Source organism: Dama dama, chromosome 13 (genome assembly GCF_033118175.1).
Source record: "Dama dama isolate Ldn47 chromosome 13, ASM3311817v1, whole genome shotgun sequence".
Taxonomy (NCBI): Eukaryota; Metazoa; Chordata; class Mammalia; order Artiodactyla; family Cervidae; genus Dama; species Dama dama.
This window is the reverse complement of record NC_083693.1, coordinates 23,277,335-23,421,513: the sequence shown is the minus strand read 5'-3', so window position 1 is coordinate 23,421,513 and position 144,179 is coordinate 23,277,335. Positions and strand designations below refer to the sequence as shown.

General features: G+C 48.3%; 1 protein-coding gene and 1 pseudogene across 1 annotated transcript; both read left to right on the top strand.

Annotated features, from left to right (window-relative positions):
• The first annotated feature begins 38,475 nt into the window (after positions 1-38,475).
• ST8SIA2 (ST8 alpha-N-acetyl-neuraminide alpha-2,8-sialyltransferase 2) lies at positions 38,476-117,461 on the top strand. Its single transcript, XM_061159593.1, has 6 exons — positions 38,476-38,573; positions 79,536-79,598; positions 81,810-81,938; positions 92,158-92,415; positions 95,912-96,205; positions 113,005-117,461. Exons 1-6 carry the CDS (start codon positions 38,476-38,478, stop codon positions 113,288-113,290), a joined length of 1,128 nt encoding a protein of 375 aa, XP_061015576.1. The 3' UTR covers positions 113,291-117,461.
• Positions 104,497-105,211, top strand: LOC133068344 (cysteine and glycine-rich protein 2-like; annotated as a pseudogene).
• Positions 117,462-144,179: the final 26,718 nt, after the last annotated feature.

Sequence of the window (144,179 nt, the reverse complement as noted above, 5' to 3'; positions counted from 1 at the left end):
TCTCATTTCCTTTGCAAAACTTCAAACCGCCACTGCACTGTACATTCATTAGCAGTTTTGGGGTCAAATGCCATTATTGATGTTTCAAGTTGTCTCTGCTATTTTACGACCTATTTTGAACTTGAAGGGCTTCCTTTGTGGCTTAGCTGGTAAAGAATCCGCCTGCAATGCGGGAGACATGGGTTCAACCCCTGGGTTGGGAAAATCGCTTAGAGAAGGGAAGTGAAGTGAAGTGAAGTCGCTCAGTCGTGTCTGACTCTTTGCGACCCCATGGACTGTAGCCTACTAGGCTCCTCGGTCCATGGGGTTTTCCAGGCAAGAATACTGGAGTGGGTTGCCATTTCCTTCTCCATAGAGAAGGGAAAGGCTACTTTAAAAAAAATCACTCAAATTTGCTTTTTGCCTAACATCATTTCCCCAGTCTAAAATAGATATACAATAAACAGCAAGTAATAAGTCATTAGCAAAAAATAATAAAAACCAAAGTGAGAAATGTGCATTAAAATGATATATAACATAGCCACATTTATTTAAGAATGCATTCATGCTCAGTTGCTTCAGTCACGTCCAACTCTTTGCAACCTTATGGACTGTAGTCCACCAGGCTCCTCTATCCATGGGATTCTCCATGCAAGAATACTGGAGTGTTTTGCCATGCCTTCCTCCAGGGGATCTTCCTGACCCAGGAATCAAACCCACATCTCCTGAGTCTCCTGCATTGCAGATGGATTCTTTACCACTAGGAGCCACCAGAGAAGCCCACATATTCCAATATCAAATGGTAAAGTTCAACAATACAAAACCTCAGTTACTTTTGCACCAACCTAATAACCTGACTCTTAAAAAGAAACCATAAAAATGTCCAATTTTGTCAAAGTTCTCTTGACTTTGAAGGGCTGACCTCCTTGATTTGCTGACCGATGTCATTATCACAATATAAAAGAATATTCTTTATCTTCTGTGCAGTCTTCCTAGATAGTCAAAGTTCTTTGTTTTAGCAGAATCATTTTCTATGCCTCTGTCTGAGATTTATGTTTACTTTATTATGTCCTTGATTATAAAACAACAGAGGTTCATCACATAAAAAGAGCTCAGATGCTTTATAAGCCTGTTGTTTTAAAATATTTCATAGTCACCTTGATAAATAGGTAGCTAATTATTATTTTTCAAGCATCCAGTGACAATATCTTAATCAAGTATCTCCTCTGACAACTCTTTATATTTTTGCCTTCCCTAGATTGTATCCTAATTTAGAAAGAAATAAAATAAAATGTTCAGAATACTTTCTATACCTATCTTTGAAAATTCCCAGTAGACCACCAGAAAATTACAAAAATTTATACTTCCAGTTTATAAAAAGAGAGGTACTGAAAATAACTAGGCTTATTTGGTGTGAGTCATTGACTCTCTGGTTGGATTTACTATTGTAAGGGATGCATTTGAAGAGTTGTCAAATCAGGAGAGCTGCTCTGACTCCTCTGTCTGAGACATGGTCCTGTTTCCCAGTCCGGGCCACAGTGAAAATGGCCTGGTTTCCCTCCTCTGTCCTAGAGCTTCTATAGCATGAGAGGACGTATGCATTCAAAGGATTTGGGGCAAGAAAGAGTTCAGTGATTAGAGTAAACGTGGAAAAGAAACTCCTCTTAAATCCTTCTCTCCTCTCCATGCTCACAGGCCCACCTTTTCCCAGGTGTCCCTTTTTATATGGAACCAGAGTGACCTAAATAAGTCACAGACAGGCTGAACTGTTTGGATGGATGAGCGGGTGGGCAGTTGGCTAGGTGGGTGGGTAGGCATGTGATTTGATGGCCGGGTGGGTGGGTGGGTAGTTGGATGGTTAGATGGATGGGTGGGTGGTTAGATGGTTGGATGCATGTGTAGGTAGATGATGGATGGGTAGATGAGGGTGTAGGTGAGTGGGTGAATGGGTAGGTAGATGAGTATCTGAGTGGTTGGATGGCTGAGTGGGTGGGTAGGTGGGTGGTCAGATGGCTGAGTGGGTGGGTAGGTGTGTGGTTGGATGGGTGGGTGGGTGGATAGGTGGATGGAAGGATGGGTAGATGGGTGGATGAATGGGTAGATAGGTGAGTATGTGGGTGGTTGGATGGTTGAGTGAGTGGGTAGGTGGATGATGGATGGCTGGGTGAATGGGTAGGCAGGTGGGTGGATGAGTCACATGGATGGGTAGGTGGCAGGTGAGCTCCCGCAGGGATTTGACCTTATGTACCTGTACGCAGTCCTGTGAGGCTGTTTTCTGATACTGCACTTGAAGTCCTCAGAACTGGTAGTCATGCAGGGAAGATGGATATAATATGAGGGAGAGCAAGGACAAGTTGAAACTCACAGGCTGGACTAAATCTCCCATCAACCTTGATGATCGGGCAACCTGTGGAAGTTGACTTTAGGCCATGGGGAAAATTCAGCTCTCCCAGCACACCTTAAAAAAATGTGTGAGTTTCTCAGGTTCTCTCTACCATCACTTTCCAGAACACCATTTTGCTCCCATTGTTACAGTTCAGTCACTCAGTGTTGTTCCTGACTCTGTGACCCCATGGACTGCAGCACGCCATGCTTCCCTGTCCATCACCAACTCCCGAAGCTTGCTCAAACTCATGTCCATTGAGTCGGTGATGACATCCAACCATCTCATCCTCGTCCCCTTCTCTTCCTGCCTTCGATCTTTCCCAGCTTCAGGGTCTCCCAATGAGTTGGCTCTTTGCATCAGGTGGTCAAAGTATTGGAGCTTCAGCGTCAGTCCTTCCAGTGAATATTCAAGTTTGATTTCCTTTAGGATGGATTGGTTTCATCTCCTTGCTGTCCAAGGGACTCTCAAGAGTCTTCTCCAACACCACAGTTCAAAAGCATCAATTCTTCGGTGCTCAGCTTTCTTTATAGTCCAACTCTCACATCCATACGTGACTACTGGAAAAACAATAGCTTTGATTAGATGGACCTTGGTTGGCAAAGGAATGTCTCTGCTTTTTAATATGCTGTCTAGGTTGGTCATAGCTTTTCTTCCAAGGAGCAAGTGTCTTTTAACTTCATGGCTGCAGTCTCCATCTGCAGTGATTTTGGAGCCCAGAAAAATAAAGTCAGGCACTGTTTTCATTGTTTTCCCATCTATTTGCCAGGAAGTGATGGGACCAGATGCCATGATCTTAGTTTTCTGAATGTTGAGTTTTAAGCCAACTTTTTCACTCTCCTCTTTCACTTTCATCAAGAGGCTCTTTAGTTCTTCTTTGCTTTCTGCCATAAAGGTGGTACCATCTGCATATATGAGGTTATTGATATTTCTCCCAGCAATCTTGATTCTAGTTTGTGCTTCATCCAGCCCAGTATTTTGCATGATATACTCTGCATATAAGTTAAATAAGTAGGTTGATAATTTACAACCTTGATATACTCCTTTCCCTATTTGGAACCAGTCTATTGTTCCATGTCTAGTTCTAACTGTTGTTTCTTGACCTGCATACAACTTTCTCAGGAGGCAGGTAAGGAGGTCCGGTATTCCCACCTCTTGAAGAATTTTCCACAGTTTGTTGTGATCCACACAGTCAAAAACTTTGGTGTAATCAATAAAGCAAAAGTAGATGTTTTTCTGGTATTCTCTTGCTTTTTTGATGGTCCATAGGATGTTGGCAATTTGATCTCTGGTTCCTCTGCCTTTTCTAAATCCAGCTTGAACATCTGGAAGTTCTCAGTTCATGTACTGTTGAAGCCTGGCTTGGAGAATTTTGAGCATTACTTTGCTAGTGTGTGAGATGAGTGCAATTGTGCGGTAGTTTGAACATTCTTTGGCATTGCCTTTCTTTGGGATTGGAATGGAAACTACCTTTTATAGCTTATCCCTAAATTTATCTGATGGTTCTATTGAGTAGGCATCCCCTACTCAACTTGAGGGACAGTTCCTAAGGGCCCCACACCTATTTCTTCTTCTCTGATTATTCTCTCCTCACCTCAGTCTATGGAGTTGTTGTGTAGTCTGTGTTTGGAGAAGAAACAGATGCTTGGTAAACAAACATCCTTCCAAAATTTTCCTGCCACCTCTGGGGCAGTGGCTTTTTAGTCTTCAAAGCCAAATATGTGATATCTTTTCCTCTGGCTCTCCTGGGGTCATCACTTTGGGGTGAACCAGGCTTACATCTGACTGCTGGGGCCGAGGGATACAGAACTAGTGAGGAAGGGAGGAGAGAAAGCAAGCAGGATGTTTGGAGCAAATGGAGAAATTTGGAGTGGAGAGGTACTCATCAGTTAAAACTCCCGAATTTTCTGTACTGCAAAAATACAAAAAACAAAAACAAACAAACAGGGGACTGCCTGGGTAATAATTTCAACAAACACCTCCTTCCTTTCCAGTAAAGAAGCAAACCTCTTCCCAATATACCTACTATGCCCACTGCCTTCAAATCCACTGAGACAATGCTGTAGACTGTAGAAGTAGCACATAGGCATGGTGGCTGGAATTGCAACCCACCACGGACCCTGAGCATCACTGCATGTTCTTGCTAAAGGTGCCCAGGAGTGCAAGGCCCCGACTGCTCCGACCTGGGTTACTTCCCAGGGCTGTGTCTGCAACCAGTAACCTTAAGGGATGAGGTAGCATCGCTCTCCCCAAACCCAGCTTTCTTCCCCTCCCTGTAAAAGGGATGAGTCCTCCAGGCACAAAGTGTAACATACTTCAGTGTCTGTGAAGCAGCCGTTCAAGCCCACCTGTGTCACTTCCCCTTACCTCCATGGAACCACAGGTCCCAGGGAACTGGTATAAACATGAAGCTCTGGCTACATTTTGCTATGAGTGATAAAGTCCTTTGTCTCTGACCCAGGAGTGTCATGCCTCCTGTCAGCATCCATGGAAACATGATGTGTTCACATCTAAATAGTATAAAATCCCTGACCATTAGCAACTCTTTTCAGCGGTTGCCTTTCAATGCCTTGTCCCAAAGGGTACACAGATCACCTTGACCAGCATCTCTGCATCTCAGTGGGACTCTGCTAAGTGATATAAAGAAAGAGTGAAGCCGTTGATGATTAAAAAAAAAAAAAATCAACAAAACAAAACCCAAAGTCAGGGCGGAAATCTAGAGTCCACCTCCCACTCGCTGGGCTTGTCTGACTTTCACACTTAAAAACCCAAAATCACTATGATGGAGAGGGTGTTTGAGGCCCACTCTGGCTGATCTAGGTGCCTTCTTGGTGGTTTTAGGAAGAAGGTATCTACCAATACACTCTGGCATCTCAGCCTGCTGCTGGCAAACGCTTGCCGTTCCCAGATTCCAAGCAGCCTTTCTAGACAAGATTTCAAACCTAATTAAGCTTAGCATTATCATTGTTTTTATCACATTAAGTTCCTGCCTGGCCCACAGCAGCAGAGACCACAAAGTCAGCGCTGCATCTTTAAACAGAAACAACAGATTTTGGTTCAATTAAAAATTCATTAAAATGCAAATGAGTTTGTAAATTTTTTTCCCTCCTTCTGATGATTTCTCAGCATGGTTTTTTAATCATAGCTGGTGCTGAAGGAGAGGTGAACCCATGGCTAGAAAGGTAAAGAGAGGGAGAGACAGAACACTGGACACTCACTGAGATGTAATGCTGCTTCCCTGAGAGCCTTACCCCCCTGCCCCCTGCTTCCCCTCCTCCACCACTCTCCCCAGAGGGGACTGGTTCATGATTGCTCCCCAGAGCTAGTGTTTAACTGATAAACCGCATCATTTTCCTGATCTCTATCTCACTGCATCTTAAGGGAAACTCCAGGATAAAATGAATAAGTTACCTTATCCACCTAAGGCAATGGTTCTTCCAGTGGTCATGTATGGATGTGAGAGTTGGACTATAAATAAAGCTGAGCACCAAAGAATTGATGCTTTTGAGCTGTGGTGTTGGAGAAGACTCTTGAGAGTCCCTTGGACTGCAAGGAGATCCAGCCAGTCCATCCTAAAGGAGATCAGTCCTGGGTGTTCATTGGAAGGACTGATGTTGAAGCTGAAACTCCAATACTTTGGCCACCTGATGCGAAGAACTGACTCATTGGAAAAGACCCTGATGCTGGGAAAGATTGAGGGCAGGAGGAGAAGGGGGCGACAGAGGATGAGATGGTTGGATGGCATCACCGACTCAATGGACATGAGTTTGAGCAAGCTCCGGGAGTTGGTGATGGACAGGAAAGCCTGGCGTGCTGCAGTCCATGGGGTCACAATGTTGGACATGACTGAGTGACTGAACTGACTGACTTGCCCAAAGTCACATTACTAGAAAGTAGTGGTCCAGACCTGAACCCATATCCCTTGGATTCCAAAGCCAGTGTTCTTTATATCACATGAACTCCACAATCCTTTGTTTTCATTTTCACGGAGCTGCTTCAGGTTTTGTTTCCATGACTGACCGGCCATTTCATCCACTGGATCCTAAAACAGCTTGGATGTATAGACTGATGTTAGCTTTCGAGAAAGCGACGCTGTGGTGCCTCAGACCCCAGGAGTGATGCTGTCATGGTACTGCTGCCTGTGGGAAGCAGGCAGCTTCTGCAAGTTCATTAGACACCCCTAATTGCTGAGAACACATTCAGGAGGTATAGTAAATGCAACTTAATTGAGAACTAATTAACTTGTTATAGTTATCTCGTTACATGCCAATTAAATGTCTAAATATTCTTTTCTTCTCAGATAAAAGAATATAAAAAAAGGAAAATCAGGGGTGAAACTGGATCTCCATTCAGGTACTGGGGCAGCAAGGGGGGGCCTTGGTCCTGCAGGAGTCGAGCTCATTAACACTACTTAAAGGAAGATGTTCAAAGGCAGTGGGCAGATCCTGACTTTCAGAAGAATTCTCCATTAAATCTGCTGTGAAATGGGATTTAGCCTCAAAGGCTCCAAGAGACAGGACCCAGCAAGGGCCGTTTCTCCCACCTGGCGTCTCTCTAGCTGTTTAAGCTTTGGGTTTTTTATCCCTTCATTTGCTGACAATCTGCCCTTTTCTGTGAAAGGCCAAGGGGACCTTCCACGTATCCCTGTGCAGCTATCAAGAGCGACCACCAGGGCAGGGCTTGGTTGCAGCCCAGCTCTCGTGTTATCACTCGCTCTTAATCTGTTTTCAGCCACAACGCTGAAACCCTCTCCTCTGCTGAGCTTCCAGAACCTCAGAGAGTCCCCAGCCATGGGGGAGATAAGAGGTTCCTCTCTCGAGGAGCAGGAATGAAGGCAAAGCTGAAATAATAGATCCGTTCACAGCACTTTACTTTCAGCCCTGATGTTTCTTGTTCAATGATGTCTGTTTAAATCACCGAGGAAAGCGAATCCTGTTTATTTCCATCAGAAAGTCAAATCAATACCCAGTCCTGGCAGACAAGGGAGTCAGGTCCCCTTTTCACTGATTCGTAGCCGTTAGAACTTATGGGCCACCTTGCTGAAAATGGTTGGCACTGCACAAGGAAAAGACGTACCTGGCTTTCCATCTTAATGAAAGGCAGGCGTGACTGTTTGGACAAACACTCTGGTTGACTCTCTCAACCTCTCCAGTTCGGGTACCCTCCTACATCTTTCTGGCTTCCTGTCTCACTGAAGCCAATCCCAACCACATTGTTCCTGGGACTTTAACATTCTTCTTTTGTCACAGCCACTGATTATCCTCTATTCTAGAAGCTGATGGTGCTAACATAACTCTCAGCATCCCAGAGAGAAGTCAGGATGCTGAGGGCCCATTCTCTAAAGGGAGCTATTTATGTGGTCTGCCCCCGGGCTGGACATCCAAACCCCTCTGTCCAGGTAGGTTTCTATAAAGAACCCATTGGGATTCTTTTGTCTGATCTTCGTGAAGACAGCAAAAGAATGGATGGGAAACAATGAGCCCACCTTGTAGAAAGAAAAATGATGAACCACTTACTATACAGTCAGCATACAGCAAACTAAATACATACAGTGAGATTCTGATCGTTGTTTAGTCACTAAGTTGTATCTGACTCTTTTGTGACCCCACGGACTGTAGCCCGCCAGGCTCCTCTGTACCATGGGATTTCCCAGGCAAGAATACCAGAGTGGGTATCCATTCCCTTCTCCAGGGGATCTTCCCAAGCCAGGGATGAAACCTGTGTCTCCTGCATTGGCAGGTGGACTTTTACTACTGAGCCACCAGGGAAGCCTGAGATTCTGATAAGCGTTTACACTTTCTTCTCCCTACAAAATGCGTGCAACCCCTCTTCACCATCATTAAGAAGCATGCCTGTCCTCTAATTGATCTGGGTGTTCTGAAGTTTATTTTACCACCTAGGTTTGGCTACTTTCTTTCTGCTGAGTCTTCCTGTCTCACTTCAGTCTGTACTGGGCCATGGCTTCTTTGTAGGAAGCCCTTGCTTGCTTCTCTTTGCAGAAAACATTCAATCTCTGCTTATGCATTTGTTCAAAGTTCACTTTAAGTACAGAGTTATTTATCAACTGCATTGCTCTGTAAAGTGCCTGCCGCTGGTTACTCATTACGGGGAATGGCTTCCCTTCCTATTTTGCATGGCCCTGCAGCTTTCTGTCTATGTCGCTCTCATTTCAGCGCTCCGTTTTCCTTGGCCAGCTGCCTCTGTACTCAGCCAGCAACCTGATGATTGGGGGTGTATTTCAAGCCTTCTACTCCTTGCAGGTGGGGAAGGGAACAACCAGTTTGGGACTGATATTTAAAAGAACTCTTGTATTCCCTGGAGACATGGTTACTATGTTAAAATTTCCTAGAAGAAACCAGCATCGTGATGGGGGTGAGGGGTGGGGTAACCAAAGCTTCAGGGGATGGAGGTAGGGGTGGGGGCTACGAGGTGGGTGGTTTCTGCCAGAGGTTGTCTCTCTCATCCCCGGCTGCCCTTTGGAGGCCCCTGGGGAGCGTTTGAAATTCTGACACCTCTGTCCCACTCCAGAGATTCAGATTGAATGATTGCGGAGGAGGGAGCCTGAATCAAGGTTGTTTCCCAGGTATGACTGAGTACTGAGCTAGGCTAGAGGTTGGAGCCCAATCAGAGTCTGCCAGAAAAAGTGAGCTTCCTATTCAAAGGAGAGCAATCTCAGCTTCAAGTCCAAGGGACCTGACTGGCATCCAGACTGGAAAGCCAAGAATTCAAAGTGAGACACGGTGAGGGGAAGAGATAGCTACAGAGTCTGGGATTGATATGTTCACACCGCTGTATTTAAAATGGATAACCACAGGGCCCCCCTCCCAGAGGAATTAAATAAAAGAATTCCGGGGTGGAGTATGGAAAAGGCAATGCCTCTAAAACGTGCGCTTAGGGCTGGGACACTACCTTCAATAGGATGAGTCAGGCCCCCAGCAGTTCACCCCACAAGTCCCCCAGAGTGGGATGTGCAGGAGTTATAGCCCTACATGTTTAGAATAAAACCTGAGAAGTAGCTCCAGGCAATAGGATAATCAATTAATGATAGAGAAAATAACAAAAACAAAGCAAAGTACCTTATTTGTTCACATCACATATTTGGACTCAGTTGTCATGTTCTACGAGCTTTCCTGGTGGCTCACTGGTAAAGAGTCCGCCTGCCAATGCAGGAGACACGGGTTCGATCCTTGGGTTTGGAAGATCCCCTGGAGAAGAAAATGGCAACCCACCCCAGTATTCTTGCCTGGGCAATCCCACGGACAGAGGAGCCTAGCGGTCTACAGTCGTGAGGTCACAAAGAGTTGGACACGACTTAGTGACTAAACAACAACATCATCATGTTCTGCACGGCCGGTTCGCAGCTCCTCTATATCCCACTGACCCGCGTCCACATGCCCGCTGCCACTTCCACTCGCCATCTGATTTCACTCTTTGAATGCATTCTAGATATTTTAGGTGTGCTCCTTAAATCTGGGCTCCCCCAGAATAACCCACAGGGCTCCCTCTGTGGCTGTGAGAGGAATAGAAGCCAATCCCTTGTCCTGGAGACCACGTTCCTGTTAGCTCAGCCCAAGTGGAACCACCGGGGTGGACACAACACCAGCTCTGCCCACCCAGGTCAGGTGCAGTGACCCTGACTCAATGTTAGAACCAATTCCTCAGCCCTTCTATTCCCAGTTCTGCCTCCGACTCACTGAGTTTCCTCAAATAAATCTCTTCCTTTGGTCCCAGTTCTCTCATCTAGGAGAGGGATTCTAGGGACAACCACACCCTTTCTGCTCTGCCCTTGGTGAGTCTGGCATTACGCAGGCTTGAGAGTGGTCCTGGAGGAGCGCTGCTGTAGTCAGGGGGCTTGACTGAAGCCTAGACATTTACCTGGGGTTATTTCCCAGCAGGGTGCTTGTGAAATGCTCTGGTGAAGACTTGTGCAGGTCCAGAAAGAGTAATCGTTTGCTTGCAGCTAAGCCACTAACTCCATCATCCCACAAGTTCCATGGACTGGGCTCCCAGTAAGGAGGCCCCCAGTAAGGAAGAGCTTTAACACAGCCGGGAGTGGGATCATGTAGGATACAGTTAATTAGCTTTGTGCCCACCTGCCATAGCATCCAGGGAACCCGCATGCCTCACTCCCTTTGGCAGTAAAACTCTGCCTTTGTAGGTATTTCTCCCTGCTCCCTGGGCTTCCCAGGTGGTGCTAGTGGTAAAGAACCTGCCTGCCAATGCAGGAGACAGAGAGACATGGGTTTGATCTCTGGGTTGGGAAGATCCCCTGGAGGAGGGCATGGAAACCCACTTCAGTAGTCTTGCCTGGAGAATCCCATGGACAGAGGAACCTGTTAGGCTACAGTCCAGAGGGTCACAAAGAGTCAGACACGACTGAAGTGACTTAGCAGGCATAGACTCACTGCTCCCTGCCTTCCTCATCTCCCTGCACCTAAACTCTTGGGATGGTGACATGAAAGTCATTCATCCCGCTGCCCTTATCCGCAGCATCCTTGTTAAGATGCCTCCCTCTCTGGGCTTGTCTCGATCTCTCTCCCCTCCCTTTACCACTTGCCCATTATACCAGGCCCCTGGACATTCCCAAACACACCGACTTCTTTTCCTCTTTCCAGCCTGGATTCCTGGGGCCACCACCACACCCTCAGGACAGATGTCTACCTCCTCATCAGCATCTTCTCCCCATGCCCTGTGTTCTTTCTCTGATTGATGTCAGCACCATGCCCTCGTCTCCAAGCCTGGGCTTAGAGCAATCTCAGCCCCCTTTCAACAGAATCTATGTATCGTTCTCCCCTGACAAAAATAGGAAAAGAAATCCAGATTTATTTCCTTCATACTCCAGGTTAAAAAATTGGAACAGCACAGTATGTGTATGCACCACGGGGCTCAGTTTAGACAAACTTACTGATTTAGGAGACTTATTTTCTCTTAAGGAGCTGTACAGTGGGTTAAAAAGTGTATGATCATAACTTTTGCATTCATTAGCATCGTTTCTATGCTGCCAAATGCATAATTCTGACTCCCAGTTCCCACTGAACCTATAAGCTAGAGGATTTATTTTATTGTTTCATTTTATTCATTGCTTTTTCTTCCCTCTCAGTGCTTCCCTAGGGCTGTATCATGGGCAAAATTTCACCTGTGATCAGGTTGCAGAGCTGGGAGCTGGGAATCGAGGTACCAGTCTCTGGCTGGCTGGTACCTACACTTGGGTAGGATGATGTTTTTCAGGAGGGTTGTGGCCCCAGCCAAAATGACACTGGCCAGGACAAAGGAAGCCTATTTTCTAGAAAAAGTCACACCTCTGGTGCCAGTGTCTAAACCTTAGCCCCAAGGTATTAGGACCTCCTTCTTGATATTTTGATAGAAACTGAAATGAAAACTTAAAACTTTTGTCCCTTGGAAGGAAAGATATGACAAACCTAGACAATGTATTCCAAAGCAGAGACATCACCTTGCTGACAAAGTTATGTATAGCAAAACTATGATTTTTCTAGTAGTCATGTACAGATGTGAGAGTTGTTCCATAAGAAGGCTGAATGCCAAAAAATTGATGCTTTAGAATCGTGATGCTGGAAAAGACTCTTGATAGTCCCTTAGATTGCAAGGAGATCAAACCAGTCAATCCTAAAAGAAATCAACCCTGAATGTTCATTGGAAGGACTGATGCTGGTGCTCCAATAGGTTGACCACCTAAGGAGAAGAATTGACTCATTGGAAAAGACCCTGATGTTGGGAAAGATTGAAGACAAAAGGAAAAAGGGATGGCAGAGGATGAGATGATTAGATAGCATCACCAGATCAATGGACATGAATTTGAGCAAACTCCAGGGAAATAATGGAGTACAGAGGAGCCTGATGTGCTGCAGTCCATAGCATTGCAAAGAATTGGGCACAACTTAGCAATTGAACAATAACAACAACAAATTTGCCTGGTAGCTTGGACAATGTGTTTTTCTTTTAAGGTGACCATCCCCAAATTCATAACTAGTGCCCATCATGAGTAGGCAGTTCACAGAAGCAGCATACAAAAAGATACTCATTCTCACATATAATGAAATAATTTGCACTTAAAACAGCAAAATAAAATTTTTTGCCTAGCATTTGGCAAAGATCCACAAGCTTGATGCAACACTGTATTAGCAGGTGTGGAGAACATTCGATGGGAGAGTATACGTACATAGCTTTTAACGATACCACCACAAGGGAAAGTGTATATGATCTTTGATTTAACAATTCTGCTCCTAGGGCTCTCTCAGAACCACAATGGACCATGCAAATATTCCTGGAGAAAATTCCATGCTTATGCAGAATGGATTCTGGGATCACCTCAAGTGTGGAGAAAAGGGAGCCCTCCTACACTGTTGTTGAGAACGCAAATTGGTGCAGCCACTGTGGGAAACAGTATGGAAGGTCCTTAAAAACTAAACATAGAGTTACCATATGATCCCACAATCCCACTTCTGAGCATGGATCTGAAAAAGATGGAAACTCTTATTTGAAAAGGTACAAGTACCCCAATGTTTATAGCAGTGTTATTTACAATTGCCAGGATTTGGAAGCAAACCAAGTATCCATCCACAAATGAATTGACAAAGATATACATATATATATATACACACACATATATATATAATGAAATATATAATACTACTCAACCATAAAAAAGAATGAAATAATGCCATTTGCAGCAACATGAATGGACCTCAAGATTACCATGGGAAGTAAGACAGAGAAAGACAAAGATCATATCTAAAAAGTAATATAAATTAAATTATTTACAAAACAGAAACAGATTCACAAGTGTAGAAAACAAACTGATGGTCACCAAAGGGGAAAGGGGAGGGGAGGGATAAATTAAGAGTTTGGGATTAAGAGATACATATATATAAGTTGTATATACCAGAGACATAAGTACATATATGCAAAGTAGAAAAACAATAAGGATTCACTGTACAGCACAGGGAGCTATATTCAGTATCGTATAATAACCTATACTGGAAAAACTAACAGGCTATTATAAATTAAATATAATTCAGTGAAAAATAAAAATTTAACATCAGATCTCAAAATGCACCCCAAGCAGGCTTAACAATTCAACCACTCTTTCCTAGTCCAGTGGTCACATCATACAGGCCCCTTACTTCTTAATCCTCTCAATTCTTTCAGCTGGAGACCCTTCTTCTGTCTTCATGGAGAAAGAGATGCAGATACAAACTGTTTCCCCAATTTAGAAAACTGTGATAGGTCTACCATGGGCAGAGGGAGGAAGATAACATAGGCTCTGGCAACAATCAGCCTCAGAGGTAAATGGGTTTAAACACCACATATCAGCATAAGACCTTGGTCAGCATAAATGCCCTGAAATTCAGTGTCGTCATCTACATAACCAGCATCATGGCCATGGCCATGGAGGAAAGAGAGGAATCAATAATAACTCCCAGGTATTTGGCCTAAGCAATATGTACAGATAGTGGTACCATTAACTCAGCAAAGTTCAAAGGTCAATGGTTCTCCAAGTGGGCCGCTGGACCAGCAGCATGAGCATCATCTCACTCCCACCCCCGACCTACTGAATCGGAAAGACCGAATAGCTAGCTAGTGGGAAGCTGCTGTGTGTCGCAAGGAGCTCAAGTCCGTGGTCTGTGATACCTAGAGGGGTGGGATGGGGTGGGCGGGAGGCTCAAGAGGAAGGGATAAATGTATATGTGCAGCTGATCCACTCTGTTGCACAGAAGAAAGTAAGGCAACACTGTAAAGCAATCATACTCCAATAATTTTTTTTAAAAATCTTAATTTAAAAAACAAAAACAAAAAAATTCTGTGATAGGCCCAGCAGTCTATTTTAACAAGATGTCCAGGTATTTCTGATGCATGTTAGTGTGTGAGGGCTGGTGATTTGGAGAACATACCAAAAGTGAAAGAATTCAAGGTGTTAAGCAGAGAAGGATTTAAGGTGGTTGGTACTTACAAAAACTTTGAAAGGGAGAAGGAACACAGATCCGGGAAGCCCAGTGTCCCTGGTAGCTTGGTTTACCTCCAGCTTACAGACAGCCAGGAAGCTGTGGAAGCTCAGGAAGCCTCTTGGAATAGTTTTAACTTCAGAAGTAGATGATTCATAGGAAAATGCTGGAGGCCACGGAGCAGTTGTTTGGTTTCTGCTTCTCTTCTTTCCTCCAAATCTCATACGAAGGCTTCCTGTTGGTGGAATCTAAACTGGAAACCCATCGTCAGGGATCTATCTGGGGAGATGGAGCTGCCAGATTCCCAGCCCCTGTGATGGGAGCAAAGCAAAAAGGAGAAGAAGATGTTGGGTTCCTCAGCAAGGTGGGGTAAAATAAGCATCTGCTGGAGATGCTCATGAGCCATCCAAAACTGAGGGCCCTTGGTGAGGATGCTGAGAGTCACTTCAGCAGAAAGGTGGGGCACAGCATTTTGGGGAACTGGAAGACGAGAGAGAAAGCATGAAAGAAATGGAGACAGAGAACTGGGAGCCCACTCAAGGACATTTGCTGTGAAAAGGGACAGAGAAATGGGCCACCAACAGGTTCTTGATTATTTACAGGAAGAAACTGAATTTCAGAGACTTTATATGATTTGACCGAAGTCTCATACAGATGAGTGGTATTTAAACCTTGACCTCTGACACCGACTGTCACTAAATCCTATGTTATCTCCCCTCGCCCAGACAGATCCTCCCGTTTCTCAGGTTTTTTCCTCTGGGTTTGTTTTCCCATAGTTACTGGAAGGAAACTAAATTCCCTACTTACTCGTCAAAGCCTCTTGTCAGGAGGTAACTTTTCTCATTAGAAAAGAGATCTTATTAGACAGAAGCAGGGATGAGGCCCCAGGCAGGTCTTCGTATCTTCAAAAGCAAAGGACTTCTGCTAATTCACTCCCACAAGCGCTTTCACAGATAGAGAACCTTCAAAGAGATAGCAAGAAGAAAGATAGACACTCCCTCCCTTTGATTATTTCAGGTTAATAAATCAGTATTTGTGCAAATGGATTGACTCTAATGGCCACATGAATCTAAGCCAGACTCAGATAAAAAGAAGTCCCAAAATGAGTGTACACGGAAAAGTCAAAGCCAGACTGGGTTGAGGTTATGATCTACCTGTCACTCACCGTCTTCCCAAGGACATTCGACGGTATTACTTCCCAAGACCTGGGCCATATGGATGGCTGTGAAATCTGAATTCATTCTCTGTGGGTGCCAAATGCCCTTTATGTAATGAACCCAAGAGAGGCTGCGTGCCAGTGGTGGGTTCCACGAAGGTGTTAAAATTATCTACTGATCAACTGATCTACTGAATGTACCCCTTTCTAAGTAGATGTTTGGAATCGTGATCATATATGCTACATTACACCCTAGAAATTATAACCAAATTGGTTGAAACAAATAAGCTAGGAAAAGTTGATCTGAATTGAATTTCATCTTGAAATAAAAAATAAATGTCTTATTTTCTTTTTTATTAATTTAGTTAGAAAAATAATACATGAACATGGTAGGGGGCAAAATGAGGAATTACATTTTACGAGTGAGGTGGACATGGGGATGCCTCACCCAGATTCCATTCAAGGGAAGACTTGCTGCCCCAGCTACGAGTGTGCAGTCAGCAAACAGTTCCGTTTGTCAGATCTTTTAGTGTCTGCCTCAGCTCCTGAGCACCACCTTGCCCAAGGACACGCCCGTCCCAGGGGAGTCTGTGCCTAGTCACTCAGCACTGATGTCTGGCCATTTCAGTCCATAGCCGACAACTTACGGACCTTGCATGTTCAGAGCTTTCTAAGAGGTTCTCCATCCTTCACCCCATCATGTTGCCTCTCATAGGTGTTGGACTCCATTAAAAACTCCCATCTCAGAGTCTTCTTGGAGAGCACCCAACCTGGGATAATTGGTACTGGGGTGATCCAAGAAAGCAGGCGATAGGATGAAGTTTTGGAGGATCATTGGCCACGTGGGTTGCAATGAGGACCTTATGACTGGTGGTAGGTGAAATGCAGAGTTAAGTTGTTAAAATTCTCACCTTTGATGAACTGGGATGGTGAGCCCCCTAAAGGGATGCATTAGCTGATACAACTTATCAAGAGTGTATTGGGATGGGGTGGAGCATAGTAGCTATAAAGGCAATGGATTGGATGGCTACTGTTAAGCACCATTGATACCCTAGATAAATAAAGTTTACCAAAAGCTGACAGGAGTCAAGTGTGAGAGTCAGAGGTCTTCCTTGAGGAAAGGATTTCATCTCCTACAGTGAGAGGACAAAGAAAACTAAGGCATCTCTTAGATGGTGCTAAAAGAATGGCACCTAGAAGCAGGGAGTAGTGATGGCTCATGCTAAAGGAAGTTGAAATGCCCAAAGTACCAAGACAGATGCTGGAGAAAGGGATTAAAAGTTTTAGAAAAGATGTAAATCCAGAAGTTTCAATACAAGTTTCAAGGAAGTCTTGAAAAAGATACCATTTTCTAATGTCAGTGGTTGGACAGCACCAGCATCACTAAAAAGTTCAGGGGTGGCTCTCTTCTGTAAGCCAGGGCTGGTGGTGGAGAGGCTGTTACAGTGAGGGCAATGGGGATAAGGGGGCCCTGGAAAAATAAAGCCAGGGGCACAATGAGGGCAATGGGGATAAGGGGGCCCTGGAAAAATAAAGCCAGGGGCACAATGAGGGCAATGGGCATAAGGGGGTCCTGGAAAAATAAAACCAGGTAGATACATTTATTGTGATTATGGTACAGTTATTCTGATGATGACAGAGCTATTGTGATAGGAATGGCAACCGAGGGGACTAGACCCACAGAAAATATCTGTTATGCAGACAACAGAACAGAATGTCACTAGAGGTGAGACAAACGGGCTTCCAACAATGGTAACATTAAGCATGTATCACCAGAGGAAAGCAAGGATAGGCGAGCAGGAGGCTAAAGGCAGTCACCCCAGTAAAATAGCACACCCTCTTACCTGTACTCTTGGTTTGAGCCAGTTTTCAGACTCAGACCAATCAACTGAAGAGGTGGTTTGCCTCCTCCTCCTCTTCTTCAGGAGGAAGGAGCCAACACACCATGGCAAATACACACAGTGGTGACTCCTCAAAGGGACCTACAGCCATTTACTTGGGGAGTTGTGCACTGAAGGAAGGGGGATAGTTAGACATTTTGAGGACTGCTGGACACAAATCTGAGCTAACACTGATCTCAGAAACCCAAAGCATCATTACCCTGCCCTCTCTGTTAGAGTGGAGGGTACACGTGTTAGTTGCTCAGTCGTGTCCGACTCTTTGCAACCACATGGACTGTAGCCCACCAGGCTTCTCCATCCATGGAATTCTCCAAGCAAGAATACTGAAGTGGGTAGCCATTCCATTCTCCAGGGGATTTCCTGACTCAGGGGTCAAGCCTGGGTCTCCTGAATTGCAGGCAGATTCTTTACCATCTGAGCCACCAGGGAAGCCCAGAGGGGACAAGGGGTCAGGTAATAAGTGGAGTCCTGGCCAAGATCTGGCTTTCATTGGATCCACTGTATCCATGGACCCACCTAGTAGTCACTTCTGGAGCTCCAAATGTATATTTGGGATTAATGTATTTGGTAGTTGGTGCAAACCCCATATAGGAATCTTGACCAGTGGGGTGGGAACTATCATAGTGGGGAAGGCTAAGGGGAAGCCTTAGAACTGTATCCTTGTTTGGAGGTGATTCTCCATAATTATGGCATTTCTGCTCCTCTTCTGAGCCAAGCACCCTGCAAGACTGTTTCTATATCAGACCGTCTTAGTAGCTAGAAATAGTTTCTCCAAGATAGAGACCCTCAGACACATTTCAGGATGATAAAAATCTCTCTGCTCCCAGAAGATTTTATTACTTTCTAGAATAATAACCTTAATCTTTCTCTGAAGAGGAAGATGGATGTTTTAGCCAGCAGCCTCATATAGGATTTAGGGTCTCCTAAGCTCAGTGTTCATTGCCTGTGACATGAGTCCACTCCTCATCACCCCATGGAGCTCGGGGGCAGTGGGAATCCAGGCAAACATTTTGTGCCATGACTTACAAATAGATTGTCTAAATATATTTTGCCCCATGTCCTCTTACCAATCAAATATATGGAAGTGCAGAACACAAACCTTATTAATTGTCTGGTTGCTTGGCCTGATACACCCTCCCCTAGCTAAACAAGAGAACAAATCAAAAACATCCTGGAAAGGATGGCAGGAATCGCTGCTACTCTTAAACACCGAAAGCAGGAGTTGGTCAATTACAGCCCACATGCCAAATCTGGCCCACCAGTCTAAATAAAGTTTTATTGAAACACAGCCACTCTTTGCTTACATATTGTCTCTGGCTGTCTTTGCACTACAGCAGCATAGCTGAGTAGTTATAACAGAGACTGTATGTCCACAAAGCCTAAAGCATTTACTATCTGGCCTTTTGCAGAAAAGGTTTGCTGACTCCTGATCTAAAGATGTCAGTGTATGCGATCTCCATAAATGGCTCAGTCTGGTCCCTGGAAGAAACCAGATGGACCCTGAAGCATGACCATAAACCACCACAAACTCATCCAAGTAGTAGCCCCAGTTGCAGCTGTCATGCCAGATGCATTGATTTTGTTAGTGGGAATTAACATGGCCTCAGGCACAGGATCTGTAGCCATTGATTTGATAAATGAATTCCTTTATACTCCTACCAGAAAAGAGGATCTGAAAGAGTTTGCACTCACATGTGAATATGCATTCGCAGCTTCGTCTCAGGGATGTATGAACCCACCCTCTCACACACAAAAGAGAACATCCCACAGACCAGCACATTCAATCTTCCCTTGGCATTTATGATATTGTGATAAGTTGGGTTAGATAAAGAATTGGCTAGCACAGTGGATGCTTTGGTATGACACATATGCTCCTGAGGGTGAAAGGAAAAATCAGAGTTTGCCATATCAATATTAGGAGTACAGTGGTCAGGGGCATGCCAAGACATCTCCTCCCAAGCAAAAGGTAAACAATTGCATCTTATACCTCCCACCACGGAGAAGGAAGGAAGCACAGAGCTTGACAAAGCACTGGTAGATTTTGTCAAGTTCTGGAAGCATCATGTTCCATACTTTGCAGTAGTATTCCAGCTCATAGACTGGATGAAATGAAATACTGTGTATCTGGAGTACAGCCAGAGCCAGGAAGGAGTTTGCAGCAAGTCTAGGGTACCGGGCAAGCAGCCCTGCCTCTTGCGCTGTCTGACCCAGCAGAACCTATGTTATTGACTTGATGGTGGTGGTGGGCAAAAATGCTGTGTGAAGCAAATGGTAGTGAACAGGGCAATCACCACAGTGCAGAACCCAGGGTTCTGCAAGGCCACAGCATCTGCAGCGGAGAATGATACACCTTTAGAAAACAGCCTCTGGTAGAGGTGAGCATATGGAACACCAGGTGACCATGAATCCAGAATGCTCCATGTTGGTCTTAGCCTGTCATCATGCCCTCAGGTTGGGCTGGCCCAGCAGCAGCCCCACAAAAATGAGTGGGATGAGACTGAATGGCATTTGGCCCAGAGAGTGCAAGCAAGCTATATGAACAGATAGCCTAGATCCTCATGACTTCACTCAGCTCATCTTATACAGGAGCCAGTATGACCAGCTGGAGGAAAAACCCAAGCTTGGTTTACAGATGGGTCAGTGTAATGGGCTGAATATTTATGTCCTCCGAAATTTCATACATTGAAGTACCCACCCTCAATGTGATGATATTAGGAGAAGGGGCCTTTGGGAGGTGATCAGGTTTAGACTGGCTCTCCTGGTGTTTCAAACAGTAAAGAATCTGCCTGCAATGCAGGAGACTCAGATTTGATCCCTGGGTCAGCAAGATCCCTTGGAGAAGGAAATGGCAACCCACCCAGTATTCTTGCCTAGAGAATCCCAAGGACAGAGGAGCCTGGTGGGCTACAGTCCATGGGGTAGCAGTGTACATCTGCCAGCCCCAGAGACCACCCTGAGCGTGAATACAACAACATACCTCAAAAACTACAACTGGCCACTTCAGTCCTTCCATCCTGAAGAGCTAGAAATTCCTTGTAAGAAGAATAGACATATTCCAATTATGGGTTTGCCTTTCCTACCCATAATTGAAGATATGGCCTCAGTCTATCCAAGGACTTAATACGTTTGAGTGCCACCAACTTAATAAGTACCACCAACACGGGACCTTATAGAACATCGTATCATAGGGAACACATGAGCCATTGTTATTGTCACTAAGTCATGTCTGACTCTTTGCAACCCCATGGACTGTGGCCTACCAGGCTCCTCTGTCCATGGGATTTCCCAGACAAGAATACTGGGGTGGGATGTCATTTCCTTCTCCAAGGGGTCTTCCCAATCCAGGGCTCGAACCCACGTCTCTTGCATTGCAGGCAGACTCTTTACCATCTGAACCACCAGGAAAGCCATCATAGGAAACACATTTTGCAGCAAAAGAGGTACAGATGTTGGCCCACATGGAACCACTTGGACATATCACATAAGAAGCCACCCAGAAGCTGCCAGCCTCACAGAGCAATGGAAGAGCTTTCTGAAGACTCTGTTGAAGCACCAACTTGGATGCAATACTCCATGAGGACGGGTGCCACACTCCAGGATGCAATAACCCCATTGAGTTAAAGACCTTTCTACAGTATTGTCTGCCCAGTAGGAGCACTGCAATGGTCTAGGAGCCAAGAGGTAGAAACAGGAATGGCCATATTTAACATCCCTCCCAGTGTCCCAGGGAAGAACACCGTGCTTCTCATCTCTCCAAAGCTGGATCTTCCAGAGCTACAGGTCCTGTTTCCCAATGGGGGTACACTATTGCCAGAACCAAAGCAAGAATCCCATTGAATCAGAAGCTATGGCTGCTATCTGGTCTTGTCAACCTCCTTAGGTCCAGGGACCAACAGGGGAAGTGAGGAATCTTGATCTAGACAGCGGTAATTGTCCCTGAAACTGAGAAGGCAGAGCTCCAGGTGACCTACTGGGTGTCTTTTGGTCCTTCCTGGCAAATGGTGAAGGTAAATAAATAAATGCAGCCTCCCTGGGTATTTGAGCAGGTGAGCCCCCGAGACCTGGAGAAGGAAATGGCAACCCACTCCAGTACTCTTGCCTGGAGAACTCCGTGGACAGGGGAGTCTGTTGGGCTGCTGTCCATAGGATCACACAGAGTCGGACATGACAAAAGCGACTTAGCATGCATGCATGCATGCATTGGAGAAGGAAATGGCAACCCACTCCAGTACTCTTGCCTGGAGAATCCCAGGGACAGAGGAGCCTGGAGGGCGGCCATCTACGGGGTTGCACAGAGTCGGACATGACTGAAGTGACTCAGCAGCAGCTGCTGCAGCTGAGACCAGCAGGAGTGTTAGCGGAGGGTGAGAGGAATCTAGACGGGGGGGTGGTGCAGAGAGCACGGAGCTCCAGGTGGGGACCCAAGACCAGCTGCTGTTAGCTGTTTCTCCTCTTGCTCTCCTAAGTTTATCCCAGGAAGGGAGAAGCTCACGGGAATCTTGGGGAAGCTGCTAGAGAATGCGAATGAAGAAGCGGCTCTGAGTAGCCCGAATAGCAGTCTGGGGACACAGACGTCCACCACGATGGATGGAGAAGAAAGTCCTGTTCCCGCAGTGCTGCAGGAAGACAGTGCCCAGCTGTCAGCGCCTTCAGGGTCGGCCTCAGCTGCAGGCCCTGCCCTTCCTAGGCTAACACATCCAATCGCCCACTGTGGGGAAGGCAAATCTGGGCCTTCCAGTGGGGGTAGCTCTGATGGGCAAGCGTTCCCTGCATGGTTGGCCAAGCTTTGGGGAGGTTCCCAAAGCAACTCCCTCTCAGCCCAGCCTTGCTTTCCTTCCGTCTTCTCCACTGGGGTCCACGCAGGATAAGCTGCTCAAGAGGCCGGGAAGGAGGGCATGCTGTCCAGGGTGGGAGGTACAGTCAGCAGGCTGTCTCCCGCTGCGGGCTCTTCCAGATCTGTGGGGGGGAGTCAGAGGTCACGGCCTTCTTGGAGCAGCCTTCATTCAGGGGCTGAGCAACAGGGCTACAGAGGTAGCCCTCCACAGAAGCTGCTCCACATTACCCTCCTGTGAGCAGTATTAATTCCCTGCATTTAGTATCTGTTAAGTGAGAAGGTGCTGACCCCTCCTCAATACATTGCACACCTTCTGGGTTCCTTTCCAAACAATGATCTGAGCTTCACATGGCTCCAGTTCTTAGCACAACCATTCTGACCCCATTCAAGACACATCTGATAGAAAATATTGGCTGCAGACTTCCCCTCTGGGTGCATGAGCCTTTATCAGACCTGCACAGTCGTTCACTGTCTCTTTCTACGAAGTCCCTTTCCTCCCTCTCCCTTCATGGGTTTTGATCCCTAACAAATACCTTGTAACCTAAGCTCTGTCTTAGCGCCTGCCCCCCGAGAACACAAATCGCAACAAAGGGGAGGAAAATTAAGTGAATTAGAGTCACCCCAAGTCACACCCCCATCATAAATAGAGAGCATACCTCGGAGACATAATGGTTCTGTCATAAGTATATGAAATCAGCCAAGTACACTGTAAACTGTTAAGTCACCCTTCTGTTTATTCAATGACAGTGTCAAAATCTCACATTTTTCATCAGAATAAAATATAAAAGGTTGTCAGTGTCACATCTAAGTGATTTGCAGCCCCAAAACATGTTAAGAATGCTATCTTTGTTATGTTATGAAATGTTTTTCATTGATCTCCATTCAATGGACTTCAGTTAACTAAAGGCCTTTACTCCTCTCTGTAAGTCACACGGCTGTGCAGAAGTCCCGCTCCTCCTGGAGGCTCTGCGTACTTTCGTTCTCATGGACCAGCAGTCACCCTAGAGAACAGGAGTCCCATAATACAGGGGTCCCCAGGCTCTGCGATCCACTGCCTGATGATCTGAGGTGGAGCTGATGTAGTAACAATAGGAATAAAGTGCCCAATAAATGTAATGCGCTTGAATCATCCTGAAACCATCCCCTCCTTAGAAAAATTGTCTTCCACAAAACCAGTCCCCGGTGCCAAAAAGGTTGGGGACCGCTGCTAACCTGACTTCCATTATGTCACTAAATTGCCCTCCACAGAAGTAGCTCCAAATTACCCTCCTGTGAACAGTATATGGAATTAATTCCCTGAATTTAGTATCTGTTATGTGAGAAGGTGCTGACCCCTCCTCAATAAACTGCACACATTTTGGGTTATTTTCCTAACAACGATCTGAGTTTCACGTGGCTCCAGTTCTTAGAGGACCCTGGAGTCGGGCACAGATCATACATGTGTGAATCAGACTAGATGTTAAAACAACAGGCATGTTGAGGTTCGACAGAAAACAGCAAAATTCTGTAAAACAACCATTCTTCAATTAAAAATTGATTACTTAAAACAACAACAACAGGCAGTGGTAGAGCCTATTGAGAGCTAAAAAGTCTGTAACCCACTAAGGGTCTTTAGACTCTAAACACTTTTCTGGCCCAAGAAAATATTTTTGTGACTCAGATTAAACGTGGGCTGTGAGTTTATGACCCATGGTTTATACTTGAAAGATACTTGTTGAAAAATAATTATTGCCTCTGAACATGAAAAGAAGCATTCCCTAAGCAAAGCCAACTGCCTCATACAGCTGGCCCTACAGACTTTACTCCAAAAATGTCACATGAAATGGGCTGGCGGGAACTCCAAGATGGACAAAGGGCTTGAAAATTAATAAGCATTCTCTTGGGAAGCAAAAGTAGGTGTCATATAAAAACATAAGTGAATGAACAAACGATGACTGCTTTTCTGCGCTCCCTTCTTCCTTACCTGCTATAGGCGCGGAGCTCACTCATTTTCAGAACCTGGGAGTGATGGAAGATGCATTTATAAATACACCCACACTTGTCGTGAATCTCAGCAGCTTCACTCCACATCCCTGGAGGACTGACTATAGGAATCCATTAAGTTAATGAGGGGTTGGGCACAGCTATATCTGCAACATGTGACAAGCATCACCCCCTAATTGAATCAGGAACCTTCTGCAAAGACTCTGAGGGAAAAGTTCTGGTTTCCATTTCTTGAAAAGCAGAGTGCTGGGCACATAAGGGGAAGGTTTTACTAGGACCTGATGGCAGGTGTGTGAACTGTGAGAACACGAATACTGTATGAATAACTCCCTTTTCCTCCTCCTTCAAGGAATCTGGTTTGCTGTTTCACATCCTCTTCTTTGGGGAGGGGAAGAGCTGTCAAGAGGAAGCCTCTGAGTTCGGGTCTAACTGTATGTCAGAGTATCTGGGGGATGTGGGGACATTTCCTATTTTTGACTTTTTTATTTAAAAAGCTAGAAAAGGCATGTCTTCCTGTGGTGTGCCCAAATCAGGGAGAGGGTCAGGCACGGACTGATTATTGATTTTCACTGAGGGTGCAAGGTGTCATTCTATTACTGATTTTTTGTTATTTGATTGTTTGAAGAACCACTCAAATTTAATTTCTTTTCCAGACCTTGAAGGGGCATTAAGAAAAGGACTCCTCTGAAGAAATGACTTGGGATTTTCCATCAGTTTTAGATGATCCAGGTCCATCTCCCCTTGGTCAGTTTGCCTTGGAATACTGATTTCCCCAGATACTACTGTATCTACTTTTTCATCTCAATTTCAGTTACATTGTCTCACTTGCCTGTTTGTCTTTGCTGGTTCTTTGTTCCTACAAGGAGGCTTTCTCTAAGTGTGGCAAAAGGGGGACGGGATGGGGGCTCTCTTCCTTGCGGGGCACAGGCTTCTCTTGCTGTGGAGGACAGGCTCTAGGTGCTCAGTAGTTGCAGCACAAGAGCTTAGTTGCCCCAGGGCATCCGGGATCCTAGTTCCCTGACCAGGGATTGAACCTGTGTCCTCTGCTGAGGCAGGCAGATTCTCAACCACTGCACCACCAGGGAAGTCCTGCAGTTACCTCTGAAACTGGCTACTGAGACGGCTTAATAAGCAACATGTAGGATTTGTGCTCCTTTGGGCAAGTGTCTCCTCCTCTCTATATTCCTATATTCCCTTTCTCTCAATTCTCTCAATTTCCCTTTTGACTCTCCCTGGCCCTGGTACTGCCTCAGCTCAGAGATACCACTTCATTTGGGGCACACCTACACCCCCACCCCACCCCCACCCTTCTCCCCCACAATCTTGCACATTCTTCCATCTTGAAGAATTAATGCTTTTGAGCTATGGTGTTGGAGAAGACTCTTGAGAGTCCCTTGGACAGCAAGGAGATCCAACCTGTCCATCCTAAAGGAGATCAGTCCTGGGTGTTCACTGGAAGGACTGATGCTGAAGCTGAAACTCCAGTACTTTGGACACCTGATGCAAAGAGCTGACTCATTGGAAAAGACCCTGATGCTGGGAAAGACTGAGGTCAGGAGGAGAAGGGGACGACAGAAGATGAGATGGTTGGATGGCATCACTGACTCAATGGACATTGGTTTGGGTAGACTCCGGGGAGTTGGTGATGAACAGGGAGGCCTGGTGTGCTGCGGTTCATGGGGTCGCAAAGAGTTGGACACGATTGAGCGACTGAAGTGAACTATCTTGCACAGTGCCACCTGGTGGCTCCCCTCTGCTGTTACAGCAGGACAACAAAAGCAGTCGGCCGGGGCGGGGGCGGGGGGAGGTGCCGCTCATCAAATGAATGGAAACAAAGCTTTGAGGACCATTGCATGAAAGAAATCAAATGACTGATAGAAAAAAAATTCCTCGTTTTGTGGAATGGCCATAAATTCACAAGTTGTATGAATGCAGAGTAAGGATTGATTCTGTAGGGACTAGTTTAACAAACATCAAAACTATATTCTTATCCACATCTTTGAAAACACCTTTTATACTGTATTTTGTTAGTGAATGAGGGTGACTTTGGAGTGGTTAACCACTCTCTATGGAAGTCCTCCCTTTATAGGCTTCTGAAAGCAAAACTGTAAATGGTTTTCTATTATCTAGCAAATTATGATGAATCATCAATATTATTGATACTTAAGAGTTTATCCTTTCAAACTGCTGCAGCGACCTTAGAACGAAAATTCCTGCTTCATACAAAGCATCTCCCTCTCACAATGGCTAGCTCAGTACTGTCGTCCTGGGTCCTGGCTGATATTTCGCCACGTGAAAGAAAAAAGAACCAAGTGGCAGTAAGCCTTTTATCATTTATCCTTTTTTTTCCCCTTTAGCTGTGCTTTGGAAATAACTAAAAATGTTTGTCGGTGTGATTTTTAAGTTTACCTGTTTTAAAATATAGGTGCTGCTTAGTGATTTCCACTTCATAGTTACCTGTGGTCAATGCCAGTCTAGAAACTGAGGGAAAGAGGTCCTTTAGCCACCAGCTTCGTCCATCCCACTGATTTCCTCGCCCAGCACAAGCCCCTAATGGAGCTTGAAATGAAGGCAGCTGCGCTTTTGTTCTCTGCCTCTGTGGGCACTCCTCTGCCAGAGGCCAGCGGTGGTCTAAGCCTGGGGCACTCACTCTGCAAGAAGGCTATCTGCCCCTCCCAGTGCCTGACAAACGGAAGGTTGGGGGGGGGGGGTGCCATTCCCTTCACTGGGCCTGGAGCTGAACTACAGGGGAAGGGCTTGTAAAAGACATCGGAACCAAGAAATTACCAACTCAGGTAGAAAAGTAGGGTGACAGTGCTGGGCATGTTAGAAAAGGCCAGAGGACGCCACTCGTATCTTAAAAACTACAAAATAAGACAGAGTCACAGATGTACAAAATAAAATTTTGGTTACCAGGGGGTAAGGGAGGAAGGGATAAATTGGAAGATTTGCTTTGACACATACCCACTGCTGTATATAAAATAGATACCTAAGAAGGACCTCCTGAATAGCACAGAGGACTCCACTCAGTACTCTGTAATGGCCTCCATGGGAAAGGAATCTGAAAAAGCGTGGATCTATGTATATGTACACGTACGGCTGAGTCACTTTGCTATAAAGCAGAAATTAATACAGCATCGTAAATCAACTACACTCCAATAAAAACCATCTAAAAACACAAAATAAGAATTATAAAACGCATCCCAAACAGCCCAAATGGGGATTATGCACACAGAGGAAAAGTGAAAAGGAAGGACATGTATACAAAGTCTTCCCGAGCTCTCCAGCAGCCATGGGTCTCCCTCCCCTCCCTCCCCTCCCTCTCCTTCTTCCTCCCCTTCATCCCTTCTCTCCCCTCCCTCCCCTTCCTCTCCGTCCTCCCCTCCCTCTCCTTCCTCTTCTTCCTCCCCTTCCTCGCTTTGCTTCCCTTCCTCTCCTTCTTCCTCCCCTCCCTCCCCTTCTTCCACTTCCTACTCCCCTTCCCCCCTCCCTTTCCTCCCCTTCCTCCTCCCCTTCCTCCTCCCCTTCCTCCTCCCCTTCCTCCCCTCCCTCCCCCTCTCTCCCCTCCCTCTCCTCCCCCTCCTCCTCTCCTTCTTCCTCCCCTTCCTCCCCTCCCCCCTCTCTCCCCTCCCTCTCCTCCCCCTCCTCCTCTCCTTGTTCCTCCCCTTCCTCCTCCCCTTCCTCTCCTCCCTCCCCCCTCCCTCCCCTTTCTCCCCTTCCCCCTCTCTCCCCTCCCTCTCCCCCTCCACCTCTCCTTCTTCCTCCCCTCCCTCCCCTTCTTCCACTTCCTACTCCCCTTCCCCCCTCCTTCTCCTCCCCTCCCTCCCCCCTCCCTCCTCCCCTTCCTCCCCTCCCTCCCCTCCCCTTCCTCCCCTCCTCCCCTTCCTCCCCTCCCTCCCCTCCCCTTCCTCCCCTACCCCCTCTCTCCCCTCCCTCCCCTCCCCTTCCTCCCCTACCCCCTCTCTCCCCTCCCTCCCCTCCCCCTCCTCCCCTCCTTCCTCCCCTTCCTCCCCTCCTCCCTCCCCTTCCTCCCCTCCTTCCTCCCCTTCCTCTTCTTTCTCTCTCCCCCTCTCCCTCATAGGCTCAGGAAGGACTATCCCCACAAACAGCTGAATCAGTGAGTGTGGCCGAGGACCCCATGGACCCTACGAGAGATAAAATAACCCACAACGGGGCCCTTCTGGATCTGAGATCCCAGTTTTTCCTTTTGGAAGAAAACTGAAAGAGGAATTTGGCCTTCTTAATCTCTCCCAGACCCACACGCTGCTATACTGGGAAGACCACGTGGCATTTCTCCAACTCGGTATGAGAGTAACTGAAGTGCTCGCTGAGGCGGCTAGGAGCCAGGGCTACCTCTCCGTGAGGGTAAGGGGCTGGGGCTGCTCCCAGGGCCTCTCAGGGAAGTTTACTCAACAGCTTTCAGCCAGAAGAGTGACCCAGTTCTCATCAATCCCCTCGGGGAATTTCCAGAAACCCAAGAATGGACTATATTTCTCCACTGGTTTAAGATTACAACTGGGGTTCTGTTACTGGACTTGTGTGTGTGTGTTAGTCACTCATTCGTGTCCGACTCTTTACAACCCCAGGGACTGCAGCCCGCCAGGCTCCTCTGTCCATGGGATTCTCCAGGCAAGAATACTGGGGTGGGTTGCCAGTCCCTTCTCCAGGGGATCTTCCCCACCCAGGGTTCAAACCTGGGTCTCCTGCACTGCAGGCAGATTCTTTACCATCTGAGCCACCAACTACCACCAAAAATATGTTGCTATAAAGGCAGGAACAGCTACCACTCTCCATAATCATTCTGAATTGTCAAAATTGTCTCCCTCTTGGTAAACTTTTAGTCTAGGCTTCAATATATGTGGGATTCCAAAGTGCCACGAAGAATATATGTAACATAAAAACATGCAACTCTACTTGGTGGTAGAGATAGTCTCAAACAATCAGTCACCATATAAATGTTGAGTAGTAATAATGCCCTTTTAGAGTGTGGAAGAGTTTGAGACAATTTGGATTTAATAAATTTCTTTAAAAAAAAAATGTTGTCTGGGGAAACTTAAATTACTGCGTTCTTTTTCATATCAATAAATTTCCTCCCAGCAAAAAAATGGAAGACATTCCAAAATGTGTAGTCGTCACATAGGTGCATTTCAGGTGAGGATTATTCTTCTCAAAGAGAGCAGTGCACCACAGGATGCCCTGAAGACCTGGCCAAGAACTTTGTGAAGATGTGAAAAGAAAGGATGCCTTTATGATCTTCATGTTTCTTTCACCCTCCACCCCTCATTTTAACAGATCGGCAGTATTGCTGCCGCATCAGACCATCGTCAGCAGAATTTGAGCAATGGTTGGGGGAGGAGGCTTCCCAGGTGGCATTAGTGGTGAAGAATCCGCCTGCCAATGCAGGAGACCTAAGAGACACAGGTTTGCTCCCTGGGTCGGGAAGATCCCCTGGAGGAGGGCATGGCAACCCACTCCAGAATTCTTGCCTGGAGAATCCCATGGACAGAAGAGCTTGGCATGCCATAGTCCATAGGGTCGAAAAGAGTCAGACATAACTGAAGTGAGTCAGCACGCACGCATGCACAAGGCCAAGGGAAAGTGACCCCCGCGGCCCCCGGGAGTTACAAGATTTGTTGGCGCCCCCTCCTCTCCCTGCAGGTGGTTCTCTGAATCACCTCTGTGCTCCAAAAGCTGGGGCTGGGCTGTGATGCAAGACAATCAACAGAGAAGTCCAGGTTAAGTGATGATCAGTGACATCAGGTGAGAAGGACAGGAGTGAGAAGCATCTCCAGGGCTCCTGGGATGAGTGGGGCAAGTTTTTGTAGGCTGTGCTTTCCTTCATTGGAAATTGCAACGTGAATATGAGGTAGATGCTTACAAAACATCAAAGAAAGATTGGAATTTGTTTGCAAAACCAATTTTCTTTACTTAATATGTGTGTTTATATTGGGTTATTGAGAAAGAATATTAAACTCCGGCAGGAAAAAAGAAATTCAGTGCAGAGAAAATAGGCACAACAAATTTTAATGACATTTTTCTTGATTACAGAGTCATTTATGATCATTGTAGAAAATTTATAAAACAGAGAAAAGTATGTAGAAAAATACAGATCAACCCAAGTTTCACCATCCAGTGATAACCACTGCTCACATGTTATATATAGACTTTCTTTTTTTGTATTTTCCTAAGTGATAAATCAAAGTCCATATGGGATGAGCACTTTAGGCTAGGATTCCATGTACTTTAGGTACATTATCTTAATTTGTTCTCACTGAAATTCATGAGTTAAGTATTGCTATTTTCTTCATTTCATATTTAGGAAACTGAAACTTGAATTGAGATCACACAAAAAGGTAAGTTCTGAACAGTGATTCGCATGATCTCAAAATCAACTCTAAGCCAGAACTACTCAAAGTGTGGTCCATGGACCAGTGCCAGACTGTCTGTTACTGATCCCTGCAGAGACAAGTACAAAAAAGTAAAGACAAGCACTTAACAACGTCTGTAGCGATTTCACATTTGCAACATCAGGGGCTCCTCTGGATGAAGAGGTCTGGGGACCCCCAACACACAGTCAGTCATGGTGTGAACTGCATACTAGTTACCCAGGAGGTCATGCACTGGTCTGTAATCAATGAGAAATTTAAAATTAAATGAAATGAAATCCCTGGTCTTGCACCAAGAATACTTTGAGGAGCACTGCTCTAAACCAAGTAAACCATGTTTTTAAATGTAGGTGTTATTATTTGTTGTTCAGCTATGGTGAGCCAAATGGATGAGGGGGGCCACTGAAAAGATAGTTCCAAGAGGAGGGGGTGCAACACGCCATGCAGGGCCACCGAGGGGAGCAACAGGGTCAGTCGGGAGGTGGAAGGCGTAGGAGGAAAATGCGGGCAAGAGCCGTTGTTGTGGTTTCCATGGAAAAGAACAGGTGAGGCAGGATAAGCAGACTTAGAATTTGCTGGTTTGCATAATTTCAATGGGTGCTGGGGCATAGGAGCTGACCCCAGTGTCTGGTACTGGCCTTAATATACTTAGGACAGGGGGTTAGTGGCTCAGACCATGAGAGTACCATCAAGATGTGGCTGGGGTGTGGACCCTGGATTGTTCCACTTGCACGTGAAAGGCAGATCCTTTGCCATCTCTAGGGACTGACGACCCTGGGCAGGGCAGTGTCTCCAGGGTCAGGAAGGACTCAGATGTCGAAGTATTAGAATCAAAATATCTGCTTAAGACAAACAATTTGCGTTGCCTCCTAGGGTGAAAACAATGAAATAAAGGTAGGAAAATTGGCTGCTAAGAAGTAGAAAATGTATAATATGAAACAGCTACAGAAACACTCTGCTGCCCACACACACACACACATGCTTATTTCTGGTCAGCAGCTTCTGGCAAGTCCTTGTTTCACACAACCATTGAAGGCAGGCTGGATAGGGGGTTGTATGCAAAGCTGGGGGTGGGAGAAAAAAAAACCTGCCAAGGTCTTTTCCATCCCCATTGCGGCAGAGCCTGCCGGTTGCCCCTCACATCTGTCCTTCCTTTCTCTCATAACAGACTTCTTAGCTGAAGACACAGAAAGCCAGAATAAAGATTTGTTTCATGCTTCCCTTGCAGCTAGGTGTGGCCAAGTGACCATATTCAGAACAAAGTGGACAGACTTTCCATCTGTCAATGGCCTCCCACCCAGGACTCTGAGCTGCACAGGATCAGAAACTGTGCCTACAGATCCCCACTACATCCCAGCCCTCTGGTGGAATTCCAGACACATGGTAAGTGATGCAGAAATACTTGTTAAGTAAATAAATGGCCAGGCACTGCCTCTACCCACTCTTCCAGCTCTGAAAGTGTGGAGGCCCATGATCCAAACTGAGGCTAAGAGAAGTGACACATGACTGAGGGCCAGGGGTGGCCGACTCAGGCCAGTTTCCTTGGGTGCCTCCAGGGGTGCCAGGGTGAGAGGGTCACGCTGGACTCTGAGCACAGTTGGGTGAGCTGACTAAGAGAAAGCTGATGCTGTGACCTCACTGGTAATTTCGCTGAAGCACTGGTCAGAACAGAGAAAGGGCATTGTTTTGACCCTGAGAAAATATTTTTAGCATGTGTATCTGACAAAAGACTGTTATCATGGATGCCTTTATTTTTAATTGTATGATTTTTTTTTTTTTTTGTTAAACCTGTTTTTACTAAAGTATAGTTGATTTACAAAGTTGTGTTAGTTTCAAATGTACAGCAAAGTGAAGTCATCCTCTTTGGTTTATCGTCTCCATCTGGTACTTGACTTCATGCTTTGGTTCAAAACCACCTTAATTTTTCTTTTTTTTTTTTTTGTTTTTTGTAATTTTCCTAGAGCACTAGTAAAAACCAGAATAAAGATTTGTTTCATGCTTCCCTTGCAGCTAGGTGTGGCCACGTGACCATATTCAGAACAAAGTGGACAGACGCAGAAGCCAGTTTTAGACGCAGACAGACGTGGCCAGTTTTAAAAACTTTCTTTTAGTCCTTTTTTTCTTTAAAGGGGTAGTGGCTAAGAGACGTGACACAGACTGAGGGCGGGGTGGCCGGCTCGGGCCACAGCTGACTTACAGCAGTGTCTTAATTTCGGGTGCCACACAGTGACTCAGTCACACACGGACTCATTCATGTGCAGATTCTTTTCTCATATAGGTTATCTCTGTGCTATACAATAGATCCTTATACATTATATATAGTAGTATATATTATATATATAGTGTGTATATTCTTCCAAAGCTCCTGATTTGTCCTCTCCCCATGTGTTTCCCTTTGGTAAACACAGTGGTTTTTTTTTCAATATCAGCAAGTCTATTTCTATTTTATAAATAAGTTAATTTGTATTGTTTTCAGAATTAGACTCCACGCATGAGAAATATCATATATTTGTCTTTCTCTGGCTTACTTTACTTAGTGTGACAATCTCTAGCTCCATCTATGTTGCTGCCAAAGGCATTATGTCATTCTTTTTTATGGCTGGGTAATATTCCACTGTATATATGTACCGTATCGTCTTTGGGTTTCCTAGCTGGTGCTTGTGTAAAGAAGCCACACGCCAGTGCAGGAGATGGAAGAGATGTGGGTTGGATCCAAGTCAGGAAGATCCCCCGGAGGAGGGCACAGTAACCCAACCCGTTTTTACCTGGAGAATCTCATGGACAGAGTAGCCTGGTGAGCTACAGTCCAAAGGGTTGCACGACTGAAGTGACTTAGCACACACACACCAGATCTTCTTTTCCCTTTCCTCTGTCGATGGACATTTAGGTGGTTGTCATGTCTTGGCAGTTGTAAATTGTGCTGTAAGGAACACTGGAGTACATGTATCTTTTCAGATTCGGTTTTTAGTTTTCTCTACTTAGGAAATCATCTGCTTATTTCACAGGAACACATTGTCAAGAATTTAAGTAAGAGATGGTTTATGATAAGTAACTTTTATGATTCCTAGCCCCTAAATGTTTATAATATAACTTCAATATTTTGTCAGTAGTTGAATGGTTACAGATTTCTACACTGAAAGTCAGTCATCCAAAGCTTAAATGTTCCATTTCATTTTCTTCCAATATTAAAAGCTGCTAAAATTTTTGATACATGAGTTCTCTAGTCTTTCATATAAGACAAAACCGTCCTTAATACCATTTGAAGGATTAGAAAATTCCTAACAAAAATGAACCATTTCCCCACTCTCTGCTAGCATCTCCAGTTCCCTGGGGAGCAGTTCCCAAGGCCCTTGCAAGATCTCCTGCTGATAATCCCAGAAACAGCTACAGCAATTGCCTGGATACATCTCCTTCCTTACTTTGACTAGTGTACAGTGTTGCCATTTACAAAAGCTACAAATGAAAAGCAAATGTGCCCCATACTTGTCTTGTTGTGTCAAGTCAAGTGTGTCAAGTTGTGTCAAGTGTGCGCACTCAGCCATGTCCAACACTTTGTGAACCCATGGACTGTAGCCCGCCAGGCTCCTCTGTCTAGTCTATTAGTCTGTTCCCACTATAATATTCCAGATTTTCACACACACACACCACACACACACCCCTACCTCACTCTGCCTCAGGTATAGCTGTTCACAGCTTCTGCTTCAGAGATGACGAAGAAGTCAGATCATCACCACTTGGCAGATTCTTAACACTCTAAACTGCTTTCAGAGTTCAAAGCCGTTAGGTACCAGGTCAGAGCTTTGAATGGGAAAATTATCATTTATTACTGAGTTTTAAAAACAAGTTTGGATTGACTGAAAGGCCTACACTCTTTCATGTGGAAAGACAAAAACTGAGATTTATGATCATGGCGTTTCTACTGATGAAGAGTGTGCAGGGAGTGAAGATAAATTTGTTCCTTTTATCCTGACATCCCAGAACTAAGGGGATATGGCAAAAATCAAAGGCAATGCCAGCTTACAAATCCATTTAGTAATGCCCGGGGTGCTGGAAGGACCCTTGGCAATCCGATCCCAAAAGTTGCTGAGGCTCAGGGGAGGTGAACTGAATTAAAAGTTCCTCTCTGCTGGGCAAACCATCGTGGGCAATTTCGCTCTTTTGAGCCTCAGATTCTTCAAGTGTAGAAGGTGGGGACCCATGTGAAAGGACTGCCAAGACGATTCTTCTGAGAACCTGAGAAGCAGTTCTGGTTTACATACATACCTGGCGGGGGGGGGGGGGGGCGCGGGGGGGGATAGTTAAATGTGTAAATAGTACTTGCAGTTTTGGGTTTCCTTGAATTTCAGCTCTGGGTGCCAGGTCCCACTCCTGGTCCCTGAAAGGGGAGCCAAGCCCTTACCCAGTGTCGGGATGAGAAGGGGCTGCCCCATGACTGGGTATAACTCTGGCCCCTCTGGGGCTCTGCTTCCTGCTCCTCTTTTCCTCATATTAAGTATTTCTAGGGACCTGATGAGGTGACTAAATAGCTAATATATTTGATATGCATGAGTGCTCAGTCACTCAATCCTGTCTGACCCTCTGTGACCCCATGGACTGTAGGCCACCAGGCTCCTCTGTCCATGGAATTTTCTAGACAAGAATACTGGAGTGGGTTGCCATTTCCTACTGCAGGGCATCTTCCTGACCCAGGGATCAAACCCCTGTCTCCTGCATTTCCTGCATTGGCAAGTGGATTCTTTACCTCTGGGCCTCCTGGGAAGCCCAAGAGACACTATTAATTTGAGCTAAAATGTTACTGGTTGGTAATGACTTTTGACTTGCTGCCATTCCCATAAACTCCTATATTTTAACCCAAACATTCAATGACTTAGCTTAAAGAAATGATTGCTTTGCGACCTTCTAGTTTCTCTGACAAACCAAGGCAGGAAAAAGTAACGTGTATAAACAGAGGGCTCAGAAAGAAAGGAGGCTAGCGCCAAGAGTGTGCCCACACACAGTTTACCCAGCATCAGCAGACTTGACACTTCCAACCCAATCATTCTTTCTCTTTCCAGATCCCAGGAACAAACTCAGTTTTCAGAGGCAGCTGCAAGGAGCAGTGAATGTACACAGATCACTGTAAAAGCAGCTGGCTCGTGAGGATTCAAACCCACGTGCTTAGGGACAGCATCCCACGATCAACTATCACAAGGGTTCCATAAACTCTCTGAGTAATATCCCATCTCCATGACTCTCAGTGCAAGGACAGCCTCCCCGTTACAAAGCTAGTGCTACTTCCCAGCAGATATACTTGAGGAATGTTTCTCTGTGGGACTGGTTACAAGATTTCTCTATAAGAGAGCAGTGTCCAACCATTCTGGCACCAGAAACCAGTTTTGTGGAAGACAATTTTTCCATGGACAGGGCAGCGGCGGGGTGGGGGTGGGGGATGGTTTCGGGATGATTCGAGTGTATAACATTTATTGTGTACTTTATTTCTATCATTATTACATCAGTTCCACTTCAGATCATCAGGCATTAGATCCTGGAGGCTGGGAACCCCTGCTATAAGGAATGGAACTGTTCACCAAGTTTCTACTCCTCCTGGCCACTTATAATGATTTCTCAGGTGAGTCCAAAAAAGGAAGCCTCTGAGGCTGGAATGATAACACAGGTCACCTAATAGAAAATGGAAATAGACTGTCGTAGCAGAGCTTATAGCAGTGACGTTTACCTGACTGGGATGAATTAAGGATGGTGGCAGCCTCTCCATGATGTTCAGCACAGTAAGAATGTAGTTGGTAGAGAAGCAGAGAGGAAAGCCCAGCCAGTTTCTTCTTGCTTTGTGGGGAGAGGGGTGATCCCATTTATCAGTGGTAAGCCATTCAAGAGACCATAGCTGTATTGTAGCTCTCATCCCCTGTGCATGCAAGCTAAGTTGCTTTAGTCATGTCTAATTCTTTGTGACCCCCATGGACTGTAGCCTGCCAGGCTCCTCTGTCCATGGGATTCTCCAGCAAGCATACTGGAGTGGGTTGCCATGCCCTCCTCCAGGGGATCTTCCCAACCCAGGGATCGAACCTGCATCTCTCTGTAGTCTCCATTACTACAAACGTGTAGGTCTGTCTTCCTCCTGAATGATGAACCACTAGAGGGCAGAAAACATGTGCCTGTTTGTAGACTATCTCCGGCCCCCTAGCACAGAGCCTGGCACAGACTAGGTGTTCAATAAATATTGCCAAATGAATGGAGTGAATGGGGGAGTGATGGAAACATGCAGCAGCATAACAGTTGCCTCCCATTCTGTCCGCTCCCTCTTCCAATGTCCGAACCATTTATCTCAGATAAAACAGGCCGAATGATACCAAATACAACTCCTACACACAAGGAGGCAGAAGGACTCAGCACAGTCAGTGCTTTGGAGGAGAAATCAAAAAGGCCAATTCGTACCACCCCAGGGCTCCTCCGAAGGGGCTCAGCCACAGCCACCTCTGCTCCAAGCCCCTGTGGGAGCTCGCTCAGTGTGGGCGAGGCAGCAGCCTCTCCCATTCATTCTCCAGTGCTTTCCAGAGAGGCCCTTGCATGTAGCCTCCCTTTCATAGCCAGCTGATCGTTTCTGGGAAGTTTCCTGATTTCAGGACTGTTACAATTAGCGCAAGAAGAAGAAGAAAAGTTGGGTAATTATCTAATTCCGGTAAAACTTAATGGGGCCCTTCCCCCCTCAGGCTAATGGGTGATGCAAAATGTTAATTTGAGTTAGGCTGTCTAAGGCTGGGGAAGTGTAAACTATTCAGCGGGGGAGGGGACATTACCCCTCCTGAGAGGCAAATTTTATAGCAGATCTTTAGATCAATGTAGGATCCTCCCCCCCCCCCCGGGGGGGGTATTGATTTTGCCAGGAGAGGTCAAGAGCTGGGAAGATGACGCCCTGCTCAGAACTAGCAGCCGGAGGGCCCAGGAGGGGTGAGTGCTGTGTCTGCCACTGTGGATAGAGCAGCAACTCTGGCAGGAGGGCCCGAGTCGGGGTTCTAGCCAAGGCTCCAATAGCCCAAGCAACTCAGCGAGCCCTCTCTGGACCCAGTCTCCTTGGGTCTGTCAATGGAGACCAAGAGAACCGCCTGGAGGGGCTGGTTTCTCTCGGGGGGCGGGGCGGGGGTGGAGTGGGAGGCGAGCACCTCGCCCACAAATTGCAATCAGCATCTCCGCCTAAGTTGGCCTGTCTCTGATGTCTTCTCCCCTCCCCTTCCCCCACCACCCCTCCTAATTCGTCAACTGCTGAAACATCTGCCTGGCTGAAACCAGCTCCTCGCCGCGCGCCGGGGACTGTCCCCAGGTGTTGCTCTTTGTGTTGGGAAAACTTTGCGAGAAACCGAGGGCGCTGGACAAAGAGCGAGAGAGGGAGGGCGTTTGCCAGGCGGCGGGGCGCGCCGAGCGGTGCGCGCTCTTCCCTGGGGCTCCGCTTGGTACCCGGACGCACGCGGTGCCCCCGAGCCCAGCCTCCCTAAGTGGGGAGTGGCTGGCTCCGGCCACATTCCAGCGTCCTCGGGAGCGAAAAGAAGGCAGGCGGGAGAAGCAAAGGCCGGAGGCTGGACACTGGAGTTGCCTAGAGTGGGAGGAGGAGAGCAGGGGCGCGGAGCGAAGCTGTCAAACTGCGCGCGGGCCCCGCGCGGGGCGGGGGAAGGGAGGGGAGGGGAGTGGAGAGGAGGGGCGGACGCGAGCTGAGAGCGAGCGAGCGGGCTCGCGGCGCCGGAGCAACCCTTGTCTGCTGCCGCCGCCGCCGCTGCTGGCCCGGACTCGGCCGGAGCGCAGCGTGTCTGCCCGGCTGCGCGCCGAGGCTCGGGCGCCTGCCGCTGCGCCCCCCAGCTCCAGCTCTTCTCGCCGGCCCGCGCGGGTCCCGGTGGGCGCGAACCCACCATGCAGCTGCAGTTCCGGAGCTGGATGCTGGCTGCGCTCACGCTGCTTGTGGTCTTCCTCATCTTCGCAGACATCTCCGAGATCGAAGAAGAAATCGGGTAAATAAATAGCTGCGCCGGGGCCCGTGCCGAGCCCGGGCGGAATCTCTTCCACACCGGCACTCTGTATCCACCCTTGCACCCGCTTTGTGTGCGCGCCGCGCCCCCCTGTCGCTCGCCGGGAGAGGTGGGGAACGATTTGGATCCCGGGTGGCGGTGCCGGGGGCCCGGGACTGTCTGCGCAGCGGAGGGCGGGGGCGCGGCTGCCGCGGGAAGTGCCCGGGCCGGGATCACTGGCAGTCTCCAGCTGGCCCGCGTAGGGGAGCAGACTCGCCCACCCTACCTCCCTTCCTCGGCCTGTCCGCGCGCGTCGTCGCCGGGGTCGAGGGAGGGCGCCGGGGAGTGTCTGGGGCGGGCGGAGAGGCCGAGAGTGGAGGAGGTTGGAGTTTCTTTGTCTCCGGCTCGGCCGCTTTCTCGCCTTAGCAAAGTGGGCAGGGGGCGCGCGGGGATCTCTGTGCTGGGGGAGGGGATCCCCGGGCCCAGGGCGAAAGGCGGGGTCTCTCCACGGGCTCCCGGGAAGGCGAGGGTCCCCAGGACACCCAGATACGCACACGCGCCTCCCGCCTGCCCGGGAGCCCAGCACTGGGGAGCCCAGCACTGGGCTGGTAGGAGCGCGCAGGGGTTAGCTGACATCCCTTCCCCACCCTCACCTGGTTTTGGACGTTCAGCTAATTCCGCCGCGCCCCCTGCGCCCCCGGGTTCCTGTGCGCTCTGGTCTCGGAGACGGAGACCTTTCGGCAAAGTCTAGACCGCCATCCGCTTGTCCTGGCTGCGGGTTGGGGCGGGGCAGGGGCCCGGGGTTCCCAGGCACACGGTCTAGCCCTCGCTTTTCTCCCGATCTCTCCAAGGGCGGGACCGAGAGCCCCGGTCCTGGCGCAGGACTTCCAGGAGTGCGCACTCGCGGCGCGGGACGCACCGGCTGTGGGTCCGGGAGGCTGAGGCTCGCGCCCCGCCCCGCTGCCGCCCGCACGCTGGCCAGCCCTTCTCCACAAAGAGCCTCCACCCCGCGATGGGCAAGTGTGGGGAGGGGGCTATCCAGGGTTCTGAGAGGCCCTTTGGAGAGCCTCCTGGCCCAGAGCAGAGAGAAAGCGAGGTCACAGAGTGGGCAGAAAGTCCCTTCCTCCGTGGGGCTAGCCCCGGGCAGGCTCCCTCCCGCTGGTCCCGCGCCGCGCGCGCCCCTCCATTGTCCCGCTGGTTATTTCATTCCCTCTCGGCGCTAGTTGAGGGCGGGCTGAGCCGACAGGTTCCTCCAAAGGGAAATGCCAGCCCTGGCCCAGGATGCCAAGGCCCTAAGGACTGAAACCGGGGGCGGGCGCCACTGCCTGCTCTCGCTTTTGCTCCCTGCCCCTGCCCGGCTTGGCCACCCCAGCATTTCTTCTGGGAAGTCCCCTGCTCTTCAAGAACCCGCTCTCTTTCTCTCCCTCCTCCTCGATTTCTCCAAGAGCTCAGAAAACTTTCACAAATACTGTTCAAGTAATACACGACAGGCTTCCACGCGGAGATAAGAGAAACGCTGCTTTCGGTAGCCGTTAGTCTCAAAACTGTGGATCGGAAAGCAAATCCGGTAGGACAAGTCTTGGGGTGACGGAGGACGCGGTGGGGAGCGCCTTTCTCTTGGCTCCCCCCCTTCACACACACACACACACACCCATTCTTCCCCAAGATGTGGGCTCTGCCTGGCCGGAGCCACTTGGTGACCGTGACCCACGGGGGAAGGAACAGCGGCTGCCCATTGTTGTGCCAGGAAAACTTAAGAGCTGGGCGCTGTTAGGCATTGCTTGCTTGTCCTGTCACTGAACTTTTCCCGAATTTCTTCTAGAGACCAGTGACTTTTAATTTGTAAAATATGATCAGGAAATCACTTTGCATATAATGCTGCGTTTTCCTGCCAAATACCTTGTAAACCCACTCCCCAGTTTAGGTTGTTTCAATAGGGTATCCGGAAATAAGCTCCAAGAGGGGAGCTAAGAAGGACATTTACCATATGCTTAAAAGCCAGGGCTCCTCTGCTGTGGGTGTGTTTCCTTAGATCTATTTCATTGGGGTTGGGGAAGGGGCACATTTCTGCTTGGGCCCACCGTGGGGAAAATTGTCAAACAAGTCAAATGTGTTCTATTGTGTGGCATTACCCCCTCCCCCCCGCCTCTGGTGCTGCTGTCCTCAGGCTGACCCCTGGCTTGACCAGTCCTGACCCAGGCCTGAGACAGTCCTCTCCTTCAGCCCTCCTCCAGCGCCACCCCCAGTCTGCCCCACACATGGGTCACTCATCTGGGATTTGCCATGACTCGAGGAGGAAGAACATGGAGCCCAGGAACAGAATCCAAGCTTACAAGCCGAGTTGCAAGCTCAGTCACTTATTTAATCCCTGGGAGCACCCCAACTTTGGACAGCCAGTGGGGGCTCAGTGCAGTAAGGGCCCTGGCACAGTAGCCAGTGAGGGGCACCAGGCATCGGACTCCTGTCTTCCTCAACCTATGCCTTGCCTTCCCGGGAGACCTGGAATCGAACTTCAGACCATGGGGCTGTGGCGCCAACCCTGTGCCCCGGAAGATTGCAAATCAGCTGCCCCAGTGCTGGTCCCTGGGAGAAAATAGGGGTTCTGTTAAAGGATGACTGTTTCTGGAAGACAGTGGTAGGACCCTGTGATCTGTTAGGAAGGAAGGAAGGGGGAAAAAAAATCTCTTTTTGGAGTAAAATTTCCAAGGATTAACAAATGAGAAGTAAAAGAGGAAAGACGATTTCATGTGTGTTATCTAGAGGAACAAAACTGAGATACATTTTTGCTAAGCTCTTGATTCCTTTTAGTATTAAGCCTTTTGATGTGGTGTTCTCAGAAGTTCTGTCCTGCCCAAGGAATCGTCTAAGGGGTTTCGAAGGGCACGGCTTTCTTCCAGGGGCTATTTCCCTAGAGACACGTCTCTTGCTAAGTAATGATTTTCCCAGTTCCTTTTCTAACTTACTTGCTTGTGGAAATGCCTCCCTGGGGTTGAATGGGAAAAGAAAATGTAAGAAGATGAGTTCTTTGTTAAGATTTTGAAGAGTGAATTCAAATTCTCAATCAGAGATTGGGTGGAACTTTGGTAAAAGCTCCCCTCAACTCATGCAGCAGCCCCAAATTTTAGAGTCCTTTGGACAAAATCATAAGCCAAACTTTTTCTGATCATCCCCTGAGCTTTCGTCTTGAGTATAACCTTCAAGAGAGAGTTGTGAGCATGGCTGTTTTGCCTACCATGGTGGCCTCAGAACCTGACACACAGAAGGTATTCAGTAGGCATCTAATGGATAAATATCCCCCTGGGGTCTGGCCTGGTGATGGACATGCATGGCATCCTTAGGGAAGGCTAACACTCACAGTCTTGGAACAAAAAGGGAGTGCAGGGCTCAGCCTAAGAAACCTCCTCTCTTTTTGTAATTCGGGTAAATTTGACCCTGAGAAGTAGCATCACTTACCCAAGATTATACCGTGGCTGGTTGAGGACAGAGCAAGCCTGCTCATTTAAGCTGGTGTTGTCGCTTATAACCCCATGCCCCAGTCCCCAAGTGAGTTCTCTAATCATAAAAGAATAACAGAACTCTGGACAAACAGGATGTGCACACATGCTAAGTCGCTTCAGTCATGTCTGACTCTTTGCGACCCTATGGACTGCAGCCCACCAAGCTCCTCTGTCCATGGGATTGTCCAGGCAAGAATACTGGAGTGGGTTGCCATGCCCTCCTCCAGGGGATCTTCCCGACCCAGGGATTGAACCCACTTCTCTTATGTCTCCTGCATTGGCAGGTGGGTTCTTTACCACTAGTGCCACCTGGGAACTCCCAAAGAGGATGTAGCTAGTAATAATAATCATAATAGAAAGCATGGCAATGGCACAGATGAAGATGATGAGGGTCATTAACGTTTATTGATTTATTGAGTGCTTGAAGCAAGAGCTACGCCAAGAGTTTTGTAGATATTAACACATGTCATCCTTGTGGAGACCCAGTGGTCCCCTACTAAGTGGCCCCAAGAGCTACTATTTGTCAAGCAGAAATAGTGCCAGACGCCACACTTACTGCTTTAAAGCACTAGTTCGGGACTTCCCTGTCGATCCAGGGGTTAAGACTCCATGCTTCCACTGTAGGGGTGAAGGTTTGATCCCTGGTTGGGGAACTAAGATCTCACATGCCCCCAGGATTATTTTTGGCATGGTAAGATCAAAAAATAAATTTAAAAAGTGAAATCAATAAATGACTTTTAAAATAAATAAATAAAGCGCTAGTTCACTGAGTCCTCACCAAACTTCTTGGAACTAGCTAGGTACTATGGCTACCTTGAGGTCATCAGTGAAGACACTGAAGCTCTGAAAGATTGTATAACTTGCTCATGATAAAGCCAGTGACCCTAATTCTATGAGAAGCCCAAGTCCCTGCCTTGATTGCCCTTGATTGCCCTAGACTGCCCTTTATCTGAATTCTTTGCCCCCTGTACTCGCAATACAGAATAGGTCTCAGATCTGGCCTTCCTAACTCATTCCCCTGAGTTCTTCCAAAGGCCCAGTTTCCCTAAGGATGTGGTCTGACTTAGTAGTAAGCACCCCCGCCCCAGCAGTTTAGAATGAGGGCAGGTGAGTGATGAAGACTGAGAAGGACTTGGGGCTCGTCTCCCAAAAGTGCCCCCAGTCCGCTCAGGTTCAGTTTGGTGCTGTCCCCTGGTTACAAGTTCACTGGCCATGGGCTTGGGCATCCCAGACTCTCGGGTGCGGCCTTGGACTAAAGCTTCAGAAGGGGGGAAATCTCCCATTCCATTGCAACTCTGATTCTGATGTCAGTTGAATGTACCTTCCTCACTTCTACACACCATGTGATTGGGCATCCAGGCTTCTGGACTAGGGCTGACAGTAAAAGATGCTTAACAACTGGTCCCTCTAGGGCACCACCCTCTTAGAACGGACATCTGATTGGTCAGAACTGATGCCCTCTAGTACATCATGGCCAGGGTCCTGGTGCACCCAAGTCAGACATCAGACACTGTCTGGGAAGGTGATGAATGAACCAGCTCTGATCATCAGACCCGTGAGCTGGCAACTACTGCCATCAGCCAAGGATGAGTGAGGTGCACCTTTTGGTGGATGAGTCCAGGTGGGGATGAAAGGAAATGACCTTGGACAGTTGCAGTCCAGGCACTCCGTAAGAAACATACATACCTGTACAAGATGAGGCAATGTTTTGTTTTTTTTTTTAAAGCCCAATCTTCGCCCCAGTCCTCGTGTACTTCACTCAAGTATAAACATGATTGGAGGATAAAATAGGACAGAAAGAAAGTCTGGTTTTTAACTGACTTGCTCCAAGTCCTTGTTGCCAACTGTTCCTAGCATCAAATTTAAATTGTAAATAGATATCCTTCTTAGAAACCAATTCGCCACTCAGGGCCTCTTTCCCCTTGTAAAGCAGGGTTGCTAGGTTTTAAAATTGCTTAGGTTTTACAAAGTGGGGATGTTGTAGATTGCAAATTATAAATACTTCTCAGAGAGAGTGGAATTCTGTAAAGGCTCCCATTGCTTTTAGTGTGGCATACAAGATAATACGTAATCTGGTCCCTGCCTGTCTCTCCAGTCTTCCTGGGCTCCAGCCATTCTGTATTGTTCACAGTTCCCTGGAACATACCATGACTTCAGGCAACTGTGCCTTTGCTTGCGCACTTACTGCTTTCTGGAACAGCCTTCTTGTACACACTATTCTTCCTGACTCCACCCCATCCATCCTGCCTTCCTCTGACTCCTCCTTTAAGGCTCAGAGCTGGTATCACCTCCTTTGCAAAGCATTCCAGGACCCCAGACCTTCCTTGGACAATCTGGTGTAGCTACTCCTCCTCTGTGTACCCTTAGTATCCCAGTATCCTAAGGAGATGGACTCAATGATTATGTCTTTCCCCCTTCCCCCTGGCCCCTGGTGATAAGTATTGCCATTTAGTTGCTAAGTCATGTCCAACTCTTTGCAACCCCACAGACTGTAGCCCACCAGGCTCCTCTGTTCATGAAATTCTCCAAGCAAGAATACTGGAGTGGGTTGCCGTGCCCTCCTCCAGGGGATCGTCCTGACCCAGGGATCAAACCCACATCTCCTGCATTGGCAGGCAGATTCTTTACCATGGAGCTACCTGGTGATAAGTATATGGTTTAGTAAATAGAGCCCATAAAGTATTTTTAGAAGGAACAAACTTGGGCCCCAGTTCAGTTCAGTCACTCAGTCATGTCTGACTTTGCAACCCCGTGGACTGCAGCACACCAGGCTTTCCAATCCATCACCAACTCCTGGAGCTTGGTCAAACTCATGTCCATCCAGTCGGTGATGCCATCCAACCATCTCATCCTCTGTGGTCCCCTTCTCCTCCTGCCTTCCGTCTTTCCCGGCATCAGGGTCTTTTCCAATGAGTCAGTTCTTCACATCAGGTGGCCAAAGTATTAGAGCTTCAGCTTCAGTATCAGTCCTTCCAATGGATATTTAGGACTGATTTCCTTTACGATTGACTGGTCTCGGGCCAAGCACATGGCAAATATAAGCATTCACCCTTTCTGCTCCCAAAGGTCTGTGTGTTAGTTTCTCAGTTGTGTCTGACTCTTCGACACCCCATGGAGTAGCCCACCAGACTCCTCTATCCATGGGATTCTTCAGGCAAGAATATTGGAGTGGGTTGCTGTATCCTACTTCAGGGGTCATCACAACCCCAGGGATTGAAACCAGGTTTCCTGCATTGCAGACGAATTCTTTACCATCTCAGCCACCAGGGAAGCCCTCCCCCACCAAAGGTCCACACAGTTGTAAAGCAATTAAACATCCTCCACTTGCTCAGAAAGCCCCTTGCTTTTCACTACATGTGGATCCAACATGGAGGTCACAGCCCAGTTGAGGGCCCAGTTTTTGTCATCTCAAAGGCTGGGGAGCAGGCCATGGGAATGAAAGGAACTTTTTAGTTTCTTAAAGAGGGGGCCCCAGTGGTAAGGCTCCTGCTGCCAGTTCAGATAACAATGCAAAGATGTAAAGCTCCACTTCCAAGACTCTGTCCAGTTCTTTTTTCTCCAGAGAGCTCTTTCTAGCTCTGCCACTGCCTATAATGCCAGCGCCCCCACCATCCTCCTCTTGCCTCGAAAGGAAGTGCCCGCTATGTCCATCTTCATCATCTCCACACTGACAGTGAGAGCAGACTTAACTTGAGGCCAGCCGTTTCCTTCCAAGGGCTGGTCCCTGGAAAGGATGCCGAACAGAAACACAACAGAAAGATGTTGTGTGTTTGAAACATTGAGGGAGAAAGAATTAAGAGGTCAGATTGATGCACTGTTGTTCAGTTGCCAAGTTGTGTACGACTCTCCGCAACCCCACGGACTGCATAGCACACCAGGCTTCCCTGTCCCTCACCGTCTCCTGGAGTTTGCCCAAGTTCATGGCCATTGACTGATGTGCATCATCTCAAAGATCTTCTCTATTAAGCACCTTTAAGTGGCGTTCTGATAAACACTGGTCAAACCAGGGAATCATGATGGATCGGCCAAGACTTCTAAGCAGCTTCGAGGACCCTCAGTGGGATTCAGGAGCCTTGCACTTTTCAGCTGCCTCAAGCAAAAATGACTTCATGAGGCAGGTGGAAAGATACAGTGAAAAGAGTTGGGCAGCGGGGGACCTTCCCTGATGAAACAGTGGTTAGGTGTCTGCCTGCCAACGCAGGGGATATGGGTTCGATCCCTGGTCGGGGAAGATCTCACATTCTGCAGGGCAACTAAGCCCATGTGCCACAACGTTTGAAGTCTGTGCTCTGCAACAAGAGAAGCCACTGCAATGAGAAGCCCATGCGCCGCAACTGGAGAGTAGCCCCCACTCGGCACAACTAGACAAAAGCCTGCACAGCACCCCAGACCCGGCACAGCCAATAAATAATCACAAAGAATGGGGGTGGGTAGGAACATGAACACCACTGGGGGTGGGTGGGAGGGGTGGTCAGGTGGCAGCCTCCCACGAGGAGGCGGGCCCAGATCCAAGTCTCCAGGAGAAGCCCCAGGGAAGCCCCATGTGCAAGCAGGGAAACCATCCCCTGTGTCTGAGTGACTGCTGGTCTGGGGCTTGTCCTTAAGTGTTGAGATTAGTCACTCTTCTGGGCGGCAGCTGGGCTGGTTTTAAATTCTCCCCAGTCTCCTGCAATTTGTCACTCGGCTAGGAAACCGCCCAGTGTCCTGATGGGACCTGTTTGTCCTAGCATTTTCTTAGCTTCAGCTGTCGCAGACTTTGCAGTGGCAAAGGGCACTGCTCCAGAGGTGTCTGTGTTCCATGGTGGCAGGAAGTGGGCCCCTCCCGGACACTTCTGGCACTTGGAATCCTGGTTGGCTGCTCCTGGAAACCCCGAGTCCCTGTGTGGGTGTGTGTTTGAGTTCCGAAATTGCTCTTTGAGAAAGAAGCTCTCTGCTCTGTCACAGAGTTCTCCAGCATTTGGCTATCATTATTGCAGGAGTACAGAGGCACGCAGCTCTGGTTCCTGGTCCCCTTTAAAGACTCAGGGCTGCAGTTTCTCCTCCGCCTCTTAGTTGATGGGGGGAAGTTGAAATGACCCTGAGGCCAGCAGTTCCCCATGCTGATCTGCAGATGGGTGGTGACCCAGGAGGAAAAAGGAAAGAGAAAATAAGAGGTACAATGTAGCCATGACGATTCTGTTAGTTTCAAGTTTTCAACCTGTCATTTCCTGAGAACTCTTCTATCTTCTGAGATGATGTTCTTTTTCTTTTGGGTGTTGATGTCCTTTCTTTCCTAAAAGAGGGTAGATAGTAGTGTTACATTTTTCCTAAACTGAGCGCCAACATGTCTTTTTGGAGGAATGCAGTGGGGGATCTTAGTTCCCCACCCAGGGAGCAAACACAGGCCCTCTGTGCTGGAAATATGGTATCTTAACCACGGGACCATCCCAGAAGTCTCCCAGCCCCAATTTTTTTGGAAATGTTATTGACGGCTGAAACCTATAGTCTGGGATCTGAGTTTACCTTGAAGAGTAAATAGAGGGCATTGCTTCTAGAAACAGGGGCTCACTCTTCACACATCTTTTCTCAGTGGAGGCTGACGACAGCAAAGAATAACAATGGTCTTATTATTATTATTATTTTGGTGTATCTGTTGCGTGCATATGACAGTCTAAGCACCTTAGCTCTGTTCGCGCCTGTAATATTCCCAACAATCCTATGAGGCCCATGTTGTTATTACCTCCGTTATACAGATGAGCAACCCAAGGCACAGGACAGTTAAGCAACTTGACCAAAGTCACCCAGCCGGTCAGTGGCAGAGCTGGGATGTGAACCCAGGTTCCAGGGAATCAGGAGAGCAATCTATAACTGATGTACGAGATGACATCCAGTGAGGGAAACATGCACGCCCATTCCCCCAAAGGATAAAGCTGGGAGAGAGAGAGGTCTGTGGGAGAGAGAAACCTGGGAAGCAGCCACGCTCGAGGAGCGCTCCGGAGAAGGACGCTAGAGGCGAGGCTGTAATGGAATATGGCAGCCTGGGAGATGGATGCGATTCACGGTGGCCAGCTCCGCGGCGTCTTGTTTTGGATGGTGCTCCCCTGCCGCCTTCCCTCCTTCCCTCTCCCCCAGCCCCCTCCTTTCCGCCACCGGGTCTCATCAGAGTGGCTCTGGAGTGCATTTGTTTGATCAACTCACTATAGGAGACACACACACACTGATGGAAGAGAAAAAACAACACAAATGATTAAAGCCTGGAAGAATTTTTTTCTGGGGAAAGACAGAAGGGCTAGGGTGGTCAGCTTCCCGGATCCTGGCATGGAAGGAAGGAAGCAGGTGGGGAGGAGACTTCTGCAGGGAGGTTGTAGGGGCCCAGGGAGCCTCTTTCCTAGGGGCTGACGTTGTACTCGGAGCTGCCGAGTTGGTTCACCTACAGATGAGGGACTGGAGGCCCAGAGAGGACCAAGTCTTGCTGAGGTCACACAGCCAGTAACAAGGAAATGAGATGCCATCCAGCGTTGCCCAACTCCATCAGAATGCTCTCGATGACTTCTGTGTCCCCTGTCTCCCGCCTCCCACCCTGGGCCATTTTCTGTACCACAAAGACATTTTGCAAAGGGAAACTGGAAATACTGGGACTTCAGCAAGGGCTCACGGCCGGGCAGATGAGCCTCCCAAACACCATGGCGACCCCATATGTGGGTTCAGCATTTCAGCCCACATTGAGGAGGGACAGACACACCCTTGGACAGTTCAGTGACACGTGGGTGCTTGCCATTAGGTTTCCGATATCCAATTTCAAGCACAAAGAGTATCGGCCGCGCTCGGAGGAGTGATCCACAGGATTAATTCACACCTTCTTGCTTAGTAAATGCCAGAGTGGCTTAAATAATGGAGCAGGGAGGCTAAGACACCCAGAGAAAATGAGCTGGTAAACTGATCCGGCAGGTGACTTGCATTTGCTCTTCTCCTATAAGCAGCAAACCCTCTCCTACTGCACTCTGAGGCTCCTGAGGTTTGGGAGCTGACTCGTAAGTGAACGCTGCCTTATGTCCAAACTACACCCCAGTCCGTAGGCTTTGTTCGAAGGAGAGGTGAAGCGAAGGGTGGGAGAGGAACCCGCAGTGGTGTGCGGGTCCTGGCCGGAGCTGGGAGCCTCTTCCCCCGAAGCAGCAGGGCAGCAGCCCTCAGACAAGAAGCTCCTTAAAGAACAGCCAGCCTTGGGGATGGAGCCAGCCCAAGGTGTCACGGCCCCATCCCCAGCCTACGGGTACCCAGGCCAAAGCTCTGCCCTTCAGCATCGTTAGAATATGACTCCCTTAGGTCTTCATTGTAAATCTCTCCCAGCTGCCAGCCTAGGGTCTTCCTTTTCTCCTGTCTGTAGGAACTGAGGCTTCGCTGGTGACTCAGACAGTAAAGAATCCTTCTGCAGTGCAGGAGGCCCGGCTTCGATCCCCGAGTCGGGAAGAGCCCCTGGAGAAGGGAATGGCTACCCACTCCAGTATTCTTGCCTGGAGAATCCCATGGACAGAGGAGCCTGGCGGGCTACAGTCCAGGGGGCTGTAAAGAGTCAAACACAACTGAGCGACTGACACACACAGAAGAACTGGCAAGTCTTCCCTACGAGCCAGACTCACTGTTCACGCTTGGAGACCCTGGACCGCACCTCTGGAGGCCCTGGGAGCTGCTGCAGGACTGATCACTGATGAGACACTCATTGCCTGTGTGACCTCAGGTAGGGGGCTTCCCTTCTCTAAGCCTCAGCTCCTAAACTTTCTAAAGGAGTTGATGGTATCCTGTTCATAGTGTTCTGAGGCATCAGTAAAATATAACTGATGGGAATGTAAAATGGTGCAGCTGCTGTGGAAAACAGTAGGGTGGTTCCTCATAAAATTAAAAATAGAATTACCATCTGACCCAGCAATTCCACGGCTGGGCACATACCACAAAGAATCCAAAGCAAGGATCCGAACAGGTATTTGTACACTTGTGTTTATAGCACTATCATTTTCAGTAGCCAAAAAATGTCCATCAGTGGACGAATGGATAAGCAAAATGTGGTGTATACATAAGAAAGGAATGTTGCTGTTATTTAGTTGCTAAGTCATGTTCACCTCTTTGTGACCTCATGAACTGCAGCACAACAAACTTCCCTGTCCTTCACTGTCTCTCTGAGTTTGCTCAGACTCATGTCCATCAAGTGGGTGATGCCATCAAACCATCTCATCCTCTGTTGTCCCTTTCTCATCCCTCTTTCAATCTTTCCCAGTATCAGAGTCTTTTCAAATGAGAGCTCTTCGCATCAGGAGGCCACAGTATTGGAGCTCCAGCTTCACCATCAGTCCTTCCAATGAATATTCAGGGTTGATTTCCTGTAGGGTTGACTTGATCTCCTTGCTATCCAAGGGACTCTCAAGAGTCTTCTCCAGCACCACCGTTTGAAAGCATCAATTCTTCAGCACTCAACTTTCTTTATGGTGCAACTCTCACATCCATACATAACTACTGGAAAAACCATTGACTAGATGGACCTTTGTCAGAAAAGTGATGTCTCTGCTTTTTAATATGCTGTCTAGGTTGGTCATATCTTGTCTTCCAAGGAGCAAGTGTCTTTTAATTCCATGGCTATTTAATCCATAAAATAATGTAGTACCAAAAAGCATAGTGGGGAAGGAGCAGAGGGAGAAAAAGAGGAAAGAACTGGTATTAGAATTAGAAAAACATCAATGTGAACCATTATTTTGTTTTGAGTATATTTGGATACACTTGCTAGAGGGGGAGGGCAAATTCCCAATGCCTGGGATTTAGGACTGTGTATGTGCATGTAAGTGTACGTGCAAACATACACTTTTTGTGGACACTGTAAATACTCATTGGCCTGCCTTGCTGTCTAACTTCAGTGGAGGGACCCATATGGTCTGGTAAAAGTCTAAACTGCATGAAAGTCATGGAGTGGTGGGGAAGGGGAGCAGGGGAAGGAAGGGGAGGCCAAGGGTGCAGACAACCCAGACCATCCCCCCTCCCAGAGGTCTTTTTCCTTACCACCTGTGTGTGAGTAGCTTTCCTCAGTGTCTGTGGCTCAGGGTGAGTCTGAATAGGGAGACCCAGAATACTCATCCCCAGAGATCATCCTGCTGGGCCAGGACCTGCTGAGAGGCAGCTGTCTGTCCCCTTTAGGATGGGGAGGGGGGGAGGAGGACAACGCCCACGCCCTTACAACTGCAGACCTGAGCTGCTGCTGCGGGGGCGGGAAGAGCCAGAGCTGGGGGCTGTTACAGACAGTGCTGGCCCCACCCCCAGGCTTCTGACTCAGCAGGTCCAGGGTGGAGCCTGAGAGCTGGTGTCACTGACAAGCTGCAAGTGATATGGATACCTTTGGCCCCTCCCTCCGAGGACCCCTACTGGGCGAACCGTTGAGCTCGAGCCTAGTCGATCAAAGTGCCGCCCTTGGCCCCACAACAGGGGCCTCATCTGGGGTTTGGGTAGACATGCAAAACCTCAGGCCTCACCCTGGAACCCACACCTGATGAAATTGAATCTGCATCAGAACAAGGCCCCAGGCAAATTGTATACATGCTCCCTGCATTGGTGGGAATAATTGGTCTCATGATCTTTCAGCAGAGCCCCAGCCCAAGGCAAAGACCTTGGTTTGACCCGTCAAACCAGGGGAAAGTTGTCTGACAATCCCTGTTGCCCATCAGAGTTGGCTTTGACCCTTAGATGGATGTCAGAAAAATCAATAATGGCTATTATTACAGCCAGATGCCTGTGTGCACCCAGGAGTCTTCATATGCTGTTTCACACATGTATTATAAAACCCGGGACAAGACTTCCCCGGTGGTTCAGTGGTTAAGACTCTGAGCTTTCAATTCAGGGGGCACAGGTTCAATCCCTGGTTGAGAAACTCAGATCCCACCTGCCACATGGCAAGACCTAAAAAAACACACACATTAAAACCCTGGAAAGAAACCATTTTATGGATGAGTAAACTGCGATTCGTGTAAAGTAACTGCTTAATAAACACAAAAAAATAACTGAATTTCATCAAGGGCTAGCTGGCCATTTCCAGACTGCCAGGGCTTAGCCCTATGGATTAAGCTGCTTCTCTTTCTTTCCCCTCCCAAAGTGAGGCCCTGGCCATGAAATAAGGCAAGGAGAAATCGTAAACAAGTGTCAAATTGACGTTTTAAGTGAGCTTCAGGAGGCTGCAGTGTCTGTACCAGAATAACCTTGACCCACGGTTGGGGCAAGTGATAGAAATTTCCAGAGAAAACTGCTCAGCCACCTGGCCTGTGTCATTAAGCCCCCTCCTGCATTTGGCTTGGATGTGATCATTCACACAGCTGACAGCCCCACTTCACAGCTGGCACGCGCAGTAACAGTTCCCTAGAGTTCTTGGGGTTCCTGAGTGGTTTTGGTGGCCTGCCCAGCCAGCAATCCAATTCCAAATTCCATCCTCAGTTATAAAAAGCAGAGGAATTGATGAGGGAGGCCTCTAGGGGCGATCGAAGGCCAGTAGAGGGGAGCCTTTTAAAACCAATCTGCTACTTCAGATAAAGACAGCCTCGAGGCAGGCTGGAAGCCAGGAATTTAATTTTATTTATTTTTGCCGTTACCTTCTATTTAGGGCAAGGGATATTGGTATTCTATTTATGGCACTGATATTAAGGGTTCCTTTGATGATAAACTCATTTATGTTTTTAAGTGAGTCAGTTTAAAGAAAATATTGTCAGTAAAGTGGAATTAGCAAAACACATGGAGGTAGACGCCAAAAATGACTGAAGTTGATGCTGTGATGTTGTGCTTGCTTGACTTCTCTTTGGGACTATTTTCTAACCCCTTGGCAGCAGAGCCCTGACAAGTCCTTGTAAAACTTCTATAGAGAGTGAGTTAATCTTCCAAAAAAGTACCTAGTTCCAGATACAATGTCTCACTGTATCTGGGAAATTGCCCAGTGCACAAAAAAAGAGAATCCTCCAATGAAACAATATTGTTGATGACTTAAAAGGCAAGGACGGTTGAGCTCCTCCCCAGCCCCCAGCAGCACTACTAGAGACCCCCTGGGCCCCTCCCGGCCCCCCAGCTCCCAGCATCCTCTGCTGTTGGCTGCTAGGTCACTTGAATCATGTCCAACTCTTTGTAGACCCCATGGACTATAGCCCGCCAGGTTCTTCTGTCCATGGGATTTCCCAGGCAAGAATACTGGAGTGGGCTGCCATTTCCTCCTCCAGGGGATCTTCCTGACCCAGGGATCGAACCCATGTCCTTTACGTCTCCTGTATTGGCAAATGGGTTCTTTACCACCAGCACCACCTGGGAAGCCCTGTTTTTCAGAGTTCACATTTCTTGCGTGGTGCCTTTCCTGCCTGCTAGACTGTGACTTTAGGAGGGCTAGGACCATTTCAGATCTGGGCTGCGTCGGTTTAGTACTTTCAGCCCCTTGCACGGTGCCTGGCAGAGAGTGAGTGCTGGTTTGGAGAACAAAGAAAGTAAAGGAAGGAGTCAGTTCCAGAGAAATGCTCAGAACAGCCCCTGCCACCCGCATTCCACAATCATTTATTTATTCCTTTCCATGGTCAAAGAAGAGAAAATACAGTGGGTTATATGGGCTCCCATGTAACTGTCTGATTTGAGACCCATTGAGTTCCATCTAGTTTATAGAGGAAACCCGCTTCTCCTTCTTCCTTGATTTCATGGACAAAGACCAGCTCACTGATAAAGTTTTCTTAGCAGGGTAATTCACGGTGCTATACAAGCTCCATGGCCTGGTACGCAGAAGCAAGGCAGATGTGGATGTGGCCAGAAATGGGAATCTAGCAAGCTGGCTCCTGGCAGGCTGAGATCATGCTGATAACAAGGAGATTAATAAGGGTCTGCAACCTCCTCTATCCTGTAGTATCCAGGAGGGTTTTTAAATCAATGCTGGTCTAGCCGGCTTAATGGTACCTAATCTTACCTTCTGAGAAGCTGGAGCATTTGAGAGTTGAGATCAATTGAGATAAAATAAAGTAAAATGTGTTGAACTTTTCGGATTTGGGATCTTCATCAGGGTTCCATTGTGCGTGTTGTTTTTATTTTCTGTCTTGAAAATAGGCAGAGATTAGCCACTGGAAAGGGTTGTTCTGCCAGGATCAGATGATGATATGTTTGCTTTTGTTCTTCTTTTTTTTCCTCTTGCACAAGATGATTCTTCATGAGGGAAAGATCCATTCAGTCCTGTTCATCTCCATATACCCAGGGCATGTCATCTGATAAATGTTCAATGACTATATCTCAAATATAGCGTTTCAGCTATATGTGTAGCCAGCACACTCTGTGCCGTGGGCCACGTCTGCTGGAAGAGTCAGTCTGTTCCCGATTTGGAGCAGAAACAGCAGCCTTATAAGGCATCCCAGGACCCTGGAGAAATGCCTCAGGATGGCTCACTGGTACCTGTTACCATGAGCCTCGTGTAGTCATCACAAAACATCTGATTTGTCACATGCAGGGGCTCACAAACCCTGTGCAAGATGCTGGTGATATGCAAAGATGTTGTTGATCAGTCACTAAGACATGTTCAACTCTTCATGACCCCATGGACCGTAGCATGCCAGGCTCCCCTGTTCTTCATCATCTACCAAAGTTTGCTCAAATTCATGGCCATTGAGTCAGGGATGCTATCTCATCCTCTGTCACCCCCTTCTCCTTTTGCGTTCAATCTTTACCAGCATCAGGGTCTTTTCCAGTGAGTCAGCTCTTTGCATCCAGTGGCCAAAGTATTGGAGCTTTGGCATCAGTCCTTCCAAGGAATATTCAGGGTTGATTACCAACATTTGTTGGATCATAGAGAAAGCAAAGATGAACTCAGCACAGAAAAAGTGCTCGAGGAGTTTGTGATCTGATGGAGGAGAGAATTCTTGTGTGATGATGAGAAACGTGTCATCATCACAGGTGAGGAAGAGTTGGGAGAGCTGTCACCTCGAGGGCAGGCCCTGAGCTCTGAGGACCTCAATTTTCCCATCTGTAAAGGAGCTTCCAGAAAGCACAGATCTTCTCCAGCTCCCCAGCGTCACCACTGGGTACCTTCCCTGTTGAGTGAGTTCAGACTCGCTGGAAACATCTAATCCTTTTGCTATGCTTCTAAATTTCTCGCCCTGAAATCCTAGAGCAGGATAATAAATAAGTGCTGAGCTATTTTCACCTACCACCTGCTCTACATTTAAAAGGAAAAAAAGTCACTCTAAAGGAGGAGGAAGGCAAACTTACACATGGAGGGTCTTCCGCATGCCCAGCATCTCAGTAGGTGTTTTCACATCTCAGTGAAGCCTCTTGACGAGCAGGCAAGAGGAGCTCACGGCATCCTTATTCCCCACATCTCAGTACCACTTGGAGAATCTTCCTATTACAGCAGGACTGGTGTTCGAGATAAATCATGCTCAGTATACCATGCTTCCCTGATAATAAAGAATCTGCCTACAGTGCAAGAGACCTGTGTTTGATTCCCGAGTCAGGAAGATCCCCTGGAGAAAGAAATGGTTACCCACTCCAGTATTCTTTTTTTTTTTTTAATTTATTTTTTAAATTGAAGGTTAATTGCTTTGCAGAATTTTCTTGTTTTTCTATCACAGATTGACAAGAATCAGCCATAGGTATGCCCATGTCTCCTCCTTTCTTAGCCTCCCTCCCACTTCCCTCCCCATCCCACTGTTCTAGATTGTTACAGAGCCCCTGTTTGAATTCCCTGAGCCCTACAGCAAATCCCCATTGGCTATCTGTTTTACTTATGGTCACGTAAGTTTCCATGTTACTCTCTCCACACATCTCACCCTCTCCTCCCCTCTCCCTGTGTCCATAAGTCTGTTCTCTAGTTTCTCTATCGTTGCCCTGTGAACAAATTCATCAGTACCATCTTTCTAGATTCCATATATATGTGTTAGTATATGATATTTATCTTTCTCTTTCTGACTTACTTCTCTCTGTATAATAGGCTCTAGGTTCATCCACCTCATTAGAACTGACTCGAATGCATTCCTTTTTATGGCTGAGTAATATTCCATTGTGTATATGTACCACAGCTTTTTTTAGCCATTCATCTGTCAGTGGACATCTAGGTTTCTCCCATGTTCCAGCTATTGTAAATAGTGCTGCAATGAACATTGGGGTACATGTGTCTTTTTCTTGCCTGGGCAATTCCATGGACAGAGAAGCCCGGGGGGCTACAGTCCATGGGGTCACAAAGAGTCAGACATAACTGAGCAACTAATTTTCACTTTCATACTATGTTTTAGAAAACACGTGGGTGTGTGTAATAAAATATAGAAAAGCTGGCATCACTCTGAGCCCAGCTGGAGCCTTTTGGAAGCCTTCTTCCTGTAGTCATCAGGAAGAATCATTATCAGCAGCACGCATCTCAGCCTAGTGACAGTCCCTGGCCTTAGGGGTGAGCCTCGCCGTGTCACAGAAACAAAAATTGACCTTATTGTGCTTATGGCTGATGACTCAGACCTACAGGAGCTCCAAAGAGGAAGTCCACACGGGGCGGAGAGCAAGAGAGACCTTTTCTGGAGGAGGTGGAATTGGTGTGGGACTTGAAGGAATGCTCCAAGACTTGGCTGCAAGAAGAAAGAAGTTGATGATTCAGATGGGGAGAATGGCCTGAGCCAAAGAAGGTTCACGTGCCCATCAAGGAGCTGCTGCTACCTTCGGGGCTTGGCTGGAGTGGGGGCTTCAGAAGGACCCGAGGGTGGAGGGAAACAGGATAGAACTGTGGGTACAGAGTCACATTGTCAGGGGCTCTGGAACTCAAAAAAGGAGGTTCTCTGAGGGGTTGCTTTGGGCTCAGCTGGTTTCTAAAGACCTCTAAAGAGCCTGTGATACATTTCGGAAGATCCATAGTCGCTCAGTTGAGTCCAACTCTTTGTGACCCCATGGACTGTGACCCACGAGGCTCCTCTGTCCATGGGATTCACCAGGCAAAAATACTGGAGTGGGTTGCCATTCCCTTCTCCAGGGGGTTTTCCCAACCCAGGAATCGAACCCGGGTTTCCTGCATTGCAGGCAGCTTCTTTGCCATCGGAGCCACGAGGGAAGCCCATGGACCTCTTCACATTTTAGGCATTTTTCTGGACAGAGGATCCATACATTTTAAAGGATTCTCCAGGGAACCCACAAAGCTGAAGACGAGCTGCTATGAACAAGTGTGACCCTTGAAATGTTTTGAATGTGCAGATTGTATGTTGCTGCAAGGGGCAGAAGCTGCGGGGGCGGGGGGGGGGGGGGACCACCTGGGTCATCTGTAGGAGCAGCGTGGAGGGAGGGCTGGGGGGCAGGGGGCTATGAATGGAAAGGAAGAAAGAATTAGGGAGTCTTGGTCACAGAGAAGAAATGACAACACTCTGGGATCGTCAGGAATGGCTGAGCCCACTGTGTGTATCAGAATCCAGAGGGGTAGCTGTGCCTTAATGGGGAGTTTAACTTTAAACATGATGATTTTAAGAGGACAGAGTTCATCTATATGGGAATGAAGACATTTAAAAATCATTGTGTCACCAATTATTGGAGCTTAGGGACAAAAGAAGCCAGCCAGCCCATTTCCCTGTATTTTCCAGGCGTGGCAGTGAGACCCCAAGATGGGGATGGACTTCTCTAGGGTCCCGTAGATGGTAGATAACTGTGACCAGTATGTAAGGAATAATATTTAGGGGAGAGGTCAGAGCTCAGATGGAGATTGGAAGCCAGCTGGAGGGAGACAGTTGAAGCCTTCTTTAATGTTGCTGAGATCCCAGGATTAAGCTACGAGAGTTGGACGAAGGAACAAAATGAGCAAAGGCCATGGTGAAGGACCAAAAGTGCGAGAACCAAGAGACCAAAGCGGTCACCTGGGTCGTGCAGAGTGGGCGTGAGCAGCCCTGCCGGAGCGTGCCTGGGATGAGGGTGCTCCAGGGCCACCAGCGGGGCATCCGCGGGCTCCTGGCACCAGGAAGAGGGGCGACAGAGGATGAGATGGCTGGATGGCATCACCGGCTCCATGGACATGAGTTTGAGCTAACTTCAGGAGTTGGTGATGGACAGGGAAGCCTGACGTGCTGCAGTCCATGGGGTTGCAAAGAGTCGGACACGACTGAGCGACTGAACTGAACTTTCCTCGGCGTGGTGAAGTGATGTGAAATTTCAGAGAGCTCCCTGATCAAAGCGGGACGTGATTACAGTCCAGCCTTGCCAGAGGGTTGAGAAGCAAAGAGAACCAGGTCAGGGGCAGAGAGCAGTCAGGAGGAGAATATTTTAGAAATAAAAAAGCGTATTTGTAAACATAAGGTAAAGAAACAATGAGGGAAGAGAAGGAAAGAGGGGGGAGGTTGTAGGAGAATGCCACAATCTTGAGGCAAAAATGGGACCAATAAACAGAGGTGAGGATGAAGATTCACGGGCCATATTATGGGGCAAGGAGGTCCCAGAAACAACATAAATTTTAAATTGGGAAAACTGGGATCCATGAACACATCAGGCTCCTCTTGCCTTGGGACCCTGGCTTGTGCATACTCCTCTGCGTGATGCTCTTCCCATAGCGCTTCTGAGGCTGCCCCCTTGTATTTTAGGGTTCTAACAAAACGCCACCTCCCAGTCAGCTCTCCCCTGCCCACTCCCACATACCCTCTCAGTCTCGAATCACTGCTTTTCCTGGTTCCTTCTCAGCATCTCCCGTGTGTGGCTGAGGGCTCTGATTCTGTTCCTTTGTTGGGGTGTTACCTGTGCATGCGAGTGTGAGTTTCTCATCTCCAAATTTCAGTTTTAAGCACCTTCAGACTGGAGACTGTCTCCATCCCCCACCGTGACCCCAGAGCCCAGCCCGGGGCCCATTACAAAGTAGGGGCTCCCTGAACACACGCTTATTGGAGCAAAAAGAAGAGAAAGCCTCCTCTCAAAAAGGTTTACCGGGAACAATAATGAAAATTAAATACAAACAGGATCTGCCAAGTTGTTCATACATACTCATCATCTCTTTTACTCGTCACGGTTTACTCATTTTAAGGGCTGAGGAAGCTCCATTTGAAGTGCTCCGCTACTGAAGGGAGAGTCAGCGATCTCATCACAGCCTGTGTTCTTTCTGGCAGCCTCATTTCCTGACAGTTTTGGGTCAAAGAGGCATTTCCATCAAGAGAACTAGAGGCTAGACCTCATTCCCTGGTCCCCGAGGCCAGGTGCTGGGTAGGCCTTGTGCCCCCCTCCCGGTTCTCGCCGGCAGCATCACGCAGTTCTGCGTGTACCCATGCAAAGCGCTCACATGCGGGTGTTTTACTAGGTAGAAGAAAAGGCCTAAATTTCCTGTCCACTTGTTGCTCCACTGCGGTCACTCCACTGGGAAGTCTGCAGGTAAAGAATTCCCTTTGCATCTTTTTTGTTCCCTTCTGGCCTCACTGGGTCTCCGCCCCCGCGCGTGGGCTTTCTCCGGTTGCGGTGCCAGGCCTCTCGGCGCAGTGGCTTCTCTCGTTGCGGAGCACGGGCTCTAGAGTGCGGGCTCAGTAGTTGGGCGCACGGGCCCAGGTGCCCTGCAGGCGGCATGTGGGATCCTCCAGGACCAGGGATCAAATTCGAGTCTCCTGCTTAGGCAGGCAGACTCTCAACCCCTGGGCATCCAGGGAGGTCCCTTCTCTTTGCATCTTGATTATTCTAAGCCCCAGGGAGGGGCCAGGGTGTCACCCCTTCACCCTGGCCTTCTCCCCCGGCATTTCCTACAGGAATGTGAGAGCAGGAGAAATGGGAAGAGGATGAGGCTCTGAGGGAGCCCCCAGACACTGAGCCCTCAGTGAGAGCTTGGGACACTGTCCCCCTGGGCACCATCCAAAGTCACCAGCCCAGACCCTGGAGGTAGGGAGCCTGTAACTGTGATGCCACCTCGGGCCCCAGCCCGCCCTGGACGTCTGGACTGATGCTCAGGGCAAGAGGAAAAGCAAAGGAGGGGGTACCCTGTTAACCCACCTTTGTTCCTCTCCCTCCTGCTTGTTTAGAACAGAAACCGGTTTCCCAGCCTTCTGCACAGCCTGAACATCCTGTCTGAGGCTGCTGGAAACATTCCAAATATTAGGGCCAAAGTCTCCTGGAGTGAGGGGGTAGGGATCGAGTCAGATGGGACGACCCCAGGCCCCTTGCACACTCCCTGTGTCCTGACTTGGCTTCACACCTCTTCCTCGTAGCTGTGGCCGGTGGTGGCAGGGGATGTTGCAGGCAGGTGATGTTGCGAGCATTTCTGGAGTCAGGTATGGTGTCCCAGGTAGAAGGACTGCCTGGCCCTGCTCTCCAGCTTCTCTTCGGGGTTTGCTCCTATTACATTAAGCCCCAGTTTTGACTGAGCTCAGGCTTTCACCTCCACCCCCACCTTTTGCAATATTTCCTGATTTGGCAATGATCCATCAGACAGAGTGAGGGTCAAATCCTGCAACTCTTGGATAGGGTGCTTAACCTATCTAAGCAAAATAGGGGTCATAAAAAGGCCCACCTCTTGGGACTGCGATAGGGACAAAAGGAGAAAAATCCACAGTGAGAACTTGGTCCGTGTCTGCCCCGTGGTGAGCGCCCAGGCCGTGTTAACTCTGTGCTGCACACTCCTCCCCTGTCCACCCAAGGAGAGTGCTCCTCAAACCCCCGTTCAGACGCCTGATTTAGCATCAGCCTGGGCACAGCCTTAGGTGCCACCATCTTCCCTACGCCCACCTGCACCCACCCCCTACCTGCTGCCAGCTGCAGTGGTATGTTTTGGGAGAAGTCCGTTTCCCTGCCTTCACGCACCAGGGCTGGCGTTCGTTTTCTCCGCCCTGAGCTCTGTCCCTGGGCTTTGCTGTCCGGGCTTTGCTCCCAGGCATTCCAAAAGGAGCTCCCAGAGAGGACCTGAAGGGCAGGTTCCACCCCTAGTTCCTGTCCAGAGCCCTGGAGTCCTGTAGAACACGGGGTGGGGATGTGGGTGGAGACCGCAGCTGACACCTGAGACTTCAGGGCTGAGGATCCTTCCAGACCCCAGGCCTGCTTCCTCTTAATGGTTTATCAGTTGGTGACTCAACCAGCAAGTCCCAGAAGGCAGCCTCGTGCCACTTCACAGAGAGGAAGGAGCTCCCAAATCCTCACCTCCAGAACTTTTGTCTTCTGAAATTTGTGTGTGGAGTGGGGAGGACAGTGCCCCGGTGGTCCTCTTCTGCTGTGGTTGATTGTATCAGTCAGCATCTTGTCCGTTGTCATTGAAAGAGAACAGGGAACTAGTAACCCCTGCCACTTCCTGTTGGGCTTCCCCGATGGCTCAGTGGTGAAGAACCCGCCTGCCAACGCAGGAGACGCGAGAGATGCCGGTTCGATCCCTGAGTCGGGAAGATCCCCTGGAGGAGGGCATGGCAACCCACTCCAATAGTCTTGCCTGGAGAATCCCACGGACAGAGGAGCCTGGCGGGCTCCAGTCCAGGGGATTACAAAGAGTTGGACACGACTGAGCATGAACACACGCCACTGCCTACACACCCTTGGGGCCTGTAGGCTTGCTGTACCTGGCCTAAGTGAGGCTTCTGGGTCAGGAAAGGTCATGGGGAAGGTGACATGAGCTACTTTTGCTGCCTGAGTAGTAGCGGGTCTGGGGATCCCAAAGTCAGATGCCTTCAAAGTCTAGGCAGGTCACACAAATAAATGAAACAGCTCAGTGAAGACAATAGGGAGTGGTGTGGACTGTGGGAAAAGATGGTTCATACCCGCCCACCCCCAGTGAGGCACGGCTGCTTTCATCTCCACCAATTCATGTGGGTGAGGGCTGCCACTGCTTCTAATTGTTGAAGTCAAAACTTGATATTGAGTTGGCAAAAAAATGCACCCGGAGTTTTCCATACACTGCTGTATTTAAAGCAGATAACCAACAAGGACCTACCGGGTAGCACAGGGAACTCTGCTCAATGTTATGTAGCAGCCTGGATGGGAGAGGGGGTTTAGGGGACCATGGATACATGTATGTATGCCTGAGTCCCTTTGCCTCTTCCTTGCAACTATCACAGCATTGTTCATCAGCTGTAGCCCAATATAAAATAAAAAGGTTTTAAAACGAACAAACTTGTTGGCCAGCCCAATGTTTCATATTTTATAACGGCTATTCCCTTGAGTTTTTACCATTGACATTTTAACTATAAAAGACTTAACATTATAGAAGCCACCCCCCCACGCCAAATACATATTTATGCCAGGTACGACCTGGGGCTGGCAGGTCATAAATGCAGACTTAAGTCAATGGAAAACAGAATAAAGGATTCTGGAGAGAGAGGATAGTGTTCCAAGGACGATCTTGTGACCTGACACATTCCGGAAACTGCCCCTCGCTCCGTGGAGGCAGCTGGTGGGTGTGTGAGAAGGTGAAGGTGAGGACCGAGAAAGCCAGCCCAGAAAGGGTCTCCTGTGCTGTGCTAAGGATCTGTGCTGACTCATTTTGAAAGCAGTGGGACTCGATGAGGGAACCCAGAAGAGTTTCAAGGAGGAAGCGCCATGTTGCACTGTGCATTTTGGAAATCTGGGTCTCACAAGGGAGCACTTGGCAAGGAGTGCTTCTCTGCAGACAGGGAGCTAATATAGAAGCCATGGCAGAGGGCCCGAGGGAGTGGTCCCTGCTGTCCTTGAGTGGGAGGGTCTGAAGGCTGGGCGATCTAGAGGGGAAACCTGGGAAGAGAGGGTGGGGAGTGCCCACAGCACCCTGATTCCGCATGACTGGGTGGCTGCCATCCCCTGAGAGAACCCTGGGGGAAGGCAGGTTGGGGCATGAGTGCCGGTCAGGTCTGAGGTCTGTGGAGGGGCTGTCTGGGCTCTTCTGTGATTCTGGCACCTGGAGCACACCATGCCTGAAGGTGCATTGGGAGTCGTGGGCATGTAGATGAACGATGGAAGAGGGGGCTTCACAAGGCCTAAGGGTAGGCTCTGAGAAACTGGGATATGTAGGGGAGGGGCTAAGATGGAAGGGCTGGGAGGAGCAGCTGAGAAGAGTATCAAAGAAAACCCAAAGGTGTTGACATGTGATGAAGGAGGAGGGGATCTAGGACCTCGGGGACACTTCCGGGTCCATTCAGGAGAAATGATGTGTAGTTAACCCACCCAGGAGCCAGGCCATGCTCTGCGGGTCCCACAGGGGCTCCATCCAGCACAGCCTCGTGGCCGTTGGACAGGCCACACCCAGGCCTTGGCAACATGACTGTCAGAGATGCCTCTGGGCTGTTCAGCTGAGCACATCTTGCTGAAGAGAAGAAAGGGCATTAATTTACTCCTGGGCAGGGCTCCCCTCTGGACGGCCTCAGAGACATCAGACAGCACAGCAGTGGCAGCGGGAATCGTGGTTCTGCATCCTGCTTTCCTCCGTCCAGACGTGCACGTGTGCTCAGTCGGAGCCAGGCTTCTCTGTCCATGGGATTCTCCAGGCAAGAATACTGGAGTGGGTTGCCATGTGGAATGGGTTACCATGCCCTCCTCAAGGGGATCTTCCTGACCCAGGGATCAAACGCTGTCTCTTCTGCCTCCTGCATTGGCAGGGTGATTCTTTACCCCGAGCACCTCCTGGGAAGCCCTTTTCTTGCGTCCCCTGTGCTTGATTTCACCCTAATGGACCGCACTTGGTGGGAGACAGCCTCCCTGAGGACAGCTGTTCTGAGGGGGTTGGTGGCCTGAGGCAGTGGTTTATTCTGATTCCCAAGGCTGCAGCCATCACCTTCAATAACAATATTACAACTAACACTCACGTCTGCCCAGGGCTTCTCGCTGTAATCCCACCGCAGGACCCTGCTTTGCAGAGAAGGAAGGATGTCAAGACCTCAAGAGGCCAAGGGCTGCAAAGCTAGAGTCTGATGAGAGTCAGATCTCCAGCCCCCTCATTGATAGTCCCACTGTCCCCTTTCCAGACGACAGCGAGGTTCCACGAGCGGTGACTGCTGGTTGGGACCAGCAGAGTGGGGAAGGGGGCACATCAAACATCTGGGAGGAGAGTGGCTTTAAAGTCCTCCCCAACCCGAGGGCCCTCCAGAGATTTTCTCTGGGAAAGGCTGCAACTTTGTTAATAGGGACACGGCCTCTGAATGCTGGTCCGTCAAGAAGTGAACAAAGGAGAGGGAAGAAAGGCCGGCTTAAGGCAGAGGCCTTTCAAGTCCCAGCAAGGCGGGTTCAAGAGCGCGGCATGTGGGATGGCCATTCTGCTTCTCTTTAGAGAGCACGGATTTATCCATACCATGTGACATGAATGAAATGAGGAGTTTTCGGGGCTGCCAGACCTCTCCATTAAGGTTTTGCAGGAGGCAAAGGCACTGTCAGTAGCAGACACGCCTGGAAGTGCTATGGCTTGAATGTTTTTGTCCCCACCAGATTCACACGTTGGAATCCTAATGCCCAATGTGATGGTTATAAGGAGATGGGGCCTTTGAGGTAGTTAGGTCATGAGGGTGGAGCCCTCATGAATAGGGTTAGTGCCCTTATAGAAGAGGCTCCAAAGACCCCTCACCCCTTCTGCCTTGTGAGGATACAAGATGCCTGTGACCCAGGAGGGGGCCCTCATCTAGCCACACTGGCACCCTGATCTTAGACCTCCAGCCTCCAGAACGCTGAGCGATCAGCCACTGTTGTTTATAAGCCTCCCAGGCTATGGCATTACGTTCTGGCTGCCCAAATGGACTAAAATACAGTTGAATGAATTTTCATATAAAACTGCTCCTAAGCGTAATTCTTCATGGCTAGATCATATATTATCCTTATTGGTGTGGTGCCAGTGGAGAATCTGACTTGAATATTTTCCCAGTTAGCTCATCACATGTCTCACAACTACTTATTGAATAATCTTTGCGTGTGTGTGTGCTAGGTTGCTTTAATTGTGCCGACTCTTTTGTGACCCCATGGACTGTAGCCCACCAGGCTCCTCTGTCCATGGGATCCTCAAGGCAAGAATACTGGAGTGGGTTGCTATGCCCTCCTCCAGGGGATCTTCCCAACCCAGGGATTGAAGCTGCATCTCCTGTGGCTCCTACGTTGCAGACAGATTCTTTACCACTGCGCCACTGGGGGAAGCCCTGAACAGCCTTTGCCTCCTCTTAAGTCTCAAGCATCTCCCTGACTGTATATTAAATCCTTATGTGCAGCAGGCGAAGGGCAGGGTACAGGGGCCAGCGTTCTGCAGGCACACGAGGTTTGACCACATGCAACTCAAATCCCTGCTCTGCCAGTTTATTTGCTAGGGTTGACCCTGGGCAAATCCCTGAACCTTTTTGAGCCTGTGTGTCCTATTTATAAAACCAAAATATGCAAATTAACATGCCACTGGACATAACCTCAGATATGCAGATGACACCACCCTTATGGCAGAAAGTGAAGAAGAACTAAAAAGCCTCTTGATGAAAGTGAAAGAAGAGAGTGAAAAAGTTGGCTTAAAGCTCAACATGCAGAAAAATAAGATCATGGCATCTGGTCCCATCACTTCATGGGAAATAGATGGGGAAACGGTGGAAGCAGTGTCAGACTTTATTTTGGGGGGGCTCCAAAATCACTGCAGATGGTGACTGCAGCCATGAAATTTAAAGACGCTTACTCCTTGGAAGGAAAGTTATGACCAACCTAGATAGCATATTAAAAAGCAGAGACATTACTTTGCCAACAAAGGTCCGTCTGGTCAAGTCTATGGTTTTTCCAGTGGTCATGTATGGATGTGAGAGTTGAACTGTGAAGAAAGCTGAGCACAGAAGAATTGATGCTTTTGAACTGTGGTGTTGGAGAAGACACTTGAGAGTCTCTTGGACTGCAAGGAGATCCAACCAGTCCATCCTAAAGGAGATCAGTCCTGGGTGTTCATTGGAAGGACAGATGCTGAAGCTGAAACTCCAATACTTGGGCCACCTCATGCGAAGAGTTGACTCATTGGAAAAGACCCTGATGCTGGGAAGGATTGGGGACAGGAGGAGAAGGGGACGACAGAGGATGAGATGGCTGGATGGCATCACCGACTCGATGGGCATGAGTTTGAGTAAGCTCCGGGAGTTGGTGATGGACAGGGAGGCCTGGCGTGCTGCGATTCATGGGGTTGCAAAGAGTTTGACACGACTGAGCGACTGAACTGACTGACTGACTGGTACAGTGCCTGGCACAGGGTGAAGCTCAAGCATTTTCACTGCTCTCTTGGAATCCACATCCCTGTCCTAAGGATGTGTTTTGTTAACATGTCTGCCTGCCACTGGGATTGTCACCTGGAACAATGAAGCCATCGCTCTTGGAGAGTAAATTCTGGTGGAGAGGGGGCCAGGAAGCTGTTGAAAAATAATTCAACCATATTTAGTATTTGAAAATTTTGTGAAACTAATATATTTTGTAAGAAAAATATTTTCTGTGTTTTGAAGAAGGAAAGCAATGCTGGACACAATCTTGTTGGGTGTGAATATAGAGAAAAATTGAGATTTTAATTGGGGAGGGTGCCCTCTGTCAGGGGAACAGAATCAAGGAAAAATTTTGTGTCATTTTTAGTAGAACCTTAAAGTGTTTGAGAGGAGATGATTTAAAATAATGGATTTCCAGAGCCAGAAGGAATCTGAAAGATGCCCCGAGGACTCTGACCTTTCTCTCCACTTGAGGCCATTTATCACGTCTCTTCCCAGTAGCTTATTTCCTCCAGAGGAAGAAGGTTTGTCCAGGCCAACCCTGTGGCCAGACCCAGGAAGCCCTGACTTTACTAATCCAGGAAGGGGGACATGCCACCGTCATCAAAAGTTGGCAGAGTTCAAATACAATGGAGACAGACTTGCCCATCACAAGGTGTTCATACAAGAGCACTTTTGAGAGCGTGATGGAGACAGGAACCAGAATGGAATGGTAGGGGGAGATGGTGAAGTGAGGAGTCACAGACAGTGTAGAAGTCTGCAAAGTGCTGGCGAGAGACACAGGAGTAGCCAAGGGGTGTTCGGAAGGAAGGTCGGGTCGTTTACTGAAGCTGAGAAAAGCAAACATACGTAAACGCGAGTGGGGATGAGCCAGCCACATGGTGGGGCGATCAGGCGCTGGTCTGAGCCAGCCTGCTGGGTTCAAAGCTTGGCATCCCTGCTTGGTGGCTGTGTGGCCCCGGGCAGGATTCCCCCCTTCTGTGCCTCTGTTTGGTCTCACGTAGAAATGCATCATCATTTCTGCATCCTCAGGGTACTGTGAGGCTCACATGAACTAAGATAAAATTTGCAGAATGGAGTCTGACATATACAAAGACCAAGATAAAGACTAGAATTATTAGGCAGCTGAAAGGAAGCTGTAAATAGATGAGGAAGAGAGAAGAAATAGCTGATAAAGTAATAATCACGAAAGACTGGAAGGGATGCAATTCAGAGCATAGGTGGAGGTATCGGGTTTGGGTAAGAGGACAGCTGGCTTCTCTGTTGTAACAAAGGATGGGAGGAGGCAGCTTCCTTCTATTTGTAAATATTCACAGACCTTTCATGATGTCCAGGCACTAGAGGCATAACAGTCAATGAGACAGGCGTAGTGCTTCCGTCACGGCGCTTGCAAATCCTGCGGCAAAGGAAGACCATGCATATAATACATGATATAGTGATAAAAGCGTTAGTCACTCAGTCATGTCAACTCTTTGCAACAATATGGACTGTAGCCTGCCAGGCTCTTTTGTCCATGGAATTCTCCAGGCAAGAGTACTAGGCTGGGGAGTCATTCCTTTCTCCTAGGGATCTTCCCGATCCAGACATTGAACTCGGGTCTCCTGCATTACAGGCAGATTCTTTACTGCCTGAGCCACCGAGGAAGCAGCTATGGTTTTTCCAGCAGTCGTGTATGGATGTGAAAGTTGGACCATAAAGAAGGCTGAGCACTGAAGAATTGATTCCTTTGAACTGTGGTGCTGGAGAAGACTCCAGAGTCCCTTAGACAGCAAGGAGATTAAACCAGTCAATCCTAAAGGAAATTAGTCCTGAATATTCACTGGAAGGACTGATGCTGAAGCTCCAGTATTTTGGCCATCTGATGCAAAGAGCTGACTCATCGAGAAAGACCCTGATGCTGGGAAAGATTGAAGACAGGAGGAAAAAGGGAGGGGGGGTGGTGGTGGCAGAGAATGAGATAGTTGGATGGCATCATCAACTCAATGGACATGAGTTTGACAAAACTCTGGGAGATAGTGAAGAACAGGGAGGCCTGGCGTGCTGCAGTTCATGGGGTCACGAAGAGTTGGACACTGAGCAACTGAACAAGTGATGTAAAGATAAAAGGAGATGGGAGAGAGGAGGACCTCCATGGAGGAGGAGGACAGCAGATGCCGTGTTAAATGGGACGGGCAGGGAAGACCACTCTGAGAAGGTTTGATTTGACCCAAGACTTGGAAAAGGGGGAAAGAAAGGAGGGAGCCATGGATTATCTGTTGGAAAAACTTTCCATGGAGGAAGTACAGCCAGTGCAAAGGCCCTGGGTCTGGATTCCTCTTGGCAGCTATGGGTAGGTGGGTAGTGGGGGTGGGAGTGAGGCTGGGGTTTCCCTTCTTCTTCCCCGAGCCATGCTACCAAAGGGGCTGAACCTTTTTCTCTCCAGAGAAGGAATGGCCTCAGCTTTCTTGACTCATCTATTCATCCAGTAGTCATCTTCAGAAGCACATTGAATCTGCAGGAGACACGTGACCTCCCCCGCTCCATGACAATACAGAGATGAGCAGGACCTTGTCCCAGGCTTGCCCCCAGTCTAGGCAGGGAAGCCACGTGCTAGGTGAAGCTGCAGTGGTAGCTGAGTGTAAGGAAAACCTTGCTGTAGGTGTGACCACGATACCAGGACAGGTTAAGGGACCCTGACTCACTGTAGAACAGAGTCTTCAGAATGGGTGGGAGGGACAAGGGACTCACAAAAGGCTCTACAGCCAAGAATTACTTACTGGTGATTCACTGGAGAAGGAAATGGCAACCCACTCCAGTATTCTTGCCTGGAACAACCCATGGACAGAGGAGCCTGGTGGGCTACAGTTCATGGGGTCACAAAAGAGCAGGACATGTCTTAGGAACTAAACAACAACAAATTACTGAAGAAATATTCTTTAATGATAGCTTTCACCAGCTTCAACTGCATACATAGATACATATCCAACTCAACCAGCTACGTAGAGATGTATCACCTCTGAGTTGTAACTGCCTTGGTTTCTAGGGTTTTGAGTGATCTGGATTTGTAATGCAGCATTCTCTTAAAAATCTTTATATTATAAAGTCTGTATCCTTTATAAGATGAGTGTAAATTGGAGGAGGACCATTCCTGCACGAATTGGTCATCTCAATTCATGTATCCTTTCCTGCCTCAGTTGTTGAGTCGGTTTATTCCTTAAGTGTTCTGGTCTGGATGACAAATTCTCTGGTATCTCTTCTGGTTGTTGGTGACAGTTTCGTGATGAGAAAGAGGAAAGATCAGGAGTAAGTGTTAGGGAAATGCTTGGCATCCCAGTGGCTTGTTTACTTTTCTGATGTGCGGATGACTAGCATAAGAGACTGGGGAAATTGGCTGGAATCAAAGCCTTCGGTTCTCACAGATGTTTTCTGAGGTTGAGCAGAGGAGAGAGCCAAGAGTGAGCTGGTATCTTTTTGTTCCAGCTGATGGAAGCCGATTCACAAACAAAAGTTTGCTGAAATCACATCCAGCGGATACATCAAACCATATTAACCTTGAAGGGAGAGGGGATGGCAGAAGAAGGAGCTGAGTGTTCAGAAGGAGGGCAGAAGAAGACAGAAGCCCATGAGCTTGCTGACATGACATCCCATTGGCACTTGTAACGCCCAGTAACCAGAGATCTTGGTCACCATGGAAACCCCACTGTCAAGGATACCACCTGTCTCCTCCCAGCTCTGTGACTGTGAGGCCCACAGGCTCTGGGGCAATGATCAGACCTGCTGAACAGTGAAAGGCCTCTCAGGGACTGTTGAGGGAGACTGTTAGGCCTGAGATGCCGGAAGTGGAGTGGGCGGACCTGGAGGGGGGTAACCACACTGGTGCCAGACACGGGTGGCACTGGGAATAAACCTAAATTTGGTGCAAGTATCATACTATCAGCAGCGTCATTTGCTGCCTGTAAGGCTGAAGAGGAGACAGGGACGACAGAGGAGGAGATGGTCGGATGGCATCACCGACTCAATGGACATGAATTTAAGTCAACTTAGGGAGATGGTGAAGGACAGGGAAGCCTGGCGTGCTGCCGTCCATGGGGTGGCCAAGAGTCAGACACAACTGAGCGACAATAACAGCAATAAGGCTGAAGCTGCTGAGAGGGAGCTCCCTATACCTACCCGGGATCCTGGCTGGCAGTCCAGAAGTGACTGGCCTGATCACTCCTTACGAACTGATCTACATAAGGAGCTAGCAGTACAGCGGTTTGTAGTCCTCACTGTTGGAGCTGTGACTTCAGGAAAGCCTTCCTCTGGCAGTAGAAGCCTACCTCCACCAGAAGGATGTCATCAGGAGACATATGGCAAAGATGCCATGTGGAGGGGCATTTTGCTCCTAACATCCTAGAGAAGACTATTCAGGAAATCAGTCCTGAATATTCACTGGAAGGACTGATGCTGAAGCTGAAACTCCAATACTTTGGCCACGTGATGCAAAGAACTGACTCATTGGAAAAGACCCTGATGCTGGGAAAGATTGAAGGCGGGAGGAGAAGGGGTCAACAGAGGATGAGATGGTTGGATGGCATCACTGACTCGGTAGACATGTGTTTGAGTGAGCTCCAGGAGTTGGTGATGGACAGGGAAGCCTGGCGTGCTGCAGTCCATGGGATGGTAAAGAGTCGAACATGACTGAGCGACTGAACTGAACTGATCCTAGAGAAGGAGTTAGCAAAGCATAGCTCACAGGTCAAATCTGGGCAGCTACCTGTTACCATGTGCCTCTCAAGTCAAGATGATTTGACTTTTTTTTAAAAAAACGTACTTATTTATTTACATATTTGGCTGTGCTGGGCCCCAGCCACCGCACATAGGATCCTTGATCTTCATTGCAGGGTGTGGGATCCCCAGCCATGGGATTTTTTAGCTGAGGCCTGGAGGATATTTAGTTGAATGGGGGATCCCAACCAGGGATCAAATCCGGGCCCCCACCCCAACACTGAGAGTGTGGAGTCCCAGCCCCTGGACCTCCAGGGAAGTCCCTGCATTTTTAAAGGGTTGCAAAAAGTCAAAATAAGGATAACATCAATATCAAGTTCTTTACGATGTGTCATGCACTGTTCTACATCTCTGCATTCATTAGCTCATTTAATCTTTACAGTCACTCCATGAACAAACATAAGCCTGGAGCAGTAGTCAAAGATCACACAGCTCATGATTAGTTCGGTTAGAATGCAGACCCTGGGAGTCTTATCTCAGAGCTTGGACCCTTAACTTGCTTCCCCTTATGACAAGTTCTCCACACTGTTAGGGTAGATAGAGTGTAAGTCTAGGAGAGAGATTCAGGTAACACAGTCTGGTGAGTTCTCCAGAAAGCAAGGGGACAGAGTTTCTGTTGGGAGGGATGAAAAAATCCTGGAGATGGTGATGGCTACACGATCTTGTGAACAGACTGGATGCCACTGAATTGTACACTTAAAAAGGACAAAATGGAAATTTTGTGTTATGCATATTTTTCCACAGAAAGCCTTTGACTGTGTGAATCACAACCAACTGCAGAAAATTCTTAAAGAGATGAGAATACCAGACTACCTTACCTATCTCCAGAGAAACCTGTATGTAGGCCAAGAAGCAACAGTTAGAAGTGGACGTGGAACAACAGACTGGTTCAAAACTGGGAAAGGAGTACATCAAGGCTGTATGTTGTCAGCCTGCTTATTTAACTTCTATGCAGAGTGCATCATGTGAAATGCCCAGACTGGATGAATCACAAGCTGGAATCAAGATTGCTGGGAGAAATATCAACAACCTCAGATATGCAGATGATACCACTCTAATGGTAGAAAAAGAGCCTCTTGGTGAGGATGAAAGAGGAGAGTGAAAAACTTGGCTTAAAACTCAACATTCAAAAAACTAAGATCGTGGCGTCTGGTCCCATCACCTCATGGCAAATAGATGGGGAAAAAGCGGAAACAGTGACAGATTTTATTTTCTTGGGTTCTAAAATCACTGTGGATGGTGACTGCAGCCATGAAATTAAAAGATGCTTGCTCCCTGGAAGGAAAGCTGTAACAAACCTAGGCAGCATATTAAAAAGCAGCGACATCGCTTTGCTCACAAAGGTCCGTATAGTCAAAGCTATGGCTTTTCCATTAGTCATGTACAGATATGAGAGTTGAACCATAAAGAAGGCTGAGTGCCAAAGAATTGATGCTTTTGCATTGTGGTACTGGAGAAGACTCTTGAGGGTCCCTTGGGTTGCAAGGAGATCACACCAGTCAATCCTAAAGGAAATCAACCCAGAATATTTGTTGGAAGGACTGATGCTGGAGCTGAAGCTCCAATACTTTGTCTACCTTATGCAAAGAGCCGACTAATTGGAAAAAGCCCAAGATGCTGGGGAAAATTGAAGGCAGGAGGAGAAGGGGGCAACAGAGGATGAGATGGTTGGACATGACTGACCCTAGATCATCCTTTTCCTTGCTTTTTTCCTCACCATGTGTCTGGGGCACCACATACTTGCATGTCCTTGGATGGCATCACCAACTTAATGGACATGAGCTTGAGCAAACTCCAGAAGATAGTGAAAGACAGGGAAGCCTGGTGTGCTGCAGTTCTTAAGGTTGCAAAGAGTCAGACATGACTTAGAGACTGAACAACAACAACCCCCAAAAAGAAAAAGTCATTTTAAAAACCACCCTTGGACCCCGTTGGGAGCTCTCACTCTTCATGTGACTGACCCGAAATCATTCTCTTCCTTACTTCCTCCTCACCATGTGTCCGGGGCCACATAGCTATCATGTGTCCTTGGAGGAGCAGCAGAGGGCCAGCAGTGGAGGAACCCCAGTGGTTTCTGTGCACAGGTTGAGCACACACCTTCAGTATCCTCCCGAAACTGGGAAGGAAGAATCAGTCACCTGCAAATTCATGACTTTGCTTCAGTTTAATCTTCTATTCTCAGGACTAATCAGCTATTTAAGTTGGGTGCAGACTCTTAATTAAAGCTGTCAGCTCTTGAAAGTTCATTTACTGAGCCTGACTCTCCAGTGAGAAACCAAGGATGTGGGAGATTATAACACAGCTATGAGACCCCAACACACTAGAATGTGACCTTACCTACAAACAACTGGGCTTGGATGAAGAGGCTAAACAGAAGTGCAGTTTTCAGGTTTGCTCATTGTTTTTCACTGGAAACAAATCCAACTATGCATGTTATTCTCTTTTAACATGCTATTTTTATTTACTATCTTAGCTACTGCTTGGAAAGAGTATTATGTTTGTGGTGGAAAGGAGACTAACTTCTCAAAATGTAGAGCTTTGGAGTAATCAACCTCCATCCTAACTATGGTTGAGAATATTGGGCAGGTCACGTGGACAGTGGTTGTTACTAACATTAGAGAGTTCTTTATAACATGCATACATTTTCCCATACATTTTTTTCACTTGATTTTTGTTTCTATGATTTCAGAAGTTGATTAATTATCTTTAGCAGATTTTTCTCACCAAATCATCTTCTGTCACTCAACCAAGCAGGTCTCAGCATTCCCCTGTCACAAGGGATGCAGGCTTATTTTAATAACAATAGAGGCCAAACCTAATTAGAAAAAAAATCCCTTGCCAATTCAGGCTTCATTTTGAGCCAAACATCTGCAGCCTGAGTTTCTCTGAATGACAGTTTCTCTGAATGCCCATTCTCTGATTCTCAGATACCCATTCTCTGGGTATCTGAGAGGTGAAACAGTGTCTTGCACAGGTATAAATAATATGTGGGAACACACTATGCAAGCTACTGGAAGGACTTAGGAAGAAAAGTCCCACTTGAGCAAGGTACTGTGCAAGGCTGAGAAGGTGAACAAGACAAGGTCTCCCTGTTTTATTATGTTTTATTATCATTTAATAATAGATAATATCTATTAATGTATATTGATAGATGTAATATCTATTATTTAGATAATATCTATAATAATAATTTATTGTTATTTAATAATGATACTTTATTATTATTTAATAATAATAGGCCAACAGATCAGGAAATGGCTGCTGTTGAAAATGGAGTTTGTTATTCTCCCAGACCCCAAGAGAGGTGGCATACCACATCATGCAGGGCTCTATGGAGTAGCACCAGGTCCCTTAAGAGGAAAGGGGAGCTGTGGACAAGAGCCTTTATTGTGGTTTGCAGAGGAAGCAAGGGTGAGGCTGGGTAAGCAGCTTTGGACTGGCTGTTTTGGATAACTTCAGCAGACTATGGGGCATCGGAGCTGACCCTGTGTGTCTGGGATAACTGTAATTCCTGGGTTTATTAAACCAGTAGATGCATAGAAGTACCTAGCTCTAGGTTGATTATGGCAGGTGGATGGTGACCCAGGGTGTGAGATCCCAGTAAGGGAGGTGGTGGGGCAGGAGGGGGTTGGGCTCTAGATTGGTTGGTTTGCATTTGAAAGGTGCCCGCCCAGGCCAGTGGTTTACTGTCTCTAGGAATTTACTAACCCTGAGAGAAGCTGTCCCTCCAAAGTCAGCAAGCCCGCAGGTGTCAACGCATCAGATAAAGAAAATAAAAGACATGGTTAGTGCACGCCCCCCAGGGGCTTCCATTCTACTGTGGTGAGCAGCCAAGGAAGCTGAAACCAGAACCAAATCTCGAGACCTTGGTTCCTTCAACTATAAGAGGAGGAGTTTAGACTAGGTAAATGACAGCATTTCTTTCAAGTCTCCCATCTGTGATCCCATGCAATAATTAAATATGAAAAAGGCGACAAATGCTATAGTGGGACGCTTTGGGAGGAGAAGGAAAAGGCGCTGAGTGTTGAAATTTGGGTTTTGAGCAGAAGCACGAGTGTTGGGCTTGGAGTTTGGCATGGACTCCGGCTTGGGAAGGTGATGGAACGGGTTGGCTGGTGAGGGAGAGCAGGGGCGGGGATTCATCTCAGAGGCACAGGTGGAAGACAAGAGTTGGAGCAGAGGTTCTCAAGCGGAGGTAATTCTGCCTCCCTGCCCAGGGCATGGTCTGGAGGCAGTTTTGGTTGTCACAGTTTGCAGGGTGTGGGGAGGGCTGCTCCTGCCTTAAAGCAGGTAGAGGCCAGGGATGCGGCTCAACACACTACAGCGCACAATTAGCTGCCCCGACAGCCAACAGCAACCCTGAAACATCAATAGTGCTGAGGCGGGGGAAAGCCAGGATTAGAGGAAGTTTTAGTATGAAACCCCAGAGAAGGGAAAGGCTGCCCACTCCAGTATTCTGGCCTGGAGAATTCCAGGGACTGTACAGTCCACGGGGTCGCAAAGAGTCGGACACAACTGAGCGACTTTCATTTACTTTCTTGGTATGAAAAAGTGCCTGGCCTGTGGTACCCCATCAGCAGGCCTCAGTGCTCCTCAGCACCCGGCCTGGAGGCAAGAGAAGAGAAAGATGGTAGGAGGCAGTTGTACTCAGCGTCACGTCCTCTCCCAACCCCTGGTTACAGTAAACCAGATAGATACCCCAGTGCAGGGTTCCCCTCACCTGGAACCCTCATATTCTAGGAAGGACGCTGGAGAGAGTTTGTTGAGCTTTGCTGTTTGTATAAGCAGAATTTTAAATTTTTATGAAGTCAAATCTGTCTGCATTCCCTCTTAGGGTTTCTTCTTACACTTCTGAATTTTAGAAGTCCTTCACATTTGCTCCTCATACCTCATCAAGATTTGATAAATATTCTCTTCCATCTTCATACCAATTTCGTATGGGTTGCCTTCTTTAAATATTTAACTGTTTAATTCAGTCTTTTCCAGAGGTGCTACAAGAGTTCTTGGTGATAATGTAAGATGATCTTAGGAATTCCATTGATAAATATTTTGGGGGGTAATGGTTTTATGTTCTTTTCAAATGAGTATATTTTCATGATATGAAACCCATATTTTCACCAATGGCATTATTAGGTTAAGAACTTTTAAAAAGATGAGTCAATTTAAAAACTTAAGTAGGTAGTAGAATGGGTGATAAACAAAATATGGCAAACTGCTGATAAGAATAGGAGCATTATTAGGGTCTGAGAAACACCAGTTAAATCCACTTGAAATTTATAAATCAGGGAACACTTAACCTGATTTCCCTCCAACTCACCTCCAGATTATTAATCAACTACTTCAAACCATTTATCGAATTTCTCATTGATGTAATTTTTAAAAAATAATACATCAGTTCTAGACAATCTTTTTGTTCCATTAACTTTTCATTAATCTTGAGCTAAGACCACACTTTTAATTACTATACTTGACTTAATATCTGGCCCAGCAAGTGTTCCCTCCCGACAAGGAGTGCTGATTTTGAAAACAGGGGTTGGTGTCAGGTCAGGGCATGGTGAAAGGTCAGTGACTTGTGGACAGCAGCATGCCCAGGAGAGCCCCTGGGCTCTGACCTAAGTATAATAGATGATGGTTACAGGTCAGAGCTGGCCAGGTAGTCCCAGACCCTTGAATTAGAAGTGTGAGTGATCTGCCATCCCAAGGGGAAATGAAGAGAGACAAGAAAGAGATATTACGCATTGATTGCAACGTGAGGAACCTATGATACTCTGTGCAATTAAAAATTAGACTATGTGTGATGAAATCTGAGACCTGAAGGGAGGCCTGGGAGGAGGTACAGGATGAGTCATAGCACCCTTCCTGCTGCCGGCTCATTGGGCTATGAGGCAGAATGATTCTCACTGCAAACAGTGTTGAAAAGGCATTTCAATCTATCAGGAAAACATAAACACACACGCAGTCACATATACACACACACACACAATGTTATATCTACAAGTATGTGAATCGTAAAGAAATTTAGGATTTCTGGTTTCAAACTTAAAACTAGTGAGGAAATAGGCATTGCTTCCCCCACAGAGTTTTTTAAATTAATTAATTAAGTTAAATGTTAATTAAATCACAATGATTTTGCAGTGATTTTAATTGTTTCTTTGAAGTATACCAGCACCTTGGCTGAAGGTCTAGATGAAACTTTAAAAAAATAGAAAAAGCATGAAAAACATCTCCTCAAACCACATATCCTACAAATCAGTGGGGGAAATTATTTAATTTAACCATTAGTCTTGATCTTGGGCGGCCTTGGCCTGCAATGGCTTGGGTTCCCAGCCAGAGATTGAGGCCAGGTCATGGTGGTGAAGGAAATGTCAACCCACTCCAGTAATCTTGCCTGGAGAATTCCATGGACAGAGGAGCCTGGCAGGCTACAGTCCATGGGGTTGCAAAGAGTCAGGCATGACTGAGCAACTATTACTCACTCACTCACGGTGGTGAAAGCACCAGATCCTAGCCACTAGACCAGTGGTCAGTGACCAGGGCCCTGGCCTTCAGCTTTGCAGAAAAGAATTCCAACAAAGACGGAAATAGTGAAGCAAGTCAAGTATTATATTAAGAAGAGAAAGAATTGCAGTACATGTGGATAGACACATGGGTGGACTCGGAGAGAAATAGAGTCGCTGAGTCACACCCTCGTGGCAATTTGAATTACTTCTATGGGACATTTCTTCTGGGTTTCCTTTGGCCAGTCATTATGATTTGCCTGGTTCACAGCCCGTATTTGATATATCTCAGGATCTTCCCATGTGTGCGCACGCATCCCTTAGCCAAGGTGAGTTCTACCAAAAAGGCTTCTGGGTAGAACCTCCCTTAACATGAGTCCCCTTTGGCCTCCAAGGAGCTTTTTCTGTGCATGTGTGGTTGGGAAGGTCAGGAAGACAAGTGGTCTGAGCAGGGCCCAGCCTCCTCCCTTAATTGTCCTGCTAGCCTCCTCTTGGCATTTCAGTCAATAGGGGATGAATCTCCAATAGCTTTGCCCTGGGTGGGAGAGGTCCATCTGCCTCCTGCCTCAGTCTCACATACAACTTTTTAATAAAAACACACACAGAGCACAAAGTGGGCTGAATACCAAGGGCAGATAGATTTCTCTCTCCCCGGACCCAGTGCCATTGGCAAAGTAGGGTGAAACTTCATGACCCTATGGCCCCCACCCAGGACCGAATCTGACAGAACGGCAGAAACGGGGGGAACTGGAAAGGGCCTTAGAGAACTTCGGCTCCCACAGCTTATCCTCCAGAGGAAGAAGCAGAGGACACTCATGCTCACCCATCTCCTGCTCCCCCACAAAGTGACACTGCTATTATTTTTCCTGCACACCAAAAAGCAAATCATTTTCACATTTGGTTGGAGGCACTGGTTGAGTCAGTCTCGCTACCTCTGTTGAACTTCTGAGATCTTAAGTTTGGAGACAGTGTGGTGGACAACATCTCACCACCAGCTGTTGTTGTTGTCACTCAGTCGTGTCCAACTCTTTGCAACCCCATGGACTGCAGCACACCAGGCTTCCCTGTCCATCACCAGCTCCCGGAGCTTGCTCAGACTCATGTCCATTGAGTTGATGATGCCATCCAACCATCTCCTCCTCTAGTCATCCCCTTCTCCTCCCGCCTTCAATCTTTCCCAGCATCAGGGTCTTTTCCAGTGAGTTGGCTCTTTGCATCAGGTGTCCAAAGTACTGGAGATTCAGCTTCAGCATCAGTCCTTCTGATGAATATTCAGGGCATATTTCCTTTAGGGTTGACTGGTTTGATCTCCTTGCTGTCTGTCCAAGGGACACTCAAGAGTCCTCTCCAACACCACAGTTCAAAAGCATCAATTCTTTGGCACTCAGCCTTCTTCATGATCCAGTTCTCACATCTGTACATGACTACTGGAAAAGCCATAGCCTTGACTATACGAACCTTTGTAGGCAAAGTGATGTCTCTGCTTTTTAATACACTGTATAGGTTTTGTCATATCTTTTCCTCCAGTGGGCAAGGGTCTTGTAATTTCTTGACAAGTCACCATCCACAGTGATTTTAGAGCCCAAGAAAACGATCTACCACTATTTATACTATTCCACCATCTATTTGCCATGATGTAATGGGACCGGATGCCACGATCTTTGTTTTTTGAACAAAGTTGATTTTTAGGTCAACCTTTTCACTCTCCTCTTTCACTTTCATCAAGGTAAGTGAAAACAAAAGACAAAGGGCAGATGCTGAGTCAGGCTAGAGTAAAGGCTGAGTCATGCTACAGCAGGTGCTGAGTGGTGCTAAAGCATGCTAGCCTGCGGGGTTAACCAGAGGGGATGAATCCCAGAGGAGTCTGTCTGGAAGTCAGATGAAATTCTCAAGTGGAAACCTAGGTGGGAATTGAAACAATGCTCAAGTGGGAGGCAGGAAAGGACCTGAGGTCAGCTTCCCATCAGAGGCTTGGGTTTGTGGCTAGACCAGGATGCTGTCCCTTCTGGAGAAGCCGGGGTGAGGACGCATCCTCCCTCTGTATTTCTCCAAGGCAGGCTGCAGGAGCTCCTGGCGACTGAAGAGGGCTTTGCGAAAAAGAGCTGGATTTATAAATAATGCATTTCCTTTGTCTTGCAGGAATTCTGGAGGCAGAGGTACAATCAGATCAGCTGTGAACAGCTTACATAGCAAATCTAATAGGTTTGTAAATTAGATTTTGTGTTCATTTGTTTTTGCTGTAAGGCAGCTATTAATCTGCTTCTCCTCTTTGCTGGATGGTGCCCTTCTTACTTAGCAAATAGATCTGTTTCGTTTCACTTTGGCTTTGCATTTCCTAATCAGTGTGAGGGGGGTGGGGAGCTGTTGATAGAAGAGCCCAGGAAATGGCCCCCGGTCTAGAGGCTGCAGGAGATGGAAAATTCAGATGGGTAAGAGTCTTTCTGAAAAGGAGCCCACCCACTTGGAGGCACTTGAGCCACCAATGAGCTTATTCATAACTTGAATTTTTGCCAGATAATGGAGACTCAGGAATCAGGATTTTCAGCCCGTTTCATGGGGAGAGATAAAGATGGAAAATAGAGCACTCAGAAACTTTGTTGAGATCTCTTAAAAATATTTAGGAAGTCATCTCAGAACTGTTAACCTTGACTATTGAAAGTGAAGTGAAAGTCACTCAGTCATGTCCCACTGTTTGTGACCTCATGGACTATGCAGTCCATGGAATTCTCCAGGCCAGAGCACTGGAGTAGGTAGCCTTTCCCTTCTCCAGGGGATCTTCCCAACCCAGGGATTGAACCCAGGGGTCCCACATTGCAGACGTATTCTTTACCAGCTGAGCCACAAGGGAAACCCGTGATTACTGAAGGCACACTCTAAATCTAAAAGAGTGTTTCCCCAAATGACAGTCTTTGGCCAGAGGACAGCTTGATGCTGGAGAGAGAGAAGATGCTTTACAAGCCAACAGGCCCAGGCTTAACACTGGCTACGTGGACCATGCCTAGTCCCCATTCAGAGAATCTTCCTCTTGCACACCCTCTTACTGTAAATGGGGAAACTGAGGCTCAGAGTGATAAAGTAATTTGCCTGTAGTCTCACAGCTTGTGAAATCTTTCCACTACACCCTCTGCCTCTGTTCATGAAGACAACAGAACTTGCAAAGGGTCAAGTCTTCTGTTTCCTTTGATAGCTTTGATAGCTATCCTTTAGGCCTGTCAGCTGGAGGAATACCCAAACCCTTGAATTTTCTGTTCTCTGCCAAAGTTGCATATTTTTGAATCTCTGACAAGTAGTATCAGCCAGAGGAGTCAGAAATATTGGGAATGGAGGTATGTGGGGAGAAAGCGCATCCCCCAAATAAATTTCTTCTCTACCTAAAGAAGGCAAAATAGAGCCCTGGGTTTAGACCTATTAAAAGAATTTCATCTTTTTTAGCATGGCTGTTCCAAAGTAAATGCAGAGGACATAGATGTTTGGTTTGAATCCTTTCAAGCTCCAGAATTTGGCATCACAAATCCACTTGTCATTCTAACTGAGAGAATGTGCTGTCAGCACACACAAAAGGAACTTGTGATGTGACCCACATGCATCACTGTGGTTCCTGCGCTTTTAGAGATGTGATTGTAACCTGGTTTCTTAGAAACCCACTAGCATAGATTTCAAGCCGCTGAATTCAAGCAGGTCCTGTACTGCCTGAGTCAGGTGGGAAGATGATGAAGGCACCCAGAATTATGTATGAGTGGCCTCAGGCATTCAGAGCCAGCCAGCAACTTCATCCATCCAGGCTCCCCCAGGGTCAAATTCAAATTCAGCAAGCACTTATTTATTGAGCATCTGCTATGTTAGACCGTTGGGGAATGCAGAAACGAGTGAGGGAGGTCCCCTGCTGACAGTCTAGTGGGAGAGAGAAACAGAGCTCGAATAACTCTAGAACAAGGCGGGTATTTGAAGAGGCATCTTACAAACGAGGGATAATGAGATAAGGCTACATCCCATTGCCCCAGTATGAGTTTTTGTTTTCCTCTTTATTACATTTGCAAACCATCTTATGATACGAGGTTGTTAATGCAAGTGCTCTGCTGAGTTTTGCAAAAGTGGCCTGAAGAAGGATTACTATTCTGACAGTGACTGCTAAGTTTCACTCAGAGGAAACATTGTGGGTGGGAGAGGGGAGAGAGATAGTTTATCACCCTCTTCCTGTCTCCCAGAATATATGTAGGTTATACCTGAGGGAGAGAGTTGGTGCATTCTAGAAGATAAATAGACTTCCTTCCCTTCCCAGGTAATAACTGCAATTTTGCTCCTCCGAAGAAGTTTACATTCAAGCTCGTGCAAAAACAAAACTATTAGGCTTGTCATTGGCTTGCTAACAGATCATGTCTCCCCTCTTCCTCTTTTTTCCCCCCCCTCTTCCAGAGCTGAAGTTGTGATAAATGGCTCCTCGTTGCCAGCTGTTGTTGACAGAAGTAATGAAAGCATTAAGCACAACATCCAGCCAGCCTCGGCCAAATGGAGACACAACCAGACGCTCTCTCTGAGGATCAGGTAGTGGTAATTACCTCTAGGACAAGAGACAGACTTGGCCTTCTTCAGCACAAGCCGGCAAATTGCCGCTCTCCATCACCTAAGGAAGTCAGAATAGAAATAAAATGTTTACCTCCCGCCGAGGCAGGTTTCATCTCTAAGCGATCAATTGGAAATAAAAACCCCAGACAAGCCCGGCAGCCCATGTGTGTGTGGCGACTGGAGTCGGGAGGTAGCAGGAGCAGCCAGCTGAGGTCCTAGGTTTTCGAGGAGCCAGGCTCTGGGTCAGCAGCAGAGAGAGCCTGGTGGGGGTTGGGGGGGATGCACAGAGATCACAGATGGCTTCTTTCCAGAGGAGCCTGAAGCAGCAGTCCTCGCTGCTTCCATCCATCCCCCCTTTCAGCAGCCAGGGTCCTCCTGTTTGCCTTTGGGGAGTGGTCCACTCCCGTGGTCCTTGAGTCAGCAAGCCCCCCCTGATGACATGAAAGTGAAAAGTCACATCCCAGCAGCAGGTGACCCAGGAGCTGACGGGACACCTAACCGCAAAGGGAGGGTCTGTTTAACCAAAGAGCAGCTCTAGTCCTGATCTTTAAAAAAAAAAAATTGATTCATTAAGTAATTTTTGGCTGTGCTGAGTCTGCTCGGACTTTCCTCCAGTTGCAGTGCATGGGCTTCTATTTGCAGTGGATTCTCTTGTTGCGGAGCACGGGCTCTAGGGCACGTGGGCTCAGTAGTCGCCGCGTGCAGGCTCAGTGGTCGCTGCCTGTGGGCCCAGTAGCTGCTGTGTGTGGGCTCAGTAGTCATCATGTATGGGTTCAGTGCTCGCCACCTGTGGGCTCAGTAGCTGCCGCATGTGGGCTCCGTAGTTGCCACGTGTGGGCTCAGTAGTCGCCGCGTGTGGGCTCAGTAGTCATCATGTGTGGGCTCAGTGCTCACCACTTGTGGACTCAGTGCTCACCATGTGTGGGCTCAGTAGTCATCATGTGTGGGCTCAGTAGCTGCTGCATGTGGGTTCAGTAGTCGCCGTGTGTGGGCTCAGTAGTCACCATGTGTGGGCTCAGTAGTCACCGCGTGTGGGCTCAGTAGTCGCCACGTGTGGGCTCAGTAGTCATCATGTGTGGGGCTCAGTAGTCATCATGTGTGGGCTCAGTGCTCACCACATGTGGACTCAGTAGTCACCGCGTGTGGACTCAGTAGTCATCACATGCAGGCTCAGTGCTTGCTGCATGTGGGCTTAGTAGCTGCCGCATGTGGGCTCAGTAGTCATCATGTGTGGGCTCAGTAGTCACCACGTGTGAGCTCAGTAGTCATCGTGTGTGGGCTCAGTAGTCATTGCGTGTGGGGCTCAGTATTCATCCCGTGTGGGGCTCAGTGCTTGCCGCGTGTGGGCTCAGTAGTCATCATGTGTGGGCTCAGTAGTCATCATGTGTGGGCTCAGTGCTCGCCACGTGTGGGCTCAGTAGTCACCTCGTGTGGGCTTAGTAGTCATCATGTGTGGGCTCAGTAGTCATCATGTGTGGGCTCAGTGCTTGCCACATGTGGGCTCAGTGCTCACTGCTTGTGAGCTCAGTAGTCATCATGTGTGGGCTCAGTAGTCACCACATGTGAGCTCAGTAGTCAACACGTGTGGGCTCAGTAGTCATCGTGTGTGGGGCTCAGTAGTCATCGCATGTGGAGCTCAGTGCTCGCCACGTGTGGGCTCAATAGTCATCATGTGTGGGCTCAGTGCTCACCACATGTGGGCTCAGTAGTCACCGCATGTGGACTCAGTAGTCATCACGTGCAGGCTCAGTGCTCGCCACGTGTGGGCTCAGTAGTCACCTCGTGTGGGCTTAGTAGTCATCATGTGTGGGCTCAGTAGTCACCACGTGTGAGCTCAGTAGTCACCACGTGTGGACTCAGTAATCATCGTGTGTGGGCTCAGTAGTCATCACATGTGGGGCTCAGTAGTCATCACATGTGGGGCTCAGTAGTCACCCCGTGTGGGTTCAGTAGTCGCCACATCTGGGATCAGTTGTCATCATGTATGGGCTCAGTAGCTGCCACATGTGGGCTCAGTATCTGCCTCATGTGGGCTCAGTGCTTTCCACGTGTGGGCTCAGTAGTCATCACATGTGGGCTCAGTGCTTACTGTGTGTGGGCTCAGTAGCTGCCACGTGTGGGCTTAGTAGTCATCATGTGTGGACTCAGTGCTCGCCGCATGTGGGCTCAGTGCTCGCCGCGTGTGGGCTCAGTAGTCACTGCGTGTGGGCTCAGTAGTCATCATGTGTGGGCTCAGTAGTCACCACGTGTGGGCTCAGTGCTTGCCACATGTGGGCTCAGTAGCTGCCACGTGTGGGCTCAGTAGTCGCCGCATGTGGGCTCAGTAGTTACCATGTGTGGGCTCAGTAGTCACTGTGTGTGGGCTCAGTAGTCATCATGTGTGGGCTCAGTGCTCACCACGTGTGGGCTCAGTAGTCATCACATGCGGGCTCAGTGCTCACCACGTGTGGGCTCAGTAGCTACTGCGTGTGGGCTCAGTAGTCATCATGTGTGGGCTCAGTAGTCACCACATGTGAGCTCAGTAGTCACCACATGTGGGCTCAGTAGTCATCATGTGTTGGCTCAGTAGTCATCTCGTGTGGGGCTCAGTAGTCATCACATGTGGCTCAGTAGCTGCCGCGTGTGGGCTCAGTAGTCACTGCTTGTGGGCTCAGTAGTCATCATGTGTGGGCTCAGTAGTCACCACATGTGAGCTCAGTAGTCACCACGTGTGGGTTCAGTAGTCATCATGTGTTGGCTCAGTAGTCATCTCGTGTGGGGCTCAGTAGTCATCACATGTGGCTCAGTAGCTGCGGCGTGTGGGCTCAGTAGTCACTGCTTGTGGGCTCAGTAGTCATCATGTGTGGGCTCAGTAGTCACCACGTGTGAGCTCAGTAGTCACCACGTGTGGACTCAGTAATCATCGTGTGTGGGCTCAGTAGTCATCACATGTGGGGCTCAGTAGTCATCACATGTGGGGCTCAGTAGTCACCCCATGTGGGTTCAGTAGTCGCCACATCTGGGATCAGTTGTCATCATGTATGGGCTCAGTAGCTGCCACATGTGGGCTCAGTAGCTGCCTCGTGTGGGCTCAGTGCTTTCCACGTGTGGGCTCAGCAGTCATCACGTGTGGGCTCAGTGCTCACTGTGTGTGGGCTCAGTAGCTGCCACGTGTGGGCTTAGTAGTCATCATGTGTGGGCTCAGTGCTCGCCGCATGTGAGCTCAGTGCTCGCCGCATGTGGGCTCAGTAGTCACTGCGTGTGGGCTCAGTAGTCATCATGTGTGGGCTCAGTAGTCACCACGTGTGGGCTCAGTGCTTGCCACATGTGGGCTCAGTAGCTGCCGCGTGTGGGCTCAGTAGTCATCATGTGTGGGCTCAGTGCTCGCCACATGTGGGCTCAGTAGTCATCACATGCGGGCTCAGTGCTTGCCACGTGTGGGCTCAGTAGCTACTGCGTGTGGGCTCAGTAGTCATCATGTGTGGGCTCAGTAGTCACCACATGTGAGCTCAGTAGTCACCACATGTGGGCTCAGTAGTCATCATGTGTTGGCTCAGTAGTCATCTCGTGTGGGGCTCAGTAGTCATCACATGTGGCTCAGTAGCTGCCGCGTGTGGGCTCAGTAGTCACTGCTTGTGGGCTCAGTAGTCATCGTGTGTGGGCTCAGTAGTCATCGCGTGTGGGGCTCAGTAGTCATCACATGTGGGGCTCAGTGCTCGCCACGTGTGGGCTCAGTAGTCATCACATGTGGGCTCAGTAGTCACCCCGTGTGGGTTCAGTAGTCGCCACATCTGGGATCAGTATTCATCATGTATGGGCTCAGTAGCTGCCATGTGTGGGCTCAGTAGTCATCATGTGTGGGCTCAGTGCTCGCCACATGTGGGCTCAGTGCTCACCTCGTGTGGGCTCAATAGTCATCATGTGTGGGCTCAGTAGTCACCACGTGTGAGCTCAGTAGTCACCACGTGTGGGCTCAGTAGTCATCATGTGTGGGTTCAGTAGAGATCATGTGTGGGGCTCAGTAGTCATCGCGTGTGGAGCTCAGTGCTCGCTGCATGTGGGCTCAGTAGTCATCATGTGTGGGCTCAGTGCTCGCCACGTGTGGGCTCAGTAGTCACCGCGTGTGGACTCAGTAGTCATCACGTGCAGGCTCAGTGCTCGCCATGTGTGGGCTCAGTAGTCGCCTCGTGTGGGCTCAGTAGTCATCATGTGTGGGCTCAGTAGTCACCACGTGTGAGCTCAGTAGTCACAACGTGTGGACTCAGTAGTCATCACGTGCAGGCTCAGTGCTCGCCACGTGTGGGCTCAGTAGTTGCCTCGTGTGAGTTCAGTAGTCGCCACATCTGGGATCAGTTGTCACCATGTATGGGCTCAGTAGCTGCCACATGTGGGCTCAGTAGCTGCCTCGTGTGGGCTCAGTGCTTTCCATGTGTGGGCTCAGTAGTCATCACATGTGGGCTCAGTGCTCACTGTGTGTGGGCTCAGTAGCTGCCACGTGTGGGCTTAGTAGTCATCATGTGTGGGCTCAGTGCTCGCCACGTGTGGGCTCAGTAGTCACTGCGTGTGGGCTCAGTAGTCATCATGTGTGGGCTCAGTAGTCACCACGTGTGGGCTCAGTGCTTGCCACATGTGGGCTCAGTAGCTGCTGCGTGTGGGCTTAGTAGTCATCATGTGTGGGCTCAGTGCTCGCCGCGTGTGGGCTCAGTAGTCATCATGTGTGGGCTCAGTGCTTGCCGCGTGTGGGCTCAGTAGTCATCATGTGTGGGCTCAGTGCTCGCCACATGTGGGCTCAGTACTCACCACTTGTGAGCTCAGTAGTCATCATGTGTGGGCTCAGTAGTCACCACGTGTGGGCTCAGTAGTCATCGTGTGTGGGTTCAGTAGTCACCACGTGTGGGCTCAGTAGTCATCGCGTGTGGAGCTCAGTGCTCGCTGCATGTGGGCTCAGTAGTCATCATGTGTGGGTTCAGTGCTCGCCACGTGTGGGCTCAGTAGTCACCGCGTGTGGACTCAGTAGTCATCACGTGCAGGCTCAGTGCTCGCCATGTGTGGGCTCAGTAGTCGCCTCGTGTGGGCTCAGTAGTCATCATGTGTGGGCTCAGTAGTCACCACGTGTGAGCTCAGTAGTCACCACGTGTGGACTCAGTAGTCATCACGTGCAGGCTCAGTGCTCGCCATGTGTGGGCTCAGTAGTCGCCTCGTGTGGGCTCAGTAGTCATCATGTGTGGGCTCAGTAGTCACCACGTGTGAGCTCAGTAGTCACAACGTGTGGACTCAGTAGTCATCACGTGCAGGCTCAGTGCTCGCCACGTGTGGGCTCAGTAGTCGCCTCATGTGGGTTCAGTAGTTGCCACATCTGGAATCAGTTGTCACCATGTATGGGCTCAGTAGCTGCCACATGTGGGCTCAGTAGCTGCCTCGTGTGGGCTCAGTGCTTTCCACGTGTGGGCTCAGTAGTCATCACATGTGGGCTCAGTGCTCGCCGTGTGTGGGCTCAGTAGTCATCATATGTGGGCTCAGTAGTCATCATGTGTGGGCTCAGTGCTCACCATGTGTGGGCTCAGTAGCTGCCACGTGTGGGCTCAGTAGTCACCGCATGTGGGCTCAGTAGTCACCTCATGTGGGCTCAGTAGTCACCACGTGTGGGTTCAGTGCTTGCCGTGTGTGGGCTCAGTAGTCATCATGTGTGGGATCAGTAGCTGCTGTGTGTGGGCTCAGTGCTTTCCATGTGTGGGCTCAGTAGTCATCACGTGTGGGCTCAGTGCTTGCCGCGTGTGGGCTCAGTAGTCATCACGTGTGGGCTCAGCAGTCGCCACATGTGGGCTCAGCAGTCGACGTTCCCGGTCTCCAGAGCCTGGGCTCAGCAGTCACGGTGCACAGGCTCAGCTGCCCCTCGGCATGGGGAATCATCCTGGATCTGGCATCAAACCCATGTCTCCTGTGGATTCACCACCACTGGGCCCCCAGGGAAGCCCCTCCTGTCCTGCTCCTTGCAGAGCGATGTTTCCAGAGCGGTGTGGTCATTGTTGGGCGGTGGGAATGGGGAGCTGTTGGGGAGGGATTCCAAGGTCAGCACGGTGGCCACTTGGCTTGGACAGAGCTGCGGTAGACCGGCACAGACTGGTCAGTGCAGCATCCATTCCCTTGCAGGCGTTGTGCTGGGAGCTGACGTGAATCAGACCTGCTTGCAGCAGACCAAGTGTCCCAAAGCTAGAGCCCGGCCGTGAGATACTGACAGTGGGCTGTGTCACCTCATAGAAATAGGTGGGAAAGCTCCTACTGAGCTGAGCGCTTCATTTGGTAAGGGGGCTAAGAGGGCCGGCCAGGAGACACTTGCCAGGAGCAGTGGGTTTTGAGGGATACTTAGGAGTTTGCCAGGCATGCCATGCTGCTGCCTGAAGTCTGGTGTCTGTGCTCAGCATTGCTGGAGCACCCCTTGGGAGGAGGGGAGGAGGGGATGATGGTGTGGTAGCCAGGACCAGGTGGGAAAAAGCTCTGACATCACGGGGAGGCCGAGAACGGGGGGCAGGGGCCCGGGAGTCAGCCTGGACCTTAGCCGCCAGAAGGGCCACCAGGCAGAGTGGGGAGCTGCCCCCTCCAGGTGGGCTCACTATCAAAATGCCCCCCACCCCCTGGTTCTTGAAGCTTGGCTTTGGGACCTGAGGAGGTGTGGGGAGTAGGGAGGATGAGCTGGGAGGGCTGGCAGCTGACAAAGTGCCTGAAGGAGTGGACCCCTGTCACCTCCCTTCTGCCCCCCTCATTCAGGGTCTCTTCTGAGATCCCTGTGGTGGGGGGCCCGGCCTTCGTCTTACACCCCAACCACTGCCAGCCTGCCCTTACTGACCCCCGGTCAGCGGCCCCGGGGAGCACTAGGCCTAAGGCTGCTGTCACAAATTTCCACCAACTTGGTGGCTTCAAACAAAAGAAAATTCATTCCCTTACTGTTCTGGGGGCCAGAATTGTGAGCGCGACCTCTGAAGGCTCCAGGGGAGACTGTGTCTTCACGCTTCCAGCTTCTGCTGACTCCAGGCGCTCCCCATCGTGTGGCTGAGCCACTCGTCTCCGCCCCGTCTTCACAGAGCCTTTCCCTCTGTGTCTGTGTGTCCCCTCTCCTGTCTCTGATAAGGACACTTGTCGTTGGATTTAGGCCCAGCGGGGTAATCAAGATGACCTCGAGATCTTTAATTTAATTACATTTGCAAAGATGCTGTTTCCAAATATAGCACCTCACAGTTCTCAAGGGTTAGGAAAGTGAAAGTTAAGTGAAAGTCGCTCAGTCGTGTCTGACTCTTTGCGACCCCATGGACTATACAGTCCAAGGAATTCTCCAGGCCAGAATACTGGAGTGAGTAGCCTTTCCCTTCTCCAGGGGATCTTCCCAACCCAGGGATCGAACCTAGGTCTCCCACACTACAGGCGGATTCTTTACCAGCTGAGCCACAAGGGAAGCCCAAGAATACTAGAGTGGGTAGCCTGTCCCTTCTCCAGGGGATTTTCCCAACCCAGGAATCGAACCAGGGTCTCCTGCATTGCAGGTGGATTCTTTACCAGCTGAGCTACCAGGGAAGCCCCATGTATTTGGGGGAGCCCCTATTCACCCCAGGCTTGCCTGGTGGCTCAGATGATAAAGAATCTGCCTGCAATTGAGGAGACCCAGATTCCTTCCCTGGGTGGGGAAGATCCCCTGGAGAAGGGAATGGCAATCCACTCCAGTATCCTTGCCTGGAAAATCTCACGGACAGGAGCCTGGTGAGCGATGGTCCATGAGGTCACAGAGTCAGACATGACTGAGCAACTAACACTTTCACTTTCATTCACTCCAGTGTGGCTCAATGGTAAAGAAACTGCCTGCCAATGCAGGAGATGCAGGTTTGATCTCTGGGTTGGGAAGATCCCCTGGAGAAGGAAATGGCAACCCACTCCAGTATTCTTGCCTGGCAAATCCCATGGATAGAGGAGCTTGGGGGCTACAGTCCACGGGGTCTCAAGAGGCGGGCACGATGAGTGACTGAGCAGACATGTGCACCAGCTGTGAGTGAAAGCTTTCTGCCAGAACAAGCCCACCTGTGATCTCCGCTTACCCTTTCTCCCACCACTGGGTAGAGAAAGGACATCCCCACCCCTTTGGAGAAGAACAGACTGTGGCCTTCGTAGGGAGCCTGCAAACGCACAGCCACCCCGGCAGGAACAACGTGCCTTCACCCAGCGGGGAAAAGGATCTCCTTCATCTTCCTTCAATTAGTCACCAACATTATTCATAATAAAGATTCTGCGAGTGATTTGGAATGCTGTTTAATAATTGGTAGTAATTTCTCATAATTAGTTAGAAATTAATTCAGGCACAGAGGAATTTCTCTATGGGCTTTCTGGGGGCTCTTTGCTTTTAAATACTCTGGGGTAAGCAATTGCAAAGGTTTCAGCAATTTCCAAGCCATATTAGTTTGTAAATTGTGTCATCTTTGGTAAAGGTTCAGTAAATAAAAACAATGCCTCTGTTTTCCATTAAGAGATAGAAATTATTCATCAAGGGTGGTTTCCCATCCATGAAAACATGAGATTCAGGTCATTAATAAGGCAAGACCAGTGGAAGAAGAGCATCATGCCCTATCAAGCATTCTAGCCACCCCTGGGCAATGCCAAAGGCTCCCAAACCTGGACCCACCTAAGAGTCCCCTGTGGAGCCTTTCAAAGCGTGCTGAGACCCGCGCCATGCTGAGAATCAGGATTTTTCAGGCGTCAACCTGGACCTTCTGAATTCTTTATGGTTCCTCAAGTGATTGAATGTGCACCCCACATACATCACAGGTTGTGACCATCTCAGAGAACACGGACTCTTGAGGATCAGTGTTACCATCTGTCCAATGGGGCAGCCACCTTGCAAATCCTTACATTTGCAAAATGTGTGATGGTCCTATCCCTCTGGAGCTTGGTGGAAATGAAGAACAATCTCATTCTATTTGTTCTAGATAGGGGCTCGCTTGCTATAGGAAGTGAAGTTAATTCCAGCTGATCTGGGTACCGGATTTCCTTCTCCTGATGTCTAAAAATCTTTGGGGCAGTGTGTGTGTGTGTTAGTCACTCAGTCATGTCTGACTCTTTGCAACCCCACGGACTGTATAGCCTGCCAGGCTTCTCTGTCCATAGGATTCTCCAGGCAATAATACTGGAGGGGGAAGACATTCCCTTCTCCAGGTGATCTTCCTGACCCAGGGATTGAACCCAGGTCTCCTGTACTAACCGGTGGACTCGTTACCATCTGAACCTCCAGGGAAGCCCTTGGGACAGTATACAGTTTTTATAATAAAACCTCCAGTTAGGATCCCCAACTTCTTGGGATAAAATTCCCCAGGGGATTCTGAGAGGATTCCGGTCCCTTCTCTGACCACATCCCATCCTATTTATGTGCTTTGCTAGATGATTCTGGAACTTTCCCCCCAGAACTCACCCTGGTGCTGAGAGAGCTGTCCTCTTATTTTGTCCTCAACACAAAGCAGTGCTGCTCTATGGGACCAGACCTCTTTGGGCTTCGTAAATCACAGTTGACAAACTCCAAGCTAGATAGCAGTGAGGAGGGCCAGAGAGCCCACAGCACAGAGCGGACCAGCGCAGAGACTTCAGGCCATGTTCTCGGGCCCACCGAGGGGGAGTGGCTCACACCCCCACTGCCATCTGGGAGGCCCCTGTGCCCAGACACGGCTGCCAAGGAGGAAAGCGGGCTCTGAGGAGAAGGGACAGGTGTCATCTTGGGTTCCAGTTCCAACTCAGGACTGCTTGTCAGACGGTGACCCTGAATCCCGCTCAGAGAAGGGGGTCCGACATAGGATGACTACAGTCTGGGTTTGCCCAAGGTTCAAGGACACAGTTTGCCCCTGGGGCACAGAGCTTTCAGCCTAAGACCGTGCTTTCCTAGGCAAACCAGCTCGATGGGTCACCCTTCCAGGTCCCTCCATGATGAGCTCGCATTGAGTCCTAATGACAGCATTTCCCAAGGTGGGTGTCTTCTCTTAGAAAGCGGGTGTGAGCACAGCCACCAGATTGGCCTCTGGGCCATTTTGCGAGTCTCTGCCTGGAACCTGTTCTGAGGGCATCTGACCTCTCACTTCACCTGGGTGCGGGTCTGCAGCAGCTCTGCAGGGTGACCGAGGAGAGGAAAAGCCAGGTGGGCAAAAGGCAGCTGGCAACAGCAGACTTTTTCCTCATGTGTGTTTGCCTTTTGCAGGAAGCAAATCTTAAAGTTCTTGGATGCTGAAAAGGACATTTCTGTCCTCAAGGGGACCCTGAAACCCGGAGACATTATTCATTACATCTTCGACCGAGACAGCACAATGAACGTGTCCCAGAACCTCTATGAGCTCCTCCCCAGAACGTCTCCACTGAAAAACAAGCACTTCGGGACGTGTGCCATCGTGGGCAACTCTGGGGTCTTACTGAACAGCGGCTGTGGGCAGGAGATTGACACCCACAGCTTTGTCATCAGGTAACCGCAATAGGTACTCTGGACCCAAAGTGGCAGGCATTGCCAGTTATCCCAAGAGGCTGAAACCAGGCTAGTTGGCTTAGATCCCTGTGCATTAGAATTGCTTGGGTAGCCTTGAAAAGTCTCAAAGTCTAGGCTGTGCCCCAGACCATTTAAATCCATCTAAAGGGTCAGAGCCCAGGGAGCCTTAGGGCTTCTGATGTTCAACCAAGACTGAGTATCGCTGATCTAGAACGGAAGCAGGCAGACTCTGTCCCACTGCCTGTTTTTATCAATAAAGTTTTATTGAAACAACAGCCAAGCTCATTCATTCTCGTATCCTCAATGGCTGTTTTCTCATGACAGTGGATTAGTTGGGCAGAGTTGAAGAATCAAAACAGAGACAGCATACAGCCCACAAGCCTAAAATAACATCTGGCCTCTTAAAGAAAAATTTGCTGACCCCTGGATAGAGCCCAGTACAAAATGTCGGTTAAAAAAAAAAAAAAAAATAGTCTCTTGGCCAGTTTTTGGTCCAAGCTTATAAAACCCTTTTAAGGTGTATGCTACTAGTATCTTTATTACCCTGTAGACAAAACCTGGGAACTGAGGGGACAACAGAGAAATTTGGATTTGTACATGACTGTTACTCTCTCCAAAGCATCAGCTCTCATTTTCCAGTCACCTGGGGACACATTTGGACCCAGTTACCCATGGCCCTGACATCTGACCCCCCAACCCAGACTCAGAAACAAGGCCTTGCTGTCCCCTGATCAAAAGTAGAGCACACAGGGCCTCAAATTTCATCCCAAACACACCCCGGCCCTGGCGGAACCTCATCTCACGTTTCTATTGGGCCTGTCTTGATGCAAAGAGAGCCTTGTCCTCGGCTTTGGGAAGTGGCCTTATCACAGAGCTCCCTGGACCTCAGGACGTGGGACTAGATGGTGTCCTGACTCCTGTGTCCGCTGTGATGGACGCGCCACCACGGCCCGGCACCCACCTTTGTTTTAATTTGTTATCCTTTGCCTGGTTCTGTCTGTGCCTGGCATCCCCAGTGGCTCAGTCCCTTTTTTCAAAGCCCTCGAGTCTAAAGATTGGAGACAGAGGGGAGAAGGGGAGGGAAGTGGCAGGTTTGTCTGATCAGAAGCCAGAGAAGAGGTGAGGGTAGGTGAAAGTGTTAGTTGCTTACTCGTGTCTGACTCTTTGTGACCCCATGGACCGTACCCTACCAGGCTACTCTGTCCATGGGATTCTCTAGGCAAGGATACTAGAGTGGGTTGCCATGCCCTCCTCCAGGGGATCTTCCCGACCCAGGGATCAAACCTGGGTCTCCTGCATTGCAGGCAGATTGTTTATCACCTGAGCCACCAGAGAAGGCCTTGGTAGGAAGAATATTAAAGATGCAGAGGGACCAGTCACCTCCTGGGGACCAGGGCAGAGGTGACCTGATTTTCACGGTGATCTTTCTTTGCTCCACCCAGCCCAGCCCCAAGATTCCTAGAGGCCGCGGCAGGTTCTAGTCAACATTTTGTTTTGGACACTTGCACAGAGAGATGAGCAGCGTGGTGTCCGGAGTCTGGTCTTGGCTCTTCTACCCTTTTGTCACTTGACTCAGAGTGTGTCACTCCCCTTTCTGGGCCTCGGTTTCATCATCTGTAAAATGGGTAGTTGGGCTGGTGGTCTCTGACCTTCAACGAGTGTATGAACCACCTGAGCTTATCAAGAGGCAGGGTCATCAGGGCTGGGGTGAGGCCTGACTAATGCCCTTGTGCCGATGCGTGGACCCCACCTGGAGAGGCTCAGCCATAGCCTGCTTTGCCTCTCCTGGGACCCACATCTGCAGTGGTCCTCACACACTTAGAATAGAGGGAGCCGCTTGAAGCAACGTGTGGTTGTCCTTTGACCTTGACTCCATGGCTCTTGCAGATCTGCGTGTCTGTGGGGCAGCCTTTGTGGTCTTTAGGGACAAAAGTCAGATGGCCCGGCTGTGTACACACCCCCATTTGATGCCAGATGGCAGCACCCCCGACACACAGGCCCTTTGCCATCTCACTCTGCTTGCGGCTCCAGCCTCATCCCCACTACACAATGTGCCTCTCTCAGACCACATCACCAGCCTTCCCCTACATACCAGCACGGGTCCACACCTCTATGCCCCAGGGATACATTCACTGGGGCCACAGTGTGATGTTTCCTAAGCTGCCCAGTTATAAGACTCAGCTGAAGAGCTTGTAAAAATAGCTATCAATTCCTCAACTCGCCGGCTGAATCCAGATCTCCAGGTGAGGGACCTGGGGAGTCTGTATTTTTAACCAGTGCCTGAGGTGATTCTCCAGCTCTTGCAAGCTGGAGAAACACTCTCCTGAGGAGCCTCATCCACAAACAGGCTTCTGCTCTTCCATCCTCCTAGACTTCCCACTACAATTCCCACCTCCGGAAGACCACCTGAAGCGCCTCCTCCCTGGGAGGATGCTGGTAACTACACATGTACTGCGCTCTCCCTGTGGTCCAGCAGCTTTCTAAGTACCGTGGATGTCTAGGCACTGCTTTCATCCCTAGGAGGGGGTCCTGCTGTGATCTCCATCACAGAAGCTGTTGTGGCTGTTCCTTAGCCAGCAGGGAAGCTCTCAGAAAGCAGAGAGGTTGAGCAGGTGACCTGGAGTCACACGGGTAGAACGTACTCAGTCGCTTCAGTCGTATCTGACTCTGGGTGACTTTATGGACTGTAGCCCGCCAGGCTCCTCTGTCCATTGGATTCTCCAGGCAAAAATACTGGAGTAGGTTGTCATTTCCTCCTCCAGGGGATCTTCCCGGCCCAGGGACTGAACCTGCATCTCTTCTGTCTCCTGCATTGGCAGGCAGGTTCTTTACCACTAGCGCCACCTCGGGAGCCCAGGTAGAAAGTATCAGAACTGAATTCTGAACCCAGGAGTGTGTCTTTGGAGCCCACGCTCTGTCACCTGATGTGACCAGGTCACACTTGCTTATAGCATGGTCATCATGTGGGCTGAGGGCTCTTCTACAAGATCCTGAGCGCCAGAAGGCAGGCACTGTACCACTCCTGGGCCCAGCAAGTTTCCATGAATGTGCTGGAGAGAGTGTGCTCAGTCGTGTCTGACTCTGCGACCCCATGGGCTGTCGCCCATCAGGCCCCTCTGTCTGTGGGATTCTCCAGGCTAGGATACTGGAGTGGGTTGCCATTTCCTCCTCCAGGGATCTTCCCGACCCAGGGATCAAACTCACATCTCCTGCGTCTCCTGCGTTGGCAGGAGGACTCTTCCACTGCTGAGCCACCTGGGAAGCCCACAAATATGCGAAGGACCTGATAAATATATGTAGCAGGAGAAGAAACAGGGATGCCAGAAGGGACCAGAAAGTGCAGGAAGGTGCCCTGGGTCTTTGTTTGGGGATGAGGAGGAAGCAAGGGGAGTAAAGGATGGATAGAGTTAAGGATACGCAGTGGTGCCTCAGCTTTCCCCAAAACGTCATTCATTGCTGCCTCTTTGTCCGGCAGGTGCAACCTGGCCCCCGTGCAGGAGTATGCCCGGGATGTGGGGCTCAAGACTGACCTGGTGACCATGAACCCCTCCGTCGTCCAGCGGGCCTTCGAGGACTTGGTCAACGCCACGTGGCGAGAGAAGCTGCTGCAGCGGCTACACAGCCTCAACGGCAGCATCCTGTGGATCCCCGCCTTCATGGCCAGGGGCGGCAAGCAGCGTGTCGAGTGGGTCAACGAGCTCATCTTGAAGCACCGCGTCAACGTGCGTACTGCATACCCCTCTCTGCGCCTGCTGCACGCCGTCCGCGGGTGAGCAGCCCCGGGGTGCGGGAGGGGTGGGGTGGCCGTATTCCTTTCCCAGCTGCGTCTGCAGCGCTCACTCCCTAGTTGTCTAACTTCTGCTAGTCACCTGGCCTTTCTGAGCCTCGTGTCCTGGAGAAGTGGGTCGGCAGATGGGCAGCATGTAGCATGCCGGTGTTGACCGAGGGGTATTGCTTGCCCAGAGAGCCGCGTGGAGAATGATTCTCCGACAGCTGTTGAGCAGAGAAGGAATCATAAGAGGGCAGGAACAGAAGCAGGAATATTTGTTGGGAAGCTCTTGCAGGAGTCCAGGCTGGGACTTACAGTGGCTTAGACTGAGATGCTGGGCGTGAATGTGCCACAGTGTGGCCAGATTTGCTAGAACATTTGGAGTAGCGTCTAAGTGTTAGTTGCTCAGTCATGTCCAACTCTTTTGTGAAAGCCACAGACTGTAGCCCGCCAGGCTCCTCTGCCATGGGATTTCCCAGGCAAGAACACTGGAGTGGTTTGCCATGCCCTTCTCCGGGGATCTTCCCGACCCAGGGATAGAACCTGGGTCTCCTGCATTGCAGGCAGGTTCTTTGCTCTCTGAGCCACCAGGGAAGCCATTTGGAATAGAGGCGGCAGGACTTGCCAATGGATTCTGTTTAAGGACCTCAAGGGGTGAGAGAAAGAGAAAATCCAAGGTGACTGTCAAGATTAGAGGTGGGGCAGATGCTTGGTCGGTGGTGTCATTTTCTGTGATGGGAGAATTTGGGGGAACTTTGTGTGTGTTTGGGCATGTTGAGAAACAGAGCTTTTTCTTGGACATCTTAAGTATGAGATGTCTATCACAAATATACCCCGCCACACTCCTGACCCCCATCTTGGTCCTGCATCTAATGATTCATCCAGTCTCCTGGCAGTTCACAGTCTTGCTCTGGTGTCGTAAGACAGTTTCTGAGGCATATTGGAATGATCTTCACTGGGGCCTTAGCCTAACTCGGTGTGACCTGGGAAGCCCTCTGAGCCACCCAGAAAGGACTCATGCTATTCTCATAAAGGTGACCCCTCGAGGCACCCAAGCCTGTGACCCACACTGGTCTCATTAGAGTAGGTATCAGTACAGAAACTCACTGCTCCCAAGAAAGACCCAGAGAAACATGCGGTGAGAGACATTCGTGGCTGATGGAGCAGAGCGGTACCTGCATGGACCAGGGCTCACTGCGGCCACATCCCTCATCCTGGAGGCTGACCTGTCAAGCCTCCCTTTAGGGCCCACTTCAACTCCCCGCCCCCCCACAGGGAGCTTCCCTGGTGGCTCAGACAATAAAGAATCATCCCGCAATGCAGGAGGCCCAGGTTCACCTCTGGGTCCGGAAGATCCCCTGGAGAAGGGAATGGTCATCCACTCCAGTATTCTTCCCTGGAGAATTCCAGGGACAGCGGAGCCTGGCGGGCTACCGTTCATGAGGTCACAAAGGGCCAGACACGACTGAGTAACTTTCAGCTCAGCTCATCCCCTCCCAGGGTGGGGCTGCCGCAGCAACCCCAACTCATCGGTTCAGTCTCCATGCCTTTTAACGTCATTTCTTCCTGGAAGGAGGTCTTTAGGTGATTTGGAGGTCAGAGGATATAAGGGAAGGAGATGAACTGCCCGTTGGTAAAGAGAGAAAAAGTCCCTTGGCTGGGGAATGGGCAACCACCTGGAAGAAACGATACAGCCAGAGCTATTTCCAGCTATCATTGACTCACTTTCACCTGTCAAAATAGCATTAAGAGCCAGTAATAAACCCTTTAAACAAACAGGCTGTTAATCCTGAGATTGCCTCGTCTTCCTTTGCAGGAACTCCCAGGAGGAAACAGTGCAGGAGAGACAAATGGGGAGGGCTTCTCCTTTTAGCGAGCGGAGGAGGTGGGGGATGAGGGCTTCAGGGGCTTGGGACGGATTTCTGCCAAGGACCGCCTCCCTCTGCGGGGACACTGGGCCTTATAGGGTTTGTGTCCAGTAGGGATCATCGAGGAGATGAACAGTGTCTGTATTGAGAGGAAGGGCTTGCCTCTGTCCTGATGGGAGCTTATCTGGTGTTTACTGCAAGAAGAAGAATGGGCTGATAAGGGGTGCAGAGCAAAGGCCCCTGAGAAAGGACCAAGGGGTCATAGAGGAGAGGGCTCAGGAGGAAGCTGGCTAAGAGGCAATCTGGCCTAGCGTCACAAATATGGGTTTGGGAGGGAGGGACACCCGGGTTCACATTTCCGTTCGGTTACTCCTTAGCTGCGTAATGAGCTTGACCAGGCGGCTTGTCTCGCAAGCCCTGCTTTCTCTGTGTGTCCACTGGGCAGCAGGAGCCACGGCAGAAGGTACTGTCCTCGGTCCTAGACGGTGCGGCCGCTGCCACACCGGGAGGCAGGCACACAGTCAGGCATGCCTACTGCCGTCACGGCAGCTGCCTCCAACCCCCAGCCGGGGGAGTAGACTGCTTCTGTAGCCTCAACAGGTAGAATCAGGATCAGAGGGTGAAACCACAGAAGGGAAAGTACACTTAGGCTCCATCTGATAAAGGTTTCTAAAGAACAGTGGACCAAGTCAAATTCACCTGTCAGGAGCCCTTCACCTCAAAGTTCCAAGACGGGCTGTAGTCTGCAGAATAATCTCATTTCCTTATTAAAAATCTATTTATGAGGTTCTTAATCCTGTTTCAACCCTGTTTATGAGGTGAGACCAGATAAACACTTTTTATTGTGGTAAAATATGCACCACACAAAATTTACCATTTTAACCATTTTTATCTGTACAGTTCAGTAGTGTCCAGCATATTTACATTGTTGTGAAACTGATCTCCAGAACGTTTTAATCTTTCAAATCCAAGATTCTGTATGCACTAAACACAAGTCCCCTTTTCCTCATATATCCAAGCTCTGGTATCCACCATTCTACTTCAGGCACTATAAATTTGGCTACTTTAGATACCTCATATTAAAGTTGCTCAATTAAAGTGTAAGTTGCTCAACTGTGTCTGACTCTTTGTGACCCCATGAACTGTATTCACCAGGCTCCTCTGTCCATGGAATTCTCCAGGCAAGAATATTGGAGTGGGTAGCCACTTCCTTTTCCAGGGGATCTTCCCAATCCAGGAAGATCAAACCTGGGTCTCCTGCATTGCAGCCAGATTCTTTACCATCTGAGCCACAAGGGAGGCCCATTAGTTCCCCTAAAAGACACCTCATATAAGTAAGTAAAGTAATACTTATATGAGCTTTACTTATATAGTATCTTCTCCTTTGTGACTGGCTTGTTTGGCTTAATGTAATGTCCTCAAGGTTCATCCGTGTTGTAGCACGGGTCAGAATTTCCTCAGTTTTGAAGGCTGAATAGCATTCTATTGTGTATAAATGTCATGTTTTGTTTGTCCATTCATCCATCAGTGGACATTTAGGTTGCTTTCACCTCTTGACTCCTTTGAATAGTGTTGCTATGAAGATGGGTGTGCGAACATCCCTTTGAGAACCTACTTTCTATTCTTGGGATATACACTCAGAAATGGAATTGTTGGATTACACAGTGGTTCTATTTTTAATTTTTTTAGGACCCTCTATACAGTTTTCCACGGTGGCAGCACCATTTTACAGGCCACCAACAGTGTACAAGAGTTCCAGTTTCTCCATATTCATGCCAACATTTGTTGTTTGATTTCTCCACATCCTTACCAACATTTGTTATTTGGTTTCTTTTTGTTATTTTGTTTCTTGAGAGTAGCCCATTTTAACCATTTTAAAGTGTACAGTTCATTCAGAAGAAATTCACTATTACAGAAAAACATAGGCGAATGTCTATGATCTTGGGTTTGTCAATGGTTTCCTAAGTATGACTTGAAAAGAAAAGGCAACAAAGACAATAATACAATAGATAAAAGCGGACTTTGTCAAAATTAGAACTCTGTGTGTGCCAATAAAGCAACACATCAAGAGAGTTAAAAGATAAACCATAGAATAGGAGAAAATATTTACAAATCATGTATCTATCAAGGGATTAACATTCAGAATATATAGAGAACTCTGATAACTCAACAACAAAAAAATCAAACAACCCACTTCAACAATGGCCAAAGATTTGAATAGACATTTCGCCAAAGAAGATATACAAGGGACCAAATAAGCACATGAAAAGGTGCTCAACATCACTAATCACTAGGGAACTATAAGTCAAAACCACAATGCATTGCCACTTCACACCCACTTGGATGGCTATTATCAAAGCAGTGGAAAATAAAAAGTGGGAGGAAATTGACATCCTTGTGCTTGCTGATGGGACTGTCAAGTGGGAATTGACTTTGAGACATCATGTGTCTCTGTTTTACAAATGAGGAACCTGATGCCCAGACAGGTTTTGTGACTTGTATGAGGTCACCAAGTTTCTGTATTTGGGCACACTATGACTGTGTGGATCACAATAAACTGTGGAAAATTCTGAAAGAGATGGGAATACCAGACCACCTGACCTGCCTCTTGAGAAACCTGTATGCAGGAAAGGAAGCAACAGTTAGAACTGGACATGGAATAACAGACTGGTTCCGAATAGGAAAAGGAGTACATCAAGGCTGTATATTGTCACCCTGTTTATTTAATTTATATGCAGAGTACATCATGAGAAACGCTGGGCTGGAGGAAGCACAAGCTGGAACAAGATTGCCGGGAGAAATATCAGTAACCTCAGATATGCAGATGACACCACCCTTATGGCAGAAAGTGAAGAAGAACTAAAGAGCTTCTTGATGAAAGTGAAAGAGGAGAGTGAAAAAGTTGGCTTAAAGCTCAACATTCAGAAAACTAAGATCATGGCATCCGGTCCCATCACTTCATGGCAAATGGATGGGGAAACAGTGGCTGACTTTATTTTTCTGGGCTCCAGAATCACTGCAGATGGTGATTGAAGCCATGAAAATAAAAGACGCTTGCTCCTTGGAAGGAAAGTTATGACCAACCTAGACAGCATATTAAAAAGCAGAGACATTACTTTGCCAACAAAGGTCTGTCTAATCAAGGCTATGGTTTTTCCAGTGGTCATGTATGGATGCGAGAGTTGGACTATAAAGAAAGCTGAGCACAGAAGAATTGATGCTTTTGAACTGTGGTGTTGGAGAAGACTCTTGAGAGTCCCTTGGACTGCAAGGAGATCCAACCAGTCCATCCTAAGGGAGATCAGTCCTGGGTGTTCATTAGAGGGACTGATGTTGAAGCTGAAACTCTAATACTTTGGCCACGTGATGCAGAGAGCTGACTCATTTGAAAAGACCCTGATGCTGGGAAGGATTGAGGGCAGGAGGAGAAGAGGACGACAGAGGATGGGATGGTTGGATGGCACCATCCATCCACCCGGGTTTGGGTGGACTCCGGGAATTGGTGATGGACAGGGAGGCCTGACGTGCCGCGGTTCATGGGGTCGCAAAGAGTCGGACACGACTGAGCGACTGAACTGAGTGAGTTCGGGGGGCTAGGAGCTGCTGCACTCCACAGGTGGTCTGAGCAAACCACAGTGGGTAGCAGCGTATCAAGACTCCACGGGCACAGCAGCATTGTCCCAAACACAGGTCAGCCTCCCCACCAGGCGGAACAAACAGGAAGGTCAGCACACCTCGGAATAAACGCATGAGATAGATTTCTGTTTCCAGACCCATTTTACTCATAAGGAAACAGGCTCAGGAATGCTAAAAGAGAGAATCACCTGAGCTCACTCAGATGTGGAGGAGGGGGATTAGAATCCACAATAGAGGTTTCAAAGTTCTCTGCTCCTCCCACCGCTACCCTGTTCCCGTGTCCCTGACAGACAGACTGATCTCTGTCTGTTGACCACTGATGCCCCAGAGTCACTAATTGATTGACTACCAGCCTCCTGTCCTGCCAACTGTCTCCATTTTTTTTACCTGTGACTTACATGAAGGCAGGGGCTTCACAGGTGGCTCAGTGGTAAAGAATCTGCCTGCCAACGTGGGAGATGTAGGAGATGCAGGTTCAATTCCTGGGTCAGGAAGATCCCCTAGAGGAGGTCATGGAAACCCACTCTGGTATTCTTGCCTGGAGAATTCCATGGACAGAGGAGCCTGGCTGGCTACAGTCTATGGGGTTGCAAAGAGACAAGACCTGGCAACTAAACCACAACAGCACAGACGCACATGAATGCGTCAGTTGTCTGATTAGCAAATTCACAAGTGGTGTGACTTTGGGGGAATTCCCAATATTTGGGTCCTCAGTGTTGAATGCAAATCTCTCTTGTTAGGCTGAAGTGAAAGTGTTGGTCACTCAGTCATGTCCGACTCTTTGCAACTCCCTGGACTATAGCCCGCCAGTCTCCTCTGTCAATGAATATCTTCAGGCAAGAACACTGGAGTGGATAGCCATTCCCTTCTCCAAGGGATCTTTCCAACCCAGGGATCAAACTTGGGTCTGCCACATCACAGGCGAATTCTTTACGTCTGAGCCATGAGGGAAGCCCTTGTCAGGCTGAAACAATGAGCCAATCTAAGAGGAAGATATTTCATATGAATGAATGGATGCAAGACTCTCTACTTGGGTTCCAAACGATTGTACGGGTACAGAGGGATCAGCAGATGTGTGGTCGCTCAAAGGGATAACGTGATCGTAACATCTTATCTTTGAGAGTCAGGGAGTTCAGTTACACCTTGGTCAAATCCAACTCAGAAAACCTCATACAGTTTTGGGTACCAGGCTGGAGAGGGGCCACAGCGGCAAAGAAATTAAAAAGTTGAAAGGATTTGAAAAGAGCAGTCTCCAGAGAGCATGACAGCAGTCTTTCTTCATTCAGCAAATACTTACAGGCACCTTGAGGGTTCCAGGCCCGTGCTGGGGAAACACAAAAATCATTAAATGAAGGCTCCTGCCTTGAAAGATTCACTGATTTGGGCTGTGAGGCTGCAATGAGTTCTGGGAAAGAATCTATAGCAGCAGTCCCCAACCTTTTTGGTGTGCATGTGTGCTAAGTCACTTCAGTCGGGTTTGACTCTGTGTGACCTTATGGATTGTAGCCCACCAGGTTCCTCTGTCCATGGGATTCTCCAGGCAAGAATACCGGATTGGGTTGTTATGCCCTCCTCCAGGAGATCTTCCCGACCCAGGAATCAAACCCACATATCTTATGTCTACCTGCATTGACAGGCTGGTTGTTTACCAATAGCACCACCTAGGAAGCCCAACCTTTTTGGCACCAGAGACCAATTTCATGGAAGACAATTTTTTTCACGGGCCGGTGTAGGGGATGGTGTTATTCTAGCACATTACATTAATTGTGCACTTTAAGGCTGCCACTGATCTGACAGGAGGTACCAATCCGTGACCTCGAGGCTGAGGACCCCTGATCTAGAGTGAGTCCAGTTTCCTCTGGACACTGGGAAGAACATTCCATCAAATACGATCATCTGAAGTGAGGGTTGCCTCTTAGGAACGGATGAGTTCCGCATTCTTGGAGATGTCCAGTCTGCAAGGCATGCCCCTTCCTGGGCTGTGGAAAGGGAAATCCGTATTATACAGTGAGTGTGTTAGTTTGCAAGGGCTCCCGTAACAAAGCACCACAGGGCGGGTGACCTAAAGACAGAAATGTGTTGCCCTACAGTTTTGAGGCTAGAAATTCTTCTGGGGGCTTTAAGGGAAGAATCTGTTCCATGTGTCTCTCTGTGGCTTGTAGGTGGCCGTCCTCATCATCCTCCCTGTGTGTCTGTCTCCAGCTTTAAGGACATCAGTTGGATTAGATTAGAACTCAGTCTCATACCCTCACTCTAACTTGGTTATCTCTATAAAGACCTTTATCTCCAAAGGTCACATTCTGAGGTACTGGGAGATATGACTTCAATATACAAGTTTTTTTTTTTATAAATTATTTTTAATTTTTTTTTTTTGATGTGGACCATTTTTAAAGTATTGAATTTGTTACAATACTGTTTCTGTTTTATGTTTTGGTTTCTTTGACCACAAGGCACCTGGTAGTAGTTTGCCCCAGTCTCCTCCGGCGAACACAGATACAGACGTGAAAGTGTGTTCCATGGTGGAGGTTTAGTCACTAAGTCATATCCAACTCTTTACCACCCCTGTTTGGACTGTAGCCCACCAGGCTTCTCTGTCCATGGTATTCCCCCAGGCAAGAATACTGGAGTGAGTTGCCATTTCCTTCTCCTGTGGATCTTCCCAATCCAGCGATCAAACCTGGGTCTCCTTCATTGCAGGCAGTTTCTTTACCAACTGAGCCACCAGGGAATCTCATGGTTGTGTTACCCAAAGAAAGGGAGGAAGGCCAGACTCCCTCTGCCGTTTCTGCGACCTGTTCTCGAGCACTCAGCGTGGTCCTCCTTCCGATTCGAGATGCCTGTCTGGGGAGGCGGCAACAAGTGCGGGGCTTGTGGGAGGACCGTGTACCACGCCGAGGAGGTGCAGTGTGACGGCCGGAGCTTCCACCGCTGCTGCTTTCTGTGCATGGCCTGCAGGAAGCATTTAGATAGTACGACAGTGGCAATTCATGATGAAGAGATCGACTGCAAATCCTGCTACGGAAAGAAGGACGGGCCAAAAGGCTACGGGTATGGCCAGGGCGCAGGCACGCAACATGGACGGGGGTGAGAGGCTGGGCATCAAGCCTAACAGTGTTCAACCTCACAGGCCGACAACAAACCCAAACACTTCTAAATTTGCTCAGAAATACGGAGGTGCCGAGAAGTGTTCCAGATGTGGGGATTCCGTATACACTGCTGAGAAGATCACTGGAGCGGGAAAGCCCTGGCACAAAAACTGTTTCCGATGTGCTAAGTATGGGAAGAGTCTTGAGTCAACAACTCTGACTGAGAAAGAAGGTGAAATCTATTGTAAAGGATGGTATGCAAAGAACTTTGGGCCCAAGGGATTTGGCTACAGCCAAGGAGCAGGAGCCCTTGTTCATGCTCAGTAGAGGTGCAAACCCAGAACCGAGAAAGATCACACACTGAGAATCTCTACATAATCTAGGCACAGATAACCTAACACTAAACTACTGTGAAATTCTACAGTACTGAAGTACTGCATGTTGCCCTGTACTTGGATAGGCTGGCTGACTAGTAGGAAGACAGGACTATATCTTTTCACTTTATTCATCTGTATTTCAAGAACTATTTCTTTTACATTTTAAATAAAACTTCAGCTTAAAAAAAAAAAAGAAAGGGAGGAAGGACTGGGGTGTTAAAGCACAGATGGCATTTGGTCATTTTTAATGGATTGTCTTTTTTCTTAATAGCAGTGTACATAGTCCAAAGAAAAAGTCAAATAGTACAGAAGGATTTCAAGTGAAAAGTGAGCCCTTCTCCACAGAGACAGCCTGTTAAACTGGTTTTTCTATGTGTAACCTTCCAGAGATATCCATTTTCACACCTTAGGGAGCATGTTTTAAGTACTGCATTTGCTAAATTCTGAAAATTATTCCATATCGACATGCACCACCTCATTCTCCTTCACAGCTGCCTAACAGTCCACCATATCTGGACCATAATTTCTGTAAGCAGAAGGCATCAGTGGGCATCACAGGCTTTTCCAATCTTCTGCTGGTATAATCATTATTACAGAGATCATCCGAGTCTGACATCTACACACATATGTATGTATGTAGGCTTGCTTTTTAGATGTGCTGTTGCTACAAAGAGATGGTTTTTGCTACACACATTGTTAGTTTTCCTAGAGATTGCCAAATTGCCCAACCTAAAAGTAGGTACCAATTTACACTTCCACCTATGATTATTGAAAATGCCTGTTTCCCCTTAACCTTGCCAACATGACATATTATTAATACCTGCTATCTCTGCCAATCTGGTGAAAAAAAGGACATCTCACTGTTGTGTGAAATTGGATTCCTTCCATTATGAATGAGGTTAAATGTATAAATATATATTTTCTGTTTGTAGTGGCATCAGTTTAGATTCTAGAATCTAGCCAGAAGGTGTTTGTTTTGTTTTGTTTCTTGTTGTGCTGGGTCTTTGTTTCTGCTTGGGCTTTTCTCTGTTGCGGGGGTTGGAGCCACTCCCTAGCTGCGGTGTGCGGGCTTCTCGTTGCAGTGGCCGAGCACAGGCTCCAGGGTGCACGGGCTTCCATAGCTGCAGCATGTGGGCTCAGGAGTCATGGCTCATGGGGCTCTAGAGCACAGGCTCAGTAGTTGCAGCACACGGGCATAGTTGCTCCAAGGCATGTGAGATCTTCCAGGAACAGGAATCAAACCCGTCTCCTGCATTGGCAGGCTGATTCTTTACCACTGAGCCACCAGGAAAGCCCTAGCCAGAAGGTTTAAATCCCCAGGAAATGGTTTTGCCAGGTCCCCACATGGCCCCTAGGGACATACGCAATACCTATGCGAGAGTGGCTGTCTTTTGACACCTTGAGCAGGGAGCTCCCCGACCCATATGTAGCAGGAAGAACCCCTTAAGTAACCAGCATCTTGTTTTTCCTCCTTTCTTTGGGCAGCATACTGTCTAGGATGCTGTAAGCCTGAGGATTCAGTGTCTGCCTAGAAGGGTTTAGGGTAAGGCCGGACTCCACCTCTCCTGCCAGTTCCCCCAAAGGGAGACACTAGCCTCTACTTGCTCATCTTCACTCATTGCTTCATTAAATAAAGATTGTGAAGCACCCACTTTGTGGATGAGCTATACTCAGATCTGGGGTAATATGGAAGCAGGGAGTCAACCCACTTGTCTTAGAAATTTAAATTGTAGGGGAGGAGAAAGACAAGTAAGCAAGTCATTATAGTGCGGTTGGTGCTACAATAGGAAAATAACAGCACACAGGACACAGAAGCATCCAGCTAGGTCCTGGAAGGCTTCCTGCAGGAAGTGGCATTGAAGCTGAGACTGTAAGAAGGAGTCAGGAGAAGTAGGAGGTAGTGGTGTCCTGGAAGAAGCCGGAAATCCCTGCTAATGGTGTGGCTGGGCACGCCAGATGGTGGGAGGGATTTCAGGCCCAGATCTCAAGGGCTTCACCAGTTGGGCTGAGGGTATTGGATGTCCTCCTGTGGACCCCAGGAGTCACGGGGGCTCTGTTGGTGGCACGGTCAGACTTGAGGCTAGCCTGGCTCACTGGAGTGAGAGCACTGACTTGGGTAATGAACATGGAGGCCTGGAGACCAGGCATCAGCCTCAAGAATCCCCAGCCTCTGAAACAAACCTCCGATCTCCACTTCCACAAAGCTGGAAAGCCGCATCCTGAGATCCCCCCAAGACGCCAGAGCTCTCATGTGCTGCCATGGAAAGGACAGTGATAGGCTGTGGGGTCCCCCACATCGCTGGCTGGCGATGTAGTTGACGAGAGACCAGGCTGTCTGAGAGCCCTGCTTCCTGGCTTTGCTGCTGATCTGTGCAAAGCATCCCCAAGAGTCCCTCCGCGACCACCTGTGACACATTCCTGTTCCTTAGGGATGATATGAGCCATATCCCACGAAGTGCTCTCAGCTTAGAGAAAGCCCTCCTGGCCACCTTTTCTGACCGTGGCAACCGCCACGCTTGCCATGTGCTGAGCATGGGAATCCAGGGAGAAAGACAAAAAATACAGTTTGGCCATGATTTTTGGCCCTCCTCATTTATTGCCGTCCACGCTCGTAAAACATGGCGCTTAATCGTCTTGGCAATTGGGGTAACCGCTTTGAAAAATAATTACTGCTTTCTTGGAGATTACTTTGCCTTCTAATTAAAACCTCCAGACTGGGATATTAAAGGTGCATTGTCAATGCAGCATCCCGGATACACCCAGCTAACCTCATTTGGGAAGGCAAAATTAATTAGTTTGTGTTTTAACACCCAGCTGTTATCCTAAGGAAAAGAAATCGTCTACAAGTCGGCCACGCACACCGTCTCTAAATTGGCCAGGGTGGCTGAGGAGAGATAAAGGAAATGGAGAGTGATTTGTTCCTGCATCACCCTGCCGGCTTCTAGAACAAGCTGCTCGTTAGTCGGCGGCCCCATGTCCCTGTCAGACCTCGCTCAGGAGTTCTTGTTTACCCAGACAGGCAGAATTGGAAACGAGAGGGTCCCTCCTGCCTCTGTGCTCAGTTCACTCTGGAGCCTCTCCTGCTCCTAATACCTTTCCCTGAGTGATCCTGGGCAGCAGATCTGAGAGGCTGGGCCTTTCTCTTCCTGTCCCAGCCGATCAGACTCACAAAGCTGTGTGCACTGCTAGCCGCCCCTTCCTTTTCTACCACTTCCCCTTTTTCAGTTCCATTTAAGTCCAACACTTGCCGAGCGCCATGGAAGCCAGGATAATCAGTTCTAGTTTATGCTACAGTAACAATCCCCGGAGCGCTTGTGGTTTCGCACAACAGAAGTTTCTCATCCTCGCAAAGTGTGATGCAGGTTGGCGGGGGCTCTCTTCCAACCAGCGATTCAAGGACTTAGGATTCTTCTATCTTAGGCTGACATCTTTCCAGGAGTCACTGAGGTTCTCCAAGGCACGAAAAAAAGCACTGGAGGAACCATTAGTCCAGCAGGGGGCCATCTCCGGCTGCAGCCTATTGGCCAGAACTGGTCACGTGACCCCAGCTCCTTGACAAGGGATGCTGAGAGATGTAGGCGTGCCCAGGGAAGACTGGTCGAGTGATGCTGTCTCTGCCACAGTGGCTTGCCTGCAGCACACACCGAGCCAGGGGCCTCTGATCGCCCCACAAAGGAGGGTAAGGCATGGCCCCCATTCCTGGGGAGATCACAGTGTAGTTTCAAGTGGAAGCCCAACCCAGACAGTCATGAAGGATCAGCCCCGGTTGAGAAGCACAATAGGAAACATGGGAACAAAACGCATGGTAATAACGGGGGAATGACTAACTCAGTTTGAGCAGAGGAGAAGAGAGGGGAACAAAGGGAGCGTTTCCAGGAAGACGTGATTCATGAGCTTAGTTTGGGGGTGGCGGGGGTGGGGGGAGAGTTCACCCAGAGGACACACAGGGGACAGGCATATCTGTGAGGAGGGCACAGCACAGGTCTGGGTAACCTCAGACCCACCTAGGAGCTACCTGGACGTTTCCCCACTGATTTCATTCTTCCCGGCCCCTCTCTGGGCAGAGCATCGATAGCCAGGGGAAAAAAAAAGTAATTTCTAAAGGTCTTACCCTGCTAAAGCCTTGCGATCAGAAAATAAACAAACTGCAAATCCCGAATATGGCATGTGGCTGTTGTTAGGCTTGAATATCTCAGAAAGTGAGCAATCTGTGAGATGCTCCCATGTGGGGACACAGCCCGTGGCTCGTGTGTCTCTGGATAGCGTCAGCAGTGGCTGCAGCCAGCTCATCTCAGCCCCGACACCCTCCCCCGCAGAATCACCATGGCGCGCAAACAGCCCAGGAAACAGGAGCGGGGAAGCTGCACTTATCCGAGCTCTGTGTGACCAGCTGCGTGAGAAGTTTGCCTCTTCTCAGGCGGGTCACCCTGGATTCTCATTTTTCCCTCTGTACATTGAGAGACGAAAACGAGACCCGTGGATTACTCACAGATGTGGTCTATTAACTCACTCAAGAGGAACCCATGTGATTTTTTTTTTTTTAATGTTTTAAATTAGTTGCCAGCATTTAAAAATTTGGATAATTTGCTTGAAAATCCAGATTTCGGATAGCTTTGAAAAAATTAGAAAACTTGACACCACACAGGACAACCGTAAAACCGGGCGCCCTGTTAGATGCCGCAGGCCATGCTGCTCCCGGTTTCCTTGGCAACACAGAGGCCAGTGTCAGTTTTCCCTCCACACGTGTCCCAGCTCGCTCTGTTATATCCGCTTGCCAGGTTGTTAAGCTGGATGAGTTCTCCAGGCCCAGTCGTCTTTAAAACTCCATGACTATGCCTCATGCTTACTTTTACCCCTCTCTTTTCTCTAAGTAAGTCTCCTTCTTAGGTTCTTGTAGCAGAACTGCCTCCCAGTTAGAGCAGGGCTTCTTAGCCTTGGCTGTACAGTTGAATTTGCTGGGGGAGGTTTTTTTAAAAATCTCAGTGTCCAGGCTGCACCTGGATGGTGGGAGCCAGGCTTCGGTCCTCTTAAAGCTGCAGGCGATTCCAGTGGACAGCCTAGGGTGAGAAGCATTGAGTTAAAGCTGAAAGTGCAATGGACTAGCTCAGGAGGGGATGAGCTCCCCGTTGCTAGAGATGGTTAAGCCGACATAGATAAGCACTTAGCAGGGACCAGCTGCTGCTCTTGTGGATTCTTCTCCTCCTTGCACTCTCCCTGTCTTCACCCCACAGGGTCCCCCCAAGCTCAGTGCCATTGAGCCTGCACATTACGCTTACAGGACTTCAGGAAATCCCTGACCGTCCAATCGTTAAGACTCCACACACAGCCCAGGGGGCATGGGTTTGGTACCTGATCAAGGAAAATCTGGCATGCCATGCGATGGGGCCAAAATTTTTTTTAAATCAAAAAAAATAAAGGGGCTCAGCATAGGGTAAGTGGAAGGTTTTACTAGAGATAAAGAGGTTGGACCACACTCTCATTCTAAATCCAAGCAGGAGAAAAACCATGATGGGAAACAAAAGTGATGACAACGAGAGTGGCTGTTTTCCCACTTCTGGATTATATGGAACTTGGAGGCTGTCTTTGTTGTTGTTTAGTCGCTCAGTCGTGTCTGACTCTTTGTGACCCCGTGGACTGTAGCCCACCAGGCTCCTCTGTCCATGGGATTCTCTAGCAAGAACACTGGAGTGAGTTGCCATTCCCTCCTCCAGGGCATCTTCCCAACCCAGGGATCAAACCTGCATCTCCTGCATTGGCAGATGGGTTCTTCACCACCAAGCCACCTGGGAAGCCCCCGGAGGCTGTCTTGGTGATCCCTTGGTCTGTGCCCCGTCATCGTATAAATGAGAAAAGTCGGTTCAGCAGGGAGAAGCAACTAGCTCAAGGGCACACAGGTGGCTGTTGACAGAACTGTCACTGATACCCTCTTCCAACCTCTGTCCCTTAGTCGGTGAAATGGGGGTGGTTTCTTCCTGACTGTTCTCTTGTGCAGGTAAACTGAGGCCCTCTGTGCACGGAGGGAGCTCAGTGCCTCACTCACCGGAAGCCTTAGCCTAAGGCTCCACTCTTCCCCATACAGGAGACGTGGGTTCAACCCTGGGTCGGGAAGATCCCCTGGAGAAGCAAATGGCAACCCACCCCGGTATTCTTGCCTGAAAAATCCCATGGACAGAGGAGCCTGGCGGGCTACAGTCCATGGGGTTGCAAAGAGTCGGGCATGACTTAGTGACTAGACAACAACAAGCACTCTTCCCCACCCCGCCCCTGTCTCCTCTAACACTCCTGGCAGACTCCATTGCAGGACCCAGCCGCATAGGGCAGGCCACTGTTTGCTGCTCCCTCCCTCCAGCCTCCAGCCCTCCAGGGAAGCCACATGTGCTCAGAGATGGGCAGCCCACATCAGAGGGTCGAGGGGCCTGTGGGCAGGGATGGGAAGGAAACCTGATGATGCTTAGGAGGCAAGGACATCAACCCCTGCCAAAGCCAGGCATGGCGCTAGGCGGTGGGCATCTTGCAAGAGGTGGCCCCTTACCTGAGTTGGCCAGAGCACTAAGATCGGCCACACCCGCGTGTGTGGTCTGTGGCTCTATTTAGCGCCATGACGGCAGAGGCCAGAAGTGTGGCCACCACCTGGCCCTTTACAGAGAAGGTTTGCCAGCCCCTGCTTTAGATTTCAACAGGCCTGGGCTTCCCTGGTGGCTCAGTGGTAGACAATCCGGCTGCCAGTGAAGGAGACACAAGAGACTCAGGTTCAGTCCCTGGGTCGGGACTGTGCCCTGGAGTAGGAAACGGCAACCCACTCCAGGATTCTTGCCTGGAAAAATCCCACGGACAGAGGAGCCTGGCGGGCTACAGTCCATGAGGTCGCAAAGAGTCAGACACGCCTGAGCGCACACGCACTGCTATGCGCTGAGCTCGAGGCAAGGTCGTTTCCTTTCTACCTCGGTGACCTTGGGCAAGCCACTTTCATCTCTCAACCTCGTGTCTGCATCTGCATGTATTCACAGGCTTGTGTTCTTGACATCTAATCACATATATGAAAGCACAGAGCCTAAGGGCAGTTCCAGTACTTGGTAAATGATGGCTGTCACTATTTACAATAGCTAGGACATGGAAGCAACCTAGAGGTCTATCGGCAGATGGATGGATAAGGAAGTTGTGGTACATATACACAATGGGATATTACTCAGCTCTAAAAAAGAATGCGTTTGAGTCAGTTCTAATGAGGTGGATGAACCGAGAGCCTATTATACAGAGTGAAGTAAGTCCAAAAGAGAAAGACAAATACTGTATGTTAACACATATATATATATGGCATTTAGAAAGATGGTACCAACAATCCTACATGCAGGGCAGCAAAGAAGACACAGATGTAGAGAACAGACTTTTGGACTCTGTGGGAGGAGGAGAGGGTGGGATGATTTGAGAGAATAGCACTGAAACATGTATATTACCATATGGGAAACAGAGGACCAGTGCAAGTTCGATGCATGAAGCAGGGCACCCAAACCCAGAAGGATGGGATGGGGAGGGAGGGGATGTCAGAATGGGGGTAACACAGGTATACCTGTGGCCGATTCATGTTGATGTATGGCAAAAACCACCACAATGTTCTAATTATCGTCCAATTAAAATAAATTAATTAAAATGGTGACTGTCAGTCCTCTGTGAAAGGACCTTGGAATCGGTCATTCGATTGGTATCTGCAGTTCCTGGAGTGGCAAGAGGCAGGCTGTGGAGCAAGATAAAAATCCGCCCCTTCCTGGAAAGGATAATTCATAAATTCATGTTAATTTTTGTGCATTTCTTTTTTTTCCACTTTTTTTCTCCAGATACTGGCTGACTAACAAAGTTCACATCAAAAGACCCACCACGGGGCTCTTGATGTACACCCTGGCCACGCGTTTCTGCAACCAGATCTACCTCTACGGCTTCTGGCCCTTTCCGCTAGATCAGAACCAGAATCCTGTCAAGTACCACTATTACGACAGCCTTAAGTACGGCTACACTTCCCAGGCCAGCCCCCACACCATGCCCCTGGAGTTCAAGGCCCTGAAGAGCCTCCACGAGCAGGGGGCTTTGAAACTGACTGTCGGCCAGTGCGACGGGGCCACGTAAGCTGGGCGCCCGATGGGACTCAGTGGCTCACGTTTCCTGCCAGCTACACCACAGGCAGATGGGAGTCGGGGCGGCACAAACTCTAGAACAAGCAGGCTAGTGGTTTTCTTTGTTCAAGTGTAAAACAGTGACCAGAATATATATATCTATTCCTGCATATATATATTGACCTGAGTATTTATAACTGTGTGGTGTTCATCTAGCATTAGGCAGATAAGCCACAAGAAGAAGGTGTGGAGAACCCACCTGGACCAGATTGAGACTCAGTGCATCTTTGGGGGCAGAAGGACTTGACGTGAAAAGAAGCCAGTCCCACGACTTGGGAATGGCACGCTGCCTCCCGGAATGGAGAGGTCTTTGGGCTTATGGGTGATTGGAGAGCCACCTGTGGACAGCTTCCCCGAGCCTCTGAGAAATGTGAATTCTAGGTGAGCCAAGACCCAGAGGGGAAAACTGGACCCATGTCTAACATGGTGCTGTTCTTAGAGAAGAGGGAGGTTGGAATGTTCAGCCCAGCAAAGGAACACCTGGTCATCGAGGAGCGGAGGCCAAGTACAGAGCTGAGCACTTGCTTCTGTGAACTTAGAGTTGGACTGTCCACAGGATGAACCATGGTTGACCTGCCTGTCCAAGACTGACCTGCACAGATCTGGGGAGAAGGGTGGAGAAGACACGGTGGACAGGTCATATTCCAGCTTTGCAAGAACCCCCAGGAACCCGGCACGGAGCAGGCAGATGACACCCAATTGCTAGGGTGTTCCCAAAGCGTGTTTTTGAAAAATCACAACTCCCTACCAAGGGAGTTGGTGCTCTGGCCCAGAATAAGGCAAACGAGGGTCCCAAGTGTGGTGGTGGTTCTTTAAAGCAACTTGAGTCCATCATGGAGGAAGGGAAGCTGGGGTTTCATCCTCAGGGTTAGCCTCCTTCCTCACCCTGTTAGAATGTCACTACAGGGACAGTCCTGTTCTCTTCGGCCACCAGGGAAGCCACTGCAAAAGCTTGAAAGGGCACGACAAAGATAAATGTCATCCTTCTAAAAATCGCCTTTCTGGGTGCCTCGGGAGGCCCAGAATGTGAGGCCAGGAAGAACGGTAAGCGCCGCGCTCCGTTTCTCTGCGGCCACTGTGTTTGCTTCCGCATCGTGCACGCTGCGGGGCCGCTGCAGCTAGACTGCTGTTTCACTGTCACTTTCTTGTCGCTTTCTTATCCTGATGGTCACACTAGCCAGCACTGAGCTCCAACACTGAGGTTTTCAGCTCTCCGGGGAGAGGGTTCAACGTCCATCCCCACCTCCCTGTTTTCACAGAGGCAGTGATTTTAGAATTTGGCACAAACCCTATGAAGATGAAGAGTTCAGACTTTTTTTAAAACCCAAATATCCAAATGCAGTATCCAAATACTGGATATAATCTCCCTGGGGAAACCTTGGCTCCATGCGGATAACTTGGGGCTAGAATCACAGGTCACGTGTAGATGAGCATTAGCCAGCTTGATTTGTTAGCTTCATTCTCTTACCTGATAAATAAGTGTTTTAAAATCTATTTGAAAGATAAGTTTAAAAAACAACACCACCAACATTGTCTTGAAGGTGAAGGGAGTTAAGAAAAGGGATCAAGATCTGCTTCCAAGCCTAGGAGGCCAGACATAATCAATGATGATTCAGAGCAGGACATTTGCTCGAAATTAATGCCTGATGGGAAGCCAGTGGGGGTGGTGGAAGGATGCTCGGAACCTCTTAACCCCACACGCGGATGCTCCAGCTCCGAACCACATCCGCATCTCTGTGTTGTTGTTGACACTTGAAGTCTGAGATTTGGGATTTGCATTGTAAAGTGAATATTTTAAAAAACAACAGCCCTCACAGCCTCTGTGGGAGCAGAGTGGTTTGGACTTCTCACAAGAAGTGGAAATTAACGTCTCGTATTTTGCACTTCTCCCGGGCCTTTCACCCTTAAGATCTCAGAGGCCCTGGAAGACGTTTCCTTGTTGAAACCTCCAGCATCCTGGGGAACAGGCAGAATTTCCAGGCTCAGGGGATTAGCCAAGCCCTTGGGTTCCAGCAGGTTCCAGTGGCGAGTGCAGAGAGGAGCCTCATGTCATGTCCGTAGTCAGCCCTGCGTCCATGTTCCCGTCAGTGTTCCCCCCTGCAGAGGAGTCAAGGGGCCAGAGCTCTTTTTAAAACATGGTTTGCTTTCTGTCTCTTCTTGGTCTTGGTTCCTTAAACTGAAACTAATAGAGTTGAAGGGGCAGGGACCATCTGCCTCTGGGCTCTCTCTAGAGAATGCTGGGGACCCCGGACAGTCCACCTGTCCCCACTCCCAACCTGCAGGCTCTGTGCCGCCAAAACACTTCGGCTATGTGATGGCAGGAGCTCCGAGGCCTTGGCTTCCCCTCCCCAACCACCCCTCTCCATCTGAGCACCACGATCAGGAGGCAACCGTCTTCTCCTGCTACTTAGAGCTCAATTTGCCTGAGAGTCCACAGTAGCGTCTGACCCAGCCCGGCTAGCCTGGGGCAGCCCCAAGGAGTCCCAGTCTGTACGTGGTATCTGGTACCCTGATCTGCTGCCTTGTAACGACAGTGGCCACGGGCCTCCGGGAGCGGGTGCAGTCAGCCAATCTCCCCGACCCTCAGTCATCCCCAGTCCCCTCGTCCTCACCCACCCTGAAGCCCCTCAGCCCTTCTGCGTTCTCCTCAAGCCCCCAGATGAGCCGCTCTTAGCCTGCTCCTTTGCTGCAGAGATGGAACCATCTGAAATGCAGTGTCTCCTCCAGATCTTTTGGCCCCTCTGCTCCCCTTTCACTGCCTTCCTCCCATTTCCGAGGGGACATCCAGCCCCTCGCTGGTCCTCAGCCACTCTGCCCTCTGTGCTCTCTCTCCACCAACGGGCACGCACCCACCCGTCCTGACCCCCGTGGCCTCACCCCTTCATCCCCAGGCCCGGGAGGGGCTTTCTGGTGCTGGTGCCACCTTCCCTCTCAACCCCCTCTTGGCCCCCATGCTCCTGTGACCAGAGACTTCAGGTCAAAAGCCCCTTCTCATCGCCAAGCCCTCTGCATTGCTCCGCCCTGCACCGACTCCTGGACGTTCCCTGTCCCCAGGATGCCCAGAAGGCCACATTCTCATGATTTTCCTCCCCTTTCCCATTGCCCCTTCATTGTTTGTTTATGTATTTATTTATTTATGTATTTATGACTTATTTATTGATGCCCTTACCTTAATCTAGAGAGTAGCCATGGTAGACCTGACTGTTGTATTCCTCTCTTCTCCTTGGCCCATGCTCAGACCTCCCCCACCATGGTGTGCTCTCCTTGCGCCCCCTTTCATCACAGCCCTGCATGCTCTTTTGGCAACCCCCCACCTTGCTGTGAAGTCATCCTCCACTTCCTGCAGCTCAGCGCCTCCCTCAAGCTCCAGGCTTGACTGTACACTGCTCACTGATCATTCATCCCATCTGCTCTGGCGGTGCCAGAAACTCAGTCTCTCTGAAGCCAAACCTGTCATCTCTGCCTCCTCTTCTTCCACAGTCTCTCCACCCAGTTCTGAAACCCTGAAATCATCTTGGTTTCTTCTGCATGCATTCCCTTGTTGCTCTTGCACCATCCTTGCCTTCTGGTTGCTCTGGCAATTTCAACATCGGTCTCCTCTCACGGGGCTCCTCTGGGCATGCTTGCACGTTCTCCAGTCTATCCTAAACATTCATAGAGATTTATCTTTTTAATCTCCAGCCATTCACAAACTTTTAAAATCATGTGCAAGTCTTTGTCCTGACGTCACACGCCATCCAAGAAGGCCCCATCCTTCCTTTATACCCTGTGCTGGTCCATCTAGAATGGTCGTCATTCCTCAAAGAGGCGCCAGGTCTCCCTATCTCCGTGCCTTTGGTCTTGCTTTTCCCATCCCCTGGAACACTCTCTTCTGGTTCCTTCAAGGCCCATGCAGAAACCACATCTTTCATGAAGCTCCCCTGATTGACCAACCACTGGGATCTCGCCATCCGCTGAACCACCATAGCACTTTATTTGTACCTTTCTCACGGCACTTACCATATTCTGCCTTGTATTATAGTTATTGTGCACTTGTCTTATGACCGTTCTTAGATTGTAAGCTCGCCAAGGGCAGGGACCGTATTTTATTCATCTATGTCCATCACGGCACCGGGGGTAGTGCATAGCACACAGCAATTGCTCAATAAATGTTTGTTGGATTAAATCCTCAATGCCTATCAAGGACTATATAATTAAGAAAATCATTTTGCCTCATATGATGCCACAGGAACCTCCAAAGAATCAGTGAGTTGAGAGGATACAGAAATCATTATCCCCACTGTGTAGATCCTAAGACTGAGGCAAAAACCATGTGAAGCCACACAGGTCACCAAAAGAATTTGCATCCAGGTCTTCTGGTTCCCACTTCAGGGCTTCCTCTGTTCATCAGTGCCGCTGAGTCACTGTAAACTGAAAACCGACCTGAGGCACAGTCCTGGCTCTCGTGAGTCTGGGCATCAGTCAGAGAGTCAGGAGAACCTCGGTATGAACCGCCGCTTGTGTGCCCAGCGGCACAGGTGAAATCTCGCTCTGTTTTGGAGAGGATAAGAGCCCTTCAGGTTTTTCCAGGCCCAGGGGGTGGAGCTGTGGGACCTCATGAATCATTCCCACTGCCTTTGTCACAGGGCAGAAACTGTCCATCCAGATGGCAAAAGAGACTACCCGCTCCCCGGGGGCTGCTGTTTGATAAATCTCTTCATGCCTAATTAAGGCTCCCCTTCCAGAATGAATAGAACAGGAAGGGAAGTGAATGATGCCAGTCAGATGGGGCTCCAGACGCGCGTGCTGCCTCCTACATGCCCTGATCGCATTCCCGGTGACGCTGACAGCCTGCCCCAGCCCGCTCGGCTCTCATCAGCGCTGCGGGGTGTCCCCATCTCCTCCCATCTTTATCCCCATCCTTTTGTTTTCTCCTCTCCAGGGCTCTTTCCCTTGGTACCCACCAAAATCAGGTGGGTACTTGGAGAGCCAAGTTACCGCTCTTTTTGGGAACCCGAGGCTTGGCCTAGAGCAATGGAGCGAGGAGGCAGAGGGGCCCTCAAGGCCGTTGAACAAGCTGTTCTGGTGGCGGGGGGAGGGCATCCACAGCAATGGGAGGTTTCCATGGCTACTGTAGAGAAGCAATGTTTTCGTTGCCCTTGGGCCTCATGATGAGGGCAGGAGTCTTATTTCCATCCTTAGATGGTGGGGCCAGTTTCCACACACAGTGCATCGAGCTCGCCAACCTACAGATCATCCAGATCTGTAGCCAAAGTTCAACAGACCCACCCAACAAAGATGCTGGAGATCCTTGGTGGCCTTTCTCGGTCTTCCTTGCCACTTCCCCAGCCATCCATCACACATCCCCCTGGAACCTGGGGTGGGAAATGGGGTTCCCAAGGGGTTCCAAGAAGTGTGTCAAGAAAACCCCAAATACTGTAGCCATGAAGATGAGTCCAGTGTTAAATATTAAACACGCTTCTCTAACACTGATCCAGCACCAGCTGTCCGCAGCCAGTCCTTTGGGCAGTAATAGATTATGAGGAGCTGGCAGCCAGGCTCTAGGGAGACAGCCCCGTGTCCCGTGTGGACCAGGCAGGCCAGGCCCAGCCAACGAGGAGTGCAGATTCCAGGTGAGTCAGGGTGAGACTCATGCTGCAAAACACCTCTTTTAGTTCAAAGCATCGTCATTTTCTAGACCGAGGTTGTCACACTGGAGCTGCTGGGCCGCCTTTGAGATGGGATGGCCAACTCAGCACCCTTTGAAAGGAAGACCCATTTGGGGGCGATCTGCCTCACTCAAGGAAAGCCAAGATGGAGCTTTCTCATCCTGATGGCCAGGGTTGGAGTGCGTGTAACTCAGTGTAGCAACTGAGGCAGCTCCTCATGCTCAGGAGTATTTCTAGGCAAGAGCTCTGGGACAGGTACCAGAGGATCCAGTTCAAGAGCCCGGGGAACATGGATGAGACACTCAACACTGGTGCCTTCTCAGCCAGAAAATGGAGAAGATATCTAACTACATCTAACTAGCTCCTTGCAGGAGTTATTGTGAAAATGCAGATAAAGGATTGGGCAGAGAGAGAAGTCTAGTGGGGGTAGGTGGGAGCAAATGAAATGCATGCAGCTCTGAGTTTCAGAATTCTACTCACGCAATTGCTCTGCTTAAACCTGTCAGTGGCTTTCCTTCACCCTGGGAAGAAAATTCAAAGCATCTTTTCACTGTAGTTTCATTCATGTAGTCTTCAATGCTCCTCTCCCCTCTGACTCACTACATGCCAGCCACACAGGTTTTTTTGCTTCTCCTAGGACTTGCCACGCCACACTCATTCCAGCCTCAGGACCTTTGCACATTCTGTGTCCTCTGCCTGCAAAGCTTCTTCTCCAGATCCTTGCAGGACACCTCTGCCTTGTCTTTCAAGTCTCAAACTGAATGTTACCTCCCGGAGTGTCCATCCCTGGTCTCTGAGTCAATCACTCTCTATTACATACACATTGTTCTGCTAGGTGGTCCTTATAAACCATCTGAATCATCTCACTTATTTTGTAGTTCTCAACCCTGGGGAAGGGCTTCCCAGGTGGCCCTAGTGGTAAAGAACCTGCCTGCCAATGTAAGAGACATAAGAGACCGGGTTCTATCCCTGGGTCTGGAAGATCCCCCAGAGGAGGAAATGGCAATACTCCACTCCAGTATTCTTGCCTGGAGAATCCCATGGACAGAGGACTTTGGCAGGCTACAGTCCACAGGGTCGCAGAGAGTCAGACACGACTGAAACAACTTAGCACAACGTATACAACCCTGCAGAAAATTTGTAACAGACCCCCTTGCCAAGGCCACAGTGGGGTCCACAGTATCTCTAGAAACGAATGAGGGGCTCAGTATTAAAAACAAACAAACAAACAAAAAAACCCTCTAGTGCAGAGCCAGGGTTGGGAAACCCTGACATATTTGCTATTTGCTCCCTTGTTTATTGTCCGCCTGCCCTTCTAAGATGTTCAGTGGGGACTTGTTTTCCATAGCAGTTGCTTGTGCCCTGGGTAGCGGAATTGGCCACCCTCCAGGGTTATGGATAATGTCTCTACTTGGGGTGCTGGCAGCAGACCGCTTTCCTGGCCCTCTGCGGAGGCGCAGAGTAGCTCTGAACTCTCCTGGCGACACTTGGTCCCTGTGGTCCCCCAAGTGGATGGCCAGCATAAACCCTTTCCCTGAGCTCTAGCTGGTAGTTCTCTAGTCCACCTCTTCATCTTCAATTTGTCTGTTCTCTGTGACAACCTCTACTACTGAGAGGAAGCAGAACTTGGAAAGAAGCCCTAGGGACTGAGTCCACATACCTTTGAAGGCAGCTCCCCTTTCCTCTAAACACACACACACACACACACACACACACACTCTGGCCCCTCCCCTCTCACATACCTAAAGATTGGTGAGCACCCAGTCCTGGGGGAGTTGTCGGGTGTAGTCCACATGCACCCTACCCAACCCCCAACAGTGGGCCGCTCAACAGATGGAGCGAGCACGAACAGGTAAGGAGGAGGCTCCCAGTGTGCCCAAGGACATCTGCTTTCAGTCATTCATTCAACTTCAGGGACACATTGCATGCCAGCAAGGAGTTAGCCCTGTTCTGGGCACTGTGGGAGATCTAACCTCTGGCCCTGGAGGCTCAAGTCTAATGGGACAATTATGCACAACTGATGGCCTGCCAGCCTGCTAAGTCGCTGCAGTCATGTCTGACTCTTTGCAACCCCATGGACTGTAGCCCAGCAGGCTCCTCTGTCCATGGGATTTCCCAGGCAAGAATACCGGAATGGGTTGCTGGGCCCTACAGGGCATCTTTCTGACCCAGGGATCCAAACCACGTCTCTTATGTCTCCTGCACTGGCAGGCGGGTCCTTTAACACTGGGCCACCTGGGAAGCCCAACCAATGGCAGAATGAGATAAAAGGGAACCACTTATCCAAGCTGGGGGGATTTAAAGCAGGTTTCACAGAGGAGATGCTGGATGAGCTGGGCCTCGAATGAGTGAAATTTTGAGAAATGGACAGACTCTAGACTACCCATTCTAGGAAGTTTCCCCCTCCTTGGTGACAGCAAAGGACAGGGGATGACTCAAGCATATTGTTGCCATATTGTTGCCAATTTCCGCCAGTTCACAGAAGCCACCAAAGGCATCAGCTGTGCTATCATTGGTCCAGCCACCCCTCTAGATCCAGATGCTGTCCCTGGAGAGACCACCTGGATCCATGAGATCCTTGATTTGTGTGTGGTAATGGTCTCTGCCGAGCCAGGAGAAGGAAGGACAGGAAGCTGCCCTCTCCGTCAGCAGCTGAGGTCCACAGAGTCAGCTTGTTTCTTGCAATCCAAGCCCACCGTCCGTGCCCTCATCCTCTTCCCATGGTGCCTTCCCCCGAGGTGTGGCTACCAAGACCTTGGTGTTACACTTCTAGTCTGTTACCTTGGTTGGTTTGCAGCTTCTCACTGTAAAACCTGTCACCCATCCAGTCCTTGAGGAAATGCTGCAGCATTTCCCAGAATGGCAGTTAACTCCAGAAGCCACTGAAGCCCCATCCTCTCCTGGTCTTTCTGGGGGAGGACTGCAGTCCTTTGCTGCTCATCAGTGGGAGTCAAGTGGATAGAAAGGAGCGCTAAAGCTGCAAGTAGTGGCAGCTTTTGCACTGGGCTGGGGGAGGGCATGGGCAGGACGCCGTTCTTTTCCCTGCAGAAGACCCTCTAACCATAGCAGCTGGAGTGGGCTGGGGGGCGAGGAAGAGGGAAGGGGGGACTGCTGAGTGTGTTCCTGGCTGCGCCCTCCGCTCTACCCAAACATCAGTCAGCTGTGCTCTTGGACCTCCTCACTCTGGCCTTGCACTGCAGCGCCCTCCTCCTAATCTCTTCTTTCTCCCAGTCCCTGCTGTAGGGGATCTGCTCTCCTGATTTACTTAACACTTTTAATTCTATCCAGGTAACGGGCAGAATTCGTCCATGTATATATAAGGATAATCTTAAGTCTTTACAAACACCCTGAATAGTTTCTTAAGAAATTATCATCAACATGTTCAAGCATTATCAACATGTTCATTGCTTATCCTAATATATGTGTGTCCTCCAAAGCAGTAGATTATCTGATCACATCTACCCAATGGTAGAAGTTGGAGTGAGAAGTAGCCAGACCCTTAATGCATTCTGGCGTGGCAATTCAAAATTATACATGAAAGATGCAATCACAAGTTCCTCCGGCTGTGTCCGGGATGAGCTCTGAGTCTGCTCCCCCTCACATCTGGAGCTGCTGGCATCACTATGCCCAGTCTCTAGCTACAGCATCTCCATTTCCCACTCCTTGTGACCTTGACTAGCCACATCCTCCCTAGTTTGTATCCATTCATTATGACCCTCTTCCATCTGGCCCAGTACACTGAGTGGACCCCAGAATGACTGAGCACCCTGGCTCATCTCTGAATCTCTCCAAAGAAATTTCCCTTCTGTGGCTTAAAGTAAAAGTTGTTCAGTCATGTCTGACTCTTTGTGACCCCATGGACTGTATAGTCCAAGGAAATCTCTAGGCCAGAACACTGGAGTGGGTAGCCTTTCCCTTCTCCAGGGATCAAACCCAGGTCTCCCACGTTGCAGGCAGATTCTTTACCAGCTGAGCCACAAGGGAAGCATTGGGTAGGTTAGGTTTGTAAAGATGGGAATTTCCTGGACTTCACCCTTAGGTACTCTACTTTCAACCAATCAGATGTGAGCGTTGGAGGAAATTGCACTCAAGTCTCAGAAGAAAATGGAAGCTCAGATCCAAGGAGCCACCCGGACAATTCAAAATATTGAAATTGTTCTCTCAACCCCAGTCTGATGTGGGGAACCATGAACAAATCATGGAAGAGAAACACTCCTGTTACTGGTTCATATTTGCTTCTTTATCTTAACTGATTTTTTTGTAGAAAATAAGATAACAGACTCAGAGTTTAAAATAATGTTTTGTCTTAGGGAACCCTCCTACACGGTTGGTGGAAATGTAGGTTGGTGCAGCTGCTGTGGAAAACAGTATGGAGATTGCTCAGAACACTAAAAATAGAATCACCATATGATCCACTAATCCCACTCCTTGGCATAAATCCAGACAAAACTATAATTCAAAAAAGATACATGCAATGCTATGCTTGTAACAGTACTATTTGCAACAACCAAGACAGGGAAACAGCCAAAATGTCCATTGACAGATGAATGGATAAAGAAGATGTGGTACATATATACAATAGAATATTACTCAGCCATAAAAAGGAATGAAATAATGACACTTTCAGCAACATGGAGGCAACTAGAGATTATCATACTAAGTGAAGTAAGTCAGAAAGAGACAGATACCATACGGTTTCAATTATATGTGGAATCTAAACTATGACACCAATGAACCCACCTGTGAAACAGAAACAGAATCGTGGACATAGAGAATGGATTGGTGGTTGCCAAGAGGGAGGTGGTTGAGGGGGTGCTGGAGTGGGAGGCTGGGGTCAGCAGATGCAAGCTTTTATATATAGAATGGATAAACAACAAGATCCTACTGTAGAGCACAGAGAACTATATTCAGTATCCTATGATAAACCATAATGGAAAAGAATATTAAAAATGTATAGCTGGATCATTTTGCTGTATAGCAGTAATTAATACAGCACTGTAAATCAGCTATACTTCAATTAAAAATAAGCCTTTGTCTTTACCAAAAAGCTGCATGCAAGAAGAGGGTGAAGTGAATTCGCACAAGTAGAAGACTGACAACCCTGCGTCCACCGCTGAATGTAGCAAAATTATAGGCTTTCTGTTACACCAAGTTGCAGCCTGAGATCCTCTCCATGAAGTGCCTTGTGGTCTGCCTGGGAGGAAAGGCCCATGCTTTTCTTCAGATAATAGAAAGACAAATCTTACCATTTAGCCAACTCTGAAAGGGCTATTTGAACGGGGTGCAGATGACATTTATTTAATGTCACTTCTGAGGGCCAGGAGGTTTGCCCAGTAAAACGTTAAAGAGATATCATTTCATTGCAATTATAGGTTTCTGCCTCCCACCACAGGTTACGCGGGTGCATCTCTGTCTATTATGGAGTAAATCTCTTTATTTCAACCTCCCCTTCTCCACCTACAGTCTCATGTACATCAGTATGAGGAAGATTATTTTGCCACTCCGGTTACATTTTTCTTTGTTCAATTCATTCTGCTTGAGATCATTCTGCTGTCAAGAATTCCCTGTCCAGTGGCAGTGAGAGAGAAATAATTTAAAATTTCACTTTTTACCCAGATGCCTATGACTTCCCATCCCCTCTTCTGCAAGCTCTCCTGGTTAAATCTGAGCCAAGATTTCACAAGAGTCTATCTTTCAGATTTTCAAATGTTCCTCTTTTTATTAGGAAAACATAAGATCATTCCTTCTGACCAGTCTTTCTATATTTTCCAAACTCAGATATGTTTGTAAGATTCAGCCAGGAAAACAGAAACCTATCTAGGTATTTTGAGCAGGAAGAGATTTAATGCAGGGAGTTAGAGGTTTGCAATATTATTGGATAAACAGAGATGATAAAGTCAGGGAAAACCAAAACTAGCTTTCAGGAAATAAGAAAATACAGAGACCCCTAAAATGGCCATGGGTGATCTATGCTGCTCATCACCACGAAGTACATCATCTTTAGGTGGTGGTCTGAGAAGACCCTGGCAAAAGCTCATGTCTACTGTCTTCTGAAGTTCCTGTGATTGTCCAAAAATTTGCAGGTGCAATAATGACTTCTGCTTTCTATTTTCTGCTTCTGAATCACGTTGAATGCCTCCCATTCTGAGTCTAAATCAGAATCCTGCTGATGAGGGATGCTGGGAAATGTAGTTCTCAGAATCCAAGCCCACAAACACAGCAAAGACTTTATAAGGAAATAGGGATGAATGTTAGTTTCCTACAACAAACACACCAAGTGTCCACATTTTTCCAAGTACTATGTTAGTGCAATAGACACCGATAGAAAGATAGAGACAACTCTTCTACACTTCCACATTTTCCACATGACGAAGTGGAGCTCAGGCTTGTTAGGTAATTTGTCCAAGGACGTACAACCAACAAGTGAGAGTTGACCTCATTTCTGAGCCCACATTGTTTCTACAACATTCTCCTGCCTCATATAATGTTTAGGACACAAACTTTCATAACCATTACTATCCTCTTGCAGTGCATCTTCAGAAACCATCCAGGAATAAATTTCTCCTACGTCAGGAGCCAGTTTAGAGTCTTATTTCATAGCATTTCCATGCAGCTTTGTCTCCCCCTCTCCAGTGATATTCTGCCTCAGATGGTCCTGGTGCTGGATGTCCACATCTCCTCTACCAGTTTCTTTTTTCTTAAGAATTTGTTTCTTTTAATTGAAGGATAATTACTTTACAATTCTGTGATGGTTTTAGCCATACATCAACATGAATCAGCCATAGGTATACAAGTGCCCCCCCCCCACCATCCTGAACCCCACCTCTCTCAGTTTCAACTGATCCTTAGTTGTCTGACCTTTGCTCACTTTCAACTTGGTATTATTAACTTCCAAGCTAGTACATAGGGGAGTCCCCACAAGCCCCTACTTCAACTTCTAAGGCACCTCTTCAGAAGGTCAGTGATGACCTCTGAAAGTCTCTTGAGTCCCCAGTACAGTCTTTGAGGAAATACTAGAGTTTCCCAAGATTGCTTTCAACTACATAGGCCATTCAGGTGCAACTCGGCTATCACCTGATCTTTTTCAGAGATAATAGAAGTCTCCTGCCACCTTCTAACGGCAGTCAAACTAGACAGTCAAACTAGACAGAGGAGTTGAGGAGGAAAGAAGTGGCAGCTCCATAAATTACTCAGCTGGGCTAGCAGGAGCCTATGATTTTTCTTCTGCCCTAGAGACAAAACGGAGAAGGCAATGGCAACCCACTCCAGTACCCTTGCCTGGAAAATCCCATGGACAGAGGAGCCTGGTAGGGTGCCATCTATGGGGTCGCACAGAGTCGGACATGACTGAAGCGCCTTAGCAGCAGCATCAGAGACAAAAGGACCATTCTTGGTGATGAGGAGCAGGGTCTCAGCACCTAATGATGTCATCAGTCAGGATACCACTAAAATGAGTTTATCTCCAATTTCCCATCCTGAACAAAGGCATTATTCTTACCCTGCCCATGGACATGAAGTGCATACACTCTTAAATCCAAGCCCCCACCCCGCTTACAAGAGGAAGAGAGGAATGCAGGAATAAATGTAGTTTGGTAAATAGTGGGGTGCTTCACAATTTGCTTTCTCAGTTAGAAAGGAAGGCAGAAAAACTAACAGGAGTATCTCCCCTGAATCATATCTAGAGATGAGGGTAGAGGACAGAAGAGAAGCCCATTCTACAAAGTGGTGGCTTTTCAAAGCTCTTTAAGGTAACACCTTAAGTCCCCTACATACAAACCTTTAAGTCTCAAACTTGCAAAGATGTGAATGTGTGTTCCATCAACATCAGGTGTGTGTGAGTGAAATCACAGCTTGCCTTCTGTCTCCTGTTGCTGATGACACCTCAGCTCTACCACCTCCCACCTCCTCTCCCTCCTCCATCACCAACTCTTTTTGCCTGTTCACTTGATGCCAGCCCCTGCATGCCAGCTGTTGTCCTGTACTACTGTACTTTCCAAGGTATGGTACTAACTTGCCGGGAGAAATAACAACTTCAGAGATGTAGACGACGCTGCTGTAATGGCCGAAAGGGAAGAAGAACCAAAGAACCTCTTGATGAAGGTGAAAAAGAGTGAAACAGCTGGCTTAAAACTCAACATTCAAAAAAATAAGATCACAGCGTCCAACCTCATCACTTCATAGCAAATAGAAGGGGAAAAAGGGGAAGCAATGACAGATTTTATTTTCTTGGGCTCCAAAATCACCGTGGATGATGATTTCAGCCATAAAATTAAAAGACACTTGCTCCTTGGAAGGAAAGCTATGAGAAACCTAGATAGCATATTAAAAAGAAAAGACATCACTTTGCCCACAAAGGTTCATATAGTCAAAGCTATGGTTTTTCCAGTAGCCATGTACGGATTGGAGAGTTGGACCATAAAGAAGGCTGAGTGCCAAAGAATTGACGTTTTCAAACTGTGGTGCTGGAGAAGACTCTTGAGAGTCCCTTGGACTGCAAGGAGATCCAAGCAGTCCATCCTAAAGGAAATCAACCCTTAATATTCATTGGAAGGACTGATGCTGAAGCTGAAGCTCCAATATTTTGGCCACCTGATGTGAAGAACCAACTCATTGGAAAAGACCCTGATGCTGGGAAAGGTTGACGGCAAAAGGAGAAGCAGGCAGCTGAAGATAGAATGGTTAGATAGCATCATTGATTCAACAGACATGAATTTGAGCAAACTCCAGGAGATAGTGGAGGACAGGGAAGCCTAGTGCTCTGCAGTCCAGGGGGTTGCAGAGTTGGACATGACCTAGAGACTGAACAACAGCAACTGTAAGATTAAAAAATATTTTCTTTATTTTTTGTTTGTTTTTTATGTGTTATTTATGTGAAAAGTATCATAAACCTATTACAGTATAGTCCTATATAGACAATGGTGTTAGTTGGGTACCTAGGCTAACTTTGCTGGGCTTAAGAACATACTTTCAGGACAGAATTCATTCATATGTAAGGAATTTATTATAAATTGACAGGAAAATCAACAAGACTGATGAAAAGATGCTGGAAGAAGCAAGGTAAAATCGAGACACCAACTCCACTCCTGCCTATACTAGATGGTGAATCTGAACTCAGCCTATTTAAAAAGAACACACACACTGAGGGGGATCTAACCTTTTTCTAGGACGGGGCACAAAGGAAAGCAGGCACTGCCTGCTTATGACTTGCGCATCGCCCTTGCCGAGCCTGAGAGAGACTCAAGAACAATGACTTCCATTATGGAGTTACAATGAAGCTTCCCAGGGAAACATTAAACATAGGTTAGATTCCAACCAGACTTTTACTCCTGCATGTGCTAGAGGCAGAAAGCCAGCCTAGATGGTGTGGAGGACATTGTTTCAGTCCCACAATTCCAGCCCCTGGTTCCTATGCGTTACATCAGGGACTCCCATCAGAGCTCAACTCAGAAGGGCCTTAGCTGTACACCAGGGAAGAGGAAAATGTCAAACATTCGTGTGTAAATCTGTTTATAAGGGCTAGACCCCAGATGACTGGGTTAAAAGCAGTGCCAATTAACTGAGTCCTAATAATCTTCCAAGGACTTCCCTTGTGGCTCAGCGGTAAAGAATACACCTGCAATGCAGGAGATGTGGGTTGGATCCTTGGGTCGAGAAGATCCCCTGGAGAAGGAAATGGCAACCCACTCCAGCATTCTTGCCTGGAGAATCCCATGGACAGAGAGGAGCGTGATGGGCTACAGTCCATTGGATCACAAAGATCAGATACAACTCAGTGACTAAACCACCCCCACCAATAATCTTCCAAACACTGTACCAGAGTTCAGAAGCTAATTTCCAAGTGAAAAGCACTTGTTTGTCTTCCCTTTGGAAAGCACATGCAATGGCTCATTTCTGCTGGAGACAAAGTGAAGCCCGTGAGAGCCCAGTCCAGGCTGTGACTTCAACATCGTGTCTCTGTGTCTCACATACACCACCCCCTCCCCAATCTCCCTTCATCCTGCCATATCCTCCAAGAAGAAAAAAAGAACTGGCTAAATTACAATGTGTTCTGGAAATCAGCTCTTTTATGACTCCCTATAAAGAGAACAAAGTGGGCTTTCATCAAGCTTTAAATAAACCATTAAATAAACTCTTAAAACCTTAAGAGACACCACTCTGCCTCTTCTATGTTGAAAAAGTTTGTAATAAAGCCATACTGTGGCGGGAGGTGGGAGGGAGGTTCAGGAGGGAGGGGACATACATATACCTACGGCTGATTCATGTTGATATGTGGCAGAATCCAACGCAATATTGTAAGGTAATTATCCTCCAATTAAAATAAATTTAAGAAATAAAATGAAAAGCACTTTTAAAAAGCCACACTGTGCTTCTCTTTCACACCCTGAAGGTTTATAGTACCAGTTATAGCACAAGCTATGTTTTAGGTCTTGAGGGCATATTGGGTGGATGAATTTGTGATCTAGATAATGAGAAAGGAAAAGCCCTTGTCCGACTACATTGACCCTACTCCACAAAGCTTCCTTAAATTAACCATGTTCTGCCATCTACAGAAAATATTACAGAAAGCTAAAAAATCTGCTTATCACCCTAGCTAAAGAGGAGAAAGACAGCATGAGTAAAAATGCCCTTTCTGCTTCCTAAATTATAGTCGGACAGAGCTGTCCCAAGTTCCAATAAAAACAATTTGAAGTAAAATGCATGCACAGTCCAGGTGTGGGTGTCCAGTTGGAAATGGTGCTTTTTAAAAACTATGAGAATAAGTCTGCACCAAGATGGGGATTTAAAGCATCCATGTACCTCTACCTGCTTCAATATTAAAATATTTTAAAAGGGATACAAATTCTTTGGCACCTACAGAATGGGAGAGAAAATGAGAAATTGGAAAGATGAGAAGCAGATGGGTGAATGGGAACTGACTTGGCTAAGCTGTAAGCTGGCAGCAGGAAAGGTGGCTCCAGGTGCCTATAAACCGGGGTATGAAGATGAGGCTAAAAACAGGAAAATTGGTTAAAAGCCCATAAAGAAGTGATTGGGCCTCCCTAGTGGCTCAGATAGTAAAGAATCAGCCTGCTTTGCAGGAGACACGGGTTTGATCCCTGGGCTGGGAAGATCCCCTGCAGAAAGGAATGACTATGCACTCTAGTATTCTTGCCTGGAGAATTCCATGGACAGAGGAGCCTGATGGGCTACAGTCCATGGGGTTGCAAAGATGGAGGTGAGGCTAAAAACAGGAAAATTGGTTAAAAGACGCTAAAGAAATGATTAGACCCTCTAATTCCCTCTCCCCTCTAAGAATCTGGATGATGGTTCCACACACACCTCAACTTAAAGCAGATGAAACCAAAGAACAGGCATAGGACAGAGGGACTGAGTGACCCTATGCACACTCAGTACTGAGACTCCCTGACCACTGTTCCAGCTTCCTTCCAGAGATGGGCTACTATGCCTCACTCCCCAGGGAAGAGGATAGAAGAGACCTCTTCTGGAGTATGACCAACTCGAGAGAGAAACACACAAAGATACTGACATTAGAGGTCAGTCAGATCTCTGTATACTGACGCTCACAATCCAAAAGCCTGTGGCACAGGGAACTCTGCTCAAAGTTATGTGGCAGCCTGGATAGGAGGGGAGTTTGGGGGAGAGTGGATCCATGTACACGTGTGGCTGAGTCCCTTTGCTATTCACCTGAAACTATCACAACATTGTCAGTCAGTTGGTTATATCCCAATATAAAATAAAAAAGTTTAAAAGTTTGAAAAAAAAACACCAAAGCCTGTGGCAAAGGCAGCAGTGAGCATTCCATTGGTCATCGAGATGGTCAGTGAGCCCTCTGCCATCCATGCTTTCCAACCCACTTGCATTTAGCAGTAACTGTAACTAGATCTGACCAGCTGACTATAGGCAGACGTGTCATGGTACTTCTGGAATGAAGCACAAGAGCCAGCACGCAACCATCTGGCTGTCTATTTCCCTATGAGGTGCACAAACAGGCCACAGGATCTAGATGAAACATCTCCAGGATGAGGCACCCTCCATCAGCCTGGGTCGCTGAGCGTGGAATAGCATTCCATAGCAAACTTTACTGCTTGTGTTATGTGTGAAATTAACCTTTATTGTGTGAAGCCACTGGAGGCTGTGTCAAAACACAAGTCTAGTCCCTCCTGACTAACACAAAGCCATGCACACACACACAGGGTTTTCAAACACCATTTAGGTGTACAATGGCAAAAGGCAAGCACTCAAAGATGCTCAGGTATCTGGTCCATCACCCTTCCAATTGTATCTACAATGGCAAAAGGCAAGCACTCAAAGATGCTCAGGTATCTGGTCCATCACCCTTCCAATTGTATCTACAATGGCAAAAGGCAAGCACTCAAAGATGCTCAGGTATCTGGTCCATCACCCTTCCAATTGTATCTACAATGGCAAAAGGCAAGCACTCAAAGATGCTCAGGTATCTGGTCCATCACCCTTCCAATTGTATCTCTTGTCAAAGTCCCTCTTAGGGAATCTCTAGATAAATCTTTTTTGACTCCTGAGAAATATACCACGCCATCACCCAGCATCCCTGGTTCTCCCAACCTAGTGCCTTCATTTCTAACTCAGATATATATCAGGTCATAGTCAACTATGTTCCCCAATTCCAGGGAATAATAGCTTTCCAGGTGGTGCTCCAGATGGCCTCACTCCCCTACAGAGTGTGGATTGGGGTACAGAGTGGGTTGCATCACATACCAACAATTCTCCCCACAAACACCTTTTCTTTCCGATTTCCAGTTTCAATTACTTTATACCTTTGAGATGGGTAATGGATGAAGGGTCAAGACACTGGTTTTTAGGTCACTGTCTTTGTAAACCCTGTTTAGATGTCTAGATCCTGGCTTTGGAATATGAAGGTGTGTGTCTGCTTTTGTTTTGTTCTTGGCTTTTGGCATCTCAGCTAAAAGAAAGAAATTCAATGTGCTGTTACAGGTAATGGTTCAGGCAGCTTACTTGAAAGCCCATGCTACAGGGTCAGATAATGTCAGAGACCTAAGTTTGCACTTAGTGCTCTGTCTCCAAGGAACCAGAAAATAGACATATGGTAACTCGAGAGCCATGATTACAGCTGATTGAAACTTGAAGAACTGTAAGGAGATGTGGGCCATATTTTAGCAATCTGAAACAAGATGAAATTCCATTATCTGCCTCTTGCTTCTGGTTTACAATCTCATTAAAATCAGAATTCCAGATTAGCTGCATCTGTGTTACCATGACATCAAACGGTTTGTTGTTAGAACCGTTTCCTAGCCAGGAAGTTAAACCTCATAGCAATGGGCCAATGGAAATAGAGTTTGCACAGAAGCTCTCCTGGGGTTAGAGAATGATTTGGAAACTGAAGTGTCCTTTTTCTTTGACTGGGAGGTTTCCCAATGATGCCCAGGCTTCTGAAGGTCAATTGTTGAACAAACCGAATCATAGTTACCAAGTGTTATTGCCGGAAGGGACCTTGGAGGCATTTGAAGCTGGATCAAGTAAGTTAAACACACTCAGTCTTAGGTCCCAGGCTCGTAGCAAACAATCAATTTATCTCACCACATGGCCGCATCCACAAAACCCAGCCTCAATCAGTACCCATCAATGCAAGATGACACCAAAGATGAAATTGATTGGCCAGTTCTACCTGATTCCCTGGTTGTACAGGTGAGGAACATTGTCCTATTACTTGTTCAAGGTCAAAAGTAGAGAAATGATGAGACCTCTGTTCCATGTTCTTTCAATCACTTCACCCTGAATAAATGGGAAAACGAGCATTTCTCTCTTACATACCTGTGGTCCACTCTTCCCATCAATCCCTCCAAACACTCAAGGCTTTACTCTAGTTGTAGATGTGACTCAGATGTCATATTTACCAGTCTCTTCTAAGCCACAGTACTTCTGCTTTTCCATCCTGGGACTACTCACACCCCTGGTAAGAAGCATCAAAATAAGATCTAATACTTTTGAATGGGCCAGAACCACTAAATTCATTATTTCTAGAGCCTCCTGACCTTAACAGAAGTCAATGTTATGCTTTCAAGTTAAAAGGCCTAACTTATTCCTGGAAAAGTAAAAATGGAATACTTCCAAGTGCCATATTATGGATGCACTAAGATCTTGGAGCTGATTGCATTTGAGGTCTTGAGTCTAGAAAGGACCAAAGAAAACAAAAATCAACTCTTTGAACCCTTAGCACCTTTCTGAATCTTTTCCAGATGAACTTGCCTACCTCGGTCCAGAAGAGAAAGCAGTTGTAGGTTAGAGGTGAACCTGAAATGCAGACATAGACAAATAGTTCATTCTGTTCTTGGATTGCATATTACTGCTCCATATGGGGGTGGGGTGGGGGTGAGCCAAAACATATGGTACTCCATCTGTAAGATGGAGCTGGCTGGGTCCCGCGAATGGCTTTTAATGCAAGTAGATTCAGCCTGATTTGGTCTGCCTCCAAAGGAGGCGGAAATGCCAGTGATTCAAATATTGTGTAAAACCATTGAAATTAATGGCACAAAACAAGACTCATTTGTATTCCGCCTAATTTAAAAGATGTTTGCCTGGTGTAAAGTAATGAATTAGTTATGGGGGTGTTTGGACTGAGTATTCAACATCCTCTTGGAAGGAACAAAATGCCTTTCTTTTTCCTTCTTTCAAGCCATTCTCTGTTATTTTGTACCATTTCCCCCCAGGAAATCCACTAAGCATTTTGGCTTCTGACATAGGCTGAATTTCATGAAGTTCACAGCACTGGACACAGATGATTCTACTTTAACTACCCAAGGCCAAGTTGGGAAGGAGAATTCAAGAAGATGCTCTTTCAAAAGCTGCCTCGTGGAGCCATATTGTTCATGCTTTTCCAGGAAATCTCCAACAACTACTCATCATTAGCATACCCAGTGAGTATGAGATTGTGCCCTTTCTGAATGCACCAGGAGAGAACTTGAAGCTCATCCTTGGATGACCACACTGGGCTTCCATGCCACACACTCCTTGGGAATGTCTCCAAAGGCTCATGTGCAGCCCCAGCCCCATTCAGTCAATAAACTAGCCATCCACTCTCAGGATGATGATGGTAATGGGACTAATGCATGCTGAGATCCTGTTCTATGCCAGGCATCATGCTATGCATTACATGTGAAATAAATGATTCCTCTTACAATAATATCATAAGATAGGCTCTGTCCTCCACACTTTTTAGATGAAGAGGCTGAAGTTTAAAAAGTTGTCAAAGAGACAGTGACTGGCACACCAAGAACCCCAGTGTTTCTGCCCCAAATGCCATGCTGAGATTGAACAGGAAAATGTGGTGCAGCTATCCCTGTGGGCACCCACCCAAGCTGATGTGTCTCTCCCTGGGACAGCCCCGCCCCATTGCTGTTGTTGTTCAGTCTCTCAGTCGTGTCCAACTCTTTGCAACCCCATGGACTGCAGGATGCAAGGCTTTCCTGTGCTTCAGTGTCTCCCAGAGTTTGCTCAAACTCATGTCCACTGAGTCAGTGAAGCCATCCAACCTTCCCATCCTTGGTTGCCCCTTCTCCTCTTGCCCTCAATCTTTCCCAGCACAGGGTCTTTGCCAATGAGTTGGCTCTTTGCATCAGGTGACCAAAGTACTGGAGCTTCAGCATCAGTCCTTCCAGTGAATATTCAGGGTTGATTTCCTTTAGGATTGACTGGCTTGATCTTCTTGCAGTCCAACAGACCCTCAAGAGTCTTCTCCAGCTCCACAGTTCAAAAGCATCAATTTTTTGCCACTCAGCCTGCTTAATGGTCCAACTCTCACATCCATACATGACTACTGGAAAAATCATTACCTTGACTATACAGATCATTGTCGGCAAAGTGATGTCTCTGCTTTTTAATACAATGTGTAGATTTGTCATAGCTTTCCTTCCAAGGAGCAAGCATCTTTTAATTTCATGGCTGCAGTCACCACCCACAGTGATTTTGGAGCCCAAGAAAAGAAAATCTGTCACTGCTTCCACTTTTTCCCCATCTATTTGCCTTGAAGTGATGGGACTGGATGCCATGATCTTAGTCTTTTGGATGTTGAGTTCCAAGTCAGCTTTTTCACTCCTCTTTCACCCTCAAGAGGCTCTTTAGTTCCTCTTCACTTTCTGCCATTAGGGTAGTGTCATCTGCATATCTGAGGTTGTTGATATTTCTCCTGGCAGTCTTGATTCCAGCTTGTGATTCATCCAGCCCAGCATTTCACATGATGTACACTGCATGTAAGTTAAATAAGCAGGGTGACAATATACAGCCTTGTACTCCTTTCCCAGTTTTGAACCAGTGAGTTGTTCCACTTAATTTAAAGAACTAGTTAACTCACACTAGGAATAAGAAAAGCAAGCAGTCTCTAATCATGACCTTCAGTCAAAGCAGGGCAGGGAAAAAGCCTGCACAAAATCTCCATGGCACCATTCCCACCTGGATGGGACTGGTTTCCTCAATACTGTATTATGTAATTCAGCTCAAGACCCCCTGATCAAGGCCAGAGTTCACCAGAAACCCCACACAGCCCGTCTTTCTCTTTGAAGGGAAAACTCTGTGATTTGTGGTCCATTCTTGACTGTCTTAGTCAAGTAGTTTTCACATCTATTTTGGTAACATAGACCTTACCTCCCTCAAATGAAATTGACAAATGGAAACCCTTCATCTTAAGGAAATAGATGGCTCTTAGCTTTCTTCTCCTCCAAAGGACAAACTCTGAAGATTCTAAGAAATTTCCAAACATCACCATTGGAAACCCAAAGTTTTAGACCCATTTTCCACCTCCTACCTGAAAGGATCTTGGTAGACCCAGAGTCATGGACATGGGTTCCTTGCTAGGAAGCAAAGCTCTTGTGGAAAGCTACCAGACTTAGTATTAACAAGAGCCATTTTTATAATTGCACCCATTAAGCTTTCTATACCACTTAGGTGATCACAGAAGGTGGAGTTCAAGGGAGCCCAAGCCTGAATCATTTCTGGGAGACAGTGTTAATAGAACCCTTTGGTCAGAAGCAGCCTTTCTTCTGCAGGAGGTCCGGGGCACTGGCCTTGGATATTACTTGGTTTGAAGGAGGTCGTTGCATCTGTTTATTTTGTATTAAATATTATCTGGAGCTTTCAAGATGGGGATGAAAGGTATAAAGAAAATGGTTTTAGATTCTTAACACCCATTCTAAAAACAATTATCCTAAAAATTAAATATAGATTTCTTGAAAAGGTAGATGAGGGATTTCATTTGCTGGAAAATCATAGAGTTTCTTTTCTTTCTTTCTTCTTTTTTCTTTCCTTCATATATTTATTATTATTATTTTTTTTTTTTTTTTTTTTTTTTTTTTGGTGATCCCTTCTTTTCTTCATTTCGACACCCAGCATGAGGCTTAGCACAATTTATTTCAGGTTCCCTGTCACAGAGCACACCCACCAGAGTTCTTCTTGGAGAAGCTATTTGTCTGTGGCTGGCCCAGCAAATGCCAGTGTTGGCGAGTTCCATGGGCACAGTTATAGAGGTTTACAAGTGGTGTGAGGACATGCTGAGCTGAGCTGAGCTGGAGCTTGGTCCCAGGGAGAGAGCCTGGCTGCCCAGACTCAGGGCCATCTCCTGCTTCTAAAAGAAAATGCCCTCCTTGGCCCAGGTCCTGGAAAACTGATGCTATGCCGAGTCACTGGCCCCCTGCCACTGCACCCCCCACCACACGCCTCCTCCTCAGCCCTCGTCTGCTCCTGCGCATACAAGCCTGCGTGCCCTACTCTCCCATTCAGGACCACCCTCCCTCCTTCTCCAACACTGAATCTGTAAATAAGGCCAGAGTTCTGCCACCTGAAGAAAGGGCCTTTCAATCTTGAAACACATGTAGCTGACACGAATTGCAGTCTTCCACTGGGTGCACAGGCAACAAAACTTGCCTCATCTTTCTGTAACTCAAGTTTATTTCTATTCTGAGCTATCACTCCACAAGGCTGGGAGAAACTCTTAACTCAGTCAATTAACTTTCCTGTGACTGTGCCTAAATCCTAGGGACTTACTCGGTGCACAACTTGGGGGCGGGGGTGCCAGCTGGTCCTTGATGTCAACTGCCAACTTGGGTATCCACCAGCACTGCCTTCATTTCTCTCCTCCATGCGCTCAGGCCAGCTCTCCACTGCTCCTCTGCCTGTGGAGGGTCCATGAACGACTCTGCTCTTCTGGGCCTTGGGGTGGGGCTGGGAGGGCTGCGGGTGGTCACCCTGCTTCCAGGTTCTACCCTTGATGTCTCCATAAACACACTCACTCACCTTCCCTGAAGCTCAGTCAATTGTGGACGCCGCTGGATTTGTTCAGTTTGACATAACTTGTTGCCGTTGTGACTGCCAGATAATCACAGTGGAGTAGAGGAGGCAAAGACAGGAATTATCAAGGGACAAAAACAGTCAGTGCTTTTAAAAATATGACACCACCTTCCAGGTGACCTCACAGCAGCAGCCCTCATGTGTTCTATTTGCCACCCTTTTTATTTTTCTTTAATTTTTTAATTGGAGGATAAAACTGCTTTACAATGTTGGGTTGGTTTCTGCCACACGACTACACGATTCAATCATATATATATATATATATGCCTCTCTCTTAAGCCTCCCTCCTCCCCCCATCCCACCCATCTGGATTATCACAGAGCACAGGTTGCGCTCCCTGAATTATTCAGCAGCTTCCCACCAGCTGTCTATTTCACACGTGGTAGTGTGTATATGTCAATGCTATTTTTTCAATTTGTCCCACCCTCTCCTTCCCCCGCTATATCCACAAGTCCATTCTCTGTGTCTGCATCTCTATTCCTTTCCTGCAAATAGGTTCATCAATGCAATTTTTCTAGATTCTGTATATATGCATTAATGTACCCACGCATGCTAAGTCTCTCAGTTGTGTCCGACTCTTTGTGACCCCATGGACTGTAGCCCGCCAGGTTCCTCTATCCATGGGATTCTCCAGGCAAGGATACTGGAGTGGGTTGTCATTTCCTCCTCCAGGGGATCTTCCCAACCCAAGGATCGAAACCACATCTCTTATGTCTCCTGCATTGGCAGGTGGGTTCTTTACCCTTAGCACATCCTGGGAAGCCCATATGCATTTATATACAGTATTTATTTTCCTCTTTCTGACTTCACTCTGTATGACAGACTCCAAGTTCACCCACCTCAGTTCAACTAATTCACCACCCCCCTTTTTAGAAGGTGATATAAGAGAGGGTTGGAGACAAGGCAGCCTGTGGTCATTGTGGGGACAAACCAGGACCCCATCTCTGGAAGACAGGGTGTGAGCTGGAAAGGACAGCAGGGTATTTTAGGAAAGAACATCCCCCCACGCAGACGGGCTGGCCCTCCCCAGAGCTCCTGGGTGTTTGTGTGGTGAGCTAGTATGGCACTTGGATCTCCTTGCAGCTGACGTCTTCCTTCCACCAACACAACACACACCACATTATCAGGACAAGCATCCCAAGGTTCCTGGGGTCCTTCCAGCAATTCAGGGAGTGGGGCTTGTGGCTGCTACTACAATAAGCCTTTCCTCCTTTAGCCTTCCCCTCACAGATATGAGTCTTCCAAACCCAAACAGGGCTGCTCTTCCTGCCGGGGGAGACAGAGGTGATTCTGTGGCCAGAATCCTTGAGATGGTGAGCTCTGGAGTCAGGAGACTTAGGTTCAAAATTCTTGCCATGACTTAACCTAGCAGTGTGATCAGGTCTCATAGAAGCTCCCATTTATCTGTCTGTAAACTCACAGTTCAGTTCAGTTTAGTTCAGTCACTCAGTTGTGTCCGACTCTTTGTGACCCCATGGACTGCAGCACACCAGGCTTCCCTGTCCTTCACATCTTCTGGAGCTTGCTCAAACTTACGTCCATTGAGTCAATGATGCCATCCAACTGTTTCCTCCTCTGTCGTCCCCTTCTCCTCCTCCCTCAATCTTTCCCAGCATCAGGTTCTTTTCCAACGAGTCAGCTCTTCACATCAGGTGGCCAAAGTACTGGAGCTTCAGCATCAGTCCTTCCAGTGAATATTCAGGGCTGATTTCCTTTAGGATTGACTGGTTGGATCTCCTTGCAGTCCAGGGGACTCTCAAGAGTCTTCTGCAACACCACTGTTTGAAAGCATCAATTCTTTGGCCCTCAGCCTTATTTATGGTACAACTCACACAATCATACCTACTACTGGAAAAAGCATAGCTTTGATTATATGGACCATTGTTGGCAAAGTAACATCTCTGCTTTTTAATACTCTGTCCGGGTTTGTCATAGCTTTTCTTCCAAGGAGCAATCATCTTATAATTTCACGGCTGCAGTCACCATCTGCAGTGATTTTGGAGCCCAAGAAAATAAAGTCTGTCATTATTTCCATTGTTCCCTCATCTATTTGCCATGAAGTGATGAGACTGGATGCCATGATCTTGGTTTTTTGGGTGTTGAATTTTAAGTCAGCTTTTTCACTCTCCTCTTTTACCTTTATCAAGAGGCTGTTTAGTTCCTTTCTTCACTTTCTACCATTAGGGTGGTGTTGAGGTTTAAGCCAGCTTAAACTCACAGATGCCCAGGAGAATGGAATGAGGACATTTGTCTGGAATCCTTAGCATGGTGTCTGGCACATGGCAAGAGCTGATGACCCGGGAAGTCAGCTCATTCCATTATTACGACCACCAACTTCGCCCCAGCCCATCGCCTTACCCTTCTCCCTGGACAGGCAGATCTTGGGGTGGGGGGGTGGGCCCTCCAAACTCCCCTCCTCCCAGGAGTGAGGCTTAGGCCTCTGCTGACCTGTCCCCAGGGAAGCCCTGTCTTTGCAAACTGACCCAGGGAGCCCTGGATTTGTAGTGTGTTTGTGGAGAGAAGGGCTGACTACAGTACCCTCTCTTCCTCCCCCCTCCACTCAGCCTTAGCAGTCCTCACTCTGCATGGGGGACATGTTCTGAGTGGCCCAGTTAGCGTCAGGGGGCCGAGACCACATCACTTAAGTGCCAGTCACTCCCCACCAGGCAATCTTACAGCCTTTGCTATAAACTGACTTTTCCAGGCCAACTAACTGCGCCCTAATGTCTGAGAGTGTCACCTTGGTCCCAGTTTATGGGTAAAGAGGTCTGCAGAACAAGGGTATCTGACCCTGAGTCCCAATATTTCTGAGGCTCAGATGGCCAGAAGTCAGAGCCTGAAGCACTTATTTCTGGTGGCTTTGGGGAAGAAGCTGTGATTTTCCCTTGGGACCGTCTCTCCCTGGTTCTGGGAAAGACGATTCTGGTGCCTCTTTTACAGGGTATAGACACAAGTCCCATGTTAGTATCCAGGTGAACAAATCTGGAAGCAATTTCTCCGATTGGATTGTAAACCTCCAGTGTTGATAATTTAGAAGACAGTCTCTGCAGCAGTCGGGGATATCTCTCCAAAGATGATTTTGATGCTAGCTAATTTCTTTTTTTTTTAATTAATTTTTACTGGAGTATGTGCTGTGCCATGCCGTGCTGAGTCGTGTCTGACTCTTTGGGATCCTTTAGACTGTAGCCCGCCAGGCTCCTTCGTCCACGGGATGTCCGAGGTAAGAATACTGGAGTGGGTTACCATGCCCTCCTTCTGGGGATTTTCCTGACCCAGAGATCAAACCCACGTCTCCTGTGTCTCCTGCCCTGAAGGCTGATTCTTCATCACTGAGCCACCGGGGAAGCCCTATTGGAGTCCAGTTTGCTTTATAAAGTTCTCGTTTCTTGCTGTACGGCAAAGTGAATCAGTCACACGTACACATATATTCACCGATTTTTGGATTTCTGTCCCATTTAGGCCACCACAGAGCGCTGAGTTCCCTGTGCCATACAGTAGGTTCTCTAGTTATTTGCTCTATACATAGTAGATAATGTGTATCTCCCAACTCATCCCATACTCCCTTCCCACCTTGGTGTCCATACGCTTGTTCTCTACATCTGTGACTCTATTTCTGCTTTGCAAATAAGTTCATCTGTACTATTTTTCCAGATTCCACATGTAAGCAATATTATACAGTATTTGCTTTTCTCTTTCTGACTTACTTCCCTCTGTAGGACAGTCTCTAGATCCATCCACATCTCTGTAAACAGCACAGTTTCATTCCTTTTTATGGCTGAATATTCCACTGTATATATGTACCACATCTTCTTTACCCATTCCTCTGTCATGGAACATTTAGGTTGCTTCCATGTCCTGGCTATTATAAATAGTGGGGTGGGAACACCAGACTGACTCAGGTGTGGAAGGAAACATCTCATAATTTGGGCAGGCATGGGGCTCAGTGAAAAGGTCACTGTGGGGAGGGCAGTGGGGACAGAGGCAGGAGTCCTGTGAGATCCGGGGGTGATGCCCTTTGCAGGAAGTGAAACCCCAGAGCTGATTTTAAGGTTCTATTTTCTTCCATGTAATTCCTTCAAGTCTCAGTGGAGTTTATACACAGGTCAGTGTTTGGGTTAGTCCATTAGAAGATAAAGGAGGGAGTCAGTGTTTAAGTCTGGGGCCAAGGCAGACTGCGGGAGGAGGGGGACCCTTCTCTAAAGGAGGGTCCCCCATTCAGCAGCTGGGGTGGATTTTCTGGATATGTGTGGACGGTGGACACTGCCTTGCCTGAAAAGCATCTGATGCTGTGGACATTTGTTTTCTTGATAGAGGGAGACGTAAGAATGCATATGAATTCATTGACTCAGAACTTAATATTTTTATAACTTTTTAATTTATTTATTTTTACTTTTGGCTCTGCTGGGTCTTCACTGCAGCACAGGCTTTTCGCTAGTCACGGTGAGCGAGGGCTTCTCTCTAGCTGTGGTGCTGGGGTTTCTCCCCGCGGCGACATCTCTTGTTGTGGAGCACGGGCTCTAGGGCTCACAGGCTTCAGTGGTTGCTGCCCCAAGGCTCTGGAGCACAGGCTCAAGAGTTGTGGCCCACGGGCTTTGTTGCTCTGCGGCACGTGGGGTCTTCTCAGATCAGGGATAGAACCTGTGTCTTCTGCACTGGCATGTGGATTCTTCACCACTGAGCCAGGGGAGACCCTCACAATTTATTTTTAAGTACACATTATGTGTCAGGCCCTGTGGGAGATGGTCAGGGTACAGAGAGAAGAGTGCCCTTCTCTTGCCCGGATGGAGTATCTGTCACCAGGCATTGATGAACAACAACATAATCATCCTACAGGCAAAGCAATAGGCTTCCCAGGTGGCACTAGGGGTAAAGAACATGCCTGCCAATGCAGGAGGCATAAGAGACACAGGTTCAATTCCTGGGTCAGGAAGATCCCCTGCAGGAGGCATGGAAAGCCAGTCTAGTATTCTCGCCTGGAGAATCCCATGGACAGAGGAGCCTGGTGGGCTACAGTCCATGGGGTCACAAAGAGTTGGACACGACTGAAGCGACTTAGCACTCAAGCACACAGGCAACATATTGATTAGGGCTCTGCTGAAGGCTACAAGAGAGAACAGAGGACTGTGACAGGTTGTTACCAGCAACCTAATGTACAACTTTTGATTATTTTATTATGGTTTCAACAGCAGATTACTATATTACTTAAACCCCAAATTTTATTGGCACTTCATCATAAAACAGCAACTGACATCTACTAAAAATGAAGTTCCAGACACTGTGCTGATTTGTTTGCTTCTGAGATACGCTTCCAAAACAGAATTCTGGCTGCTCCCTCCCAACCACAAATACAGTGTGGGGGCAAGAGTGACCCGGAAAAGAGGGCTGGTCAGGAATAGGTGGGTATAATGGGCTGAACGAGGAACCATCAAGATTCACATGTTGAAGTCCAGAGCCCTAGAACCTCAGATATAACTGTGTTTGGAGACAAAGCCTTAAAAAAGATAATGAATGAAAATGAATTCATTGGGGTGGGCCCGAATCCCATAGGCCTGGTGTCCTTATAAGAGGAGGAGATTAGGACACAGACACACAGAGGGAAGACAGTATGAAGACAACAGGGAGAAGACGGCCGTTTCAAGCCAAGGAGAAAGGCCTCAGGAGAAAGCAACTTGGCCAACATCTTGAGCTCAGACTTCCAGCCTCTATTTCTGTTGTTTAAGCCCCCCCACCTCTGGTAATTTTGCTATGGCAGCTGTAGCAAAACAACACAGTGGGTAAGATCTTCCAGAAGGAGGCAGAGGAGCCGTCTCCTCCACGTGCCCAGCATCCCACGTCTCTTCTCTGTATGCTGTGAGTCAGGCCTTCTTCCTCTCCCAGCAGACGTGGGGCCTCTGCTTCTAAAGGCAGGGGTGGAGTTGGGGGGTGGGCAGGGCGGTCAGGGACCGAGGGCAGCACTGCTCTTTCCTGGAGCCCTATTTATTTTCCCTGATGCCCACTCAGTCCTTTGCCAGACTGACTGTTCCCCAAAACTGAGCACCTGATCTATCCTCCTGCAGACTCTGTGAATGTCACATGTTTCTCGCCTTCTCCCCTCTTCCTTCAACAACCGGGTGAATACAAAACAATCTCCTGAAAGCCCCCAGCAGCAATTGTCTCTCCCAGAACGAGGGGCATGGAGCTCATAGTTTAAAGGAGATTACCTCCTCGGATTTAATGAGAGCCACTGTGAAAGCAGTGTCCCAGAGAAAAGGGGGAAAAAAACACCATCAAAAAAAAAAAAAAAAAGAATAGCCATCCAATTAGTGTCTCTAACATGGCCTCATTATAATCCATGTCTGACATTTGCCAGTGGTGTTAGATTTGAGCTGCAAAAAATGTCTTTTGAAAAGCAAATTGACATTTGCCATCACGCTCCCCCACCCGCTGGAGTCCTAAGACTTAAGCACTTACCATGGCAGCTGGGATTAGTCAAAGAAGGCAGAGGGACCACTAGAGAACTAAGTCATGACTGGGAAGGACGAGACGCCTGATGGAGGAGGGGGAGAGGGCAGAGAACGGCGCAGCTACACGGGAACGACCCTCACCTTCCATGTCCCTGTGTCATTTCCTTTTTAGGGAACATTTAATAAGAGACAGAAGCCAGATTTGGTTGAGCTGAATGCAGGATCACCATGGCAACCTTCCTTTGGAGGTTATCCAAGTCAGGTAGTGACAGCAAAGCTGAGTTAAAGGTCATCCCTGCCGAGAAAGATGGGCATTGATAAAGTATTTTAACAAGACCCAGAGGAGCAGGTATTTGAGAACAACCCACAGAGGACCCACTAGACCCTAGGAAAGAGACGCAAACAACAGCAGGGTGAG

Bases quoted from the DNA above. Each gene is read 5' to 3' on its own strand.
- ST8SIA2 (XM_061159593.1), top strand. From the start codon at position 38,476: ATGCAGCTGCAGTTCCGGAGCTGGATGCTGGCTGCGCTCACGCTGCTT. The intron at 81,939-92,157 runs GTAGTGGTAATT...TGCCTTTTGCAG, and splicing joins ACGCTCTCTCTGAGGATCAG to GAAGCAAATCTTAAAGTTCT. The intron at 96,206-113,004 runs GTGAGCAGCCCC...TTTTTTCTCCAG, and splicing joins CTGCTGCACGCCGTCCGCGG to ATACTGGCTGACTAACAAAG.